Source organism: Bos mutus, chromosome 14 (assembly GCF_027580195.1).
Source record: "Bos mutus isolate GX-2022 chromosome 14, NWIPB_WYAK_1.1, whole genome shotgun sequence".
NCBI lineage: Eukaryota > Metazoa > Chordata > Mammalia > Artiodactyla > Bovidae > Bos > Bos mutus.
The window spans coordinates 66,353,186-66,489,838 of record NC_091630.1 but is presented as its reverse complement, the minus strand read 5'-3'; the positions used below and the strand labels follow the sequence as shown (position 1 = coordinate 66,489,838).

At 40.2% G+C, this 136,653-nt stretch overlaps 2 protein-coding genes across 7 annotated transcripts; one reads left to right on the top strand and one right to left on the bottom strand.

Annotated features, from left to right (window-relative positions):
- Positions 1-5,085: 5,085 nt before the first annotated feature.
- LOC138990712 (diphosphoinositol polyphosphate phosphohydrolase 2-like) lies at positions 5,086-8,415 on the bottom strand. Of its 2 annotated transcripts, XM_070382450.1 has the most exons (2): positions 7,997-8,415; positions 5,086-7,958 (listed from the first exon to the last, which is right to left on the bottom strand). In XM_070382450.1, the coding sequence occupies exons 1-2, from the start codon at positions 8,054-8,056 to the stop codon at positions 7,473-7,475; spliced, it is 546 nt and encodes a 181-aa protein (XP_070238551.1). In that variant the 5' UTR covers positions 8,057-8,415; the 3' UTR covers positions 5,086-7,472. The 2 variants fall into 2 exon arrangements, with proteins under 2 accessions (XP_070238551.1, XP_070238550.1); XM_070382449.1 differs by lacking the exon at positions 7,997-8,415.
- A 24,358-nt stretch (positions 8,416-32,773) lies between these two features.
- Positions 32,774-80,366, top strand: TMEM65 (transmembrane protein 65). 5 transcript variants are annotated; one of them, XM_070382445.1, is made up of 9 exons: positions 33,112-33,959; positions 49,304-49,384; positions 63,183-63,278; positions 64,472-64,516; positions 67,800-67,867; positions 72,621-72,675; positions 73,558-73,600; positions 75,928-76,033; positions 77,595-80,366. In XM_070382445.1, exons 1-9 carry the CDS (start codon positions 33,668-33,670, stop codon positions 77,694-77,696), a joined length of 888 nt encoding a protein of 295 aa, XP_070238546.1. In that variant the 5' UTR covers positions 33,112-33,667; the 3' UTR covers positions 77,697-80,366. The 5 variants fall into 5 exon arrangements, with proteins under 5 accessions (XP_070238549.1, XP_070238546.1, XP_070238547.1 ...); XM_070382446.1 differs by lacking the exon at positions 49,304-49,384 and having other exon boundaries at positions 33,119-33,959; XM_070382447.1 differs by lacking the exon at positions 63,183-63,278 and having other exon boundaries at positions 33,120-33,959.
- The last annotated feature ends 56,287 nt before the right edge of the window (positions 80,367-136,653 follow it).

Here is a 136,653-nt window from a genome sequence, read left to right as displayed (position 1 = left end):
TATTATTTTGTTGTTGTTGTTGCACTGGGTCTTCGTTGCTGCGTGTGGGCTTTCTCTAGTTGTGGCAAGCAGGAGCTGCTCTTGGTTGCAGTGCCAAGGGCTTCTCATTGCAGTGGTTTTTCTTGTTGCAGAGCACAGGCATCTGCTAATCCCAAACTCTCAATCCAACTCTCTCCTACTCCTCTTTCCCTTGACAGTTCAGTTCAGTTCAGTCACTCAGTTGTGTCCGACTCTTTGCAACCCATGGACTGCAGCATCACCAACTCCCAGAACCTGCTCAAGCTCATGTCCATCAAGTTGGTGATGCCATCCAACCATCTCATCCTCTGTCATCCCCTTCTCCTGTTTTCAATCTTTCCCAGCATCAAGGTCTTTTCCAATGAGTCAGTTCTTCACATCAGGTGGCCTAAGTATTGACAAAGTATCCCCTTGACAACCACCAGTCTTTTCTCTATGTCCCTGATTCTGTTTGGGGAACCATTATTATGTCTACTGAAGAGTTATAAAAACAAATTTATGATACAGTAATACATGTGATTCTTTAAAAATATATTAAATAACATGATGCATGCTGGACCCAATAACTACTGTAACATTTAAGTAATGTTTATTATAAATAATACTTTAAGATAGTTGCAAAAATTATAATGAAAAGTATAAAACATCTGTTATTACTACTGGGTGGTCAATGTGAATAATACCATGGTTTGTTTTCTCTGTCCATAATTGAAGATATTGCTGTATTTCAGTTGAAGGTTAGTGATAATGAAGATGTAATTTTTTCCCATTAAAGTTTATGGACTTCCTAAATTTTATCCATGGACTCCAGGCAGTGGGGGGAAGGAAAATGGGCAGAAGACCATCTGCATTGAACCAATGAGCAAAATTCATCAAGGGTCAGTTTTGAGTCATGAAAATATGTGTCTAGCTTATTTTATGGATAAATACCTTATTTTATGGACTAAAACAAGGCTAGAACTTGAAGGTAAAAGTCTCATTTATTCAACAAATGTTTATTGCGAACCTTAAAGCAGTCCCTTGGCTGCAATGTGAGAGGACCATTAAAGTGGATTCTTCTATCCCCTATTGGAAAGAGCAGTCACTCGGAACCTTGGCTCTACCACTGTGTGACCTTGGATAAGTTATTTAGTCTCCCCATGTCAGTTTTATCTTTTATGTGAGACATAAAAGTTCAGCTTATGTGATCTTCATCTTCACACCCAGCTCCAACAATCCATTCATGTACATAATATTGAATATTTATTGGTGGCTCAGATGGTAAATAATCTGCCTGCAAATCAGGAGACCCAGGTTTGATCCTTGGGTTGGAAAGATCCCTTGGAGAAGGGAGTGACTACCCACCTCAGTATTCTTGACTAGAGAATTCCGTGCACAGAGGAACCGGGCTGGCTACAGTCTACGGGGTCGTGAAAACACAACCGAGCCACTAACACTTTCCCTTTTTTCACTTTCACTGTTCATTTTAATGTATCGTGAAAGTTGTGATTGCAATTTGTGAAGTCAATTCTTCTCTCCGGGCTGAGATTTAGACGACTGCAATATTGATGGGGATCCATCAGAGTATTTGGCAAAAATTTCATGAACTCCTTCACGAAGCTGAATACAGATGAGAAACTGTGAAGCACAACTGAGTCATCCTCTTACCTTCCGCTGAATTTACAGAAGCGCTCCTCAGTTTATACTGCCTAATGTTGTGGCAAGGAAGAGAAGGCAAGAACTAAAAATTTTAAAAAACAAAAACATGGAAGCCTGAGAGGATAGGGTAAGGTAAGGTAAGAGATGCTGCCAGAAGTAATTTTCTGGGAGTCTAAATAGTCGATTTTTTTTATAGAAGCAGTGTGAATCATGGGGACCTGATATATTAGTTCAGTACTAAATTTAGTCTTAAATTTATTAAGCTAGTTTTTAGGATTCCAGCCATTGACAAATTACAGATTGCAAAAAAAGTGAATAGTTATTGGAGAATTTTAGCAGTTCAATATGAATTGATGGCATTCTTCTAAGCCCCTCATTGCTTATTGATAAAGGTTGTTATTTTAGATATCCAGTGATACCATCACTTTTAAAATGTTTAATTGGAGGATAATTGCTTTACAATATAATTGGCTTCCCTGATAGCTCAGTTGGTAAAGAATCTGCTTGCAAGGCAGGAGACCCTGGTTTGATTCCTGGGTTGGGAAGATCCCCTGGAGAAGGAATAGGCTACCCACTCCTGTATTCCTGGGCTTCCCTTGTGGCTCAGCTGGTAAAGAATTTGCCTGCAATGCAGGAGACCTGGGTTCGATCCCTGGGTTGGGAAGATACTTTGGAGAAAAGAACAGCTACCCACTGCAGTATTCTGGCCTGGAGAATTCCATGGACTGTTTAGTCCATGGGGTCGCAGAGTCAGACGCTGCTGAGTGACTTTCACTTCACTATTGGTAGTTTCTGCCATACATCAACATGAATCAGCCATGGGCATTCGTCTGGGTGAGCTCCCTGCATCACAGAGCAAATTCCCTCTGGCTCTCTATTTTACATATAGTAATGCACATGTTTTGGTGTTACTCTTTCAGTTGCTCTTCTCTCTCCTTCCCCTACTGTGTCCACAAGTCTGTTCGCTATGTCTGCGTCTCCACTGCTGCCCTGCAAAGAGGTTCGTTGGTGCCATCTTTCTAGATTCCATGTATATGTATTCATATACAATCTTTGTTTTTCTCTTTCTGACTTACTTCACTCTGTATAATAGGCTCTAGGTTCATCCACCTCATTAGAACTGACTCAAATGCATTCCTTTTAACAGCTGATTAATATTCCACTTTATATATGTACCACAACCTCTTTATCCATTCATCTGTCCGTGGACATCTAGGTTGCTTCCATGCCCTGGCTATTGTAAACAGTGCTGCAATGAACATTGGGGTACATGTGTCTTTTTCAGTTATGGTTCCCTCAGGGTATATGCTCAGTAGTGGGATTGTTGGGTCTCACCATAACTTTTCAGTGATGTAATTGCAAGCCCCAATCCATTCACTTTAGTGATGTGTTCTTTTTTTTGGCCATGCCAAATGGCACCTGGGAACTAAGGTTCCCCAACCAGGGATCAAACCTGTGTCCCCTGCAGTGGAAGTTCAAAGTCTTAATCACTGGACCACCAGTGATGTGTTGTTAAAGCTAAAGTAATGTCTTCTGATTTTTCTTCTTTCTGAGCACATTTTCACATTTGGGTACATAGCTTGATTGCACAAAAGTTATATTGCATATCTTAATTATGCAAAAAAGTCAACAGGGCAAATAAATAATGCTGGTGCAGAGAGAACAATTGGACTTGACCATGAGCCTGAAAATTAGTAAATATTTATTGAGAATCTAATTTGGTTGCAGGCACTGGGCTGGGCAGGTACAGGGACTGCAGTGGGGCATTAGACAGGTACTACTGACTGCTTTTGGACAGCAGCAGGGGCTTACCTTGTTTTATTGTGCTTTGCTTTCTTGCTTCACAGATACTGCATTTTTGATAAATTAAAAGTTGGCAAACCTACCTCAAGCAAGTCTATCAGTGCTGCTTTTCCAACACTGTGTCTCTATCACATGATGGTCATTCTCTCAATATTTCAAACTTTTTCATTATTATATTTGTTATGATGGTCTGTGGTTAGTGATCCTTGATGCTACGACTGCAAAAGGACAATGACTTGCTGAAGGCTAAGATGATGGTTAGCATTTTTTAGCAAAAATGTATTTGTTAATTAAGGAATGCACATTGTTCTTTTAGACATAATGCTACTGCACACTTAATGGGCTAGTGCAGAGTACACATATAACTTTACATGTTTTACTGGGAAACCAAAAAAATGTGTGTGGCTGGGTTTATTGTGGTGAACTGAAGCTGAACCTGCAGTATCTCCAGGTGTGTCTGCACCTACTAGTAGGGTGAATCAATTAGCGAAGAAAAAATAACTACACAAGATAATTCCAGATCAGGGTAAGTACAACGGAGGAAATAAGGTAAGGATGAAGCAACAGAGAAGGGCTTGAGGAGTGGGGACGTCTTCCATGTTGCGTATTCAGGAAAGGCCTCTCTCACAAGGTAGCATTTGAGCTGACCCTGAATGAGATCAGGGGCCAGCAAAGTAGAGAGTTAGGGGCAGAATATTCTAGACTATACCTGCTAGAAAAGTACATGCTCCATCTTGATGTAGCGACATGCCTGGCACAGATGATAAAATAGCAAGTGTTAAGAATTGAGACCAGGTGGAGAAGTAGGTAGGAGCCAGACCATACGAGATTTTAGACCAGGATAAGGAATCTGGATTTTTTAAGTACAGTGGAAAGCACTGGGAATTTTAAAGCATGGGAACAATATGTGCATGTTTATAAGCTTTTACAGTTTCTTAGAATCATGAGTCTTTAGAACCTGAAGGTACTTTAGAGATTACTTGGTAAAGTTTTACTTACATATTAAGAAAAATTAAATCTCACAGGAGGTAGATGTTGTATTTAAAGCCATACAGTCAGTAGATTTGCCCCAATTCTGGCTCCAGACCACTGTTCTTTCTGTTCTAGTACTTGGCCTTGCCATTGTAAGCCAGTACTAATGAGGAAGAATTTAGAACCTTCTTCTGAGTCTCTTTGAAAAACTGTTCTTAAGTTACAAGATGATCTATTAACAGGAATGCTGTAGTCATCAAGTTTTAAAACTAATTAATGCAAAGTCCTTGTTAATGTCCTGGGAAAAGTCAATACTAAATTGGGGTGTCAGTTGCACCATTGTCCCATGAACCCAATTATTTCATAGTAAGCTTCTCTACCTGTTCTCAAATCATCTAACATATAATCCTGGAATCCGAATTTTATAACTAAAGGGAATTCTGTGTTCATTTAGTCTACTCTTTTTTTTTTTTTTTTAACTCATTTCCATTTTTTATTTGATGTTTCCAAATATAAAAAAAGTCAAGATTCTTACACCAATTATCTCAAATGAGACCATGCAAAGCAAAGTGTATACAACAATCATTTCCCCTTCAGTTCTGTGTGATTGACAGAAAATTGAATGGCATATGCCTGGTTGAAAAATTTCACCAGTTTACAAAAAAAAAAAAACCACCAACAACCCAGCAACAAACATGCAAGCCAGTTGCTACTTTGTGTCTACAAGTTACTTTATAAACTTTTTTAATTAGGAGGCACAATGAACTGAAAATTTTAGCTGCCCAAATTTATCTTGCTACCCCACAGAAAGCACAGGTGACAGTCCCAACACTCTGTAAACTCTGGAGAGTTGAGCTAGTAGACACTATTGGTTATCTACAGTAGGGTCAGCTCTTGAGTCTGCAAAAGTCGGCTTTTTCTCTTAACAGAAATAAGTCTCCTTAGGGCCTTTCCTGTAGGAAATTTTGCTAGGCTGGGTTCCAAAAGAATAATGAAGTGTGAAATTTAAAGTGTGACAACTGAAGTATTTTGATGCCTTATACAAATTTTTCCTAGTTGCACAGACTAAAGACAGGTGGTCTGCTAAACAGCACTGAAGAACATCCTGACCCAGTGGTACTACTTACTCCAAATGTTTCTGACCAAAGAAAATTATACAACAATATTTATAGGCTCACTTTTAAGAAATGGGCTGACATTAATACTGTACATATTTTACATGTCAAATACATAGTCCAGGAGTTTATAAAATAAGTTCATGCATTATTACCTCTAATAATATCATATACAAGATACCCAGCCCCCCTCCCCCAGTACTTCTCACATTTCAGGTGGACACAAGTCTTATATACAAAAACAATCCAGTTCTCTCTGCTGCCTTAAGTATATAATTTAAAGAAACTTCAGAGATTACTGAGAAAAAACTACAAAGTGTCAATCTGTGGGATTTAAAATGTTTCCTTAAAAAAAAAAAAAACCACCCAGAATACATAACCTCTGTACAAAGAAAAATATAAAAATTCTAGATGATCATGTTTGATCACATTACATAATTTAGGATGATATGTCATTGGTTAAGTTTTTTTACTTTACTCATTCCTTTGACAGCATTCATTTGTGAACTAATATTTATATTTAGTTCAGCTGCATTTACGGCACAAGATCTCATTTTCAAAACAGTGGCACCAATTTTCCTTAAGTGTAACAGTATTCTATTTTTAGCAGCAATGATGTTTTAAAGGTTGACAATTTAGAGAACAAATGTGTAACTATGCTTACTTTCTACTTTATATTCACCAGTTATGATGTTTACAAAAAGCTAATGTCTACATATGGAATCATCTTTCACTTTACCCCACCTCATTTCTCGCTTGGTCAGTAAAGTACAGACAAGGTATTCATGTGTTTCTGTTAGGTGGGATTCTTGGATTTAAGTGAATATAAAGACAAGTGTAAGACAAATTCTTAGTCCAGGTATGTTCCAGAGCCCCAGTATTTAGTTACATAATACCTACTGACCAGCTATAAAAGATGAGATGTTCTAAGGTGCCTTAACAATCTAGGTCTGTAACAGCTGAACAAGGCCATTTCACTCAACTGTGATGCAGTCAGCATCGACTGGCCTTTACCAGCAAGTTTAACTGATGTCACTAAATTAGAAAACCAAATGTTTTTAAAATTAGTTTACACTGAGGGACGTATAGTTCTCATGTATTCTGTGTGAAGAGAGATTATGGATAAAGGGAACTGGCCATGGAGCATGTTAACTCAAATTCTAGGAGTACAGTTTTCATGATAAGATGTTATCTACTACATGCAATTTGCTTATAGTACCTGCCTAACAATCACTAGCTCTATAGAGTTCAACTTTGTCTTAAAGTGACTGTTGAGTCCCTTTACGGGAATTGGCCATATCAGGTGATATAATACCACTTGTGAAAATTGAGACAAGTTGACAAATTCCTGAAAATAGGGTCATATAGAAAAAACAGTCCAAATCTGGGATCTATGAATTAAAATTGTGATCCTATGAAACAAGTTTTTGGGTTCATGGACTGCTTTAATATCAAGAATTATTGTCATAAATTCCCAAAACAGAAGGATTTGTTGAGTATGTGAAAATGATTTTGTGTGTGTGTGTGCTTTGTAAATGACAAAACAATTTGAGGGGGGAAAACATACCCACAAATAAGTTGATGTGACAAAACCCACAGACTGATGGCAAATGGACAAACACGGAAAAAAAATGCTGTGAAATACCAACCAAAATAACACGGTGGGTGGGTGGACTGGAGTAAGGGGGGTAGAGTTAAGGCATCTAAAAAAAATTCCACATGGCCTTGGCTTATTAAAATATTTTACACTATCTTTTTTTTTTTTTAAGAAGATTTGAAAGCATCTAAAAAACATGCAAATTGTTTGAAAATCCTGCATGGCAAATTCAGACAGTTTGCAAGCGTCATTCAGATGTTTGTCAAGGATAACAAAGAAGCCTCTGCCCACAAGACTGCACAGGGTGGAAGAGGTCTTTCCGATTCTCTCTATCTTACACTAGACGGCAGCCCAGAGGTCCATGCAGCAGTTACAAACAAGGTGTTACTGTCTGGAAGGGAAGGGACTGAAGAGTTTCCATTGGTGGGAGAACAACCCAGCTTTAGTTTTTCCAGATACTCTGCATGTACAGGCTTATGGCACTGGAGAACTTTGATGGCATCTTCTACTTTGAACCACTCTCTCTTCCTTCCTATATTAACAGAATCTTCCCAGTCTTCTAATATTTCAGTGACAGTAAGAACATACACGTATGTTCTGTGCTTTCGGTCTTGGTTCTCAAATATGCCCAGGAGTCTGCCCAATTTTCCTTTTACTCCAGCCTCTTCGTAAACCTCCCTTACAGCAGCGCCATCAGGCTCTTCCTCAGGCTCCATTCCTCCTCCTGGGACAATCCACTGGTCTGGATACCGACTGCTGCTCACCAACAGGACCTCGTCCTCCTGCTCGCTCCGGAAGCACAGGCACGCCGCCCGCTTCTTCTTCTTTTTTTTTTTTTTTTTTTTTACGCCGCCCGCTTCTTGAAGCCCTCGCGGTCATAGGTCCGCGTCTGGTTGGGCTTGAACTTCATCATAGAGGCGGGTTCTTGCTGCCGCTGCTGCCCCGGCCGCCGCCACCCCCCCGGGCAGTGGGGTCGAGGGCGAATCGGGGCGCAGGGAAGCGAGGAGGCGGCGCGGGGAAGGGCAGCGAGGCCGGGTCAGTGCCGGAGCAGACAACCGCTCCGACGCGGGGCAGAGCGCGAGCGTCGCTCACTGGAGCCCGGGTGCCGGGGGAAGCGCCGCCTCTGCTCGGGCGTCCGCCGCTCTCCATGGAGCCCGCCGCACGCTCGCCTCCGCTCCCTCCTGCTGCCGCCTTCGCTGCCGGAGAAAGCGAGGCTCCAGGCTCGCGCCACGAGGAGACAGTTGCAGGAACCGGCGCCGACTGGGCAGCAGCGCCGCGGCCTAGTCTACTCTTTTTAACAAAGAAATGGATTAACCTGTGTTCCTCTCTGAGCACACTAAGTGATTTTTTTTTCCTTTTTAATAAAATATCATCTACCTATATACATATTACTTACATTGAAAATTTGAGTTTGGGATATGTTGGTGGTGGTAGGAGTGCTTTATTTGAACTGTCATTAAACCTGGCTGATTCATTCATCAGCTGACAATTTAATGAGCATGTAGTATGTGCTTATAGTCTACATCTAAGGGATAATTCATTAGCAAACAATTTAATAAGCATGTAATATGTGCTTACAGTCTACATCTAAGGGAAAGCAATGAATGAGGCAGAGACTGTCTCTGCCATTATGAAGCCTATGCTATCTTCCATTGATTTTATCAGCTGAAGAAACCTATAGGATAAAGATAAAGGAAATGTAAGTGTCAGAAGTTTTTATAGTTATTTAGATTAGTATCAAATAGCCAGGAACCCAAATATGCCATAGCTATGGGCATCATGATGACTGCATAAGCTCAAAGCTAGATTCCTCATGTTCTAATTATGTGACTGCAATAAAAAAGTGAAATTTGCTATTTTTATAGTCCATCCACTTATAGTTTAAAAAACACTTAGACGTACTCTTACTCGTCATTAATCTGACAAGCATTTTTTTGTGCACCTACTATACACTGTTGGCACCAGAGACCAAAGCTAAGCAAAATGGCACAGTCTTCAGGGAGCATAGATGACAGCTGAGACTAAGATACTAATCAACTGAAAGAGTGATGAGGGGGGTGTGTGTGTGTGTGTGTGATGGAGGCACTTCATGGAGGACATACTGTGGTTTGAGGGAAATGAGAGTGAGAGAAATCTTTGAGAATGTTAAAATGTTTCAATTGAGACCTGAGGAATAGGCAGAAATAAACTGGGTACAAGGAACAGAAAGGTGGAGAGAGAAGGAGGGGGCTCCAGGCAGACTGAAGAGTATATGATGGTGTCTAAGGCAGGATGGAGCTTGGAGGGTTCTAGAAGGGACAAAATACCAGTATGTCTGGAGCTCAGCACAAGAGGGGTCAAGGTAAAGCTGGAGAGGGATCTGGGTCATGGCAACCTTTGTGTACTTTGTCCTGATACCAAAGAAAAGCCTTAGATAAATTTCAAGGAAGTGAGATGCTGAAATTTACATTTAGTAAATAACCATGGTTGTTGTGAAGAATGGATCCAGTGTTGGAAGACTCTTTTAGAAGACTGTTGTTATATTCTAGGTGGAAGATGATTGTCTAGGACAATGAAATGGGGGGGGGGGGAAGTGAACCTGAATGATAGCTGTCTTGGCTTTGGAACAGCAGGCAGTAGATCTGGAGAAACCCTCAAGAAGGTGTCCCAGATTTCTGACTTGAGCAGCTGGGTGAAGTGAGTGTTAGTTGCTCAGTCATGTCCAACTCTTTGCAACCCAATGGACTGTAGCCTGCCAGGCTCCTCAGTCCATGCAACTCTCCAGGCAAGAATACTGGAGTGGGTTACCATTTCCTTCTCCAGGAGATCTTCCCGACCCAGGGATCAGACCCAGGTCTCCTGCATTGCAGGCAGATTCTTTACTGTCTGAGCCACCAGGTAAATGGTAATAATGCTCAGACAGAATACATTGTAAAAGGGAGTGATGGAGAAATAGCGGTTAAAAGAGGGCTTTTCCTTATTTTTCATCTCAACAACCCTGTCATGAACACATTACTTTGGAGATTCAAAAAGGATGAAAGGAAGACTCAAGATCACACAAATAGTAAGTGGTAGGGCTGTGATCCAAATTTTTCTTTTGACACAAAGTCTCATGCTTTTTTCTTCTATACCACATCTTGGTTTAACCTTGATATCAGTTGCCTGAATTCCTCTGTGGTAGAGAGAGGAGATTTTAGGGGAAAAGAGGGGCATTTGGGAGACCAGAGTTGGGGAAGGGAATTTCTCGCTCCAGGATTCAGGGGATAGTCCTGTAAAGGACTGGGCCAACAGAGGGACATTTCAAAATGCCACAAAAGCCAAGACTGTTGAGCCAGACACACACACTGAACTCACAGTGTAGAGACTGAAATCTAGAAGGTGCAAAGGATAAGAATGAGGAATACATGCTGTAAAGACACAGGAACTGGTCCTGGAATTTGGCCCAAAGGGGCCACGGGTCCCCGAACTTTCTTTTGCATCTTAGCAGAGGTCATCAAAAGTCATGAGCACCTGCACAGCTCATGGACCTCACCACCCGCTTCAGTCTCCCCAGCTGCCCAGTTGGTGCAGGCTTGGGAAAGAATGTTTCCCAGAGCTTCTTACTGTGGGATGGCCATCAGATTTGTTCCAGAAGATAATTCTATTTACATATTGGCAGTTTTCACTTCTACACTGCTGTTCAATCTTTATTTTTTAAATGTATTTATTTGGCTGTGCTGGGTCTTAGTTGTGGCATGCAAGATTTTTAGTCACGGCATGAAAACTCTTAGTTGCGACATGTGGGAATCTAGTTCTCTGACCAGGATCGAACCTGCACTGGGAGTACATACTCTTAGCCACTGGACCACCAGGGAAGTCCCATGCTGTTGAATCTTTCCTGAGAGTACAAGTATGTCTTAGCTCTCTGATAGACTGTGAGCATCTCCAGGGCAAAAGGCTGTGCAATATGATTTGTATCCTTCATTTATTCACATCTGCAATATTTATTGAGCATCTGTTTTGTCAGGCCCTGTGGCAGGAGCAGGGATTTAGCAATGAGCAAGACAGATAAAGTCCTTATTTTCATAGAACTTATCTTTAAAATAGAAATAGACTATAAAAAGTATCTAACTATATGAACAAGGTTATTTCACATAAAAACTGCTGAATAATAACACAAAGTGACATGAGTGAGAGTCAATTGGGGAAACAGTGGAAACACTGGCTGACTTTATTTTTCTAGGCTCCAAAATCACTGCAGATGGTGACTGCAGCCATGAAATTAAGACACTTACTCCTTGGAAGGAAAGTTATGACCAACCTAGACAGCATATTAAAAAGCAGAGACATTACTTTGTCAACAAAAGTCTGTCTAGTCAAAGCTATGGTTTTTCCAGTGGTCATGTATGGATGTGAGAGTTGGACTATAAAGAAAGCTGAGAACTGTGGTGTTGGAGAAGACTCTTGAGAGTCCCTTGGACTGCAAGGAGATCCAACCAGTCCACTCTAAAGGAGATCAGTCCTGGGTGTTCACTGGAGGGACTGATGTTGAAGCTGAAACTCCAATACTTTGGCCACCTGATGCGAAGAGCTGACTCATTTGAAAAGACCCTGATGCTGGGAAAGATTGAGGGCAGGAGGAGAAGGGGACAACAGAGGATGAGATGGTTGGATGGCATCACTGACTCAATGGACACGGCTTTGGGTGGACTCCGGGAGTTGGTGATGGGCAGGGAGGCCTGGCGTGCTGTGGTTCATGGGGTCGCAAAGAGTCGAACACGACTGAGCAACTGAACTGAATTGAACTTTATACACGGTGGTCAGAATGGTTTTGACAAAAAGACGTGGTGGGGCAACTGGGAAGCCAAGTGCAACATGTGGGAGAAATGGCAAGGGTGAAAGCCTTGAGGCAAAAACAAGATTTATCTGTCCTAGGATTATAAGGGGCTTCCCTCATAGCTCAGTCGGTAAAGAATCTGCCTGCAAAACAGGTGATGCGGGTTTGATTCCTGGGTTGGGAAATGCCCTGGAGAAGGAAATGGCAACCCACTCCAGTATTCTTGCCTGGAAAATCCCATGGACAGAGGAGCCTGGCGGGCTACAGTCCAGGGTGTCACAAGAGTTGGACACAACTTGGTGACTAAACCACCAGGATCTTAAAGGGACATCTGTGCAGATAAAGTGTGGAGCAAAGGCCATATGTAAGGAGAAGAGCTATCAGATGTGGACAGAGGCCCAGTAGGTCATAGAAGGCCCACTGGGACTCAGTGGAGAGGTGTTTTGGGTTTTTCCTTAATATTTACTTATTTGGCTGCTTCTAGCATTAGCTGTGGCATACAGGATCTTTCGTGCAGTCCATGGACTTTCTAGTTGTGGTGCACAACAGTAGTTGCAGTGTGTAGGCCTGTGGGATCTTAGTTTCCTGACCAGGGACTGAACCTGTGTCCCCTGCATTGCAAGGGGGATTCTTAACCACCTGACTACCAGGGAAGTCCCAAGTGAAGAGTTTTGATTCCATTCCAAATATGAAGGAAAGCCATGGGGGATGGGTAGAGAGGGGTTAAGCAAGAGAGTGACATGGTTTGATTTACACTGTAAGAGAACCATTTTATCTGCTTTAAGGACTAGGGATTAAATGAGTGGAAACAGGGAAACAGGTTCTTGTGGTTATATTGTCCAGAGATGACAAGGCCAGAACTAAAAGGGTGGCCATGGATATAAAGGGAAGTGGTTATATTTGAGACACATTTTGGAAGACAGTCCAAAGATTTGCTGGTGGATTTAGATTTGAGCCTAAAGAAATCTTTAGTTTTTAAATTTCAGAGTGAAAAAATAACTCTGAGACATTTTTTAGGTTTTTTTTTTTGAGATATACTCCATATACCAAAAAATTCATCCATTTGGTGCCTTAATTCAATGGTTTTTTAGTATATTGAGAGTTGTACAACCATTATTATAATTTTAGAACATTTTCATTCACTCCAAAAAGAAACCTCCCGCCTATTGGCAGTCATTCATAAATACTGTCCACCTGGCAGCCCTGTGTATTACCAGGACTCAATAGTTGAAAACAACAGAAACTTACTTTCATAGTTCTGGAAAGCAGAAGTCAACAATCAACTGTCAGCAGGACTGTGCTCCTCCCAAGGCTCGAGTGGAGAATGCTTCCTTACCTCTCTGGCTTCTGGAAGCTTCAGGCATTCCTTGGCTTGTGGCTGCATTACTCTAGTCTCTGTCTCCATCTTCATGTGGCCTTCTCTCTTCCATGTCTTCTCTTCTTGTCTTATAAAGACACTTATCATTGGATTTAGGGCCCATCTGGGGAATCTTGGATGCCTGCATCCCAAGATTCTCAATTACATCTGCAAAGACTCTTTTCCAACAACATCATATTCATAAACTCCTGGGACTAGGACACAGCCGTATCGTTTTAGGGGCCATCATTCAATGCAGGACACCTAGGAAATCACTACTTTATTTTCTGTCTCAGTAGATTTGAATACTGTAGACATTTCACCTCAAGGTTTTTGGAAATGTATTTATTTACCTGACTGCACTGGGTTGTAGTTGCAGCATGCGGGACCTCTGATCTTCCCTGCAGCATGCGGAATCTTTAGTTATGGTACGCAAACTTTTAGTTGTACCATATGGGATCTAGATCCCACACCAGGCATTGAGAAAGCAGAGTCTTAGCCACTGAACCACCAGGGAAGTTTCCACTTCTAGGATTTTGACTCAAGAATTTGGGTGGATAGTAGTGCTGCTTACCCAAGGCTAGACTGGGGATAACGTGTAGAATCAAGAGTTCTCTACCTATGTCACATTTGAGATGCAGATTGGACATCCAACTGGAGGTGTCTAGGAAACAGCTAGATACAGGAGTCTGGACATGTTAGTCTAGAGACAGAGATTTGGAAATCATTGGCATATAGATAGCATTTATAGCTGTGGGACTGAATGAGACCACCTAAGGATCAAGTGTAGGTAGACAGAGAAATAAGCTGAGGAACAATCCCTGGAATATGCCAGAGTACTACAGAGAAGCCTTTAAAGAACACTTAGAGGAAGGAACAGCCAATGAGATGGTAAGAAAACCAGAAGAGTATTTTCTCAGATGTCAAAAAACAAATAAATATAGGGAATTCCCTGGTGGTCCAGCGGTTATGACTTCATGCTTCCACAACAGAGCACGGGTTTCAACCTTGGTTTGGGCACTAAGATCCCACATGACTTCTAGCACCATCAAAAAAAAAAGAGCATTTCTAACATGAGGGGGCTAGTTCATCATCTCACAAACCTTTGTGATTTGGAGGAAAATCAAAACAGAAAAGTGAACACTGGATCTGGCAACACTGCCCTTATTGTCAGATAAAAGTGGTTTCAGGGCAGTGGTGGGGATGGGGGTATAACTGAGCAGGTTAAAGAGTAAGTGTGAAGTGTGGAAGTGGAGATGCTGAGCACGAACACCTCTGGTCTGAAGTGAAACAGACAAATGGGCAGAAGCTATAAATAAGTGTGCTCAAGAGATTTATTTTAAAGATGAAAGATAATGGGAGATGCCTTTATGCTTTATCCAGTGGGGAGAACTTAAAGATGCAAGAAACTGGGGATTCACACTAGCAGTGGTCTGCCTGAACAAGCAAGATCCATAGACCACACCTCTAATGAGAGAAGGAACCCCTCTTCTGTTGTAAAGGGAGAGGGACTCCCCTGGCAGTCTAGTAGTTAAGAGTCTGTGCTTCCATATCAGGGGACAAGGGTTTGATCCCTGGTTGCAGAACTAAGATTCCACATGCCACGTGGTGCAGTCAAAAAATTTAAAAACTCAGGAGCTGGTGTGGATGCCTGGCAAATATTTGAGTTTAGCCAGTTGACAACTTGCCAAACAAGGAGTATGGAGAGAGAGAAAGGCAAGCAAGTTAACAGTGTTTCAAAGGGAGTCATGGTAAGGCTGTGTAATATAAGATGGGCTCAAAGAGAAGGGAAGACACGAGATGATTGATGGATAATAAAAAAGTGGTAGAGTCAATGGATTCCCTGTAGGGTCAAAAACTAGAGTGAGGAAGAGTAAGAATAAGAATGTCTAAAAGAATAGAACATGATGATCAGAGACAGGAGTGCATTAATTGAACGTTGAGGTTTTGACATTTAAAAAACATTTATTTATTTACTATTTGGCTGCACTGGGTCTTTGTTGCTGTGTGAGCTTTCTCTAGCTGCGGTGAGTGAGGGCTACTCTTCGTTGTGGTGCACAGGCTTAATTGCTCTGCGGCAGGTGGAATCTTCCTGGACCAGGGATCAAACCTGTATCCCCTGCATTGGCAAGCGGATTCTTAACCACTGGACCATCAGGGAAGTCCAAAGTATTGACATTATTTGTGATGGCCAGGCCAGGTATGACCATGGGGATTAGTGGCTAAAGAGAGAAGGAGTAAAGAATCATTGGGGGGGAATGAGGTCATGGATCTGAGAGGTCAGAATGTCAAGTACAATGCTAAGCAGAGAGGAAGTTGCCAATAAATACATGCAAATGCAAAAGTGGAAATATATTAATCCTGTTTAACGTATTGTGCTATGGTTAGTCTCAATGGAGACTAATGGAGACTAAGATAATACCCTAAACATATTTTGTATATTATCTTACACAACTTTTTCTCAAATGATATATTTTCCAATGCCTCAGGGACAACATTACATGGAGAAATCATTTGAGGTAGTTAAAACAGGTTGATAAGGGGAAGTTCAAACTGGAGATTAATAAAGTCATTAAATGTGAAGCTAGTCAGGCAACAGATGATTTATTGAAGGAAACTGCTGCTGGAGCTATCAAGAGGGATAACAGACTTTTTGATTTTGAGGAACCTTGAGACTTACACAGAGATATGTCTGTGCCTAAACTTGGGCCAGGCTTTTGAGGGGAATAAGCTTGAACTCTAGAATCACAGAGACCAGAGGTCTGAATCTGTCTCATTTATTAGCTGTATGACCTTGGGCAAGTTACTTAACCTGCCTGTACTTCTAGTTTCTCATCTAAAAAATGGGGATTAAAACTAGTTCTTACCACATAGTGTTATTAATAAAAATAAAGAGAGGCAATCTATATTAAAGGTTTAACATAGTGCCTGGGCCATGCCAAGCAGTCAAAAATGTTTGCACTATAAGGATTGTTATTACTGTTATCTACAAACCAAAGATAACAAAAGCTACTTTTGCAAGGCTAACAGGATTAAATGAGATGAAGCATGTACTTAGCACAGTGTCTTCCGTGTTGTGAATACTAAATGATGATTAGCTATTACTATGAAACTGATCAGCAGAACTAATTCTTTAACTTTATAGCAACTGGAAAGAGTGGAGGAAGAATTAACTTGAGTTTTGCTTACATACATCATATAAGCTGCATTTGAGTTTTGCTTATGTGGCTTAAATGGTTTTTTCTGCCTGAAGGATTTTCAAGCAGTCTTCATTTTATTTTATTTTAGCAATATGCCACCTTTTTTTTAATCCGTTCATCTGTTGAAGGACACTTTAGTTGTTTCCACATCTTGGTTATTGTGAATGATGCTGCAACGGACATGGGAGAGCAGATATCTCTTCAAGATTCGGATTTCATTTCCTTTTGATATACCCAGATTGAGGAATCTTCATACTGTTTCCATAATTGTTGGACTGGATTACATTCCCATCAACAGTGCAAGAGGGGTTCTCTTTTATCCAACCATTGCCAACTCTTGCCTTTTGGTACTAATCATGCTAACAGGTGTGAGGTGATATCTCATTGTGGTTTTGATTTGCATTTCCTTGATGATTAGTGATATTAAATGCTTTTTCATATACCTATTGGCCATTTGAATGTCTTTATTGGGAAAATGTCTTTTCAGGCCCTTTACCCATTTTTACCTCTTATTTTTTTCCTATCAAGTTATAAGAGTTATTTATATATTTTTGTTATTAACCCCTTATCAGATACATGGTATGCAAATACTTTTTCACATTCTACAAATTGCCTTTCCATGTGTTGATTGTTTCCTATGCTGTACAGAAGCTTTTTAAGTTGCAGCATGTGGACTCTTAGTTGTGATGTGTGTGATGAGTTCCCTGACCAGGGATCTAACCTGGGCCCCTACACTCAGAGTGAGGATTCTTAGACACTGGACCACCAGTGAAGTCCCCTCCCTCATCACTTTTAATAAGAACTACCCAGCTCTGTTTGATTAAAAACTAATGAGTGTTCTTGACAACTGCCTAACAGCTCTCAACACTGATAACAAAAAAAAGAATCTATCATTTACAAAGTGTACATGATGTATTCCAGGCATTCTGCAAAACTCTTCATGTGTATTACAGGCATACCTTGGCGACATTATGAGTTCAGTTCCAGACCATCAAAATAAAGCAAATATCTCACTAAAGCAAGTCACATGAATTTTTGGTTTCCCAGTGCATATAAAAGTTATACTTTCACTATACTATAGTCTATACTAAGTGTGCAATAGCATTATATCTAAAAAACAATGTACAGCCTTAATTTAAAAATACTTTGCTGCTAAAAAATGCTAACCATCATCTGAATCTTCAGTGAGTGCAGTAGTAATATCAAAGATCAGAGATCACAGAACATTATAGTATATATAATAATAATGTAAAGGTTTGTGATATTGACAGAAATACCAAAATACAGAGACATGAAATGAGCAAATGCTGTTGGAAAAATGGTGTCAGAAGACTTGCTTAACACAGGGTTGCCACAAACCTTCAATTTGTAAAATGTAGTAACTGCGAAGTACCATAAAGCAAAGTGCAATAAAATGAACTATGCCTGTATCTCACTTAAATATATGAATGACTTTGGGAGGTAGATAACATTATTGTATAAATTTTTCCAAGAAGGAAACCGAGGAAAGAAGGCTCAAAGAAGCTAACTGGTCTGAGAAAATGCAGCCCTTGGGGGCAGAGGCAAGATTTTAACTAAGGTTAATCTAACTCCAATACCTTTGTACTCATACTTTATTTACATGGCGGCCACAGTATGGGGTTTTGGCTTCTCAGTTTTAATAGAACCTTTCACTTCCCCTACTCTTTATCTTTTCCTTAAGAACCATATAATATTTTCCTGTCTTCTTGGGACCTGGGGTTTGAAGTTAGCTGGTCTTATTATGACAGCAGTTCTTAAGATCACTGCTCTTTTTTGCCTTTTCAAATGACAGTATATCACTGTCGGGAGCCACGTTAGGCATTACTGACAAAATGGAGGCACAGCTCCAGTCCCCTCTCCTCATTCACAGGCATGGGCCCAGGATGAAGGAGTTAGCTCTTGTGATTCTGACTTGTTTCTTCCTTTCTTCAGTTGAGTTGGCTGGAAAGAATGTAAAGGTGCTTACTGTTTTTGAGAGAAGCGAGAAAGCACAAAGCCATCTGCAGTTGTTCCCAGAAAATAATCTATAAAGTAACCATTGACATTTGTTCAAGGATTTTTACAAAGAATGTCCCAGGATGAGCACATAGGCCGCAGCTTGAGGTCATGGGAAGGATTGTTATCTGAGACCTGTTTGTGAGGGAAATGTTTATGGCAAAGGAAGTTTGCTGAGCCTAGGGTTTAGGAATAATTAAGAATAGCTAGAAGCCTTTTTAGGAGATAGTGAGCTTAAAGCTATTCCAAATCCTGAAAGATGATGCTGTGAAAGTGCTGCACTCAATATGCCAGCAAATTTGGAAAACTCAGCAGTGGCCACGGGACTGGAAAAGGTCAGTTTTCATTCCAATCCCAAAAAAAGGCAATGCCAAAGAATGCTCAAACTACCGCACAATTGCACTCATCTCACACCCTAGTAAAGTAATGCTCAAAATTCTCCAAGCCAGGCTTCAGCAATACGTGAACCGTGAACTTCCTGATGTTCAAGCTGGTTTTAGAAAAGGCAGAGGAACCAGAGATCAAATTGCCAACATCCACTGGATCATGGAAAAAGCAAGAGCGTTCCAGAAAAACATCTATTTCTGCTTTATTGACTATGCCAAAGCCTTTGACTGTGTGGATCACAAGAAACTGTGGAAAATTCTGAAAGAGATGGGAATACCAGACCACCTGATCTGCCTCTTGAGAAATTTGTATGCAGGTCAGGAAGCAACAGTTAGAACTGGACATGGAACAACAGACTGGTTCCAAATAGGAAAAGGAGTACGTCAAGGCTGTATATTGTCATCCTGCTTATTTAGCTTCTATGCAGAGTACATCATGAGAAACGCTGGACTGGAAGAAGCACAAGCTGGAATCAAGATTGCCGGGAGAAATCTCAATAACCTCAGATATGCACATGACACCACCCTTATGGCAGAAAGTGAAGAGGAACTCAAAAGCCTCTTGATGAAAGTGAAAGTGGAGAGTGAAAAATTTGGCTTAAAGCTCAACATTCAGAAAACAAAGATCGTGGCATCCGGTCCCATCATTTCATGGGAAATAGATGGGGAAACAGTGGAAACAGTGTCAGACTTTATTTTTCTGGGCTCCAAAATCACTACAGATGGTGACTGCAGCCATGAAATTAAAAGACGCTTACTCCTTGGAAGGAAAGTTATGACCAACCTAGACAGCATATTCAAAAGCAGAGACATTACTTTGCCAACAAAGGTTCGTCTAGTCAAGGCTATGGTTTTTCCTGTGGTCATGTATGGATGTGAGAGTTGGACTGTGAAGAAGGCTGAGAGCCAAAGAATTGATGCTTTTGAACTGTGGTGTTGGAGAAGACTCTTGAGAGTCCCTTGGACTGCAAGGAGATCCAACCAGTCCATTCTGAAGGAGATCAGCCCTGGGATTTCTTTGGAAGGCATGATGCTAAAGTTGAAACTCCAGTACTTTGGCCACCTTATGGGAAGAGTTGACTCATTGGAAAAGACTCTGATGCTGGGAGGGTTTGGGGGCAGGAGGAGAAGGGGACGACAGAGAATGAGATGGCTGGATGGCATCACTGACTTGATGGACGTCAGTCTGAGTGAACTCTGAGAGTTGGTGATGGACAGGGAGGCCTGGCGTGCTGGGATTCATGGGGTCACAAAGAGTCGGACACGACTGAGTGACTGATCTGATCTGATCTGATCTGAGCTTAAGATATTAGGGGCAAGCAGGATTTAGAAAGATAAGAAATAAACTGAGGAATGTGGTACGCAGCCCAGACATAAGCATGAGTTACAATGTAATCACAAGTAAACACGATTCTGAGAGAATAGCTGAAGCAGGAACTCTGTTTGAAGGGCAACAAGGAGACAATAATCTGGGTGAGGGGGAACTGAAAATGTCAAACCTCTGACCTAATGCTTTTGAAAAAGTATAAAAGAGAACCTGATGCTTGAAATAAACATGTAGTCCCATACCTTGAGTCAGAGGCTACATTATTTCCCACCGAAACCGCCCATCCCTTCAGGCTGATCCCCTTGCTGCTGGAGCCGGACTCCGCATATCATAGAGTCAAATATTGACTGGCTGAGTGGTGGTTACCAAGGGACATGGGGACAGGAATAGGGGAGTCATTCAATGCATATAAAGTTACATTTATATGAGATGGGTAAGTTTCTGGGATCTTCCGTACAACATAAAGCCTATAGCTAACAATAAGATGTCATGTGCTTAAAATTTGTTAAGAAGGTAGATTTCATGTTAGGTCATCTTACCAAAAGCCAAAACTAAAACAAAGAGATACAAGGAAAATTTTGGAGGGGATGGATATGTTTATTACCTTGATTTTGGTGATGGTTCCATAAGTGTATAAATTTTGCAAACTGACCAAATGATACGGGCTTCGCAGGTGGCACTAGTGGTAAAGAATCTACCTGCCAATGCTGAAGACATAAGGGACGCAGGTTCAATCCTTAGGTTGGGAAGATCCCTTGGAAGAGGGAACGGCAACTCACTCCAGTATTCTTGCCTGGAGAATTCCCATGGGTAGAGGAGCCTGGTGGGGTATGGTCAATAGGGTTGCAAAGAGTCAGACATGATTGATGCGACTAAGCACACACCAAAAGATATACATTAATTATGTGAAATTTTTGGTATACCAGTTATATTATCAATAAAGTAGGAAAAATACTGATCGGCTATTTTATTTAAAATTCAACAAATGTATTGAGTGTGTGTATGTACAGGATGCCATGCTATCTGCTCAAGGTAAACAAAGATGAATTAGGGAAGTTTTCTTCAAGTTGCTTTTAAGTGAAACACCCCAAGGATCAGAATACAAGGATCTTTCAGAGAAAGTGATGGTGGTGGGTGGGGTTGGTGGGGGGGAGGGTGGTTGGAAACAGTGCTCACGCCTTCCTGGAAAGCATCTCCAGAAGCCAATTCAAGACATCAGAACTGGGCCCTGAAGACTGGGAACGATTTGGTACACAGAGGAAACGAGAGTGAGGTGCTGCAAGCAGAAGCGGCAGTGTGAACGCAGTCCTGGGGAGTGGAACTCTTGGTAAGCACCAAAGGAGCATTTGGCTCAAGAAAGGGGAAGTAATAAGACCTGTGGCTGAAAGAATAGTTTTTAATAAGACCAGGAAAATTTATTTAACAAGGGGACCTAGTGGAGATGGAATTTAGAGGCTTACAGAGGAGTTAGTCTCATACTGACATCAACAAATCCTGATGGCTTACACTCTGTCAGGGTTGGCCAGGGTGGAAAGAAGGAGCTGAAAACGTTTAATAGGTAGAATGTATAGCATTTGGCAAGGACATGTTAGAATTGAAAGAAGAGGTCAAAGAAGGTTCAAATTTTGACTTTGAGTTGAGAAGGTATACAAAGGTGTACAAAGAAAATGGAGCAGGAGGAATGGATGTCAAAGGCAAGGTATTATTTCAGGGACAGGTTAAGAAATAACAGCCAGAAACCATTTTAATAATTAAAAGCACAAAACAAAGTTCTGAATCCTAAAACTTCACATGAATATACTAGACACATGAATTACATATGTGGGCCCAATATGCAGAGCTCATTAAACACAAATCCATGCACCACACCTTTGACCTAGCTAAACTAAAAGACTAGCTATTAAAGACATTATTTAAACATTTGATTAATAACATTTGGCTGCCTTTTAGAATTCATCTCCCACTCGTCTTAGCCTCTCTTCTTAACCCACTATAATCTGACCTCAACTCCCAGTACTTAACTGAAATTGCATGGCAAAAGGTTATCAATGATTTTCTCATTCCAAATCCAAAGAGCACTTAAAAATTATTTCTGTCAAATTTACATTTAGTTTATAAAAATCAAATTGTTCTACAAAGTTTATAATCAGTACCCAGTCATTGTGTAACACATAATGATCCTTATTGTACAACAAAGCCTGAGTTTTTACCAACTGTAAACCCCTAGAGTTAGGTGTCTCCCTCCTAATCCATTCATCTATACCATGGCCTTTTCTCTTCACACTCAGCAGATTCATAAGCTTATTTGCCTTGAGTGATTTCACTTTCTTACAGTATGAAATGATGAAAGTTGATAAAAGAAGAGATTACATTTAAAAAATAATAATAAAGAACAGGAAAGCAAAGCTAAAAGAAACAGCAGCTCTAATTTATTCCTCTGTGAGAGTCTCAGGTCTCCTTAAGTGTTTTCCTCTTTTGGCTCTTCAGATCCAGCCTAAGCTAAAATGAAGAGGTATGGTAGATGCTGTTACACATATGCACAGTTCCCAAAGACCCCAGTAGGATAAAGACCAAAAGGAAGCAAAACTAAAAGATAAAACAGGAGAGCTGGGTTTAATCCCTGATTTGGGAAGATCCTCTGGAGAAGGGAATGGCAACCCACTACAGTATTCTTGCCTGGAGAATGCTATGGACAGAGAAACCTGGTGGGCTACAGTCCACGGGGTTGCAAAGAGTCGGACACGACCGAGCAACTTTCACTCACTCACTCATATATAAAGCAGTTCCCAACCCTGATTTCCTAATTTCTGATTTTTATTTCACAAAGGCAACTATTTTAAACTCTTTGAGAATTCTCTGCTGGGTACATAAGAGGATCATGCCTTTGATTTCTTTGTTTTTCGACTTTCTTATTGTGTTGGCTATCTCCCTTGTGTCCTCTGGATCTATTCTCTACCCTTTTCCTTGCTCTCTGTTCAGAGAAACTCATCTGTATGGAGCACATCAGTGGGCTGATGAATGGGCCTTTTGGCTTCCAGATGAGTTTGTGTTTCTTCTATTGGGAGAACCTGGAGAGGAGATCAGAGCGAGAGAGAAAAGACTGTGAGATCAGAATGTCTCCTGACTCCCTCCTTGACCACCTAATCCAGCAGGCTGTGTCCTCAACAGGAGACTTTCTAAACTCTTTCAATCTAGATTCTCATTCTAGATTGTGATCCCCATGTACTTTTCCACTCATCCCTGTGAGCCCAAGGCTGGTAACAGTGCACTGGCTTCTAAGCCCTGGGTTACTACACTCTCTCTTGTGATTTCTCTACATCCATTCCTTTGCAAATAAACCCTCCTCAAGTGATCCTATTTAGAGGGGACCACCACATGTTCTATTGTGACGCTACCTGCTATGCTGACTAGGAGAAAGATTTAGCTTTTTCACTCCCACTTCCTTGTCCCACAACACCTGTCCAGTATAAACACTTAAACACACTTTTTATTAGGAACTGAATGTGTCTCCCACAAAGTTATATGTTGAGGCTCTAAGATCCAATGTGATATTATCTGGTGGTGGGGTTTGGGGGAGGTAATTAGGATTAGATAAGGTCATGAGGGTGGGGCCCTCACGATAGGATGAGCACCCTTATAAGAAGAGACACAAGACAGCTTTTTTCTCACGCACTTGCATAAGGAAGAGGGTATGTGAGCATAGAGCTGGATGGTGGCTGCCTGGAAGCAAAGACAAGAGGTCTTAAAGGAAATTTACCTTGCTGACACGTTCATCTTGGACTTCCCACTGCCAAAACCGAGGGAAATAAATTCCTGTTGTGTAAGCCATGCAGTCTGTGGCATTTATTATGGCAGTCTGAGTTGACTAAGATCCTTCTCCTTGCCCATCCGCCTTGCTGTTTTTGTTGTTCAGTCGTTAAGTCATGTCTGACTCTTTGCCATCTGCCTAGTTTAGATTTATTATAATTTTTGGTTAGATCAGTATTTGCTATTATTATAACCCTGTATATACTATTTACCTGTGACTTTTAAATGATAATTTTTCCCTAATGTAACTTATTATTATAGTTAATAATGTTTCAGTTTACTTACTTTTGTATTGCTCATCCACTCCCAAACTCTCTCCCAGAAGTGTAACTCTCCTTTAATATTTCAAATACATCAGAAAAATGTATTAAGTCCATCTCTTTGTTAGAGGCCCACCTCCCAAAACCTTCCATGGCCTTGTTCCCAGGCAGACCTGATGCTTTCTAGACACCCTGTGACTTCTCATTTCCTGTATCTCTTGGCTTGTCCCTTCAATTTGATGGAGTGCATCTTCCAGTGTCTTCTGATAAGATGGATGGGACATAGACATTTTGAGATTTCAGTGTCTGAAACAACCCTCACACTAGATTGCTGGATACAGAATACTAGATTGGAAATGACTTCCCTCAGGATTCTAAAGTTATTTCTCTGTTGACTTCTGGCTTTCAGCAATGCTGTTGAAAATCTGGATGCCATTCTAATGAGATTACTTTTTATTGAACTTCCCTTGACAACCTTTGACTTTGCTGCTGGGAACGTTTAGAATCTTTTCCTGGTTCTTAGTAAATAGAAATGTCATCATGACAGGATTTGGAGTGGGTCTTTTTCTCATCTAGTGTTCTGAGCCCTCAGTGAACTCTTGATCTGGGAACAAATGACCTTAACTTTAGGAACTTTCCTTCAGATTTGACAATTTTCTCCCTTATGTTTTTAAAAAACTATTTTATCTTCTTTAGCTCTCGTCTACCTCCTGACCTGATTCTATAATGTTGTCACTTACCTTCTATTTTATATCTGTTATATTATCTATCATCTACTTTTAAAGTTTTTTCTCAGTTTATCTTCTAATTTTGCTACATTTTTCACTTTGTCATGTTTTAATTTTCAAGTCAGATTTTTTGTTTTTTGAATGTTCTTACTTTTAAAAATACTTATTTATTTGTATTTTATTTATTTGGCTGCATTGAGTCTTAGTTGCAGTACAAAGGAACTTTAGTTGTGACATGCGAATTCTTAGCTTCGGCATGTGGGATCTAGTTCCTGATTAAGGATCAAACTGGTGTCCCATACATTGGGAGCATGGAGTCTTGGCCACTGGGCCACCAGGAAAGTTCCTGGATGTTCTTACTTTTACATACTCCTATTTTCCCACAGATGCGGTATCTCTTTCCTTATTTTGCAAACATGTTAATGTTATGCATTTTCAAAAGTTTTATTTTGCTCCCCATGTCCTCAGAGGTCCTTTGTTTTTTTTATTCAGTTCTGTTTTTCCATCTTGAAGGCTTTCATCAGCTGACTAGTGAATTTAGGTTGTTAGCTCATATTTTGTATTTAAGAGTAAGACAACAAAACGCTGGAAACTGAGATGAGTGAAACTGGTTAACTGGTGGCCTGGTTAACTGAAGGTGGCCTGGTTGTACTCTCTTACTGGATTCTCTGAGTGGAGAAATGAAACAGAACAGGACCTATGATACATCCTTCATGTCCTCTGCCTGCCCTTTGTCTATGGAAAACTTTAGTCAAAGAATAAGTATTATCAGAGAAATGAGAAAATGCAGAAACAAAGGAAAACAGTCAAAGGAGACCAAATAATAATAACGTAGTCATTAAGCAAAGTCAAGGACCTTTAGTTCCTTCTCAAGGGCTATAGATAATATTCTAAGCCATATCCTATGAACTGTTTTATAGATACTGAAACCACCCCCCCCACCAGGTGAAGCTAATTACATGATGACCAGACTGTAGCCATGACATGAGCTGCCACAGTTCTGAAAACTGGCCTCAAGGAAATGGAAACAAACTGACCCTGGAACTGAAGATTAACTGTACCTAAAACAATCCAGATGACACTGGTCAGAACACTGCAAGACCAGTTTCAAGATGACTGTCAGAGCTGACTGTGCTGTTTCTGCATGTAACACCCTTCCTCTGTCTTTAACTCTTACACCCTGCTTGTCAATGCAGGAGTAGGCCTTTGGACAGACGTCTGTTACTCCCCTCTAGTTGCTGGTATCTGAAATAAAGCAAACTTTCCTTTCCACAAGCCTAGCCTGTTTATTGGCTTTTAAGTGGCGAGCAGCAGGATCCCACACATTTTTGTAACAACAGTATGGCTAATGGTGTTGCTGAAGCAGAGCAGGAGAGAGATAAGTGATTCATAAGTCAATCTGTGGCATTCACTTAACCTCCTTGTTTGTGGGTGGCTTCCCTTACCCTCAGGTGTTCCTGGAGCCCCCAAGCTAGTGTTTCTCCACTAGTGAATATCTAGATTTCTCCTGGGGTGAAGGAATGGCAATCTTCCAGCTGCATGGAATCTGAGTTTATAACTGCTCCATTAAAAATTTTCACCCAGATCTTCTGATTTTAGTTCAATTATTTCTCTGCCTTCAGAGATCCCTGATGGCTCCAATTCCTGTACTTTTTTGAGGCCACTACTAGAATGAACCAAGTCTTCTGGGGAAGACTCTTGAGAGTCCCTTGGACTGCAAGGAGATCAAATAAGTCAATCCTAAAGGAAATCAACCATGAATGTTCACTGGAAGAACTGAAGCTGAACCTGAAACTCCAATACTTTGGCCAGAAACTCTCCACATGGTCCAACTCTCACATCCATACATGACTACTGGAAAAACCATAGCTTTGACTAGACAGACCTTTGTTGGCAAAGTAATGCCTCTGCTTTTTAATATTCTGTCTAGGTTGGTCATAGCTTTTCTTCCAAGGAGCAAGCGTCTTTTAATTTCATGGCTGCAGTCACCATCTGCAGTGATTTTGGAGCCCCCCAAAATAAAGTCTTTCACGGTTTCCATTGTTTCCCCATCTATTTGTCATGAAGTGATGGGACTGGATGCCATGATCTTAGTTTTCTGAATGTTGAGTTTTAAGCCAGCTTTTTAACTCTCTTCTTTCACTTTCACCAAGAGGCTCTTTAGTTCTTCTTCGCTTTCTGCCATAAGGGTGGTATCATCTGCATATCTGAGGTTATTGGTATGTGTCCTGGCAATCTTGATTCCAGCTTGTGCTTCATCCAGCCCAGTATTTTGCATGAACTCCACATATAACTTAAATAAGCAGAGTGACAATGTACAGCCTTGATGTACTCATTTCCCCATTTGGAACCAGTTGCTCAGTCATGTCCTACTTTTTCCTTAATGCTATTGACTCCCAAATATTTATCTGTGGCCCCAGGCCCACATAAAGCACAGAAACCAGACAAAGGGAAAGAGGATCCTGTTTCCCTATATCTTAAGCCTGAAGAAAATCAAACACCTGGGAGCCAAAATATCCTTTTAAAGAAAGTAGAAGGAATGAAGGAAGGCATTCAAGGTAAGAAACAAAGGAGGAGCTGTACTAGTCATCACGATATGGAAGTTTTTGCCTAAATCACACTGACTCAACACAAAAAAAGTTTATCTGTCATGTAAAATCTGCTGTGAATTGGGGCAACTCTCTAGGGCAGCTGTCCTCCTATATTGTCTCACTACTCCTTACCGCCTCAATTTCATGGAACTTCCATTTCAACACATGTTGTGAATCTTACATGCTAGGGGAGGACAGAGCTGCATAGCTGCTGCTGCTGCTGCTAAGTCGCTTCAGTCGTGTCCAACTCTGTGCAACCCCATAGATGGCAGCCCACCAGGCTCCCCTGTCCCTGGGATTCTCCAGGCAAGAGCCAAGCACAGGAAATTAAGGGCCTGTATCTGGAGGTGAAAATGTGTCAGTCAGGTTTCCATTCATTGGCCATAGCAAGTCACATGGCAACCCTCAACTTTAAGGGGACAAGGAAGAATAATCCTCTCAGGCCCTGAGAATCAATTGTTGAGCAGTAGTGATTAATAACAGCAAAAATATTTGGTCTGAAATGGAAAATCTGGCCTTAAACAAAATATCTTTTTATTTTTATACTTCCAGTCCTAGCTTGGTAGCTGGTACAGAGAGGGGAAGGGTCAATATTATCTGAATATCAGATAACACAGGTCTGTGTTAGAAGGGGCTTCCGTAGTGACTCAGTGAGGTTTGATCCCTTGGTCAGGAAGATTCCCTGGAGAAGGAAATGGCAATCCACTCCAGTATGCTTGCCTGGGAAATCCCATGTACAGAGGAGTCTGGTGGGCTACAGTCTGTTGGGTTTCAAAAGAGGCAGACATGACTTAGTCACTAAACAACAACAACAATGTGTTAGAAGATAATTTAATAAAATATCTATTTAAAAGTTATTCAATAAAGTCTGAGTTGATGCCTTATTTTCCTTCAAAACCAAACAACAAAAGGGACTTCCTTTGAGGTCCAGTGGTTAAGACTCCATGTTTTCAATGCAGGGACCACAGGTTCAATTCTTGGTCAGGGAACTAAGATCCCACATGCCTCACAGCCAAAAAAATAAAAAAAGACATAAAACAGAAACAATATGTAACAAGACTTTTAAAATGGTCCACATAAAAAAAAAATTCTTAAAATAATGTGGACAGCAATAGCTGGGTGTATAAGGTGTCATAAGATGTAGACAGAACATGGCCTTGTGCCATACCATGAACAGGGATGCCAGGAGTTCTGGAGAGCACCTGCATGATGTAACCTATTGTGGACTGCTGATTTGGCAACAATTTTTCATGAGGAGGAGACAGTGATTATTAACTGAGGCATGATGTTTTTCATCTTTGTCATCTTGAAAAGTGAAGAGCAGCTTCTGCTGAGGCCAAAACTGTCTTCTGAGCCCTCTTTCTCTCCATCTTTGACTTCTGTAACCTTCTCCAACCTGCTGAAGCTACCTGCTCAGCACCCTCCCATTTCCTCACAGCCTTCCTCTTGCTGCCCACAGCTAGACCTGCCTTATCCTACCCTTCTCCATACCTCCATGCACAGACCCTGCCCCATCTCCTTCATTTATTCATATTTAGGGTATTCAAGTGTTCAGAGAAACAGTGGATAGGTGATCCAGTTAGTACACATGATATATGTATCAAATGATGATAGGTAGGTATTTCCCAAATTAGGGTCCAAAGACCTAACCCTAGAGGTTTGAGGGGTCCACAGGAATTAGGGTAATAATAATGTATTGAGCACTTACATGTTTCAAGTGCTGTTTGAAATGCTTTACAGATATTTACTTTCACTGTAACTTTCTAAAGCAGATCCCCTTACCTCCATTTAACATATAAGCAAACTTAGCAACATGTTCTTATTACCATCAAAGACATGAGAAGTTATACAGCCAGGTTATACAAGGTTATACATTTACAGCTAGTAAGTAGTAGAGTGGGGACTCAAAACCTAGTCTGCCTCCAGAGCGAATGATCTCAACCACTTTGCAATGTTGTCATCTGGGGCTTGACAGGGACTGAATGGTCCAAGATGGCCTCATGCATGTGTCTGGTAGTTAGCTGGGGCTATTGGCTGTCACTTCCTCCTCCACGCTGCTTTTCCAGGAGGATACTCCAAACCTCTTTACGTGGCAGCTGAATTTCGAGATTGTACCATTGGTCATGGAACAGATAGACTTATAGATCAAATTAAGATGCGTGAATCACATTGTTAGGTGGCAGCTTTAAAACATGTCCCTAAATTCTTTGACACTTCTTCTATTGAGAGTTGGAGGTCCATTGTTATTCAGTCTCTTGGTGGTGTCTGACCGCATGGACTGTAGCATGCCAGGCTCCCCTGTTCTTCACCATCTCCCTGTTACATGGGCTGGCCCTAGTGGCTTGCTGGTGGCTGGTAGAATAAGTGGAAGTGATACTGCATGATTCCTTAAGATAAGTCATTAAAGGTCATGAACCTGTTTTTTTTTTTTTTTTCTCCAGACACTTGCTCTCCGGGAAGCCAGCTGCCATGTGAGAAGTCTGACCTGCGGGAGGGGTATGTGAAGGTACTCTGGTTCACAGTCCCAGCTGAGCTTCCAGCCAGACAACAGTCAGCATCAACTGTCAGCCACATAACTGTGCCATCTTGGATATCCAGACTTGATAAGCCTTTAAATGACTGCAGTTGCAGTGACATCTGATAAGAGACTCCAACAAAGAACTGCCCAAGCAAGTCCTTCCTGAATTCCTGTTACAATATCATGAGCAGGATAAACTGCCTAGTTAAGCCACTAAGTTTGGTTTAACATGTTCACTCAAAGAGCAGCAAGAGTAACCCAGTTTATCAACCAACTTAGAACAGAGTGAGAAGCAAGGAGAAAGAGATGGAGTAGATAAACAAGCTTAGGATGAGACATAGGCAGGGTGGAGGACCATTGTAAAAACCATTTTGTTTTATGTGACACTTATATGTGTTAACACTCTCTGCCAGTCTTCTCTACAGATGGCATAGTTTTAAGGACCAGAGTGGAGAGGAAGTGAGGGGTTTCAGCAGACTGAAGGGGCCTGGAATCAACACAAGGCAAGTGTGTCTTGTCAAAACTATAGTTGGCCATCAGCTGGCTGAGTAGCTAGGATTCATCTGCTAGAATAATTTATCTGCTACATTTATCTGTGCAGAGACTATATAAGGCCATAATGTGGGCATAATGGATATCACGAGTTGGTGATAACATAGCTGTCAGTCTAGAGGTAGTATGTTCCATGCCTTATTAATATTTAAAGTTCACTTGGTCTATCTCTTTCTATCTAAAGTAGAACTTTATTTATTTGACTGCATTGGGTCTTAGCTGTGGAATGCAGGATCTACGCAGCTTCTCTCTAGTTGCTGTGCATGGGCTTAGCGGCCCCTCAGCATGTGGAATCTTAGTTTCCCAACCAGGGATCCAACCCACGAACCTTGCATTAGAAGGTGAATTCTTGACCACTGGACCACCAGGTAAGTCCCTAAAGTAACGCTTTCATTTGTTCCATCCTTTTTGTTTAACACATACCCATTCAGTCTATGTGTAACATGTCTTATAAGCAAATTGTGTCTATGTTTTCGTTTCTCTTATTCTCTGAGGCAGAGCTGATTACTCATAAAGCATGCAGCAAACACATTTCAGCAAGCCTCAAGGAACAAGCACTTATCGTTGTGATGTCCCACTTACTGCTGAAAGTATCACATGGCCAAGCCCACAATCATATGGTGCAAGTCTACACAGGGGGGTGTATAGCACAAGGCATGATTCACTGGGACCATAATGGAACAATCGGACACTAACACACAGCTAGGAAGTGATTGATCCAATTACTGAACTTTCAGCATTCTATGCTTTTGGAGCCGACACACAAAACTGGTGTCCTGGAGACTGCTGGAGACTGCTTTTTCATCTCTCTCTTCCCAGGCCCCACCCCAAACCCAATGAATCAGAATCTCTTGGAGGTAAAAGGTATATATGGGGGGAGGTGGTAGAAATCCCAAGAATTTGAGACTTAAATAACTCTGTAGAAGATTCCAACACACCATGGGAAATGTAGGGGGTTTCAAAGAAAAGAAAGTCTCTCTCTTAAGAGCTTGCATTTTCCAAAGAGAACATTCTTAATTATCATTACAACAGGAGCATTGCCCTGAAATTTAAAAAATTTAAAAATGCTTTCCCAAGTTAGAGCAGTGGTTCTCAAACTTTTGTCTGTGAGTGTGTGTGATGTGTTAGTCACTCAGTCGTGTCTGACTTTTTGTGACCCTATGGAATGTAGCCCCCTCCAGGCTCCTCTGTCCATGGAATTCTCCAGGCAAGAATACAGGAGTGGGTTGTCATTCCCTTCTCCAGGGGAATCTTCCCAACCCAAGGATCAAACCTGGTCTCCTGCATTGCAGGCAGATTCTTTACCATCCGAGCCACCAGGGAAGGAATCAGTATTAACTGGAGGGTCTGTAAAACGCAGATGACTGAGTCCAAAACCCAGTTTCAGACTCAGGATGTCTCTGGTGGAGCACCTGAATTTGCATGTCTAACAAGTTCTTTTGTCTAGGGACCATACTCTGAGAACCACTGAGTCAGAGCAGTAGAAGGATTTGGTGATAAGGTTCCTCCAATGACTCACATTTTTTGTACTTATATTTTTACAGCACATCTACTGCATATATGGTCTTGGGCTGGGTGCAGCAGCGGATATAAGGATAGGATTTAGGTCTTGATTACACTTGAGCAGATTTATTCTCTAAGTGGATCTATTCTCTAAGAAGCCAGGAAGCCTAAGTGTCAGTTCAGACAGAGCAGAGATCTCCTCCCTTGGGAAAAGATAAAGCTCGTAAAAGGAGACTCTGTGACTCCTCCGAAAATGCCTAGGACACGTGGAAATGGTGGAAAATTGCAGAATTCTTTCCGTCTCAGCATAGATAAAAAAAAATCAACCCAACAGACCTGAACAAACACCTGGAAAAGGTCTGCGGCATTCATGCCTCAGGCTCCAGCACTAACAATCTGCAAAGTGCTTGCATTAAAACGGGGAAAAGTGTTCTCAGTGTCAAGGTCTCAAAGCCTTCTTGGGAAGGGGTAGACATGGCTTCGCCTTCCCTTTACAGAGATCGGGTTCCGGCGGAAGCCGGGGTGTGCGGTGACTTGGCAAACGGCGCGGCTTGAGCTCTTCAACAACCCAAAGGCTGAGCAGGGCGCTGTGGTGAGGCCCGTGTCAAGCGAAGGGGGCCACACGCTGGACCATCATTCAGAACCAGCCTCAGATTCAGGTATGACGCTAGGGCGGGACGGGTGGCAGTCTCACTACCCAGCCCAGCGAGGGGCTCAAGGCTCTTCTTCCGTACCCCTCAGTCTGGACTCAAATGTGGCGGAGGCTAGGGCCGGCAGCCACTGCCCTCTTCCTGCACCTTCAATCACCAGAGGGCGGGAGGACGGGCGTGCACTCGCCTCACGCGGGAGCGCGCGCGCCCCGAGAGCCTGCGCACTGCGCCTGCGCAGCCCCGCCCCTTACCCGCCCCCTTCCTTCGCCCCGCCCTGTTACCCCCTACCCTGCCGCTAGGGGTAGCGGCGGCGGCTGGGGTCCGAGAGCGCGGCACCTTTGAGACAGACCTGAGGAGTGAGGACGAGCGCCGGCCAGAGGCTGGGAAAACCGGCGATAAGGGAGGGCGGTGCCGGAGAAGGGCGGCGCGTGGCTGACTCATCCCTCTGGAAGATAAGACTGACAGACGCAAACCCTTGCCGAACCCGCCCGCCCGGCCGCGCTGCTCCGGGTCGGCTGGGAGGCGCCCGCCCGCGCCGCCAGCCCGCCCGCCAGCCAGTCTTCTCCGGGAGCGCTCTCCCGGCCCGGCCGCCTCAGAGAAAGTTTTCGTCGTCGGGAGGGACCGGAGGTGCCGCGGGCCTTCGGGGAAGGGAAGGAGGACGCAGGAGGAGGCTTCAGCCGCGCGGGCCCGGGGAGTGCATGGTGCCCGGCGCCTCGGCCGCCTATCAGGAGGACGTCGGGGCGGGGTCGGGCTGAGGCCAGCTCCTTCTTTCCCGAGGCCTCGTCAGAAATCGCCCTCCCGGACTGCCGCGGGGTCCCCGCTCCTCAGCCCGCCATGTCCCGGCTGCTGCCGCTGCTGAGGAGCCGGACCGCGCGCAGCCTGAGGCCGGGCCCGGCCGCCGCCGCCGCGCCCCGGCCGCCCTCCTGGTGCTGCTGCGGGCGGGGGCTGCTGGCGCTCGCGGCCCCGGGCGGCCCCCGGGCGCTGGGCACCCACCCCAAGAAGGAGCCCATAGAGGCGCTGAACACGGCGCAGGGCGCGCGCGACTTCATCTACAGCCTGCACTCCAGCGAGAGGAGCTGCCTGCTCAAGGAGCTGCATCGCTTCGAGTCCATCGCCATCGCCCAAGGTAAGGGGGACCCCAGGGGGGAGATCCGGGGGGCCTGGCGCCCTCCTTTCCCCCGCTCGCCCCTCGGCCTGGGCCCCTGGCCGCCACTCCCCTCGCCTTCCTGGCCTCGCGCCTGGGACGTCGGAGGAGGGGGAACTTTCCGCCTCCTGAGTGTCCCCGGGGCAGGTAGGACAGCCGCGGATCGTGCCAGGCAGCCGGGGCCAACGCTTGGCAGGTTCCTCGGAGCTTCAGCCCCAGTTACCAACCGACGAGAATCTGATTTTGTTTAGATTTGCCGTGTTCACTCTCCCCCGACCCCCACACCCGCTAGTCGTCCTGTCCCCTAGCTCGTGCTGCTTCTGGGAACGTGCAGCCGTGCAGGTGGCTAAGCCGACAGGCAGGAGGAAACTTTGTTGAATGGTTATCAAAAGAAGATGTGTGGGTCCGAAAGAAGGGATGTTGCTTCTTAAGGCAGAGATACTTTCAGCTGCCTGTTTGTACACGCCTCCAGTTGGATTCATTTGAACAGCCGAAGGAAACATTTTCCTGGGAAATGGAAAGAGTGGAGTAGACCAACAATAGCACATACAGACTGGCAAGTCAGTCCATCATAGGTTTGGTGCTACCCAAGTTAAACTCCCCTTTCTGTTGTTTCCTCAGAGGATGAAAGAATGCAGTAGATAGGAAGGGTTTTTTTTCTGGAAATCTGTGACTCTACAATAAAAAGCAGACTTCTGCTTAAAAATAATCTGGAATGGTGAAAACCAAGCTATTTTTAAGCTAACATGTTAAAAGAGGATATTTTTAAAACTAGTGCAGAATGCTGGTAGGTCAGAATTTGAGTCCAAGTGAAAGAGCTAAAAAGTCAGAAAACCAGAAGAGGTGAAAGGGACCAGTGATCAATCACTCATTCTTAAAATACCTTTGCCATTTAAATACCCTGATACAAACAAAATACATTTCTGCTGTTTTATATTACATTCTGGTGTGTTTGAAAGTTGTGTTTTTTTCCTCTAAGTTTATGCCTCTCCTCCTTCAGGGTTGGTAGGTAAATAACCATTTCATAAATTCCTTACGTTACGAGCCCATTTATTTGGAAAAAGACGTTTCATTTGCCAGAGGCACTTGAAAGTGCTTCTTTGATCTGTGGATAGGAATGGAGGAAAGAATTATGTATCTCATAAGCATGATTTTTCTATACTACTTTTTCAGAAACTTTTTATTAGTTATTTCTTTAGCAGTAAAGAAAACTTTTAACTTCTTTCTTTTCTGCAGTTCAGGGAATTGTGGAACAATTTATGGTATTGGATCATTCCAGACATTGTCTACTCACAGTGCTTCTATAGGAAAAATGTAACATCCCAATCAATTCGGTTATTCAATATGTAATCATGATATTATATGAAGTCATAATCAGATATTAGCATATTTGTAAGCTATATGTGCACTCAGTGTGTGGTTTTAAAATAATCATTTCCAAAAATATGACCATTGGAAAAAACTATAAAGACATCCATGCCAGAGCATTAGTTTTGGGAATCTTTCTCCATGGATAAGACTGTTGGAACTCACATTTGGCCTTTTCTAAGTAATTTCTTAGAAATTCTGCGTTAACATTGTTTCAAGATTGGAGGGCCTTCTTAATATGATTTTATAACAGTTCATGAAAAGCATGTTCTGTGATACACATGGATAAATTTTACCTTGTACCTAATAATAATAGTTTTAGCACATGCCAATAGTATTGTGGTAGGAATGCTACATTTTCCAGTGAAGGTAATGCTTTAAAATTTAACATGGTTTTAAATACTGGAAAGGACCTATAAATTTCAGTCAATGGAGATCAGTTAGTGCCAAACTTAATAATAATATAAGTTATATGAGAGAGAAGTTGGTAATTTAAATTGTGTTTGTTCAAGATAAACAAGCAAGGATATAGGAAACAATGTAGTAGTCAAATGCTTATTTGACTTATAAGCTAAACAATTGTAAAGTTTAAGTCAACTAATTTTACCAATGTTAATGACTAAATTAGTGCCTTTTGACTCATGTGACATTTATTGATGATGATGCTTTAATTTTTAGTATAGAATTAATTCTAATACAGTTTTTGATACCAGTCAGTGCATATAGTTTTGAGGGAGATAACTGGGATCATAACTAGTAAATTACCCTAGTCATTAACCACTTAAGGTAAAGAGATTTCTTATGTCAAGAATGCATACAGCTCAATCTATTGCTGAAATAAATTTTTTCCCCAGACAAATGAAAAATTGTCATATTTTTCTTTTATTGTTGCTTTTTGAGTGTTTTTAAATACTCAGCCTGTGTATTAAATGTGTGTGTACTAAGTGCACTTTCTAATGAAATAAATCATTAAAAGAGCTGTTTCTTATAATAGGAAATCTTACATGTTTTTGGAAAGCGGGTGCTTGCATGATCTAATGTAGTGTTTTGGATTTGGTGTGGAAACATTACAAGAAAACATCTATGCTTTGAAATGGAAGTGGATCTACTGCTGAAATTTGTCACATTGGCCCTTATCTTTCTTATGTGTTTATCAGTAGGCATTTGTTATAGTCTGTGGCAAGATAAAGCCTTAGAATCAATTTGTAATAGATAAAGCAAACTTTGTGGGATGTCTTGTTATGGTTAAGTAAGATATTGTGATTTTTAAATTACAAACTGATTTCCTGCCAAGTTTTTTTTAAAGTAAATGTTATGTTCTCAACTTATCTGTTCAACCTGTTGTCTTTCTTCCAGATAGAGTCCGTATTCTCCTGACAGTACATTGTTGTGCTGATATTATTACTATTGCCTTTTAATTCTAGCTGAGCTTTTTAAACCGAATTTGTTTTCAAATTTCTACAATTACTATTTCTATTTGTAATTATTTTAAAAAACATTTAAAATATCAATTTAGTTTTTCAAGAATGAGCAGGATTCATTGTATTAGTTATACATTCAGTTCAGTTCAGTTCAGTCGCTCAGTCGTGTCCAACTCTTTGCGACCCCATGAACGCAGCACACCAGGCCTCCCTGTCCTTTACCAACTCCCAGAGTTCACTCAAACTCACGTCCATCAAGTTGGTGATGCCATCTAGCCATCTCATCTTCTGTCGTCCTCTTCTCCTCCTGTCCCCAATCCCTCCTAGCATCAGAGTCTTTTCCAATGAGGCAACTCTTTGCGTGAGGTGGCCAAAGTACTGGAGTTTCAGCTTTAGCATCATTCCTTCCAAAGAACACCCAGGGGTGATCTCCTTTAGAATGGACTGGTTGAATCTCCTTGCAGTCCAAGGGACTCTCAAGAGTCTTCTCCAACACCACAGTTCAGAAGCATCAATTCTTCGGCGCTGAGCTTTCTTCACAGTCCAACCCTCACATCCATACATGACCACTGGAAAAACCATAGCCTTGACTAGACAGACCTTTGTTGGCAAAGTAATGTCTCTGCTTTTCAATATGCTCTCTAGGTTGGTCATAACTTTCCTTCCAAGGAGTAAGCATCTTTTAATTTCATGGCTGTAATCACCATCTGCGGTGATTTTAGAGCCCCCCAAAATAAAGTCTGACACTGTTTCCACTGTTTCCCCATCTATTTGCCATGAAGTGATGGGACCAAATGCCTTAGAATACATAAAAACAAATATGACTTTTCCTGGAGTTCAAATCCACTAGGGATCTTGGACTCTTTAATAAGAGTATTCCCATTTTTGTCAACCCTTTGTATAGGATTATATAAGTAGCAAAGCTGTTAAGCTGTTAGCCTCTGGGATGAATTGGTGATAATCTTGGCTTTTGCTCAGAGAGAATAGGAAAGAGGGCAAGAAAACATTTCATACTCCAGTTTAACATTTGCGAATAAAGATATTTCAGTGCCTTGGTGAAACAGTAAAAGAAAATAAAAGAATAACTGGACCTCCAAGAGGAGAACAGATGAGGATATGAAATGTGGATTGAATCAGGAGGAGTGAGTCATCTCTAATAAGCTGGGAACTTCTATATCTTGGCCCTGGATAAGTAAATGAAGCTTTGTTACTATCAGTTATTTTTCCAATATGGGAAGAGCCTCATTATGGCAGTATATTCCAACAGCCTTAATTGTGAATAGTTTTAAGAGTTAATGAACATATTGGATTAGCCCTATAACTAGGGATTCTGCCTAGAAAACAGATAACATAAATAGGATTTTTTTCCTTTCCATTATAAAATGGATATATTCTATTAACAATCTTTAATCATCATTTAACATGTAACTTGAGCTCTAGAGTTATTTGTGACATAAAACAGTGACCATTGTGTTATATCTCATGGTTTTATGGATCAGGAATATAGGCAGGGCTCAGCTGGGTGATTTGTCTCTTTCATGCAGTATCTGTGGGGGTCACTTAGTAAACAGCTGGCAGATGAGCTAGTTACAGGATCCAAGATGGCTTCACTCGCTTGTCTGGCACTTTGTTGGACGTGACTGGGAGTTTGGGCTCAAATGGAACTCCTGATGCATTTGATTTCACTAGCATGACAGTCTGAAAATGAATCAGGACTCCCAGAGGAAATGTTCCAAGAGAGCTGAGTAGAGTGTAGATGCATTTGATTTCACTAGCATGACAGTCTGAAAATGAATCAGGACTCCCAGAGGAAATGTTCCAAGAGAGCTGAGTAGATGTGGTAAGACTTTGTATCAGTTTCCTATTGCTGCTGTAACAAATTACCACAAATATAGTGGCTTAAAACAACACAAGTTCATTCAGTTAGAGTTCCTGAAGTCTGAAGGCCAAAATTAGACTTAAGCGGCTAAAATAAAAGTGTTACCAAGGTTCTATCCTCCAGGCCCTAGTGGAGAACCTGGTGCTTGTTTCTTCCAGGTTTTGGCATGTGCTCGTTCCTGCTCACATTAATCTCTGCTTCAGCTGTCACATCATTGACCTTTTTACCTTTCTCTTATAAGGACCCTTGGGATTACATTTAGAACTGACCTGGATTATTCAGGATAATCTTTCTCTCTCAAAATCCTTAATTTAGTCACATCTGCAAACTCTCCTGTGAAGACAGGTTGAAGGATTAGAATGTGGACATATGGTGGGGGGTAATATTATTCAGCCTACCACAGATTTATGACCTAGCCTTGCTGCTGCTGCTGCTAAGTCGCTTCAGTCGTGTCCGACTCTGTGTGACCCTATAGACGGCAGCCCACCAGGCTCCACCATCCCTGGGATTCTCCAGCAAAAACACTGGAGTGGGCTGCCATTTCCTTCTCCAATGCATGAAAGTGAAAAGTGAAAGCTAAGTCGCTGAGTCGTGTCTGACCCTCAGCGACCCCATGGACTGCAGCCTTCCAGGCTCCTCTGTCCATGGGATTTTCCAGGCAAGAGTACTGGAGTGGGGTGCTATTGCCTTCTCTGTATGACCTAGCCTTGGAAGTCCCCAAATGTCATTTCTGCTGCATGCTATTGATCAAGCAAATTGCTAAGGCCAGTGTAGATTCAAGGGAAGGAAAATTAGGAGGAGATATTCTGAGTAGTAACCATAACTGATAACTGTAGTTTGTTCCTTTTTATTAGTTATGTATAAAAATTAATCGTTTCTGTTAGAAATTTTATGTTGCATCGTTCTTTATTAATGTACACCAGTAACATGTTGGATTTTTGTTTAAGACTTTTGAACATTCTGAGTGCCAGTGTAGTGACAGTGATTCCTTTGATTGTTATATATTGATATATTGATTAATATATATATAGAGAGACAGAGAGATGTATAGGACCTTTTCTCTATATCAGGATTTCTCAACTTTGGCAATATTGACATTTTGGATTGAATAATTCTTTGTTGTGGGGTTGTCCTTCACATAGGATATTTAGCAGCATCCCTGTCTTCTAGGTACTAGATGCCAGTAGCCCCCTCCCACCCTCCTCACCCCAAGTTTTGTGAACCAAAAATGTCTCTGCTGCTGCTGCTGCTAAGTGGCTTTAGTTGTGTCCGACTCTGTGCGACCCCATGGACTGCAGCCCAGCAGGCTCCCCCGTCCCTGGGATTCTCCAGGCAAGAACACTGGAGTGGGTTGCCATTTCCTTCTCCAGTGCATGAAAGTGAAAAGTGAAAGTGAAGTTGCTCGGTTGGGTCCGACTCTTAGCGACCCCATGGACTGCAGCCTACCAGGCTCCTCCGCCCATGGGATTTTTCAGGCAAGAGTACTGGAATGGGGTGCTATTGCCTTCTCTGAAAAATGTCTCTAGATATTGCCAACTGTCCCTGGAGGAGACATTGGATGGGAGGAAGGGGAGGAATTTAGCAAAATAAAAACCAGTCTGATCAATGGCCATTGCTTCATATGAAATGCTGTATTTCATATAAATATATGAATAGAAAAGACAATTACTTCTTCGCTCTTTGTCCCTGTCTCTCCCCTTTGCCTATCATCCATTGATACTTGCTATTTTCAGTATATTCTTTTTGTTCTAGCTCATTTCCTCCATTTTACGTTTATTTTTCTCTGGATAAGGACAGAAGAGTAATTCCTTACCTCTCTGTCAGACTCTTTGGGGCTTCCCAGGTGGATCAGTGGTAAAGAATCTGCCTGCAGGGCAGGAGACTCAAGAGATATGGGTTTGATCCCTAGGTTGGGAAGATCCCCTGGAATAGGGAATGGCAACCCACTCCAGTATGCTTGCCTGGAAATTCCATAGACAGAGGAGCCTGGTGGGCTACAGTACATGGAGTTGCAAAGAGTCAGGCACGACTGAGTGACTGAGCACATGTTCACTATCAGACTCTTCACCTCATTATCATAAATGAACTTCGAAATAACTGTTTTCCTTGATTGCGATGTCCTTTCACTTCTAAGTTCTTAACTAAATTCTAAAAGTTAGACACTTAGAAAATAGGACTTCCAGATAAGTCAAACACTGCTACAGTTGAATTCACCAGTAATTTGGTGGTGGTCCTCTCAGTAGTGACTATTTGCTTACTTTTTATAGTAATTGTGACAAGTAAATTTTTATAAACAAATTTATAGATGGGAAAATTGAAATAATATAAAGTCTGCAGTGTTATAGGGTCATCCAAAGGGTCAGGCAGAACTAACGATAATGGATGACCTTGAAAGTTAGGGATGATCTGTTATTGAACCACTATTAATGATGACTGTTTTAGTTTTTCTAAAAATAGTGATGAGTTTGCATAACTCTACTCTTTTCTGGGTTTCTTTGGCATGGGAGAGTATAAAGCTAACTGGGACAAATAGGGGCTAAATTCCTGAGTGCAAAGTTTATTAGCATTTTGCTAGTCAGCTGAATTAATTAGTAAAACTCTAGCCTTGTCCTTGACTCAAAGGTTTATGTCTGCTCTAAGTTAATGAAAATAACCACATAAAAGCAAGTAGTTACTTGTTAAAATATAATAATGTAGTTACCTGAAACCATCTGGTAAATGAGAGACTCTTCTACACAAAGGACTTTGCAGGCAGCAAAATGTCATTTCTCTTAACCTCTGAAATGTTTACTTTGACTATTTTTGATGGCAACATATCTGAACATACTGCATTTTTCTCTGCCTTACTAAAGTATATTGAGCACAGTTTTGCTTTTACCAGATGTCAGAGTTTTTGTTTACTGTATTTTAATACAGTGATTTTTCTCTGGGGCTACTTACTTCTATTTGTAGATGTACTAGTCATCACACTCAGTGCCTCCAGAACACTGTGCTGTTTCAGTTGGCACGCTTTTCAGACTGTGTCTCAGTGCTGGTGAAAGGTGTTGGATTTGTTGTGCCGCTCCCCATCCTATCTCCAGTGCCCTCAGACTGTGCCACTCTATTCTCATTCATCCCTTGTGGTTGTGGTAAACTTTGCTGCTGTGTAAGGAGGGCTGCTTCTTGGCATCTGTTACGGTTTCTAATGTCTGCTTTTTGTCACTCTTCCATGGTGGTTTCTTATTATTATTTTTCTTTCATTTTCTCTCTCTCTCTTCACCCTTAGGTTTTTCAGTAGAGTTTAATCTTTTTTTTTTTAATTTATTTTTTGCTTGAAGGATAAATGCTTCACCAACCTGAATCAGCCACAGGTATACCATATGTTCCCTCGCTCTTGAATCTCCCTCCCCATCCCACCCCTCTAGCTCGGTTTGAGTTCCCTTAGTCATACAGCAAATTACCATTGGCTATTTACATTACACATGGTAGTGTAAGTTTCCATGTTACTCTCTCCATCCATCCTGCCTTCTCCTTCCCCACCCCCACCCCTTGTATCCACAGTCTGTTGTCTATGTCTGTGTTTCCATTTCTGCCCTGCAAATAATTTCATCAGTAGCATCTTTCTAAATTCCATATATATATGTTAATATACATTATTTGTTTTTTCTCCTTCTAACTTACCTCACTCTAAAGAAATCTTGATAGATGTTTCAGTGACACAGACCACTACTCTCTCCTGTCTTTCCAGCTAGCCCATTGTGCCTATCACATTGTTAACTGATCTTTGACTCTTCAGATCTCACATTGAAGATCTTGTATTTGTGCTAACATTACAATTATGGCCATTCAAAGGATTGTTGTAAATATCTAAAAGGTACTTAGTTGAAGTTAGAATGGTGTTCTTTACTTGGCTTAATTTAGATTTTCTGTCTTCTTTCTAAGTCTTAGTACAGATTATTTAGGGCATTAGGTTATTAAAACATTTGTGATTTTAAAATTAGCATGATATTTTTGTAATATAGCTTCTGAATTTCTGTTGTATAATGGTTATTATATTTTATAGTAGACATCCCACTGCTCCCCTATTGCTGCTGCTGACACTATTTTCATTACATTACTTAGCAGTTACTGAATATTTGCTATAGACATACTGAGCTAATTAAGTGAGTTTTCATGTAATTATTCTGTTTACTTCTCTTGGAGAGAGAATGAATCATCTCCATTCTCTGGATTAAGATGCTGAGGCTAAGAGAAGCTTGCCCAAGATCCTTAAACCTGTGTGGCAGAGTAGAGTAAGTAGAGTAAGTTTTTAGCTTAGCTTTGTTTGACTCTAAAATCCCTGTTTTCATTATTGCACCTTTTTAAATATTCACAGGGCTTTCCTGGTGGGTAAAGAATCCTCCTGCAATGCAAGAGACCTGGTTTTGATCCCTTGGTTGGGAAGATCCCCTGGAGAAGGAAATGGCAACCCACTCCAGTATTTTTGCCTGGGAAATCCCACGGACAGAGGAACCTGGCAGGCAACAGTCCATGGTGTCACAAAGGAGTTGGACATGACTTAAGGATTAAATAACAATGACAACAGATATTCATATCTGGGATTTTTAACATGCTGGAAAAAAGGTAACAACTCAAATTCTTGATAAAAGTCACCTGTGCTGGTAACATAACTTAGTCTACCTTTTATATGTTTGCATAATATACACATTCAATACAAAAGCAAATATGGCATTGTTAGTTTTAAAACAAGGGAAATCAGATCAAAGTCAATGTGCAAAAAGTTTGTAAATTGTGGGAGAATTTTGAAAAAGTAAAAAAACTAGTATCTGGGACTTCCACCTGTCATAATAAATCTCTTAACTTTCTAACTTTTACTGTAATTTTCCTTTAGATTTTTGAATGAGCTTTTAAAAAACGTACCTAGCATACTGTTCAAAGAAAACCTTCCTAAACTTTGAAAATTTATTTATGTAACAAATATTTGTTAATCTCCTACCATATCATAAACATGGTACTGGATATTGCGGGTGCGTCAGAGAATTAATTCAGGAAAATATTCTCATGAAACTTACATTTTTGAAGAGCAGAAAGATATGAGAAATAAAGTAAATAATGAAATAATTATAGATAGTGTGTGCTATTAGAAGTATAAACAGAAGGACCTTTACTTAAAGGTGATCTAGGAAGGCTTTTGTTTAGGTAATATTTAAGATTGAGATGATAAATATAAATAATAAAGGATTGAGAAGAAGCCATTCATCAGACATAAAGGAAAAGCATTCTCAGAAGGAGAAGCAAGTATCAAGGAAGGGACTTGGCGTGTTATAGAAATTGAAAGAAGGCAAATATGAGTGGAACTTAATGAACGAAGAGTATGGGATGAGATGTTGGTAGGCAGAAGCCAGATTAGTCAGGACCTTTCTGGGTAAACCACATGAAGCCCATTTAAATAGGAATGGAGTAATGGTATTTAAAGAGCCCTCTGGCTGCTAGGGTCGCAGAGTCAGACACGACTGAGTGAGCACACTGGAGAGTGCAATGCATAAGCTGGGAGACCACTTAGGAAGCTGTTACAGTGGTCTAGGCTAGCAGTGTTGGTGCCTGAGACTAGGAGGCCATGGAAATGAAGAGGAAGAGATAGATTCCAAATAGACTTTTGAGAGTGATCTGATGGGAAGGAAATTAAGGGAAAGGAAATAGTAAGTGATGACTTAGGTTTCTGACTACAGTGACTCAGTAAAACATATTATTTACTGCAAGGGAGAAGACTGGGGAAAGAATGGATTTGAAGTTTTAGATACCTCTGTGAATATAAATGGAGATGTCAAGGGAGTAGGGGTGTGTGTGTGTGTGTGTGTGTGTGTGTGTGTGTGTGTGTGTGTGTGTATTTATATACTTAAATCTAGAGCTCATTGAAGTTTAGGCCGAAGATGTAAGTGTAGGTGTCAACAGTTGTATGTAGATGGAGAAGATCCAGGATAGAACTCTGAAAAACAGTGATGTTTATTGGAAGGGAAGATGAAGATCAAGAGACATACATACACCTGTGGCCAATTCATGTTGATATATGGCAGAAGCCAACACAATATTATAAAGCAGTTATCCTCTAATTAAAAATAAAGAAATTAAAAGGAATGAAAACTAGAGAGAGACTGAGAAATGTCTACAAAGTTAGGAAAAATAACAAGAATAGTGTATTCCAGAAGCTAAGTGAAGAAGAGAGCATTTCAAGAAAGAGGGGATGATCTGATGCTTTAGATAGTTCAAATAAGAGGAAGACTGGGGAGAGGGGTGGGTGCTGGGGGTATAGAAGGTTTATTGGATATAATAACTTGAAAGAGAAAAAAAAAAAAGAAAGAGAGTGATGTATTTGTCGGTTTTGTAAGAATTATGTGGGGAGAAGCTGGATTTTAGTTGACTGCGGAGGCAGTACCAATAAAGAATTCAACTCTTTAAAGTGAACTTTGGATGTGGAGGGCAGGGGGTGTTGGGCAGTATCCTGAGTAATACTGAGGTTATCTCTTTCCCCATCAGTCAGGAGTCTGAAAGTAATTTAAACATATGGTACCAGTTTACTCATTTTTTACAGAGTCCTGTGTAGAATTCTAGTTTATCAGAGAAAAATGTTATACCATGGGTAAGCAAATTACACCTCTTTTTAACAGCATGGTGTAGAAAATATGCAGACCATTTAGCAAGTAATGTCTTTTCATTTCCTTTGGTAGGAAGCTTAGAGAAATCAGGAAGATGATTTGAAACTCCACTTTCAAATTAAATTACCCAGTGACTAGGGGGAACATTTCTTTTCTTGGAATGTGGGACTTTGAGTGCTAAAACTGAATTAGTCTGAGGCAAAACCTACCCTAAGGGTGACAGTATTTTTTCCCTTTTCATAGATTAAGGCCTTGACTCATAGGAGAGATTGAAAAAGGGATTCAGATAGTTTCCTGTCCCTTCTGCAGCTTTCCTTTCCTCTAGATCTGAACCACTGGACACTTTCTTAGGGCTCCCTCTGTTATCATTTGTGTCTGGTGAGATTTCTAGTGAAAGAACCTGCAGGTAGGTGCAGACTCCCACAGAGTATTCGCACCCGAATCCTTCACAATGACTCACTGATCATCAGCCTGCTTTCACCTGTTCCCTTACTCTTCTAGCCGTCCTGTTCTTATGGTGTCCGGTTGCATCTGTCTCAGATAAACATGTGCTGACATCTCCTCTGTCCTTGCAGGGGCCTCTTCTCTTTTGATTTAGGCCCAGCTATTTGTTTTGTGACTTGAGTTCCCTTAAAGCTTAAAAATAAATCATAAATTTGAATTTAGTTTGACGTTATTTCTCTGTAAGGGTGGGAGCAATGCTCTTTGTAGCTCTCTGTATTCCACAGTGAAAACTAGAACCTGCTTCACGAAGTTTAATGTACTTATAAAATCACGTGGGAATCTTATTGAAATACATATGTTGTTTCAGTAGGTATAGGTTTGAACCTGAGTTCTGTGTTTCTGACAATTCTATGTTTCTATGTTTCCCAGTGGTTCAGTGCTACAGGTCCAGGGGGGCAACATTTTGAGTAACAATATAGCAAGTGTTTTGTTTTTAAGGTGAGAGAGAGTTGAGGTCATGTAGATAAACTCAGGCATGCTTGCATTTTGAAAGGAAACAGGCAAACATGCGCGAGAGCAATAATGTAAGATGTGGCATATTTTGTGAGTTTGCAAAATTTTATGTTTGTGTGTGAGAAAGATCTTATGGTTTCAAAAACATTATTATAACATTTTTAATACTCAAAAGGGTTTGTTAAGGACATTACAGAAAATGTGCATTGTTAACACTGATTTTATAGTTATGCAGCGATCACTGAGTGATAAATACTGTATAAGAGATTTATTCCTTGTTGCTCATCTCTTTTTCTTTTGCGTTATTACCTTGAATATGCTGTTCATTGGTTAGTCTCATTTCTTTGGTAAACCATGCCCTCTGTCATACGTTTTTCTTCGGCTTTTCATCAGCCTGTTCTTTCTATATTTTCCCCACTCAATTTTATATTGCTTTTTTTCTTTTCTTTTTCAATTTTATATTAATTTTTTTAAAACTTAGAAACAACCTCAAGTTTCTAGAAAAGTTTCGCATATAGTACAGTATAAGCTTTTTTTTTTTTTAATTCCTTTCCCCCGAATCATTTGGATAAATTGCTGACATGATACCCTGTCATCCCAGGCACAGGGTAGGTTCCTTGGGAAGCAGTCTCTGAGACAAAGCTTAACATGCAAGGAGTTTATTGGGAGTGCTGTCTACAATCCTCACCAGGAAGATACTTCAATACTTTAATATCATGAGCTATTTCATGATATTAAAAATATGAAAGATAAAATGTAAGCTCTTTCAGACTTAGAAAAGAGTATGACAATTCCCCAAGGCATAGGAAAGGTACTTGTTCCATACTGTAAGTTACATGATGAGACAGAATGCTAGCACTATTGAAGCAACTTTTGATCATTTAACTTTTTTTTTTTACAAAGAATAAAGCACTTTTTTTTAAAGGTCCTTGTTAGTTATTCGGAGAAGGCAATGGCACCCCACTCCAGTACTCTTGCTTGGAAAATCCCATGGGTGGAGGAGCCTGTTAGGCTGCAGTCCATGGGGTCGCTAAGAGTCGGACCCAACTGAGCAACTTCACTTTCACTTTTCACTTTGATGCACTGGAGAAGGAAATAGCAACCCACTCCAGTGTTCTTGCCTGGAGAATCCCAGGGACGGGGGAGTCTGGTAGGCTGCAGTCTGTGGGGTCGCACAGAATTGGACACAACTGAAGTGACTTAGCATAGCATAGCGTTGTTAGTTATTCATGAAGAAAGAGACAAAACCAAATTGAAGTACTGCTACAACATAACTGGTCTATAATCCTCACCAGAGCCTTGAGTGAGGCAACGTTCTTCAGCTGAGGCAGTCCCCTCATAAGACTGTCACTGAGAAGTATCTCTCGGAAAGACTTCAGGCATCTAGGGATTGACTGCATCACAGTACCCACTACAGCTGGCTTATATTTCCTGCAAACAAGAACATTGTCCTATATAAGCCACGATATAACATGGATAGATTCCTTCCCTCTTATACTCTGATGTCATTCCAGTTTTTACCAGTTGCCCCATTGATATTCCCTTACATCGGAAAGATCCAGTCCAGAACCATGCATTGCACTTAGATTTCCCTTTATTTGAAACAGTTTCTCAGTCTTTCCCTTGGCTTTGATTACGTTGATGCTTTTGAGGATTATAGTCTAGTTATGTTGTAGCAGTACTTCAATTTGGTTTGGTCTCTTTCCTCATGAATACCTTCCAGTTAAGCATCTTAGGCAAGAATATCACAGAAGTAATTTTATGTTCTTTTTTCCATCCTGTCAGTTGCTCATGATTTTTATTTATTCCTGATGATATTAACCACTTCTTGGTTAACCATGTCCTTTGAACACTGGACTAAGTAGTATCAGTCTGATTTATCCACTGTAGAGTTTCTGTTTCCCTTTTGTGATTAGTATTTTGTGGGGAGGTACTTTAAGTCTATGAAATACCCCAGTCCTCATCAACTATTCAAGTTATGAATTCATATCAATATATGTTCATAAATTCTTATTGTTTAATAGGTTACAGTTTATTACTTTCATTTTTGACCTTCCAACTGTCCCATGCTTCACATTTAAAAAAAAAGATAATCAAAAGAGAATTGACCAAAAAAAGGGTGAAAATGCAACAAAGAAATTAAAAGTGGTAATGCTGATGTGATATTTTAATCAAATGTAAATGAGGTTATAGAAGAAATAGCTGACATTGGGAATATTCATACTGCTGTTGAACTCCTGCCATTTGAGAGACTCCAGATACTTAGCCAGAAGAGCTAAGAGAAGGCAAACTTACGAACATAAATGAGGAAAGTGAGAAGGTTGTGGTGGAAGGATGAAGACTTAGGGAGGAAGTGATTCTGGTAAAATTTTCACATTCAAGGAACTCTCTGAGCTATTTCATAATATTGAAAATATGAAAGGTAAAATGTAAGCAATTCCAGACTTAAAAAGGAATGTGGCAGTTCACCAAGGCATAGGAAAGTTGCTTGCTTCATATTGTAAGTTATACGATGAGAAAGAGTGCTAGCACTATTGAAGCAACTTTTGATAATTTAATTATTTTACAAAGAATAAAGCACTTTTTTATAAGGTCTTTCTTGGTTATTCATTTTATATATAGCAGTGGGTACCTGTCAATTCCAAACCCTAACTATCCCTAGTCACCACCCTTCCTTGCTGGTTCCCATAAGTTCTTTCTCTAAATCTGTGAGTACAAAGAATAAAACACTGTACTGTAATTCTTAGTGTGTCTAATATTTTCAGTTACAGATATTTTAGTCAATAGTTTTACTGTTTAAAAACTTTCCCTTTATATGTATAACTACTAGTAAGAGAATTTTTTAATGTTTTGAAAAGAAATTTAAAAATCACAGAACAATGGTGATTTTCCCCATCAGTTACTAAGATTTCTTTCCCACTTACATTGTCATTTTTATGTCCCCACAATATTGTACAAAGTGAGGACTGCCCATATACTAGCATGTTTCACTTCAAAATTTCATATACATTTAAAGTTTTATACATATTTATGTTATTGCTTGAATACATTGATTTAAAATATTTTTAGCATGCAGGTATCCCAAACCTGAGATTGCCATTGTGAAGCGAGCGAAGGAGGTGTCATCAGCAGAGACCCCTGATAGTTTTGGTACAGTACAGTATTGCAGTATTGATTGTCAGATGTTTATTGCAAGTGGAAGAGCATCTATTTGACAGGACTTCTTGCTTGTTTGAAATAGAATGTTTTGATTATAGTGATAGTCTTTTTTTGTTTGTTTACATCAGTGTTTCAGTGTTCCATTGTCTTTGGAACATCTATTTTTATTATCTAATCCTAGACCTGTGGACATAATTGACTAATAATTGCATGTTTAATTGACTGAAAGATTGCATTTATGATCTTAACAAAAGACAGAATCACTAATATTTAAATAACATATTTTAAATGTTGTTGAAATAACCACAGCAAAGTGAGACATCAGAAGCAACAAAGATGATGAATTTCTTTAGGATGAATGAGTAAGACAGAGGGACCACACACAGAGAAACCTTCAGAGTATTCTAAGAGAAACTATGTTTCAGTAATGAACTTCAGTAAAATATATTTTAAGAGTGTATTCTTGAATAGTTTGAAAGTGTTATGTACATTCACTGTTAGGCCATTCATGAACTTTTTATAGATTAAGTCTCCATACAGTTTGATATCTGACTTACATTGTATGCTGTGGTGGTGGTGGAGGAGGAGGAGGAATTGTGTTGAGTGTATGTGTGCGTGGGATGGAGGGAGAAATAAGAATAAATATCTCTGTCCATATTTTATTTTTTGATTACTATTTAATATAGATGAATTGCCTCAGAAGTATAACACAATATATGGAAAGGAATAAGAACTGTTTTACGCACCAATTGAAATTTTGTAAGAAAAAGTTTCTTAGACTGTATATATAGTGTCAGGAGCAAAAGATAAACTGAAAGATCCTGATTTCTCAATGGGGAGGCATGTAGTGTGTATGTACAAGCATGCACACTTGTGTATATTTTAACATATCAGTGCAGTGCAGAAATCCTCCAATTTGCTCTACTTTGCCAGTTCTAATGTTATTCTAAAATTAAAAATTTTGTCTCAGGGTGTATTGAGAAATTAAACGTTTAATGAAAATGTCTTTTGGAGAAGAAAGTTTCAATTTTGGATTATTCTGAAGGTTGTTTTTAAATAACCCTCATTTTTAAGACAATGTAGGGAAAAGGAATGATACTTATTCTATGCTGCTGCTGCTGTTGCTGCTGCTAAGTTGCTTCAGTCGCGTCCGATTCTGTGCAACCACATAGATGGCAGCCCACCAGGCTCCCCGTCCCTGGGATTCTCTAGGCAAGAACACTGGAGTGGGTTGCCATTTCCTTCTCCAATGCATGAAAGTGAAAAGTGAAAGTGAAGTCGCTCAGTCGTGTCCACCTCCTAGCGACCCCATGGACTGCAGCCCACCAGGCTCCTCATCCATTGGATTTTCCAGGCAAGAGTACTGGAGTGGGGTGCCATCGCCTTCTCCGACTTATTCTATAGATAATGGCAAATGATATCACTAGGAGGAAACATGCTGCTGAACGATAACTAATAGGCTTTAACCTGTCAGTGATTACCTTTTGATACTCAGTCTTTAATTATGTCCCTACTCACCGTAATGTGCTTCTTCATAAATGTTTATGTGGTACACCTCTATTTTTTTAATCCTACTAGTTATACAATAAGGAAGCAATATAGAGTCAGAATATTAGAGCTATAAGGGATGCAGAGACCTAAAATCTTCATTTTATGTAACATGAAACAGAGATATAGAGGGTTTAGGGTTTATGATGTAGTCAAGGTTTGGTGACTGGTTTTATATGTATGTATGTGTATATCAGAGCAGGGATTAGTGTCAAGGCCTTTGAGTTTATTATTATTATTATTATTATTATTATTGATTTATTTGGCTGCACTGGGACTTACTTGCTTTGTGCAGGCTCTTAGTTGTAGTTTGTGGGATCTTAGCTACCCGATCAGGGATTGAACCTGGGTCCCCAAATTGGGAGCATGGAGTTCCAACCACTGAACCCCCAGGGATGTCCCAGCCTTTGGATTTTTAGTTCAGTGCTCTTTTCATGGTAATAAATTACTTTAGGGTTAGCAGGGGAGATTAGTGCTAGATTAGAGGGTATCCGATTTTGATGTTCTTGCAAGAGAAGATGCATGCACATCCTTCTACTCCACCATCTTGACTTCTGTGCCATGGCATGGCATCTAGTCACATCACATCATGGCAAGTAGAAGGGAAAAAAATGAGCACAGTGGCAGATTTTATTTTCTTGGGTTCCAAAATCACTGCGGACTGTGACTGCAGCCACAAAGTTAAATGACGCTTGCTCCTTGGAAGAAAGGCTATGACAAACCTAGACTGTTTTAAAAAGCAGACATCACTTTGCCAACAAAAGGTCCATATAGCCAAAGCTGTGATTTTTCCAGTAGTCATGTACGGATGTGAGAGTTGGACCATAAACGGGGCTGAGTGCTGAAGAATTGATGCTTTTGAACTGTGGTCCTAGAAAAGACTCTTGAGAGTCCCTTGGACAGCAAGGACATCAAACCAGTCAATCCTAAAGGAGATCAACCCTGAATATGCATTGGCAAAACTGATGCTGAAACTCCAGTACTTTGGACACCTGTTGCAAAGAGCCAACTCATTGGAAAAGACCCTGATGCTGGGAAAGATTGAGGCAGGAACAGAAGGGGGCCACAGAATGAGATGTTTGAATGGCATCACCAACTCAATGGACATGCGTATGAGCAAACTCCAGGAGATAGTGAATGACAGGGAAGCCTGGCATGCTGCAGACCATGGGGTCACAAAGAGTCAGACACAACTAACTGAACAACAGCAACAACAAAGAGTATCCAGTTCTGAAACCAGCAGAAACCATGTAATTTTCCCACTCAGAAAATGTTTTATTTGGTAACTATAATAGATGAGTTGATTTCTTCCCCTCTCTTTCAACTTTGATGGATTTTTTTAATGATTTATATGAAAAAGAATGATTTCTTAGAAGAGAAAAAAAGCAATTGGAAAAGGTATTAGTATTTTAGATAATTGTGGTTTTACTTCAGTTTTGAATATTAATGCTTGACCAATGTTTTGACAGTTTTATATATTCATTGTACAATGAATATATATATATATATATATATAAAAAAAATGCTGTGTTTTCCTATTAAGAATTTACTCACTGAAGAGAAGAAAAGAGGAAGAGAATCTGGGTTCTAGACACAGTTGTGTGTCCTTAAGTAAGCACTTATTAATAATGTCTCTGGACCTAAGTGGCTAAATCTTCAAAATGGAGAAATAAGTCAGTACACTACTATGTGGGCATAGTACGCATACGGGCTGGATAATTCTTCATTAGGAATGAGTCTTTCTTGCATGTAGGGTGTGTAGAATCCCTAATACCAGTAGCATTTCTCAGTCATTGGTGGTGGTTTAGTCGCTAAGTTATGTCCAATTCTTTGTGACCCCATGGACGTTAACTCGCCAAGCTACTCTGTCCATTGGAGTTCCCAAGCAAGATTACTGAAGTGGGCTGCCTTTTCCTCTCTAGGAGATCTTCCCAACCCAGGGATCAAACCTGTGTCTCCTGCATTGCAGGCAGATTCTTTACCATCTGACCCATCCTCTCAGTCATTATCATATCCAAAAGCAACCCCACATTTCCCAGCATCTTCTAAGTGAGGCACCATATTGAGAACCACTGGCAGACTGTTTCTAAGGATCCTTTCAGCTCTAACATTCTGCGAAACAGTTCTTATTTCGGGAATGATTAAAAGGAGAAAAACGTAATACACTGACTGAAAAACTCTTCTCCCTCCTAATATTAAGCAGTTTTATTTTTTAAAGGAATGTTTTCTAGTAATTTATGTCATCATACCCACACACATGTCAACCACTTATGATGTTCCAGGATGATTTTTTTACTTCACTTTAAGCTTTCCATCTATAATATATTGTACCCATGTTATATATACTTAGTTATGTAATTTTACAATTTAGAGTTGTGTAGTGCTGTCTCTATACCTAAAACATAAAAGTAAGATCTGCTTTTTTAAAAAACTTGTACTGTTAGTTTACTATCTTAGCCTTTTTTAAAAAGGAAAATCATTATATATAGTAATTGTTTTCTTTGTCTGTTTTCTTTTGGCATGAAAGAAGGAAAGGAATACAGTGTCTGAGTTAAGCAGTGTATATAATTGTTCTAAATACACAACTTAGACATGAAAAAGCAACCACAGAGCAATAGTATGTTTGATTATTCTAAAAAAAAAACACCTCATGAAATGACAGATACAAGAGAAATAAATTACTGTACATCTAGTATTGACTATTTTTTAGATTTGTTTTTATTTATTTGGCTGTGCCAGGTCTTAGTTGCAGTGGGTGGGATCTAGTTCCCTACAGGGAGTGAACCCTGGTCCCCTGCATTGGGAGCAAGAAGTCTTAGCCATTGGACCACCAGAGAAGTCCCAGTATTTACTATTTCTGACATGCTGCGATTCATGGGGTCACAAAGAGTTGGACACGACTGAGCGACTGAACTGAACTGAACTGAAGCCAACATTAATGAAGTTAACAAAGGTGATGATCAATTAGGCACCATCATCTTCCCGGGGCTTCCCCTGGTGGCTTAGAGGGTAAAGAATTTGCCTGCAATGTGGGAGAACTGGGTTCGATCCCTGGATTGGGAAGATCCCCTCCCTGGAGAAGGGCATGGTGCCCCCACTCCAGTATTCTTGCTTGGAGAATCCCCATGGACAGAGGAGCCTGGTGGGCTACAGTCCATGGGATCGAAAAGAGTCAGACAGGACTGAATAAGCATGCGCATATCACCTTCCTCGTCATTAGTACTGGCCAACTCCTGTCATCTGTTGTACCACTGGACTGCCTCAGACCAGGAATTTGTTAGTCTCCCTTGAGTAAACTGCACTGAAGCCCCAGGTTGCATGCTGTGTTCCCCTGAAGTTTAGTGAGTGACAGTATTACATGATCTAAGTAAACATTTCTTTGCATGTTGCAGTAAACTTTTAAATGCTAAATAACAAAATCACACTGAAATACTTTTTTTGGTCTCAGCTAAGGAATGTGTTTAAAAAACTCAACATCGCTTTGTAATTAATAGCCATTATTTTAAAAGACAAGACCTGTTAATTGAAATTTACAAAATTAAAAAGTTAAGTTTTTTTTAGTTTCTAAAGTATTTCAATGTTCAGTTCAGAATGTCAGGTTTTGTAAGTATATTGCTCAACCATATTAATTTATTTATTTTAAAAAATACTGTGTTGTAGCTTTATAAACCCTTTTGGTGCATGTTTGATTTTTTGGCACCTGGTATGATTTGCTTTGCTTAAATTATTTTGAACAGCATGATTTGCATTTTAAGTTTGTCTTCTTTAATGCATTATATATTTATTGTAAATTTAACCTTACCTGTTGGAACTTTTGGTTCTGTTAAAAGTCTAAGCAGTTTATGTTTGTATGTACATCTGTTCTTTTCTCTCCTAGATTATTACAAAATAATTGAGTTTTAATTAAATAATATGTCACACTGTAGTCAAGGGGTGTAGTTTTGTTTTCTAGTGAAAGTGAAAGTTGCTCGGTCATGTCTGATTCTTTGTTACCCCATGGACTGTAGCCTGCCGGGTCCTCTGTCCATGGAATTCTCCAAACCATAATACTGCAGTGGGTAGCCTTTCCCTTCTCCACGGGATCTTCCCAACCCAGGGATCAAACCCAGGTCTCCTGCATTGCAGACAGATTCTTTCCCATCTGAGCCACCAGGGAAGCCCACCACTTTGTAAACACATTGTTTTATAGTGGAGACTAAAGAAACTATAAGTGTTCCACTTACTTTCTTCTACCAAAGTATTTTGATTTTCAGTTTAATATATATTTCTTACTAGAATGACTTACAATCCTAAAAGATATTATAGAATCGTTTGTTGATATTGGACTGAAGCTTTTTAAAACTTATTTTTATGGGAAAATATAATTAAGGAAGACCTGGACACAGCATGACTTAGTGACTGATCAACAACAACATAATCAAGGAGGGATATGCAGGTTAATTAAATTTCATAATAAACTCCTTGAACCTGTCCTATTTATTCGTTGTATTGGAATCTTTTGTCGGTTAAAGTAACTTGGCAATTGACTGGGGCTTGAAAATTTCTTTCAAGGATTTTGTTTTAATGACATTTTACCTACGTTCTGAGAGCATAAGAATATTTTTAGTAAAAGTGTAACATTAAAAAAATTAAAATGTAGCAAGATGGGAGTAATTTGGCCTACTTTTTCTGAGAGAAATTTTGTAAAATTTTAAAAATCCCTAAATTTATGCCTTTTTTGGACTCAGTAATGCCACTTAAGAATAATCTACATTAAAGAACTTTCAAGGAAACATAAGAAGATTTAGGTACAGGTTTATGTAAGTGTTATTTTTAAAGCAAAAAATAAGGAAGAATAAATATCTAGTTAAGGGGATTAAACTATTGTGTATCATATAATGAAATAAAATACTATCAATGCAATTATTGCCTTAAGGAGTTAAAAGGGGAAGTGTTCACCTTATAATGCTTTGTGAAAATGACAGAATACAATTTTATGTGCACTTCTGTATAGAAAAAGGGCTTCCCATGTGGCACTACTGGTAAAGAACATGCCTGCCAATGCAGGAGATGTAAGAGACCATGGGTTTGATACCTGATTGGGAAGATCCTCAGGTGGAGGAAATGGCAACCCATTCCAGTATTCTTGCCTGGAGAATTCTGTGTACAGAGGAGCCTGGTGGGCTACAGTTCATAGGGTCACAAAGAGTCGAACATGACTGAGTGACTAACACACATACAATTATGAATAAAGAATGGCTACTTAATGAAGAAATACAGTGGAGAGACTGAAGAAAACCATGTGCCAGCAACTCCATTCGCCCAGATCTAGAGTTTCCTTCTTGTGTGGCCTTCAGTGAGGGTCCTTTCAAAAATTTTCTCTCTTTTTAAAAAAATCTCTACAATTGTTCCTCATCTGTTTTTGTTACCTTGCTCTGTTCTCATTTCTTCCTTTGTCTTTCTCTTTCTAATCTGATTCCCACCCCACTTCCTTTTAAGTGAATATAGTATGAAGTAATTATTTATACTTATATAGTAAAATATAAAAAGCTGCTGGATTAAATACATTTTTAATCTTGAGATAGGAGAAAAAACCCTTAATTTATGTTTCCTTCTGACTCTCTTTTGACTTTTAAATGGCAGTGACCCTCAGTTTTATATTTCCTAAATAGATAATAGTTGACCATTAAATGATTCTGATATACTATAATATTCCAATTCATCAAGGAAATATTTCTTTAAAAAATTGAGTATTACTTAGGTAGTAACAGTATTTTGTAAGCTACAACAGGTCTTTGCTTACTTTTTTTAATTAGAAGACTAACTGGAATTGCTCATTTTTTGTACATTCTAAAATATCAAAATTTCATTTCGTAAAAGTGAAATTGCATGTTTTAAATTGTTTTCTCTATTCTTCCTGGGTTACTAAAGCAAAACAAAATGTTGAAAGTGTTGAAATTTTTTATATTTAAACATGCAAAGTGTTATAGTTTTCAGGATTTATAGTTAATATCTAGGGAGCTTTTAATTAAGAAAAAATTTGTTTATACATTAAAATACTTGAATATATTTATGTTCTGAAGGATAAATTAGAAGGAGAGAAAGTCCTACTTAAAATAATTTTCATTTGGTTTGGTGCAGTATAAATTAGCAATTTGTAAGAACTATCATGTCTTATTTACTTTCCTGCTAGTAAAGATTTAAATGTGAAATCAAAATGAAAAAAAATTTATGTGTAAATATTATCTCATAGACACATACAAATAATTGTCCTAACCTATATATTTCTTTGTGTGTGTGTGTGTCTTGTTTGGATTTTCATTATTAGTAGATCAATTCAGTCATTTTTAGCTAAAGTTTATTTGCCTTTCTGCCTGTGTACATAAGACTTTTAAGAACAAATTTCAAAAGTGCCTAACTTCTTTTACTCCTGTTCGTTAATTTTAATTAAGCTTTTTATTTTGACATAATTGCAGATGCACATGCAATTGCAAGAAATAATACAGACTACACACTTTCCCTAACGGTGACATCTTGTAAAAACTATCATACAGTGTCACATGCAAGATATTGACATTGACAGAGTCAACATACAGAAGAGTTACAACCCCACAGGGATCCCTCTTGTTACTTTTTTTTTTTCTTTTTTAAATTAATTAATTTTAATTGGAGGCTAATTACTTTACAACATTTTAGTGGTTTTTGCCATACATTGACATGAATCAGCCATGGGTGTGCATGTGTCCCCCATCCTGAACCCCACTCCCACCTCCCTCCCTATCCCATCCCTGAGGGTCATCCCAGTTTACTGGCCCTGAGCACCCTGTCTCGTGCATCAAACCTGGACTGGTGATCTATTTCACATGTGAGAATATACATGTTTCAATGCTGTTCTCTCAAATCATCCTGCCCTTGCCTTCTCCCAGAGTCCAAAAGTCGGTTCTTTACATCTGTGTCTCTTTTGCTGTCTCGCATATAGGGTCATCGTTACCATCCTTCTAAATTCCATATATATGCGTTAATATGCTAAGCTATATATTTCTAAACATGAAACCCTATTAAGTACAGCTTCTTCAAACAATGAAAAATATCTGAGAAAAAGAAAAAAATAAGGAAATCTGGATGTTAGTTATTTTTGCCAGTATTGTAAATAAACACACTTTGGAAAAGCAGTTTCCATTCCGTTATCATACTGTTAAGTTATTTTTCCACTAAGCTATCATTCTGTTAAGAATTTTTCTGTCTATGTTCATGAAGGATATTGGTCTGTAGCTTTCTCTTTTTTTTGGTAATTTTTTGGTTTGATTTTATTTTTAGTACTTTTCTGACCTTATAAAATGAGTTGGGAACTATTTCTTCATTTTTTATTTTTCTGAAGGAACTTGTAAGTTTGTCTAGGGTTGGCATTTGCTTTTCTTTAAGTATTTAATAAAACTCATTAGTGAAACCATCTGGGTCTGGAGGGTTTCTTTTTTTTTTAGTGTGAATGTTATGGAAAGGTGCTTGTTAACAAAGTTGATTTTGCTACTAGATAGAGCTATTCAGATTTTTTGTTTCAGCTTATATCTTTTGTTAAGTTGTATTTTTCAAGGAGTTTGTTTATTTCATCTAAGTTGACTAGGTTAGCATAAAGTTATATGTAATATTCTCATTTTAATGTCTGTAGGATCTGTAGTGATGTCCCCTGTTTTATTCTTGACATTAGTAATTTGTGTTCTCTTTCTAGGTTGGTGTACCTAAAGATTTTTTCATTTTGTTAATCTTTTCAAAGAATCAACTTTTGGTTTTGTCTATTTCCATTATTGTTTGCTTTTTATTTCATTGATTTCAGCTGTTTTTGTTGTTAATAGCCTTCTTTCTACTACTTATTTTTCATTACCTTGCTCTCTTTTTTTTCGTAGCTTTTTCAGATAGAACCATACGTTATTTATTTTAGGCCTTTCTTCTTAATATTAGTTAAAACTTTATATTAAATATTAAAACTACTTAATATTACTTAAAACTCCTCTAAGGTTTCATTGAGCTGTCCTGACAAATTTCAGTATACTGTATTTTCATTGTGATTCATTTGAAAAATATTTTCTAATTTCCTCTTTGATTTCTTCTTTGGTCCATGTATTTAGAAGATGTTACTTAATTTCCACTTTCTTCCCTAGATATCTTATTACTATGAGTTGTATTTTGGTCAGAGAACATATTCTTTACAATTGTAATCATTAACTTATTAACACGTTTTGTGGATCAGCATGGATCAGCATATGGTCTATTTTGATAAATGTACCATCTGCACTTGAAAAGAATATGCATTCTGTAGTTGCTGAGTATGGATGTTTAAATATTAGTTGAATGGAGATGATTGGTAGTGTTGTTCAGATAATCTGTTTCTTAGTGACAATTTCCAGTAGTGTTCTATCAGTTGCTGAGAGAGAAGCTTTTGTATCTTCAAGTATGATTGTAGAAATGTTTCTTTTCCCTTTAATTCTGTCAGATTGGGCATCATGCATTTTGAAGCTCTGTTACTAGGAATAAGCAAATTGTTATTATGCCTTTTGATGCGTTGACTCTTAGCATTTTGAAATGTCCCTGATTCTGGTAATACTCTTTGTCTTTAAGTCCACTTTATCTGCTTTTAACATCGCCTTTCCAGCTTTTGCCAACAAAGGTCCATATAGGCAAAGCTGTGGTTTTTCCAGTAGTCATGTGCAGATGTGAGAGTTGGACCATAAAGGAGGCTGAGCACCAAAGAATTGATGCTTTAGAAATGTGGTGCTGGAGAAGACTCTTGAGAGTCCCTTGGACTGCAAGGAGAGCAAACCAGTCAATGCTAAAGGAAATTAATCCTGAATATTCATTTGAAGGACTGATGCTGAAGTTCCAGTACTTTGGCCACCTGATGAGAAGAGCTGACTCACTGGAAAAGACCCTGATGCTGGGAAAGATAGAAGGCAGGAGGAGAAGGGGATGACAGAGGATGAGACGGTTAGAAGGCATCAGTGACTCGATTGACATGAGTTTGAGGAAACTCCGGGAGATAGTAAAGGACAGGGAAACCTGGTGTGCTGCAGTCCATGGGGTGCAAAGAGTTGGACACTACTTAGCAACAACTCCAGCCTTAGGGGCTTCCCAGGTGGTAAAGAATCCACCTGCTACTGCAGGAGACACAAGAGATGCACGTTTGATCCCTGGGTCAGGAAGATCCCCTGGAGGAGGATATGGGAACCACTCCAGTATTCTTGCCTGGGAAATCCCATAGACAGAGGAGCCTGGCGAGCCACAGTCCATGGGGTCACAAAGAGTCAGATGTGACTGAGCGACTAAGCACAGCACTGCAGCAGCTCCAGTCTTAGAAGCTTATTGTTTGTATAATATGTCTTATGCCATTTATTTACTTTTAATCTATTAAAGTGTAATTCTTGCAGATATCATATAGTTGGGTCTTGCCTTTTTATCTGTTTTAACAACCTCTGCCTTTTAATTGGAGAAGGCAATGGCAACCCACTCCAGTGTTCTTGCCTGGAGAATCCCAGGGATGGGGGAGCCTGGTGGGCTGCCGTCTCTGGGGTCACACAGAGTCAGACACAACTGAAGCGACTTAGCAGCAGCAGCAGCAGCAGCAGCAGCCTTTTAATTGGATTGTTTAGTCCTTTAACATCAAAAGTAGTTATTGATAGAGTTGTAAGTAGGTTTACTATTTTACTGTTTGGTTTCTGCTTGTGCCTCTTCTTTTCTTCTGTTCTCATTTCCTGTGTTCTTTTGACTTAATATTTTTTGCAATCCCCTTCACAAAATTATTTATTTAGCTTTTTAACTGTATCCTTAATGCATTTTGTCTGTATGTATAATTGCTCTGCTAAGTCACTTCAGTCGTGTCTGACTCTGTGCGACCCCATAGACGGCAGCCCACCAGGCTCCCTGTCCCTGGGATTCTCCAGGCAAGAGCACTGGAGTGGGTTACCATTTCCTTCTCCAGTGCATGAAAGTGAAAAGTGAAAGTGAAGTCGCTCAGTCGTGCCCGACTCTTAGAGACCCCATGGACTGCAGCCCACCAGGCTCCTCTGTCCATGGGATTTTCCAGGCAAGAGTACTAGAGTGGGGTGCCATTGCCTTCTCTAGGAATTGCAAGTAGGCATCCTTGAACTCTACAAACTGCTTAGAGCTAATTCTACTTAGAACCTTGTACCACATCACATACATTGTGGAAACATTGCAACCACATTTCCAAATTGGTCCATTTGTGACCTCCTTCATCCTTTATGCTTTGATGTCAAATGTATTATATCTACATACATTATAAACTCCACATGGCAGTGTTGGAATTTTTGGACAATCAGGTTTATTTAATTTACTAGGGAGAAAGAAGTCTTTGATATTTACTCAGTATTTACCATTCCTGATGCTCTTCATTCTTTTTATTTTCTATTTTACCTTAAGCTGGGATTTTTGTGGTTTTCCCTGCACAGGTGTGTTTCACACAGAAGCCATATGTTTGAACTGAATGTATATCAGAATTTAAGGCCCCTCCTTTCTGACTCTGCTCTTTTCTCTCACTTTGCAGTGGCTTTGGTTACCTTGCACCTTGCCCAATGCTTCTTTAGGCCAGAAAGACTGCAGGTTTGTTTTTTTGTTTTTTTTTAAAGAATGGATTAGGCCAAAAGCTTCATAAAGTGGGTAACTCACTTAGTTCCATTCTTCCTTGTAATTGTTGATTCCTTTCCACAATCACCATGCTTTTTGGTCATTTTCCAGGGCTCTCAAATATTTATTTATAGTTGTAGTTGTTCTGTATAGGATTGGTCTGATTGAAGATAATTCAGCCTATACTGGAAGTAGAACCAGGACTTTTTAAGCTAAAAATGGTTGGAAAATATGGTGTGGTAATGTACAATCTTTGGAGAAGGAAGTGGCAACCCACTCCAGTGTTCTTGCCTGGAGAATCCCAGGGACGGAGGAGCCTGGCAGGCTACAGTTCATGGGGTCACAAGAGTTGGATACGACTTTGTGACTAGATCAATGTACAATCTTAAGAGTCTTCTTATTTTAAAATATTTAGAAAAAGAGAGAAATTATGATGCATGTAATGCACACGCACACTGAAACAGAAAGAACTAGTTTTTCTAACTCCAGTCCACTTAATACAACATTAGATTGGAGTACATTTGCATGTAAATGTACGTAGTTTACCATGTATCAGAAGAAAAAATTTAAGGTTAAGATATGTATGTAGGGATATAAAGCTTTGGGATTTATTATGATTATTTTCAAGGGGATTATATTAGCTCCCCTCACATTTTAAAATTGGTACAGACTGCTGAAATCTTGGGCTTATTTCATAGGTTGAGTTTTATTGTGTGTTATACACCTAATGTTTTTTCACTTCTGATATATATTTGTCTTCTTTCCGTTAATGTAGTAAAGAAGATAGAGTGTCAGTTTATGAGTCACAATTTTTGATGGATACTTTCCAATAAAATTTCCACTTTCTAGGAAATGTTCCTTTCCTGTTTCCTCTTGTTACTCCTTGGGTTCTTTATAATGCAGGAGGCAAAACTCTGTGCTTTGATTTTGCTTTAACCTCTGTGCCAGTGGTGTTCCTCCCTGCTGTGTCTCCTTTACTTTGTATTATTTTCTTTTTCTCTGTCTTTTAAAAAGAGTTATTTTTCATTACCTTCGATTTTTTAATCCTTGTAAGTACTTAGAAAGACAGATTAGTAATATTGCTTACATTATTTGATTTTTTCCCCCTCATTACTTTTTACACATTATACATTTGCCTAGCTCTTATCCTTTCATCCTAGGAGTTGTAAAATATTTTAAAATACTTTGGAAAGATGGTAACAATAACCCTGTGTACGAGACAGCAAAAGAGACACTGATGTATAGAACAGTCTTATGGACTCTGTGAGAGAGGGAGAGGGTGGGAAGATTTGGGGAAATGGCATTGAAACATGTATAATATCATGTATGAAACGTGTCGCCAGTCCAGGTTTGATGCACGATACTGGATGCTTTGGGCTGGTGCACTGGGACGACCCAGAGGGATGGTATGGGGAGGGAGGAGGGAGGAGGGTTCAGGATGGGGAACACATGTATACCTGTGGCGGATTCATTTCGATATTTGGCAAAACTAATACAATATTGTAAAGTTTAAAAATAAAATAAAAAAAAATACTTTGCTCAGTATGTAGAGAATTTGAAGAAGTAAAAGCAAGGACTCTATATTATTCTCATTACATTGGGAAGGTCCTGCTTGTTGAATTTTTAGGTATTTCAAGATGTTCCAGTCAACTGACAAGGACTTCTCCTCACAGTGTCAGAACTGTAGTGATGATGAGAGTAATGCAACTAGGAAATAGTTCTGGTATGTAACCACTTTTGCATGTTTACTTCACCAGAAAACTCTGTGGAGTACAGTGGTATCTTATATTCCTTGTTAAAAGTTTGGGAAACTATTCGCATGCTTTCAAAGTAGATTTTCAGGTAATAGTACTAGTTAAAGATTATATTCTAAGCAGGTATAAAATACTGCAAAGTTTTAGGATATCTTTATTTCTTTACTGTCCTAGAAAAGGAAAAACAAAACGTAAACTTGCATTCTTAGAACTTTCTTAATAATCCAGTAATTGCCTAAACCCTAGGTTTTAGCACATTTCTTATTATAAAGTCATTATGTTACTATATGCTTTTTTAGTAAAATAACATTTACAAATATGCCATACTCCTTTTTATGTAGCTTATTGATGGAGATTCATTGGCTTTTCACTCTTTAAAAACTAAACTCTTCAGTTCTTATGTTGTCATAGATCATAAATAAATATTTTAGAAAATATATATCCAGTTTATAATGTATTTCTTTGGACACTTTGGTTATACTAGATCTTTATTGCAGAGCAACCTATGGTTTGGGTTCTTTTGTATAGTATAACAGTTAATTCTGTTGGATTGAATGAGGATAAAGAAGGTGGAATTCTCTGCCATTTTACTGTAACTTACTCTTATACAAATGATGAGTTGGTTATTGTTATGAGATAGATAGCATTTTTGTAATTGTTAATTTTTAGATTTAATGATGGCACTTGAATATACTTTGATATAATATATACTTGAGAAAACTTTCTGTGTTTATTATGACATATAAGTAATGTTATATTTGGTGAATCACACCCTACTCTCTGGGGTCATTTTGTTGTGTAAATGTTCTTTATTGTCCAGTAGTATAGCTTTCAAAACTCAAAATATTCAGTATATTATCAAGGGATATTAATTAGTCTCATTATCTTACAAAAACCCCAAAATAAGTGATTTGCCCAGGGATATAGGGTCATAGTAGGCCTGTAACTAAAGCTGAATTTGTTTTTCTAGCCTTGTAATTTAATCTATACCAAGAAATATTTCCTGTATGGATAACTTTGGTTCATTCACCTAAAGATAATTTATGAATAAACTCTGATGTTCTCTCATTTTTTAATTCTGCTAGTGTTTTCTTCATTCTAATAAAAAAGAAATCATGCTATAGTAACTAATTCTTGACCACACCCTCTCTTTCCCCTTCAGAAAAGTTGGAAGCTCAACCACCAACCCCAGGACAGCTGAGATATGGTAATGGTTCTATAATTATTTGTGCATCTGTCTTTTGGGCTTGAAATAACTATGTTATTCATTAATAGTACAGAAGGGTTAATAAATTAATTCATTCCAGATAAAATAGATTATCCTATTTATTATGCTAAAGCAAAAGGTTTGTAAACTTAGTTTAAAACATAATATTATGGAATTTCTAAGATTGTTAACCATGTCTATCAGTGTTTACATATTGTTACCATCTAGAGTTAGAATTATAGTAGAAGTTTTCTTAGTTCCCGGGAAAAAGGATATGTTTACTTCAGTTTGGATTTAAGTTGGATTATTTCAGAACTAGAATTTCTAAACTATTTTCTTTGGTGGAGAAAATGCTCTGACTTGTTTCTAATAATGAAGAAAGTAAAGTTCATTTTAAGCCACCCCAGAGAAGAACCTTATAATGCTGCTGGTCTGCTTTCTTTACTGTATTATGATTGGAATAACTGTTCAAGGGCCAACACCAAAGTAATGTAAAACAGTTTAGGGTCTTATTATAAAGACAATGGAAGAAGAGAAGTATTTAACAGTGCAGTGAATTTGAATGGTTGTAAATTAAAGCTAAATATTAGATATGGTTTACTAATAACTGCTGAGTTATAGAGTAATATTTTCCAAAGGAAACTGAAGAAATCACAAATTGGTAGTCTGTCATTATGTACTGGAGAGCAGACATATGATTAAAATTTAGTAGCTAGTTCCTTTTTTTCTCTCAGAGGTAGAATATAATTTATCTTAGAAATCAGTAGCTTTTCCCATGTATCAAAACAATTTAAGAATTCTTTAAGATTTTTCTTTCCTTGGTAATCTTTTCTGATACTTCTAGGCTGGATTAATATACTCTAAGTCCATAACACTGTATAATGCTATCACCATTTAGGGGCTCATATTGAAGTTAACTATATGGCTCTGTTATCGTTCCCAGACTTCTTGAGGGCTGGAATCAACTATCTCTGTATCTCAAGTGCCCAACGGAGTGTTCAGTACATGTTATGTAATTTTTTGAAATTTATATTTTTCCTTTGGGTTGAAAATAAATTTTTATTTATGGGATACATTTATTTACATCTAAACATCAAAACATGATATATTTTACAGTTGCAGGAAATTATTATAGCAATGTAGCAGCATGCTTTGGTTTTACTGACCAAGTTTCTACTAAGATAACTATTAGCTTAATCTTAGTTTTGTAATCTTGACATCTAATTTTAAGATGATTATAACTAGCTAGAGAAGGCAATGGCATCCCACTCCAGTACTCTTGCCTGGAAAATCCCGTGGACGGAGGAGCCTGGTGGGCTCCAGTCCATGGGGTCGCTAAGAGTCCGGCACGACTGAGTGACTTCACTTTCACTGTTCACTTTCCTTCGTGGGAGAAGGAAATGGCAACCCACTCCAGTGTTCTTGCCTGGAGAATCCCAGAGACAGGGGAGCCTGGTGGGCTGCCGTCTATGGGGTCGCACAGAGTCGGACACGACTGAAGCGACTTAGCTTAGCAGTATAACTAGCTAGTTTTAGACATGTCATCAGATTAACCCCAAAATGGATAATAATTCCAAAAGTTTCATATTTTACCATATTTACTTTTCAAAGATGATTGAGAAGGTGTTTGGGCATCTTCTCTCCATATATATATATATATCTAAGTAGTAGCTCTCTCTTCACTGTAAATGTTCCATATAGTGAACTATTAGAATTTCATTATACTCCTTTGACTTACCAATTTGTAGTATTTTTTGAAATTCTATATGTATTTTAGAAGCTGATTATTATAAAATTTTGAATGTCTGGTCATTAAGCACCTGGACCTAGGCAAAAAGTTGAAGAATTAAGACAGCCCTTTAATGAAGAAACCCTGTTTCACTAATGTCATTTGATTTTTTATTATCTTTTAAAACAATATACTTTATAATTAAAAAGATGCTGCTTTTTACCTGGGACATTCTTATGTGGTAGCAAGAACTTTGAAATGACCTAGAATATATACCATTTTCCCCCTTGCTTCTTAGTCTTTGATAGTGCTTGTGGGTAGAAATATTTCTTGTTTTACTGTTTATTAGCCTTCTCTTATTGGTGCAGAACTCAACCATAGTAGTATCAAATTTTCATAACTTCTAGATTATATTTTAATTGTACTTTCTGTGGACTTAACTGCATTAAAAGAAGAAAGATGTAAAGTCACTAAACACATAACTAACCAGTTGGTTTAAGGGACTATTTTTTGATGTGGTATAAAACTAAATGCTTTGATGCCTATTTTTAAAAAGCCCTCAGTTGAGTGGATGTTGACTATACCTTGGCAGATTTATAGAGTAATTAGAATAAAGTCTTAACTATGCTCAGCTTTTAATCTGTTTCACAGTCTTCCCTCAGTTGTCTTAGTTTGGAATTTTCTTCCTTTCCAAGGTAGATGTCCTCAACTTAATTAACTAATGTTTGTTGAGCATCTACTATGCACTAGGTATTCTGCAATGTGCTGAAGATGCAAATAGAAAAAAAGATGAAGCTAAATATATTTTTAAAATAGACATTAGCTCTTCCTAGTTACATTTCTGTTTTCTCAGGTCATCCAGATTATGTACAGATTATGTAGATAAGGTATGGTGTGCTTTTGGTAGGAAGAGGCCAAGTTACATTTTTATTTAAATCAAATATTGTTTGTTTTAGTTTGTGAAAGCAGTCAGGGATACTGATGTGTTGAGGAAGGAAAGAGGATTTTGAATCCAGATGTCTAATAAAAATGACGTAATCACATTTCCCTAACAGTGTTTAAAAAATTGTTTGATAAGTAAATGTGACCAGATAACTTCCCTGAAATTTGATTCAGGGAAGTTTGATTTTTTATTATTTCTAGTATGGAGATCAATTTTATGATATCAGTCTTTAGGTATAAGAGAGAAAAAGATTGATGTCAATAGATATTTAACAGGTAAAATATGGTACTCATAATATGTATTTATTTATTTGTTCTGTCATTAACTGTACGTAATTTGTACACGTGTGTGTGTTGCCAATAAGAAAACACAAAAGCCTACACAATTAATTTTACATGTTGTGTGTTTTTTATTTTGTTTTTTCCCCATTATAGCTTCTACCAAGTATATAAACATAGCAGAAGCAGAGTCTTTTGGCTGTGGGAAATGGAAAGCAAATTCCAAAACTTAAAGCATATCTACTTATGAGACTTTAACCATATGATCTGTTTTTTGTCATTTTAAATTATAGAAATCTTAAAATATATTTTTCTGTTTTTGATGTTTTTCAGTATTCATCCACAATGCGATACCTTTCATAGGGTTTGGCTTTTTGGATAATGCAATTATGATTGTTGCAGTAAGTTCTTTCAACCCTTCTATTTTGAATTAATAAAGAAATGTGGTCTAAATTTTCCTTATAATTTATATATTATAGTTGTAAAGCTTTAGTTAACATAATGAATAAGACTATTTTTAGCTGTATTTCATGTTAATTAGATTGTAGCTCAATTTTAAGGCATTATATCTATTAATCATCAAGACTTTTGGTAAAGCATTGACAATAATAAACAGATATTTATTGAGTATATTATTCTGTTCTAGTTTCAACATTCTTATTAAATAAAAAAGTTTGTAAAATTTTCTGATGTTCTCTAATTTTATCAGCAGTTCTCATATGTGTATGTTATTAATTAGTTCCTTGTCCAGTTTTGCCATACAAAAAATATTTACAAGAGTGTTTTGATATTTAGTCTATCCATTTAACTCAAAGATGATTTAAGTTTCAATTCAGGATACTGTAAATGATAAGGCCTTCAGTCTTTGTTCCATCACAGTGTTAAAAATTCTCTTTTGCTGGAGTCATTTTCATTTAAGGTTGTTTCTTAAAGGTATTGTTTAATCGTAGGAATGGTCAATTGACCTTTCATACTCTTCTATGACATCTTTTGTCAATATATACCAATTTTGGGTCTAGATTATAAAGTCATGATGAAAATACACGTCCATCATTAGTCCACGAGGAAAATGCAGGTCTTCTGAAGCTGCCTAGTTCTGTATCCAGTTCTCCTCATTGACTCAAAGTTTTAAAAAGTCTAAAAATTATAAATATTGTGTAGGAAACTACTCAAAAAAAAAAAAAGGGGGGGTGATTTTAGGATTATCGAATATGAGGAAAAAATAGTTGAGAGATGCCAGGGTTTTTTTTTTTTAATTTGTCATTGTTTGTTTTGTTTTTTGTTTCAGTGTTTTGACGGTCACATATACTATAGGTGGGTAGAAATAGAATATTTGGTTTTAAAATAGGGATGAAAGTATAGTTTACATTGTATAGATTATAAAATTTGCTTGAAGACTATCTAAAATTGGTTCGCTCAAGAATGGTTTTCTTTGCTATATAGTCTTACTTTATGTCCAGATTGATGGGGATCAGATATCCAGAAATTCTAGCCGTTCAGCTGGTTGAGGAAACACAAGGTTTATACGTCAGGAAGGTATCTCGCTTGGTAAACAGTCATAGAAGATACTGTAGCATGCACATAATTTGAAAGTGATCAGCACCCATTGGATGGATAATTCTTGAGCAGAGTAGTCTGGTAAGAGCATCTAAAATATAATTTCAAAATGCTAGCTTTTTGGCTGATAATGATAATTTCCTAATATGTATACAAGAATCAAGTTGATTAATTTATATATCTGTGAATAAAAGAAACTTTTTCAACCATGTCATACTACCTTTTCTGAAGTAAACCTTTAGTAAGCCTTGAGTTGGTTAGATTATTTAAATTGTTAGTGTAAATGAAGTCTAATTTTATTTACTATTTATAGAAAAAAACACTATGATTAAATTATAAACTGTCATTTAAGACTTGGTGTATTCCTGAATAGATTGGATTAAAGCTTCTCTGTTACAATTTTACACTCAGTATTTTAATTCTGTATTGATAGCAGGTATCCCCTCATTCTAACATCTTAAAAATCTTTTTTTTTTTGCCTCAGTTGAGCAAACCTTAGATATTCAAATGATGAAAGGCTATCCTAAAGGGAAGTGTTGAGATGATATATTTTGCTTAAAGAGAGAGGGCAGGGAGATTTTGAAGAGGGAGCAGAATAGGGAAACTGGGTAGTTTCTTAGATCCTGAATAAGACCTTCACAGTATGGTCTTGGGGCTTCCCTGGTAGCTCAGCTGTTAAAGAAACTGCCTGCAGTACAGAAGATCCCTGTTTGATTCCTGGGTTGGAAAGATCCCCTGGAGAAGGGAATGGCTACCCACTCCAATATTCTGGCTTGGAGATTCCATGGACTGTATAGTCCACGGGGTCGCAAACAGTCAGACATGACTGAGTGACTTTCACTTTCATCAACTTTCAGTATGGTCTTACTATTTCTTTGAAATAAATATCTCAAGTAATTGATGTGTTGTGCTTAGTCGCTCATTTGTGCCCAACTCTATAACCCAATGGACTGCAGCCCGCCAGGCTCCTCTGTTCATGAGGATTCTCCAGGCAAGAATACTGGAGTGGGTTCCCATGCCCTCCTCCAAGGGATCTTCCCAAACCAGGGATTGAACCCTGGTCTCAATCAATGCAGGTAGATACTTTACCATCTGAACCACCAAGGAAGCCCAAGAATACTGGAGTGGGTAGCCTATCCCTTCTCCAGTGGGTCTTCCCAACCCAGGAATTGAACTGGAGTCTCCCACATTGCAGGCAGATTTTTTATCAGCTGAGCTACCAGGGAAGCCCCAAGAAACAGATATCTGTGTTTAAATACAGATACCAATTAAGACAGAACAACTACAGCCACATTCTAAAGTCAAATTATTGTAATGTTCCCATCTTGTGTTACTCAGGCCTGTGTCTTATTGTTAGTGTGACTAGAGTGGACTGTTTTTCTAGGCCTGAGATGATTGACTCTAACTCAGTAAAATTTGTTTTTCTGGTTTATGTTGAAATCCAGTTTCACAGACATCACCAATTTTTAATTTATATAGTACTGAAATAAGTATGTAAACTACTGGCTTAAAACTGATTAAGAGTAAAAGGTGTGTTAAAATAGCCTGTGATAATTGCAGAATAATTCAGAAACAGTTAAATTTTCCAGAGAGACTTTTTTAATAGACCGCTAAGACTAAAAATCTATAAATAATATAACTATAGAATCTATGAAAAGGAAAATAAGTGAACATTGTTATCTTAAGAATGTTTTTCACCTTTTTTTGTTAAACACTAATTGCCATTATAGGATAGCTGTGACTGTTTGAAGATAGTAAGTTAAGAAAACATTCTTTTTAATGTTTAATTTTTAACTGATTCTTTTTTTTGTATCGTGTCATTTGATATTTTTCCTGTTAGGTATACTCTCTTGATTGCTACCCTAATTGCGATCATGTAAACAAATTCCTATATAACTTCTCATAGTAGATTTGACCTTTATTCTTGGCTGCTGTTCATACTAAGCTTTTAATTTCATAGTTTTTTTTTAATTTTTGTGTTGTTGGATTGCTTATTATAACTTATATTTTAGTGAGTGGGGGCAGAATTCTTCTTACAATTTAATTAGGATAGACTTGATTAGAATTCTAGAATAGATGAATAAGATTGAGGTGATGAACCAAGTACAACTTTAAGACAACTAGTACTAGGTTTATTTATAATTTCTACCCTACCTGTTAACATGAAATTTGATGTTAATATGGGGAAAAGGAAAAGAGGAGAGATTTTATTGCCTTCAAACCAACTTTGACTTTACATGAAGCCTTTCATGCTGTTAGAAGCATCTTCAGGTTTCTTAAATTCAACCAAGTGATTAAGCATGTAAATGCTTTATAAATACATGTGTTGGCAGACAGATTCATTTTAGGTAATTTCCAATGAGTCGTTGCTGTTAAAGGTGCTGTATTTATTTTTTGTACATTGTAGCTGTCGGGTGCTTCTCTCCTATATTAATACTCCACTGTTTTTTCATCCATGTATAAAGATATTTCTTTGTGCCTGTTTTCTTTTTCTTCAGAAATCTGTTTCTTTGCGTTCCTTTACAACCTTGTAACTTTAATGCCTGGGAGACCTTTACATCAGGCTATTTGGTCCATACTCTATAGGAATTATATTTGAAAGGAGTGGAATCAAAAGGCCTAGGGGAAGGAAAATTGAGGAAGTTAAATTTAACTTCTCTTCAGTTTTGTAAATAATTGAGTAATGCAATATAACTGTATACCAGATAAGGCATCTCTTTTGTTTTTCCTCAACAAATACTGAAATTTGTAGGGTGTTTTTTTTTCCCTCCACAAGTATCATTGGGATTTAAAAAATTTTTTTAGAAATTTTCAACCATCAATATTTAAGAGAACTTTTGAAAAGTCCATTTTTGGCAGCATTGCATAAGGGTTAGAACTGAATTAGCACAATAGATTCTAGGATTTCTTTTTTTTAATGTAGTAACCCATCAGAATCATTTAATCTTCAGTTCCGTATCTTTAAAAGTAGAAGTGAAAATATGAGCCCTTGTTTTCTTTAGAGGGAGTCTTAAACTCTCAATAAGTAAATTCAATGGAGCTTCATTTTTGCTGTATCTTTATTGTATTAAATGCTGTTGTTGCTTGTAAATGAATTATATAGTCTCATTATCTAGTGATTAAAGAGTTAAATGTTTTAAGGATAATTTTTGAAGTCTGATTTTTTGGGTCCTTAGAAACTGGTCTAGTCTTTTACATCTTTTATAAGGTAAATACCAATAGTATATAATTATATCATTCAGAATTTAAAATTTAGGTGAGTTGGTTATCTTTGTGTTCAAAAGCATTAAAGCACCTTTCCATAGTAGGAAAATATAAATTCTAGATTATTAATGATGAATTGTATTGTTCTGTGTGTTGCTATTTTTTATTTTTATGAAGGCTTAATTGTAATGAATAAAATATTGATGTTATTTCTGCATGAATGCATATATGTAATAAATAAGTGATTTGCTATAGTATATGCATATTTATGTATATTATATATATAAATTTGCTGTAATAAAATTGTTTTATCTGTTTTAATTAATGCTTTACTATTTTATAGCCACTTCAGTTTTAATTTGTAAGATTAATTTCTTTGTAATTGTTTTTCAGGGAACCCATATTGAATTGTCTATTGGAATTATTTTGGGAATTTCAACTATGGCAGGTATTTAATAATAGTAGTGTAATTATTCCATTGTCTGTATATTTATGAAACATTTTAGTAGGTTAAGTATAGAAGAGGATACTTCATTTGAATGAATTTATTCACTGAGATGTCTGTCATTAATAGTTTATCTCCTTAATCCTGTCCTTTAATTTTTAATTTGGTAAATGTAGTATGCATTTTTCTGAGAATGTTTGGGTACTTTATGTTAGTTAATGAGTAACAGTAATCTGCTATATTGATTGTGTTAAAAAATTTTTTTTCTCTTAATTCAGTGTTACCCTAAAACCTTCCTACCCATTTCTCTATCAAATTATGTATTTTCAAGCTGGGAAGAAAAATCAAGGAAGGAAACACAAGATCAAAAATCTGATTTAGTTCTGTCTCCTTCTTTCCCCACAAATACCACTCTACTCTTCATGATGGTGAAATTTGGGAACAATTCTGTGTTACATTACTATGGAACATGTGAAGTAGATGAGTAACGAAAGAGGCATTTCTCTCCTTGATTTTCTTGAATGTCATTAGCTGTACTTTACTCTTTAACTTTCAAGTATCCAAATTCCCTTAAATATTGTCTGAAAGTTGAACTACAGAATGTTATGCAAATTTTTTAATATTGAAACCAAAATGAAAACTGGCTGCCACATCAGAAAAAAAAAAACTACTAATTGATGGAGGTAGAAGACTATAATCTCAGATCTCTATTTTGAGATCTTGAAATTCAGAGCTATCCAATGAGTTACTTTGGATATAGTCATTGTAGCTTAGAAAGGTGGTAACTCTTCCAGACCAGTGCTTTATTGATTACCTGGTGATCTACTATAGTGATTTTTCTGACTTTTATGTAGTAATTCACTTGTCCATTTTTCATTTTTTTAGCTGCTGCTTTGGGAAACCTTGTGTCAGATTTAGCTGGTCTTGGGTAGGTTCACTTGTGCATGTGTATACTTACTCTCTATTCTCCATTTTCCTTTAATTGGGAAGGATTTTGAAAAGGGACATTTATTTTTGCATGTGTGTTTTAGAACTAAATTTTTAAAATTAATGTTTCTAAATCAGCAGCACTAAATGTTTGGTGTACATCAAATATAGATGCCTAGCTCACATCTCAGTCTTGCAGAATTAGTGTCTCTAGGGATGGGGCCCTGACATTTGAGTTTAAGAATCTTCTCAAGCAATTCTGATATGTGTAAATTTTTTTCTAAAACTACCGTAAGGTAAGCAGAGTTGAATTTTTCATGTCCCGAAATGTTTATATGTATTTTATAAATATTTCTAGGGATGAGACAGGACTAAAAGTAAGAAACCCTATCATTATTTCATACCCCACCCCGTCCTCCCACTAAGTCCAAAGATAAGAAATATGGCTCAAATGTGAGGACACTGACTGGGCATGTTTTCTAGAGAGAGGAATTTTCAAAGCGAATAATGGCCAAAGCATACATGGACTTGGCTAATTTTTGCTCTTTTTATTCCATGTGGCAAGAAGGAATGATGAAACAAACTGAGGGCGCCTACTCAGAAAAGGCCAGCTTTCTCTCTTTCTGTTTTTACATTTTCTCTTCTAAGCAGCAGATGGCCTGGGCTGCTTCCTGAGCTTGGGGAAACCTAGGAAGTATGAATTAGACAGAGTTGGCATTAATTATTGTGATAAACATACTCTATCTTGCTCAGTCTTTGGTTCTGTTTCTTCCTTCTTTTTTTTTTGGTTCATTTTGATGGTAAGTTTTGAGATTTGAATTTGGGTCTAGGAGCAGTCTACTTAGCCCTATAATCTAGGGAAAGGCAGCTTTATACATGATCTAACTCTGTATATTAGACATCTGCACTTGAGTATGGGGCCACAGCTACTGTTCAAAACACAGTTTCTTTGTTCTGGGCCAAAGCAGAAATTTTGTAACCTGGAATTTCTGATGTAAACCTGTAGTGATATTATCTCTTAAACATTCCATTTCCCAGTTTCCAACATTAAGGTTTATAATGATAATATTATAGATTTGTTGGGACTCTTCCACCTAAGAACTATCTCTCCTCTGCCTTAAAATACCATTATGTAGTAAATACCACATTTTATCAGTCTTAGTTGCATAGGTTTTTAGAACTTAACATATCTAATGTTGGGATCCATCTTATAATTGATGGTATGCATAATTTAATTGGCAAATTTTTTTCTTTATTCCAGTTCTTTAAGTAAGACTGTATCCAATAAGCAATGGCCACTTAGAAGATACTTGAAATTGCCCTGAAAATTATAGGCTGTTTTTCTTAGTATATCAGTCTGATAAATTTTAAGAAAACTTTTTTTCTGGTGACAGTTATTAAATTATATGTTAAAGTGCTTTGCTTTTGAATTTGGAATAAATGCATTAATTGTAATTGTAAAATTTTTATATACCTTAAATTGTTCTTTTTAAAGTAATGGTAGAGAGTAATTACTCTTAAGTCAGTTAATTTACCTGTGTATTAAATATGTCAGTCTGGAAAATTTTAAACCAAATATATGTATATACAATAAAGATGAAAATTGTAAAAGAAAGTTTACACCATTTCTGGAGTATACAGATATAAAATTATCTTTGTTATAGTCATGAGTTTTTCATATGTGAGAACATAGTTTTTCGTATGTGTCTCTTTAAAAACTTATATTCTGTCCTCTTTTTTTTTTTTTTTTTGATTTTTAAAAAATTTATTTTAATTGGAGGCTAATTACTTTACAATATTTTAGTGGTTTTTGCCATACATTGACATGAATCAGCCATGGGTGTGCATGTGTTCCCCATCCTGAACCCTCCTCCCACCTCCCTCCCCATCCCATCCCTCAGGGTCATACCAGTGCACCAGCCCTGAGCACCCTGTCTCATGCATCAAACCTGGACTGGCGATCTGTTTCACATATGATGAGATACATGTTTCAATGCTATTCTCTCAAATCATCCCACCCTTGCCTTCTCCCACAGAGTCCAAAAGTCTGTTCTTTACATCTGTGTCTCTTTTGCTGACTCGCATATAGGGTTGGATGGCATCACCAACTCAATGGACATGGGTGTGGGTGGACTCCAGGAGTTGGTGATGGACAGGGAGGCCTGGCGTGCTGCAGTCCATGGGGTCGCAGAGTTGGACACGACTAAGCGACTGAACTGAACTGATATAGGATCATCGTTACCATCTTTCTAAATTCCATATATATGCGTTAATATACTGTATTGGTGTTTTTCTTTCTGACTTACTTGTCCTCTTGTATTTTTAAAGACTTGCAGGCTATGTTGAAGCTTTGGCTTCCAGGTTAGGCCTATCAATTCCTGATCTCTCACCAAAGCAAGTTGACATGTGGCAAACACGTGTTAGTTCACATTTGGTGAGTACTTTGTGTGGTTTATGATAATGAATTTGGGTAGCCAGAACAAGACACTGTATATAATTCAGTCCCTTGAGAAATTTGAGATTAAAACTGAGTGGAGTTTTTAACAAAAACTGTCCAAACCTTAGTAGGTTTCAGAAAAACTAATCATTGACTTTTTTTGTAGGCATACTTGAAAAAGATTTTTGAAAAAATCTTTATATGATTCAGTTACTGTTGAGGAGTATCAGTTATGTGCTGAGACTGAAGGACATAAAATGAGTAATAAACTATAGTTCTTTTTGAGGATTGTATAGGTAAAGAATCAGACATATTAAACAAATTATAATTTAGTGTGACATATTCAGTAATAGAAATAGTACACTGGATATAGCAGAAGCACCAGGAGAAGAAATAACTCTTTGTGGAAAGAAATTTCTTTTAGCGGGGAGATTTCTTGGTGCATATTAGATCTAAGCTTATTTTTAAATTATTGATGAAACATTTATTAGGTGGGAGAGAGAATTCCAAGTATATTGATTAGCAAGTAGAAACGTATGATGATAACTAACTGGAAGTTCCTGGTGGAGAGAGGGACTGCATCTGACTAATCTCTGTCTCCCTGGTACCTACCATAGAGTTTGGTACTTTGTAGATTCTCAATAAATGTCTGTATGAAGATGTAAAACTTAATTGATAAGTATTTTAACCTTAATAGTCATCATAGGAATGCAACATTTAAAAATCATTTATAAAAATTAAATAAATTTTTCATAATATAGGTGAGGTCACAGAAAAATTCTGTGTATGTAGACATATAAATATATTGCAGTGGGTATAAACATATATTTGCAGTTTTGTCTAGAATAGACAGCAAACCAGTATAATTATGCACAGATATTCATCTTATTTGATTTTTAAATAAATCATTGAGGAAGAACTATACACCGAAATGTTTATTGTTCTATCACTGACAGTAGTGATGATTTTTAATGGTAAGAAGAGCTTTTACATTTATTATAGGCCCATCAATTCAGTGGAATTTAGAAGTTTTTGTATTAAGTTTATGAAACAGTTTGAAAAAGAGTTTATTATAACATATATGACTGGTGGGGGGCAGGAGGAAAGCAGTAAACAAAGTTATGTTTACATAATGATTAGACCTACATTCATAATTAGGTGTACATGGGGATAAATACTGAAAAGGAATATGTACAAAGGACAGCAAATCCAAATATATTGAGAGTACTGGGTGAGATTTTTCATTCCTTTCTATCTTCTGACTTTAAAATGTATGTACATTTTTAAGGTATTTTCTTTTTGAAAACTTCTCTAATGTTATTTTTATGACAATTTGAAAAAATTTTTAAATTTTTTTCCTGATTGCCTTGAACTTTACATATTATTTGTTCTAGAACCTTTTTGTACGTTATTTTTTAATTTGTTAGTATGATCAAAAGAAATATAGTAACAGTTGAATTATATAGTACATAGTAATTTTTATCATAGATACTTAAGCAGAGGTTCCTCTTACAGGGATAAAATAACTTTGAAAAAATGTTTTCTTTTGTTTCCGTAGGGTAAAGCTGTCGGGGTGACTATTGGCTGCATTCTAGGAATGTTCCCTTTGATCTTCTTTGGAGGAGGTGAAGATGATGAAAAACTGGAAAAGAAAAATTAACTCACATAGAATACCTTTAAAAAGATGTAAACTAATGTACCTCAGTTATCAAATATGCTGTCAACAGCATTTAGGAATTAAGACAGTAACAGTGTATAGATAACGGGATCAAATAATTCAGCATGTATTATGGAAAACACTAACTTATTGTGGCTTGGTTTTCTTAGGACATCTTTTTAAAAAAATTTTTTGTGTAAATTGGTAAAATGCTTTTTCATCAATGGCAGTCAACATTTTACCTTTTCTTTTTCTTTATATACCAAAATACCGTTTAAGTATCAATTGTTGATGTACTGTGCTAACTTGAGATTTGCCTGTTTGTTACTTACCATGTGTACACGCATGAAAGCATTTTCTGTCGTTGTTGTCCCCTACAGTTACAATTCAACCTTAAAATTTTTTCCAAATTACTTAAGATGTTTAATATCAGTTGAATATTTCTTTTTTACTCTTTTTGGCAACATCAATTTTGTACTGTTTCACAGTAAACATTTACAATCATATAGTTTCAGTCATTTTTTAAAAACTCTCGTATCTATTCAAAATGAAGTACTTATCACTCATTTTAATTTTCTGACCTCTTAGTCTCAAGAGCCAGAGATTAATTAGGATGAACAATTATTTTTAGTCTGCCTACTACATAAGAACATATATGTTAAGAACTGCATTATTTTGAGTTGGTTTTTATACTTTTATTTTCTCAACTATGAATAATTACCTAGTGATTTTTGACTCCTATTGGAAAGAAAGTCATTAGAATGCTTTTAATGGGGATTGTGGGATTTAGGTCAACTAAGAGGTTTCGCATGACAGTTGGAAAGTTACAAGGCTAAAAAAATGTTTTTTTCACAGAAGTATAAAATGGAAACTGTTAAGAAGGTCTATGGTATGACTGGTGACATTGAGGTGATGTTCGTAAGGTTAATAAGTACAAATAATATTGTTTGGGAATGCTCCTCCCCTCCAAATGTTGTCTCCTTATCTGAGTTGAATGAATTTGAATCCTAATGTTATATCTTCTTTAGCAGATTTTATTTCTGGATAACTTCTTTTGAGGTGAAAAATAAATATTTGGTATTTTACTTTTTGCTATATATATATATAGCCTAGTAATCGAAAGATGTATGAGGAGAAATTCTTTCTCCCATTTTTTGTTCCCTTTCTTTTTTTGTGGCGTTTAAATCATATTCTAGATTGAAGTTCCTTATGTCCAGTCTTGTGTATCTGACTTAAGTGTAGCTAGAATTCACATCTATACTTGTGAGTCATAAATTTTAATTTTATGAACCTGTAAAGTTTGTTAGCATGTGATCTGTTATACATGCTAAAAAATTATTCTTAATTATAAGAGTACTTAAATGTATCACAGAGGAGAAAAACAAATTAAAATGACTATTTGGGCCGCTGAAACTATTTACTTTGTTAAATAGATGAAAAAGAAGGGAAACTTAAAGATGGCTGTATTTACAGCTACCTTATTTTAAAGTTTTATTTGCACATTTACTTTGAATTCTTATTTTCAGAGGAGCTGGTTTCTCTCAGAAGACTGTTTGTGATAAATTCTTTTCTGTTTACTTCCAAATTATTTTAGAGCTATCCTGTAATCATAGATTTTTGAGGGAAAAATAGATCATATGCTATAAAAATAAATATATAACATTCTTCTTATGTACAAATAATGTGACAGTCTCGTTTGATCAAATTAAAATTATAAAACTTAACATCTTAAATAGAATTGTGGTTTGTATCTTCCACATAACAGCACAGACACCAAAATTTGTTTTTTTTTTAATTTCAGATGATAGGATTAGAGTGATTATTTAAAAAAATTTTTTTGGTAAATGTTTAAGTGCTTTTGTGCCTAACTTATATTGCCAGCCCTTTTTGTTCTCTAAAAATATATGTTTTTGTGGTGCTTAAATTTTCTTTTTATTAAGTCTTAGATGCAGAAACCTTGCCTGTGAGTTTAGAAAGGGCTTTTGATTTTACTTTTTTTTTTTTCTGCTCATGAAAATAACACAGTCCTACCGAATCTTTTAGTTTAACTGAGCATCTGTAGAATTATTTAAGATTTCAAAATATGGAATATATAACCTTCATATTGAAAAGTGCTTTAATTTATGGTCACAATACAATTTGCATAATTCAGGTAATTAGTTTAAAAGAATGGAGCCCTTTCATCCTTAACCTAAGGTACACGTTTTTTTCTAGTATGGTGCTTTGCACAAAGTGACGTCTGAAAAATGGTTCCCTTTAAGATAATGACTTCATATAATCATTGTTTAATGTTACTTGTCATGGAGAATGTTATTTCAGGTTGAAACTGGAATTCTTATTTCTCACATTAAGTATTTCTTTATTGGGAGCAACTATAACTATGGTTAAATGCAACATGAGCTGCGTCAATACTGTTCATTTGAAGTCATGTTGTCCGTGTATTATGATTTGTTGACTTATTTATGCATGTAAACTGGGTGCATTTTGTTGCCACTGTATGTTAAATGGTGACCAATGTTTTTACAAAGGAATTGAACAAAGAAAAATACCTTTTAAGAAATTTTGGAATGTGGTTTTGATTTTGAAATTTGATTTTCTTTCTAATCTCAGAAAATCCTGGTTATTCTGTAGCTTAAAGGAAATAGTATAAATAAATGCAGATTTGTTACAGGGTTCTGCCAGTGTCACTGAGACAGTAAAATGGAACTATTTACTGTTTCCCTGAAGTCCACACTTGAGATACATTATAGATTATGAGAGCAGGATGACCCCATATTGAGACAATTTGACCTTTAATAGGATGTCAAAAAAACTTTAGATAGATTGACATAAATTACACTGATGGCTATTTATTTACAGCAGAGATATCCAGGCCTTCTATATAAGAATGCATCATTTACTTTACTCATTTTCTCTAGAAAATGAATTTTGAAGGTAATAAAAATTTATCTTTTATACCAAAAACTTGTGCAAACCATTTTGAAGTAAATTTTCCCAGTTTTAGAATTATAGTTTCTTGCCATTTTAAGAGTGTATTAAATGTAATATAATCTTTTTACATTAATATTAAATATAATCTTTTCTTGAACAATTGGGATCTTACCTAGGATGCAATAGTGGGTTAGTATAAGGGGTCAGTCATTGTAATACACTGCATTAATAGAACAAAGCAGAAAATGCCACATGATCATCTCAATTCTTGCAGAAAAGTGATTTGACAAAATACATCTTTTTTTGTGAAAAAAACAATCAGAAAACTAGGTATATATCTGGTTTTTATAGCTTTTTCATTTTCCCCCCATTTTTTGCTGCTCTCTCTTCTGACAATTGCTCTCTCTCTAATTTGCTGTTTTTTGGCTGTGTGGACTTAGAAACTTGATAGTCAGTCTTACCATAAATTATTTGAGAAATATTAGAAAATAGGCTATGGAGCCTAAGTGAGATGATGATGGCAGTGGTGGTGATGATAAATATAATGTTAGTTCCCTTTTGTTAAGCACTTACTGGTTGCTTTGTACTGTAGTATTTTACACACATTATCACACTTAATCTCTGTAATAGCAATGTCAAGTTGGTACTGTTATTATCCTTATTTCATATTGAGCAAATGGAGACGTGGAGAGGTTAGTTTGCACAGGACGTCACTATTAATAGGTGGACTGAAGTCTGGCTTTGTCCAAGCATGCAGTCTGTGTTCTTAACTACTTACTATGCAGGCGGGACAGCAGTTGCATGGACTCTGTAATGGCTGTTCTCTGCTCAGGCTTCTTTTTGCCTGTGTGTTTATGGAGTTATTTTCTCACTTATAACTTAAAGGAATTGTACTAAAACTCTCCAAATTCATTTAACAAATCTTTTGTTTTTGACTGTATATTATATACTGGGAACTGTTCAAATCTCTGAATGAACAGCCAGAACATCTATATATCCTTAGGAAACTTATTCTGTAGGGGAGCGGAAGTGAGGGAGGAGAATACAGGAAAGCAGTTGTACCCTTAAATAAGTGGTGATAAGTTCTTTAGTAATAAATGAAACGAGAAGGATAGAAAGTACCGGTGGTCATATGTAGGGGGTTATTTTTATACAGAGTGGTCAGGGAGCACCTGAAAGAAGTAAGAAATAAACAATACATTTATCAGGGAAGAGGAGGTATTATGCTAGGTTCTAGAAAGTTGATGTTTAGAGAATCTCTACTATATGAAATACTTTCATATTTCACTTTGGAATGCATTATACGATTTTTTTCTTTATATTTTTTTAAAAATTGAAGTGTAGTTAATATACAATACTATGTTAGTTTCAGATGTGCAGCACAGTGAGTTATATATATATATTGATATGTATATATATTTTCAGATTCTCTCCCCTTACAGTTTATTATAAAATATTGAGTATAGTTCCCATGCTGTACAGTAGGTCCTTGTTGGTTATCTATTTTATGTAGTGGTCTGTTGATGTTAACCTCAAATTCCTAATTTATCCCTCTCTGTTCTCTTTCTGCTTTGGTAACCATAGTTTGTTTTCTGTGTCTGTGGGTCTATTTAAGTTCATTTGTATCTTTTTCTTTAGATTACACGTATCAGTAATATCATATGATATTTGTCTTTCTCTGTTTAATTCACTTAGTATGATGATCTCTAGATCCATCCATGTTACTGCAAATGGCATTATTTCACTCTTTTTATATGACTGAATAATATTCCATTGTATATATGTGCCACATCTTCTTTATCTGTTCACCTCTTGATGGACATTTAGGTTGCTTCCATGTCTTGGAATAGTGCTGCAATGAACATTGGGGTGTGCATGTAAATTTTCATAATTGATTTTCTCCAGATACATGCCCAGGAGTTGGATTGCATGTAAAAAATTTCCTGTTTGTTTTGCAGTATTCATGTTTTCAGAATTAAGCCTGAATATTAATATTTAAGTATTAAGATTAATCAGTTCAGTTGCTCAGTCGTGTCCGACTCTTTGCGACCCCATGAATCGCAGCACACCAGGCCTCCCTGTCCATCACCAACTCCCGGAGTTCACCCAGACTCCCTGCATATTTACTGACAGCAGTAAAGGGAAATGACTTGGAAGCATGGGGAAGCTACCTTGGGATTCATAAAGTCAGTGGGTGACCAATCTATCAGCAAATGATTTAGGGTTTATTATGTGCTCATAATGAAACCTTGTAATTTTTTTTACCTAGGTAGTAAATGCTATTGGTGTATAAGTTTTAACACTGAAATAAGTTTTTTTCCTCCAACTGTTAGGATTGAAGTAGAAATTAAAGCAGAAACTTGTAACATTTTAACATTGAAGCTTTAGAACTTTCAGGATCTACTGATCTTATGCTGATAGCTGTATGAAGCACATGGTGTTTTGTATTGGTATTTGTATGAAATTTTGTAACACCAAACATAGGTTAATGCTATTGATGAGTTTATGAATGAAAGAAATTTCAGCAAATTTTTTGTTGACTTCTGAAGATTAAAAAGATGGAATAGGCATCAGATCAGATCAGATCAGATCAGTCTCTCAGTCGTGTCCGACTCTTTGCGACCCCATGAATCGCAGCACACCAGGCCTCCCTGTCCATCACCAACTCTCGGAGTTCACTCAGACTCATGTCCATCGAGTCAGTGATGCCATCCAGCCATCTCATCCTCTGTCGTCCCCTTCTCCTCCTGCCCCCAATCCCTCCCAGCATCAGGGTCTTTTCCAATGAGTCAACTCTTCGCATGAGGTGCCCAAAGTACTGGAGTTTCAGCTTTAGCATCATTCCTTCCAAAGAAATCCCAGGGCTGATCTCCTTCAGAATGGACTGGTTGGATCTCCTTGCAGTCCAAGGGACTCTCAAGAGTCTTCTCCAACACCACAGTTCAAAAGCATCAATTCTTCGGTGCTCAGCCTTCTTTACAGTCCAACTCTCACATCCATACATGACCACAGGAGAAACCATAGCCTTGACTAGACGGACCTTTGTTGGCAAAGTAATGTCTCTGCTTTTGTTTTTTTTTTAATTTTTTTTTATTTTTAAACTTTACATAATTGTATTAGTTTTGCCAAATATCAAAATGAATCCATCACAGGTATACATGTGCTCCCCATCCTGAACCCTCCTCCTTCCTCCCTCCCCATACCATCCCTCTGGGTCGTCCCAGTGCACTAGCCCCAAGCATCCAGTATCGTGCATTGAACCTGGACTGGCATCTCGTTTCATACATGATATTTTACATGTTTCAATGCTATCTAGGTTGGTCATAACTTTCCTTCCAAGGAGTAAGCATCCTTTAATTTCATGGCTGCAGTCACCATCTGCAGTGATTTTGGAGCCCAGAAAAATAAAGTCTGACACTGTTTCCACTGTTTCCCCATCTATTTCCTATGAAGTGATGGGACCGGATGCCATGATCTTTGTTTTCTGAATGTTGAGCTTTAAGCCAACTTTTTCACTCTCCACTTTCACCTTCATCAAGAGGCTTTTTAGTTCCTCTTCACTTTCTGCCATAAGGATGGTGTCATCTGCATATCTGAGGTTATTGATATTTCTCCCGGCAATCTTGATTCCAGCTTGTGCTTCTTCCAGCCCAGCGTTTCTCATGATGTACTCTGCATATAAGTTAAATAAGCAGGGTGACAATATATAGCCTTGACATACTCCATTTCCTATTTGGAACCAGTCTGTTGTTCCATGTCCAGTTCTAACTGTTGCCTCCTTACCTGCATACAGGTTTCTCAAGAGGCAGGTCAGGTGGTCTGGTATTCCCATCTCTTTCAGAATTCTCCACAGTTTATTGTGATCCACACAGTCAAAGGCTTTGGCATAGTCAATAAAGCAGAAATAGATATTTTTCTGGAACTCTCTTGCTTTTTCGATGATCCAACACATGTTGGCAATTTGATCTCTGGTTCCTCTGCCTTTTCTAAAACCAGCTTGAACATCAGAAAGTTTACAGTTCACATATTTCTGAAGCCTGGCTTGGAGAATTTTAAGCATTACCTTACTAGCGTGTGAAATGAGTGCAATTGTGCGGTAGTTTGAGAATTCTTTGGCATTGCCTTTCTTTGGGATTGGAGTGAAAACTGACCTTTTCCAGTCCTGTGGCCACTGCTGAGTTTTCCAAATTTGCTGGCATATTGAGTGCAGCACTTTCACAGCATCATCTTCCAGGATTTGAAATAGCTCAACTGGAATTCCATCACCTCCACTAGCTTTGTTCGTAGTGATGCTTTCTAAGGCCCATTTGACTTCACATTCCAGGATGTCTGGCTCTAGGTCAGTGATCACACCATCGTGATTATCTGGGTTGTGAAGATCTTTTTTGTACAGTTCTTCTGTGTAGTCTTGCCATCTGTTCTTAATATCTTCTACTTCTGTTAGGTGCATACCATTTCTGTCCTTCATCGAGCCCATCTTTGCATGAAATGTTCCTTTGGTATCTCTGATTTTCTTGAAGAGATCTCTAGTCTTTCCCATTCTGTTGTTTTCCTCTATTTCTTTGCATTGATCACTGAAGAAGGCTTTCTTATCTCTTCTTGCTATTCTTTGGAACTCTGCATTCAGATGTTTATATCTTTTCTTTTCTCCTTTGTTTTTCACTTCTTTTCACAGCTATTTGTAAGGCCTCCTCAGACAGCCATTTTGCTTTTTTGCATTTCTTTTCCATGGGGATGGTCTTAATCCCTGTCTCCTGTACAATGTCACGAACCTCATTCCATAGTTCATCAGGCACTCTCTCTATCAGATCTAGGCCCTTAAATCTATTTCTCACTTCCACTGTATAATCATAAGGGATTTGATTTAGGTCATACCTGAATGGTCTAGTGGTTTTCACTACTTTCTTCAATTTAAGTCTGAATTTGGCAATAAGGAGTTCATGGTCTGAGCCACAGTCAGCTCCTGGTCTTGTTTTTGTTGACTGTATAGAGCTTTTCCATCTTATAGGATAGATTATATAATTTCTCCACAATTAAAAGTCAAGCCTTTTGTTTAGATGAGTAAATTGTGAGAATGATGACTGAGGAGTTAAACTCAAATAAACTACTTTGGGGGGAGATGAGGGGAATGTTCAAAAGCTGTAGGATAAAGAAATTTTCTGTGAGAACTGTGAAAGTCAGTAAAGATTTGATATTTGCTAATAATATGAGAGCTATACATTTATATAGTGCTTTACCGTTTATAAAATATTTATGCATATGCAAGATATAAACGGAGTTTCAGAAAGATAGTTGAGTCAAAGAAAGCTGTTCAGCACATTTCTGTGGATTGGCTGTGCAACTAGTCTACTGGTTTTGCCTGGGTTCAGTCATATGACTGTAGTCCAACTGGCAGAAGCTGAGGGTTTAAGATGGTTTTGACATAGAGGGAGGACTAGGATCTCTCACCATGTGGTCTCTCATCATTTCATAGTCTATGACCAAATCTTAGCATGGCAGTTGGGTTCCAGGAGAGTAAAAGTAGAAATCATGAGGTCTCACAGTGCCTACACTCTGGACCTTCTACGGTGTAACATCTACCATCTTCCTTTGGTCAGGACAAGTTACAAAACCAGCCCAAATGCAAAGGAGTGGAGAAACTGAGTCCATCCTTCTGAGGGGAGGATCAAGAATGGCCTATTGCAAAGGGTCATGGACACAGGGGAGCATTGTTCATTGGAGGCCATTGTGATAACATCTCTATCCTTCCAGATTATGCTTTATCATGGGCATATTTTTTGGTATCCATATCCCTTCTGTTATATTGTGAGTTTCTTGCAGCTCATATCTTTTATTCATCTTTTATTTCCCTTTGCAACCATCACAGACCTTGAACACTCTTTCGTAAGTGCTGAGTTTCTCGTGGATGATGAGAGAAGTAAAAGGAAAGTGGGAAAAAACTAAAATTTAAAATCTCTCTTCGTCATGGTAAGGTGAAAAAGATCCCCAAGTGTTTAAAATGATAATTTACATGGCAAGCAAAAGCAAACCACAGCTATTGATAAGCTATTTAGAATATCCTAATAATCACAGCATTTTGTAGCAAAATAGATAAGGGCAATGTAATCCTTAATTTTATAGATGAGAAGAGTTAAACTGTTTTTAAGTAATTAGATCTTATGTAAATACAACTCTTTTGATTTGAAATTCTAGTTTTTTTTTTCTTCAAATTTTATAGAATTATATTTTTAGATAATTGGAGAGCAGATGGATAACTTTGGGATTTTAAATTTACAGAAAAAACATTCTGGTGGCTAGTACCATGCTTTTTGTGTTTATATTTTTCTATGTAGATGAAAGATTGTAGAACAATGCTTAAGGTGCTTAAAATAAACATTCATTTATTCCAAGTCCTTTGTATTTCTAAGCGCTTAGATTTCAAGAGACAAAGTATGTTGCAGAGCAGCTCTGCCAAAAATTTAGTCCAAGTTCTTTAGTCTTTTCTAGAAATCGAAGCCAATGTTTTGCCTATCTGCTATTAACACATTACCCTTTTCTTGCCATCTGATATCTGGCATGTTTTGTAAACAAGCTGAAAACTCTAGGCTGGATCCCGGCTACGTTTTAGGTTTTATAATTATATCTTCCCTCAATATTCTTCCCACTCAGACATCTAATAAATAGTTTAATTAATGCAAGATTCACCCTTCTTGTCTCTAAAATACAGAAATTGAAAATGCAATTCAAAGAAAAACATCTTCTGTATTCATTCCTATTATGTGTTTGGTGTCCAGTAAGGAACCAGGTTTTGAGGGAGGTAGATCAACAGAATCATGAGACCGGATCCCTTCCCTGGAGGATCATTTGGTATCGGACAGATGGACAGTCTTTGGGTGTCTGCAAGCTCTGGAATTCTGTGATTCTAAGTGCGTGATCCACATGGTTCACAGTATTGCTATTTAGTTCTTGCAATGCATTATATTATAGATTTTTAAAAAATTTATTTGGCTGCACCAGGTCTTAGTTGCAGCATGCAGGATCTTCCATCTTCATTGTGACATGTAGGATCTTTTTTTTCCTTTTTTTTTTTTTTAAAGTTGCAGCATGTGAGATCTCGTTCTCTGACCAGAGATCAATCCTGAGCACCCTGCAATGGGAGTGCACAGTCTTAGCCACTGGATCACCAGGGAAGTCACTATTAGAGGTTTTTTGTTTTATATAATTCAACATATTGGGCAATAAAATAACTTTGACACTATTCATATTCATCTTTACTCTGAAGTAAGACTTAATATAACCTTTTAAATAAAAACACTGAATTATTCCAATTTAGGAAAAATATAAATGAAACACAATGATCTTAGAGGGCAAGGCATCAATTTAGTTTGAATTATTGAGTTAAATTCTCCATGATTCCACAGCTCCCTGTGAATACCATTAATTCACATCCATTGTATGATGCCTCAGCACTGAGGCCAAGGCTGTATATAATTCATTCTTGTCTTTGACATTTACCACGATGGTATATTATAGGTTTTCCTTCTTTCTATATTTTTTATTAGTCTTGGTATCAATTATGAACTTCTGAAGGCTTGGTAAGATAGTTGGAAATTCATTAAAAATACATAAATAGATTGAAATTCTGCACCCATCTCTGACGCTCATTTTAAGCCTCAGCCTCTAAGCCTCTGAGTGGAGTGGCTCCTGCTGATCCATCTGGCAGTCTTTGTAGAGGAAGATCTCCTTTCACAGCTGAAGTCCTTTGCTTTTCTGAAGCCATGTTAATAGCATTGAGCATTTGGAATCTACAGCTCTAAGCTCATCAGTTCATAGCTCTGGGAACTTACATACCCATGAAGACTAATCTCTGAACTCTCATAGTGCCCCCATTATAAAATTGAGACAGTAATACCTCCTTACAGGATTGTGATTTTATATGTACCATGCCTGGTGGAATGCTTGGCGTATAGAAAGTGCTCAGTTGATGGTCATAGTGAAGATAGCATTTTTTAGAACTCTTACTCCTGTCTTCAATTTAGTGGTTAAATCTTTGGGAAAAAATGGAACTTGTAGAATATCTTTAGCTGAGAAATACTGGGAATGTGAAAACATTCCACTTTGGTCATTTACAGTGTGACTGTAAGTATTGAAATCTCAGTCCATTGGACACATCTTTGATGAAAATTAAGCAACCAAAAGATAACCCAGATCAAACACGTGGTTTTGAAGTTATTTTCCCACTGCTACCCCTAAAATAACTGCACTGAAGTGCAATGATTTGGAGCCTTCCAATATTTTTCTTGTGTTGTGGAAAGCTGCTAAGGGCCTATGAAACTCCTGTAGTTGTACTGAAATAATGTTTAAACCTAAATTCTCAGGTCTTTTGTTTACTAGCTGTTTGGTCCTAAGCAAGTCATTCAGCTCATCTGCAGAATGAGTACTAGACACACTGTTTTTATCTCACAGGTTTAAGACTGAATGAGACATTTCATGGGGAATGACTCTGTCATTGGGATGGCTGTTAATCATTCTAAAGACCTATTGGGGTGAAACAAGACTCCACTTAATGGAATACTTCAGAAACACCTCCTTTCTCATGTGAAACAAGACTGACTGCGGTTCACTGGATTCTTACACAGATACTTAATCTCATAGCACTAAGTTCTCAGTGGGCCATCTACTTTAACAATTCTAGCCTTTCTCAATCACTAACTTGGCTCATTCTCTTCGCTAGGCTATGTGTATCTACCATATTTGGCTTATGATGGTTGGACTCAGGGGGAACTTGTCACTTCCTGGGTCCCCTTTGGTGTCTGCTTCTCTGCAGAGAAATTGGCCACTTGATAATTTTATTAGAAAATGTTTTTCTCCTGCCTAAAATGTCCCAAGTTTACAAAAGATGCATGTGACTTGGCAGCTAGCCTGCCTAGTTCTGTAGTGCAGAATTATGGAGCCCATTTTTTCTGTACACCATATTTTCACCTTAGGCTTTATCAGCAATAAGGCTGCTATTTTTATCTTCAACAGTCCAGCTTATTTGTTTCTCAAAATGTTAAGAATTTAACTGGGAAAGAGAAGTATTCTTTATTACTCTACTGAAAAGTAAGGGCTGACTTACCCAAGACTGGCTCCTCACACGGTGGCCTCCGAAAAACTCCATACAAACTACCTATAGCTGAGAGTTTAAGACAAAGCAACATAGGGCGGAAATCTGCATGGCAGTTTAGTTGGACTGACGTTCCCACAGCCAGGGATGGACTTCTTAGGTGGCTCAGTGGTAAAGAATCTGACTACCAGATTGGGCTTCAATCCCTGGGTCAGGAAGATACCCTGGAAAAGAAAATGGCAACCCCCTCCAGTATTTTTGCCTGGATAATCCCATGGACAGAGGAGCCTGGTGAGCTATATAGTTCGTGGAGTCACAAAGAGGCAGACACGACTGAGCGTGCAACACTCACTCACACACCTCAACCAGGAATACAGGGTGGCAGACCTGGGCTGCATACTGAGATTCTGCCATGTTATACAGCTGTGACCCCCCAGATCTGACCAACCTCTTGGTTTTGATAACTGATGAGTGCTGATGTTATGACATCAGGGTGGAGTCAAAAAAAAAAAAAAAAAAAAAAAAGTGGAGTCAAGGTTCTGCCCCATCATATTGCTGGGATCACAAGTTTTGGACCCCATATCAGTGTGTGTGTGTGTGTGCCTATGTGTGTGTGTGTGCATGCACATACGCCTTGCTAGGTCATTCATCTTTGGTTGCTGTCACCTCTAAACTTCAGCATTGTCTGCTCAAACGCAATGATTATGACTTATCTAGAGCTCTCCGGTTGACAAATTTCATGCCGATTATCTCATTTGACCATCACAAAAACCTTGAAGACATAGATGTCCCTTCAGTCAGTTCAGTTGCTCAGTCGTGTCTGACTCTGTGACCCCATGGACTGCAGCATGCCAGCCTTCCCTGTCCGTCACCAGCTCCCGCACCTTGCTCAAACTCATGACCATGGAGTCGGTGATGCCATCCAACCATTTCATCCTCTGTCGTCCCCTTCTCCTGCCTTCAGTCTTTCCCAACATCAGGGTCTTTTCCAGTGAATCAGCTCTTCACATCAGGTGTCCAAAGTATTGGAGTTTCAGCTTCAACATCAGTCCTTCCAATGAACACCCAGGACTGATCTCCTTTAGGATGGACTGGTTGGATGTCCTTGTAGCCCAAGGGACTGTCAAGAGTCTTCTCCAACACCACAGTTCAAAAGCAGCAATTCTTCGGTGCTCAGGTTTCTTTATGATCCAACTCTCACATCCATACGTGACTACTGGAAAAACCATAGCTTTGACTAGATGGACCTTTGTTGGCAAAGTAGTGTCTCTCCTTCTTAATATGCCATCTAGGTTGGTCATAACTTTTCTTCCAAGGAGCAAGCATCTTTTAATTTCATGGCTGCAGTCACCATCTGCAGTGGCATTTGGGGCCCAAGAAAATGAAGTCTGTCACTGTTTCCGTTGTTTCCCCATCTATCTTGAAGTGATGTGACTGGATGCCATGATCTTTGCTTTTGAATGTTGAGTTTTAAGCCAGCTTTTTCACTCTCCTTCACTTTGATCAAGAGGCTCTTTAGTTCCTCTTCGCTTTCTGCCATAAGGGTGGTATCATCTGCATATCTGAGATATGCCTTGCCCCATTTCATAGGCAAGGAACTTGAATTCTGACAACTTCAGGGTCACATACAATGAATGACAGAGATGGTTCTCTGGTACCCATGTCTTTGGCCTCTAAATCCTATGCTCTTTGCTTTATAACCCTTTCTAGAAGTTGGTAGTTTTATAAACATCTACTGAGTCATGTTGAAAAGCCTGATTCCCTTGTTGCTATGGGAATAGTTGAATGCTTTGTTTTCCAAAAGCCTTTTTCTTTATCCCAGATAGCAGTTCCAGTAATGGGTTTTGCTTTAAATAAAATTAAAAAATAGCCCATCTCTTTCTGTTCTCTAGAGCTTATTTTTCATCTAATTTTTCAAAATTGCACAGGAGCTAAAGAGAATAGATAGTGAAATCTCTCCCACCCAGATGCTGCTGAGGTGGTACTGCAGGTGAAAAAGAAAAGAATACCAGATTGGGATGCATGTGTTCAGAGCCTACAGGGAAGATTAGATGATAGCCAAGGAAAGGTGGGAAACATCAGATGAAAGGAGGTGTTAGGAAAAAGAGAAGAACACACATGCAACTTTTTAAATTGTGTTTCTGCACATTGGTGAATTGTCCCAGCGAAAGTTCTGGACATGCAGGGCAGTCAAGCCACCTTCAGCCCTGAAGGGACCAGGAGGGGTTACAGCCGTGATAATGCCGGATTGGTAGAAGTGGGGTCAAACAAGGAGGGTAATCCAATGGATGGAAGCTGTTAGGAGAAAAACTTAGAGCCTCAAAGGACTGTGAAGATGCAGGGGTGTTGTAGTGAGAACTTCAAAGAGAGTAAGACTTGATGTCTTCTAATGAGCTTGCAACCAGACATGGCACACAAGGCCTGACAAGTACATTTTCTACCCAGAAGTGTCTAGAGACAGGATCATTTAGAAGACAGATGAGCAATGAAAATATAACTTGGGAATCAGAACTGTCCCTGGAGCAGGGGTGAAATTCATAATATAGGCCCAGAATATAGCAGTTCAGAATTACTGTGGGCCAGCAATTACCATGTGCCTGCCGTTCCTTTCTGTGTTGAATGGGAATATCTATTATGATCACCCTATCTCTTTATTACCAGTATGTGGGAAAAACCTGTTTGTCTCTTAAGTTCACAGGTTTTCAGATCTAAAGGAAAATATACCTGAGGGAGTCTCACCTACACTTGAACCTGTATTAGATAAAAGACCTTAGAGCCTGAGGCTGGTGCTGTCATAGGATGCGACTCCTAGAGGTCTTGGAATATGGGAGGATTGTGAGCCATCCAGGATCAGAGAGCAAAGTATTGCAGTCTGTTTGATTAGTGGCCACGGGAAACAATGCCTCCTGGCATTCACCGTCTTGTGTGCTCTTCTTTCCCTGAATCTGGGCTAGGCTTATGACTAGCTTTAACTGGTGGAATGTGGCAGAAGTGGCAGCATGTCAGGTGCCACCTTGTTGGGAAGTATGGCTTTGGTTCGGTGCTCATGAGGGTCTATGCTGCCATATAAGGAGTCTGACGATCGTGCCAGAGGGTATGTGAAGTGACCTGAGAGAAATTCTGTCATCCCAGAGTATCAACTCCACCCAGCCCCAAGTTAACCCACAGCTCAATACAGCTAGTGAGTGACCACCATCAAAATCAGCAGAGGGTTTCCCCAGCTAAGCCCAGTCTAGATTTCAGAATAGTGAGCAAATACAAAGTTAGTTGTTTTAAGCCACTCAACCTGGGGGAGGGTCTGTCTATAAGCAATAGGTATATGAAACAGGACCAACTTGAAAAGTGGATCCATGAGCATATAACTAAAATAATTATGTAATAATTATGTAATAACAATACCTCATAAGAATAAGAATGGAAAATAAATATCTGGTTTGACTGAAGTTAATTGACTAAGTTGACAATCAGAGTCGGAGCATAAGTCACAATTGAAAAGACTGATGCTGCAGAGTAAATGGAGCAGGTTCAGAATGCTGACTATATTCAGCATCTTGGGATTTGGTGTAGGATGTGTGTGCATTTTAAAATCAGGAAAACGGGGGGAAAAAAAAGTCAAGTCCTAGTAGAGCCTAGAGATTTGTATATGCTTTTTAATGCCAGAAACTTGAGATGGTTTTCCTCCTCTGAGGAAGGAAGGTCCAATTTGTAATCCTGCACAGCTGAGAAGGCATATTTCTGTTTTCCCTCAAGTCTCACTCCTCACCTTCCAGCCACATGAAGAATCGTTGAATGCTGAGTTCTTAGTCGCTCAGTTGTGTCTGACTCTGTGACCTCATGGACTATAGCCCGCCAGGCTCCTCTGTCCATGGAATTTCCCAGGCAAGAAAACTGGAGTGGGTTGCCATTTCCACCTCCAAGGGATCTTACTGACCCAGGGATCGAACCGGTGTTTCTTGCATCTTCTGCATTGGCAGGCAGATTCTTTACCACTGTGCCACCTGGGAAGCTCCTAAGAATCACTGCAGCCCCTCAGATATGCTAAGGGCTCTCACATATCTCTGCCTTGTTCATGTTATTCTTCCTGCTTCTGTGCCCTGCCCCCAATTCATCCATCAACCTCTGTGCTCCACTCACTTTTTAAACATATAAATTCGGCTTATTACATATACAAGCAAGTGGGTAAATGAAGAGAGACATAAAGGCTTATATCTTCATCTTTCTTTTAAGTGAAGAGGATTTCATGATGTAGAGTCCTCGACAATTTGGATTTGTTCTTCACGCTATGCACTGACTCTCTGTGATTCCTGATTTTTTCTTCCAGACACAGACCCTCTGCTTCATGACCTGCCACTGACTGCCTCTTCAGCACTATCTCATGCCGCTCTTCCCCTCGCTCTTGATGCTCCCGCCACATTGGCCTTCTTTCTGTGTCTCACACTCAGCAGACTTTTCACCTCAAAGTCTTTGTCATGCTGTTTCCTCTGGGGAAAACGCCTCTTCGATGTGCTTACAGGACTGAACCCTTCTCAATATTCAGACCTCAGCCCCAAATTCTCAGAGAGGTCATTCCTGAATTCTCAGTCTAATGTTCTCTCTTGTCCTGCCACAAATCCATCTATCATGGGAGGTTTTGGAGTTTTTTGTTTTGTTTTGCTTTTACCATAATTAAAAAAAAGCTTATTGCCAAAATTCTAACCATCATCCGAGTCTTCAGCTAGTCAGAATCTTTTTGATGGTGGTACACTCTGCCCGCTTTATCCCCCTGGAAAAAGTGCAGGCGAAGCTTCCACTTGGGAAAGAACTGCTTGACAACTGTCCTCTGTGTCCCCAACAGGCTGACCTCTCCCCCATATTTTGTTTTTATCTCTGTTATTTATGGTTTGTTTGCTTATGTTTTGCTCCTGCTGGACCATGCATTTCTACTGGAGACATGGAGAAATCCTACTGAGATGACATGAATAATATGGGGCAATAATGGCACGGTTACACTTGGCCTGAGATCAGTGGTTTTCAAAGTTTTGGTTGCATCACAAGTGCTTGTTACAGAGGTGTACTTTAATCCCCAGTCCACATAGTCTCATTCATTTTGAGGCTGGGAGATCTGCATTTTAACAACCCTGGTGTCCCTGATGCAATAGGTCAGGTGACTCCATTTTACAAAATACAGTCTGGGTTCCTCCAGTCTCCTCTGTCCTCTTACTACTTTGGGCTGATCCCTCCAGCAAAGGAAGAGCCTAGGATGGTATTTGGTGAAATTCAAATCAGGGGGATGCATTTGGGTAAAATGTCCTGTCCTAAAAGTCAAAGGCACAGGCTAAAATTATAAATATTTGTTGATGTTATTTATACCCGCTTGCTCTGATTTGCTTTTCCACTAACAGTCAAGAACTGGCCGTATTTAAAGGTGTGCTGGTTGACTTGTTTTTTTTCAAGGCACACTGTGAATAACTCCTCAAAACGAGAAGAATTCATGCATTTGATAATTGAATTGTGAGGAGCTTATCTGTCAGCTGCATGGTGTTTCCGCAGTCTTCCTGTTCTGGGCAATAAATCCATCGTTACTGAAGGCAAGAGCTATTCATTAGTTATGTTCATACAGTCCAGTTGGAAGCCCCAGATTATCCAAACTGACAGTAATTACAATAGCTGGGTTGCACAGTGGTAAAGAATCTGCCTGCCAATGCCTGAGATGCAGGAAACCCAGGAAATACTGGTTCAATCCCTGGGTGGGGAAGATCCCCAGAGTAGGAAATAGCAACCCTCTCCAGTATTCTTGCCTGGAAAATTCCATGGCCAGAGGAGCCTGGTAGGCTACCATCCATGGGGTCACAAAGAGTTGGACATGACTGAGCAATTAAGCACGCACCATTTCTCTACCTGTTGCTTTATATCAAGGCTGTGTTCAGTGTTTTATATCCATTTTATTCTTTAATCTTCATTAATACTTTTGAAACAGGTTTTATAAATGAGGGAAGTGGGGCTCAGAGAAATTTAAATAACTGGTCCAAGGGACAGAGCAGGGATTAATACAAGGTCTGCTTGACCCTAGGACCTAGGTTTCCATATTACACCACAGGCTCACTCCTTAGAGCAAACCTCTGTAGGTTACAGATGGGAGAATGGCCATTTAGTGTCAGAGTAGAACTTAGGACCCAGGCCTCCTGACCCTCAGCATAATTTCCTATTCATGACCTTACATATGGGGGAAATGAAAGAGGGAAACTGGGACTATTAATGATTAATTCTGGGAAAAAAGAGAGGAAAAAATCCTCTGATTGTGTTTTACTTGCTTAGATAATTTGGGAAATTCTTGACTCCTCCAGAAAGCGTGGTTTTACAGAAATACTTAGCAAAGTCTAAATTCGCTATTATACATGAAATTGGAACGGATGACCTGGGCCCTGGCCCAGTTTCCACAAACTGCTATTCCCCTAACTTTGTGGAAATGCTAAAACCATCACATAATCTTCTCTGTCCATTCTGAAGATTCTCAAAACCTCTGAAGGCCTTGTTAGACCCATTCAACCATTACAGAGCTTTTCATGGAGAACTGGCAGAGGATAATAGCTAAGTTACGACGTGGGTATTTTAGACTGAGAGCAGGCTGGTTTTATGAAAACCCAGCAGCTTTTGTGAATATTAACAGAAGAAGCAGAAAGCAGCACAGGCAGTGCCATGAGCAGCCAAGACTGTGGCTCAATATGACCAAGACCCCACGACATGGCCAAGGAGACCCCAGATCAGCCTCGAGTATCTGTATTTACTTTCAGCTCTGCCTGTGCGATTCATGGGGCTGCAGAGAGTCAGACACGACTGAGCAACTGAACTGACTGACTGACTGACTGCCTATGACTGGTGAGAGTGTTAGCTGTTCAGTCGTGTCTGACTCTTTTTGATCCCATGGACTGTAGCCCTCCAGGCTCCTCTGTCCATGCGATTCTCCAGGCGAAAATACTGGAGTGGGTTGTCATTTCCTTCTCCAGGGCATCTTCCTGACCCAGGGATCTAACCTGGGTCTTCCACATTGCAGGCAGATTCTTTACCATCTGAGCCACCAGGTGAGACAGGCAAACCTCTCAACTTGGGCAGGTTTTTTGTTTTAAATTACTATGTAAAGTACTATCTGTGCTGCTGGTGGAGGTGAGAATTGGGCAAAAATGTCAAAAAAATTCACCACAACTCGTTTCTCTGTGTTTTTGTTTGGTTTGGGTTGTTCACTTATTTCTTATTTATTAGTTTTATAAATTCCACATACGAGTGAAACCAAACAGCACTTGCATTTCCTCCTCTGACTTAAGTCACTTAGCATGATATGCCCAAAGTCCGTCCACATTGTCACAAAAGTTAATTTTTTGTTATGGCTGAGTAGTATTGTGTGTGTGTGTATACATATATATATATATGTATATATATACACTACATCTTTATCCATTTATCTGTTGATGGATATTTAGGCTTTTCTAAAGTGGGGAGGGATGGGGAGCAAAATGGATAAAGGGGATGAACTGTACAGTGACCAATGGATATTAAATCTTTGGTGGTGAGCACATTATACGGTACACAGAAGTAGAAATGTCATGTACGCATGAAATTTATATAATGTTATAAATCAATATTGCCTTACTGGAACAAATCTTTTTAAAAAAATTTTACTTTAAACAAAAAATGTAATCAAGATTTCCTTGGTGGCACAGTAATTAAGAATCCACATGCCAATCCAGGGAATATAGGTTTAATCCCTGATCCAGGAAAATCTTATGTGCAGTGGAGCAACTAAGCCCGTGTGCCACATCTGCTGAGCCTGTGCTCTAGAGCCCATGCTCCGCAGCAAGAGAAGCCACTGCAATGCGAAGCCACTGCAATGCAAAGCCCGTGCACCGCAACGAAGGGTAGCCCCTGCTCACTGCAACTAGAGAAAGCCTGTGCAAAGCAGTGAAGACCCAGCGCAGTCAAAAAAATGGAGTCAACCAAATACACACAAAAATAGCTCACCCCGTGTGAGCTGTTGGGAAGTTAAGAGTCATCTGCCAGTTTTGCTGGCCGTTCTGTGGTTTTTCAATATAACTTCACAGTTGATGTGATCAAAATTACTGCACACAGCAGGAGTACAACCAGTACTTGGTGGAATCAAGCTGCTGGATATTTATGATAATTGAGAACTTCAAAGATGAGTTTGAACCCACACACGTCACCCTTGTCCCTTGTCTTCTGGAAATTGAAGAGCTAACGGGTTGTGCTGGTTCAAGATCACCATTGCCTAAAGTGTGGGGTGTGTTCTGTCACTATAATATGCAGGATGTTTCGCAGAGTAGGCAAACATTTTAAATGTGTAGTTAGATATTTAATTTACTGTGTATATTGTTAAATATTCATTTGAAAAATGAAGTTAAAAGTTATCATTTAAAAATATATAAAGCAAACAGTAAGGATATGACAAAAATCATGAAAGTGGCACACATATGACTATAATTTAGGATCTCCTAGAATATTGCTGAGTCTGCAACCCCATGGACTGTAGCCCGCCAGGCTCCTCTGTCCATGGGATTTCCCAGGCAAGATTACTGGAGTGAGTTGCAGTTTCCTTCTCCAGGAGATCTTCCCAACCCAGGGATCGAACCCAGGTCTCCTGCATTTCAGGCAGATTCCTTACCATATGAGCTACCAGAGAAGCCCCAGAATATAATTCCTTAAGCCAAACTCTTGGAGCCAGATGTGTTCTAGAATTCAGAATATCTCGTGCATTACTTGACACCCCCAGAGGTAACTGGAACAGCACTCTCAAATCAAACACATTGTTAGTTCTGCAGTAAAACATGTGAATAGAATTAATAAAGTCTATAAACAGACTTACATTAATTCAGGTCAAGTACTGCAGCCAAATGAATTACAAAAAATACTGCTTTTCAGATATAAAAGTGTAAAAGCATTTTGCAATTGAGAGAGATTTTTAACCTATGGCAAGAATACTGGAGTGGGTAGTCATTCGCTTTTTGAGAGGATCTTCCCATCCCAGGGATTGAAACTGGGTCTCCTGTATTACAGATTCTTTACCATCTGAGCCACCAGGGAAGCCCATAGTAAAACAGATCTAGGGGAAAAAGAGATATATCCAATAACCCTTCACATTAACTATACTTTATAGTTTATAAAACACTTTCCCTCTCATTATCTTATTGGTGAAGTATAATACCTCATATTATAGATGAGGAATCTGATGCCCAGAAAGGCTAAGTGCTTAAGTAAGATCACACAGCTCAGCTAGTAACCAGTCAGGTCGGGACTGAAACCCAGGTCCACTGCCCCCAGGTTTCTGGATCTCCCACACCATATCCCACACGTCATATAAATCTGAAGAGTCAGACTTGCAGAGGCTGAATTCTTGAACATGTTCTCTGGAGCACAAAAATGCTTTCCCCTAGGGAAGTGTCTTATCAGACTGCAGTTTCCACAAGGAGGCTTCTGGAAGGAGGAATGAGAGAGGATGAAACTTTGACCTTTTAATGTTGAACTACAGATGCATCCAAGGTATTTGGTTTAGTCTCTTCAGGCAATGCATAAAACCCAGCCCAGGGACTTCCCTGGCAGTGCAGTGGTAAAGACTGCACTTTGAGTACAGGGTTCTATCCCTGGTGGAGGAGCTAAGATCCTGCATGCTACATGGCATGGCCAACCACTGCCCCTGCCCCCGCCCCACGAAAACAAAACAAAAAACCCCAAACAGAAACAAAGAGTAAAACAAACAAGAAACCTAGTACAAATGCTTGTTACGGTTCAGTGGTATTTCAGAGGAATCATTGCCTGCTACTTCCAGGAATTCTAAAAATAGTATTTATTGACACCTGCTATATGCCAGGAACTCTTCATCATAACATTTTGGGGTGTTTTTACTACTCCCACCCCCCAGAAGAAGAAATGAAGGCTCAGAGACACAGTCAAGGTCCCATAGCAGCCAAATGACAAGTGAGGGTTGAGCCAGGTCTGGTTCTGCCTGGGGGCACAGTCTTACGAGATACCTTGCACAGAGCAATGGCAGTGCTCTGCATTTCCCATCCAACCCTGGGAGAGAGGCCTTTTCCCGTGACCCAAGGCTGCTAGCATGCCTGCAGGCAGAATAGGGTGGGGAGTGAGGACCACAAGCACATCTCCCATGGTCATCCTGAAGGAGGCTTCAGACAAACTCAAGGACTGTTCTATTTGCAAGACACGGATGCAAAGATCCTCGAGGATTATGGGTGTGCTCTAACTGGATCTTGTGTTTTGCAAGCGTAGGGTCTCAGAAATCCAGGTGCAAATGTATTCAGCCTCCTGATTTTGATGGTACAGCCTCCTGCAGTAGGGAAGTTTGAGAGAGCTTGCTCTATTCAGAAAGTCACAGTGGGTGCATATGATTGGAAGTAAAAGGAGGGTGGAGTTTGAGGAAGGGCTGGGGACAAAGGTTAAATCTTAAAAAGCCTTGTTGTTCTCACTAAAGAGATTAGAGTTTGTTCTGTAAGCAATGGAGAGTCACTGGTTTGGAGGAGGTGAACCACATGGTTATATTTCCATGTGTGATGTCTCATTTGACTTGAAAATCAGGGACTGTTTCCTTGAAGAGGTATCAGTTACCTTAGGACTGAATGGAGCAGCACAGATGACCTTTCATCCAGGGTAGAAGCTGCTGTGACAGACAGATATATTCAGGGTTCACAATGATATGAATCAAAAGAAACCATTTCCATGTATTGAGCACCTATTATGTGCACCAGCATACACACACGTCTCTTTAATCATGGCAGAAGCCCTGCAAGGAAAGCCATCGCTCCTAGGACACAGAGGTAGAATTCAGACCCATCCCTGTCAGACCCCAAAGTCCACTCTCTTCCCATCCCACAAGCTGCCTCTCCTGTGGAGTTCAGTCTGGGCCCAGAGACAGAAGAAGGTGGAAGAACAGAGGCTCAGACAGAAATGAAAGTTGGAACTATATATATATACACACACACTCAATATATATATATGTATATTTTAAAATATATATGTAATATGTATAATAGTATGTATAAAATTGTTATTGTTGTTGTTCAGTCACTCAGTGTCTGACTCTTTGTGACCCTATGAACTGCAGCATGCCAGGCTTCCCTGTCCTTCACTATCTCCCAGAGTTTGCTCAGATTCATGTCTATTTAGTCAGTGATGCCCTCCAACTATCTCATCCTCTGTTGCCCTCTTCTCCTCTTTCCCTCAGTCTTTCTCAGCATCAGGGTCTTTTCCAATGAGTTGGCTCTTCTCACCAGGTGGCAAAGTATTGGAGCTTCAGTTTCAGCATCAGTCTTTCCAATGAATATTCAGAGTTGATTTCCCTTAGGATTGACTGGTTTGATCTCCTTGCCATCCAAGGGACTCTCAAGAGTCTTCTCCAGCCCCACAGTTCAAAAGCTGGGGAAACTGGTCAACCAGTTGTAAAAGAGTGAAACTAGATCACTTTCAACACCATACACAAAAATAAACTCAAAATGGATTAAAGATCTAAATGGAAGACCAGAAACTCCTAGACGAAAACATAGGCAAAACACTCTCCGACATAAACCACAGCAGGATCCTCTATGACCCACCTCCCAGAATATTGGAAATAAAAGCAAAAATAAACAAGTGGGACCTAATTAAAATTAAAAGCTTCTGCACAACAAAGGAGACTACAAGCAAGGTGAAAAGACAGCCTTAAGAATGGGAGAAAATAATAGCAAACGAAGCAACGGACAAAGAGTTAATCTCAAAAATATACAAGTAACTCCTGCAGCTCAATTCCAGAGAAATAAACGACCCAATCAAAAAGTGGGCCAAAGAACTAAACAGACATTTCTCCAAAAAAGACATACAGATGGCTAACAAACATATGAAAAGATGCTCAACATCACTCATTATCAGAGAAATGAAAATCAAAACCACTATGAGGTACCATTTCACACCAGTCAGAATGGCTGCTATCCAAAAGTCTACAAGCAATAAATGCTGGAGAGGATGTAGAGAAAAGGGAACCCTCTTACACTGTTGGTGGGAATGCAAACTAATACAGCCACTATGGAGAACAGTGTGGAGATTCCTTTAAAAACTGGAAATAGACCTGCCTTATGACCCAGCAATCCCACTGCTGGGCATACACACCAAGGAAACCAGAATTGAAAGAGACACGTGTACCCCAATGTTCATCGCAGCACTGTTTATAATAGCCAGGACATGGAAGCAACCTAGATATCCATCAGCAGATGAATGGATAAGAAAACTGTGGTACATACACACAACGGAGTATTACTTAGCCATTAAAAAGAAAACATTTGAATCAGTTCTAATGAGGTGGATGAAACTGGAGCCTATTATACAGAGTGAAGTAAGCCAGAAATAAAAACACCAATACAGTATACTAATGTATATATATATATGGAATTTAGAAAGATGGTAATGATAACCCTGTATGCGAGATAGCAAAAGAGACACAGATGTATAGAACAGTCTTTTGGACTCTGTGGGAGAGGGCGAGGGCGGGATGATATGGGAGAATGGCATTGAAACATATAAATTATCATATGTGAAATGAATCACCAGTCCAGGTTCGATGCATGATACAGGGTGCTCAGGGCTGGTGCACTGGGATGAGGCAGAGGGATGGGATGGGGAGGGAAGTGGGAGGTGGGTTCAGGATGGGGAACACATGTACACCCGTGGCTGATTCATGTCAATGTATGGCAAAACCAATACAATATTGTAAAGTAAATAAATAAATAAATAAAACTGAGATTAAAAAAAAAAAAGCATCAGTTCTTTGGCACTGACTGAGCCTCCTTTATGATCCGACTCTCACATCCGTATATGACTACTGGAAAACCATGTATAAAGTTACAGTAAAATTATTCTGTCTAGTGTCTTGCATTGTCTGTCGCCAATTTGATAAAAATGATTCCTTCCAATAAGAAATTCCACCATTACTTGATTTGTGTTTAATTTCATATGCATAGCTTTTCTTTTGCTTGCCTATGTTTCTTTTCTCTCTCTTTTCAGAACCAAACTCCTCTTTTGCTTTTTTATATTAAGAAACAGTGTACGGAAGGAAATTCTTGCCCTTTGTGTAGATTCTTTAATAAATTTGAGCCAGAATACTTTCCACTGTCTTCTTGGCACTTTCAGGATTTCTTAATGCTGATATATGGATGGATTCTGTGAATGGAAATTTTGAAGCAAGTTCCTAAATCCTGTATCATTCTTGAAGGTCACATGTACCTATTGTGAAAATGTGAAGCTGTATTTCTGAACCTGAAATAAATGATAACATTTGAAGAACAAAATATATATACATAAAATATATTAAATATATGTTAAACATATGTATATATATTTTGTATATAATATATATAGGTATGTATATATTTTGGGGGGCATGCCATGCAGCGTGCAGGATCTTAGTTCCCCCACTAGGGATGGAACTCATGCCCCTGCACTGGAAGCATGGTGTCTTAAAAACTGGAAGCCAGGAAGTCCCAAAAGTAGGGATCAAACTTTAAAGAAACTTAACAACTTAGCAACTGTTCCAAACTTGGTCTCTCCAGATACCATGCTGCTTTCAAATTTACCTGTGCCCCTAATAAGACCGTGTTCATCAAAGTGAGATTATTATGTATGAGAGGAGTGTTCCAAGGGAACTAGCTTTAATCCAGGATTCATTTCCCTTGCCTGTTCCTTTGTCTGTGTGCTTTTCTCTTTTTATTTTTCAGAGTCTGTATACTCTAGGTGAAAACAGATGTCATGAGAAAGAATTCAGGGAGCAGGCCACATTGCAGCTGACACTGTTCAGAAGGCGGTGTTGGGGATCTAGAGAAATTGCAGAGCTGGCTAAGATGTGAATGCGAGTTGGATACTGGGCTAAGGCTATGGGGGATATAAGCATCTTAAGGGCAACCTTCCTATTCCCCTCCACTCCATGAACATCAAGGAATTTACCGTAGGAGTCAAGGATGTACCTTTGAAGCAATCAGAAATGATGGCATGCTTATGTGTTAGGTAATGACTGAGAGAGAGGGTTTGGTGATGAGACAAATGTGGGGTTATTGTGAATGGTGACAGGCAGGGAAGGAAAGGCCCCGGGTCTTGAAAGTGCTGGAGCCCGAGTGCTGGCTATCTCTGACTAAGGGGCCCAGGTTGGGGGCAGCATGGAGATGAGTTATTCCCTGGCATGAACGCATTCCACGAAAGCTGACCCATTGATAGCACTGGGGCCTCCACACACCAGTAGCCCCAAAGATTAACCCTGGGGGTTAGGTGGTTACCACTACATATCCCAAGGGATAGATATATTATTAGCCGCCAAACCTGCCTCCCTAAGCCCTCTGGGCTCATATGAATTAAAGTAAGACTGGGTGAGGAGGCGAGATGAGCACCCAAAGGACAAAGGTTACCTGAGTGTGGTTTCCTTTGGCCCAGCCTCCAACCAGATATTTATAAGATAAAAGCAACCCGAGGGGCCCTACATGTGAGACAGCAAAAGAGACACAGATGTATAGAACAGTCTTTTGTACTCTGTGGGAGAAGGCGAGAGTGGGATGGTTTGAGAGAATAGCACTGAAACATGTATATTACCATGTGAAATAGATGACTAGTCCAAGTTTGATGCATGAAACAGGGCACTCAAAGCCGGTGCACTGGGACAGCCCTCGGGGGTGGGATGGGGAGGGAGATGGGAGGGAGCTTCAGGATGGGGGACACATGTACATCCATGGCTAATTCATGTCAGTGTATAGTAAAGGCCACCACAATATTGTAAAGTAATTAGCCTCCAATTAAAATAAATAAATTTTAACAAATCACAAAGAAAATCTTTTCTTAATACAGAAGTTTATAATTCTTAAAAAAAAAAAAAAAAGCAACCTGAGGGGCTTTTTAAAAAATGGTATTGTCACAATCCAGGGAACACTACTTTTTCTGAAAAAGGATACTGACTCTTTGCATATGTGCCATGCCAAAGTCCATGAAATAGCCAGGGCCCCCAGTTATCAGTGTACCTTTGACCCTGTGTTCTTTACCTAAAGATTTCTTTATTTATGTCTTTGGGAGCCAGCCTGAGTCTGTCTTACCACAGAGCCCCCGGGATATAGCTTCTCCTGGCCTGACTCCCAGGAGCTCTCCCTTTCTGTCTTTCCAAAGGCTCTAGAATCTCACCCCTTTCCCCACTCTGTTCCCACTGATCACCAGAACTTTCTCTTGTCCTTGTTGTCTCTAAGGACCAGCAGATGGGCTCCTCTTGTTTGCAGGTTTTTTATTCTCCACTAATCATAGTGGGCGCACAGATAGCAGAGAGACCAAAATCAAAATAACAAGCCCAGGGAGGCCATAAAGTTTAGGAAATCTTACAGAATTCATGCTGTCATGAAGTTTTTCTGGAGTTGCTGACAGTGTGGCCAAGCGGAAAGGGGTCCGAATCTTGGTCTAGCCACTTACCAGCTGATGACCTCAATGAATCAATTACTTATCCCCACCGAGCCTCAATCTTCCTTCTGGAAAATGGGGACAGAAGCACCTGCTCCTGGTGTTGATCTAGAGACAGAAGAGATCACACACACGCAGCACCACAGCTAATGCCCTGCATATAACAGGTACTCCACAAAGAGCTGTTTTTCCTGCTAGCGTTTGGGAAGACCCTTGGGCTCCAGCTCTCTGTCTTCATTTCTGGAGGAGATGGTCATCCCGTCTGCCATGATGACCTCTTCTCAAGCTTATAGGCTGCAGATGGAATATCCAGAATCATGCGCATCAACCAGTCTCTCCAGCTGCCTCTGCTCTGTCTATGGGGAGTAACTTGAAGTTCGGAGAATGCAGGACGGGCTGGTGCCCTCCTCACCGGGCCCCTAAAATGTCTCCTGAGAGGAGTTCCTGGTACTTCTTCTTTCTTACTAAAAAGGAAAAGCCAACTGTTCCATTTCTTTTTCACAGTCTCTGCTCCATCTCAAGGCAGTGAACATCAGGCCTTATCTTTGCTCAAGAGGTCAGGAGGCTAAGGTATCCAGCCACGTTCACCATCTTGGTGTGTCTGTTAGTGGCTCAGTCGTGTCCGACTCTTTGTGACCCCGTGGACCGTAACCTGCCAGATTCCTCTGTCCACGCAACTCTCCAGGCAAGAATACTGGAGTGGGTTGCCATTCCCCTCTCTAGGGGATCTTCCCAACCCAGGGATTGAACTCGGGTCTCCTGCATTGCAGGCAGATTCTTTACCATCTGAGCCACTAAGGAAGCTTACCATCAACGTGCTTCACATCAAAGTTGAGTTTCTGTTGGGTCCTTGACCCTTTATGTAGGTCTGTACTAGAGGTTTTCTTAGAGATCAACCTGGGCAAAATGTCATCGTCAGCTGGGAGTGTCAATCACTGCCCCCAGCAGGTTGGCTATTGGTCAGGCCAGCAAAGTTCCAGTGCTCCCCTCCAGTAAGGACCCACATCCACGGCTGGCCTGCCACTCCCACAGTCTCCCTCAGGGTGTTCCCACACCTTGAATCCCATTAAGGTTTGGGGTTGGGCTAGGGTGTGGATTCCCACCATCACTCCGTGGAAGATCTCTGGGGCGTGCACATCTGTCTCCTTGCCCTGTGATGGCATGATTGGATATGCAGAGCTACAAAACTCATTTCACCACTTGGGGAAAAGAAACCAATGCTTCCCGAGTGTTCCATGGTGCTGAACTCCAGTATCAGAATGTCGAATGCATCATCTCGTTCTCTCTTATTCGACAGCCCTTTTAAAAGCAGGAAGGAGAGACTGGAAGCGGGCAATGAGCTTGATGTTTCCCTGGAAACTCAGATGAAAAGTTTCTGTTTAGGAGTCAAATCAGGAAAAACCATTCAGGATGACTGGGAGTAAACCAGGCAAGAATCTGCTGATGAGAAACCAAGGATGCCGGGAAACTGTAAGCAAAGTGACCTGATCCTAAGGAGATGAAGCAGGGGTCTTTGGAATTCACTCAGCAGAAGCTATTCACTTGTAGTTTATGGTTTTGGTGAAGGACTAGGGGAAGCAAAGGTGCGAATGAGGTTGAAGAATAGAACAAAGAAAACCATCAAAGAGCCAGGAGCAAGTGGAGCCTTTCAAACACTGTGCTGGAGAGTGTCTGCTGCCCCATGAGTATCAGCTCAGTTCAGTTCAGTTCAGTCACTCAGTCGGGTCTGACTCTTTGCGACCTCATGGACTGCAGAACGCCAGGCCTCCCAACTCCTGGAGCTTACTCAAGCTCACGTTCATTGAGTTGGTGATGTCATCCAACCATCTCATCCTCTGTCGTCCCTTTCTCCCTCTGCGTTCAATCTTTCCCTGCATCAGGGTCTTTTCAAATGAGTCAGCGCTTCACATCAGGTGGATAAAGCATTGGAGTTTCAGCTTCAGCATCAGTCCTTCCAATGAATATTCAGGACTGATTTCCTTTAGGATGGACTGGTTGGATCTCCTTGTTGTCCGAGGCCACCCGTATTTTTGGGTAGATGTATCATACCATGCATCAGTCTATATACTCCCCAACTCAGCATCCCCGCTCCTCAAGCAAAGCTTCTGATTGTAATTTTGATGTTCATATATTTGGTGTATCGGGAAAGGCAGCTAACATTTTTTTTTCTTTTTGGCTGTGCTGAGCAGCATGCAGGATCTTAGTTCCCTGACCAGGGATCAAACCTGTGCCCCTACAGTGGAAGTATGGAATCCTAACCACAAGACCACCAAGGAATTCCCAGGAAAGGCAGTTGAGAGGTGCTGAAGTGGGCAGCTGGGCTTGATTGACAGTTGTATTTTTCATCTTTGACTCATAGGCATTCTGACTTGTATCTCAGGCTCTAAGAAGAGACATGTACCCTGTAAGCCCCAAGGTGGACGCTTCCCTCTGAGACCCCACAGGTTACAACCCTCTGCGGCACATTCTCACACTGGCTGATTTGCACAAACTCCCACTCCAGTACTCTTGCCTGGAAAATCCCATGGACGGAGGAGCCTGGTAGGCTACAGTCCATGGAGTCACTAAGAGTCGGACACGACTGAGCGACTTCACTTTCACTTTTCACTTTCATGCATTGGAGAAGGAAATGGCAACCCACTCCAATGTTCTTGCCTGGAAAATCCCAGGGACGGGGGAGCCTGGTAGGCTACCGTCTATGGGGTCACACAGAGTCGGATACGACTGAAGTGACTTAGCGTAGCATAGCGTAAGAACAAGACACTCATTGTTCTAAATCAGTGAACAAAGAGATGCACTTAGTGGTTCCTAATGACGAGAGCAGCCCAAGAAGAACAAAGTCATGATTGAGTGTAAAAGCAGAAAGGGTTAAGCGGATGCTCAAACAGGTGAACGAGAGGAGGAGAATCAGAACCTCACATAGCACCAGATCGCTTCCCTTCCCAGAGATGATTATATAAATGTGGTCATTTTTTTCTCTGCAGGCTGTTTCCCCAATGTCCAGAGTTGACACATCAAGATCCAAGGAGCTGCTCTAATATTCACCAGAGCCTTTTTCTTTCCTTGGTGACTTGTATTATTTTTCTTTTTGGAGGAAAATGCTTCACTTAGAAATGTCTGCAAGTCAATAATGTTTATAAATGGCATGTTAGTCACACAGCGTGAAGCTGGGAGGGAGATAATTGTCTATGACACGGTTTCTGCCAGGGCCGCTTTGTACAGCCCTGCAAAGAAGGTAATGGCACCCCACTCCAGTACTCTTGCCTGGCAAATCCCATGGACAGAGGAGCCTGGTAGGCTGCAGTCCATGGGGTCGCTAAGAGTCGGACATGACTGAGCGACTTCCCTTTCACTTTTCACTTTCATGCATTGGAGAAGGAAATGGCAACCCACTCCAGTGTTCTTGCCTGGAGAATCCCGGGGATGGGGGAAACTGGTAGGCTGCCGTCTGTGGGGTCGCACAGAGTCGGACACGACTGAAGCGACTTAGCAGCAGCAGCAGCAGGTCCTACTGGTGTGTTACCAGCACTGTCGTCTCTGCAGCTGTCCCCTCTCCCGAGCTTATTCAATGCAATACGTGGTATATGGGGGCTCTGGCCCATCCAGGGAGTTTAGAGCATAGTCCGAATTTGAAGATTACAGCTGCGATGTGGAGCTCCCCACAGAATCTCAGATGCTGAAACATTTCGCAAAGTGTAGGAACTGGGACTGAAAACTGTGAATTCCTTTGGTGGGTGTTTTGGTACGTATTCACGCATTCGGTGCATTCCAGCGAAGTGACAAGGCATGAACGTGAGGAAGGATCTGACGTAGAAGCAGCCAGGATATGCGTAGAAGTAACCAGCATATGCATAGAAGTAACCATCCGCTCGGGCCTCACCTTTGGGAGCCATGGTGTCTCTTCAGGAGGAACGACAGACGCGTAAGAAAAGCATCTTCTTAGGTGCATGGCTCTCCCTTCTCTGCCCCTGTCCAGGGACACCTTAAATAGAACTGGCTCTGGAAACAGAATTCCCCAAAGCCACCATAGAAGTGAGTCAGTGTGGCTTATCTGAACGCGTGAGCTGATGTCAGAGAAGTGACTGGATATTGGGGAATGCAAATAGACTGTGTTAGTCAGCTCCGGCGGCCATAACAAAGTGCCACAGACCGGCTCAAACAAGGGAAATGAATCTCCTCACAGTTCTAGAGGCTGGGAATCTGAGATCAGGGTGTCTGTAGGTTTGATGTCTTCTAAAGTCTCTCTCCTTGGCTCACAGATGTCCATTTTCTCCTCCTATCTTCACATGGCCCTTTTACCGTGTGTGTGCCTCCCTGGAGTCTTTCTGTGTCCAAGTTTCTTCCAATGTGGACACCAGTCAGTTTGGATTAAGGCTCAATCTTTTGGCCTCATTTTAACTGCTCTTTAAAGGACCCATTTCCAAATATCACATTTTGAGGTCCTGAGGGTTAGGATTTCAACATACAAAAAATTTTGGATGGGTGGGGGGACACAGTTCCAACTACCTTAAGATGGCCCACCTTAAGCATTGTGGGGAAAGAAAGATCATACTTTCAGAGAGGTGTGAATGGCTGTCAGAAGGTGGACTGCAACACAGCTGGCAGAAATCTAACCAGAGATGGAGCAGAGGCTCACCAAACATAGGACACCCAGGCCTCCAGTCTGGGCCCTCGGATCTAAGTCAAACCTGTCTGGAGGAATTTGATGGGATCGGATTCTGAGGAATTTGGAAATATCACAGGAAAGCAGAAGAATGCCTCCACCTTGAGACCATCTAACCAAGGGAAATGAGTGGTAAAGGGAACAGGCCTTCACTGAATAAGAGGTTCCATGTGGCCTCTGAAGGGCCGCTGGCCCCAGAGGGCTGCCCTTCTCAGACTGCACCCACCACAAAGGACACACACAGCCATGTCTGAACGTAACTACACACCATCTCTAGTGGTGTGGACAGTTCAGTTGAGGTGACGCATGTTCAACTGCGACACAGGTGATATACGAGTTTTTAAAAAATAGTTTATTTGTTTATTTGACTGTGCCAGGTCTTGGTTCTGGCATGCAGGATCTTTCAGCTGCAGTATGCAAACTCTTAGTTGCGGCATGTGGGATCTAGTTCCCTGATTAGAGATTGAACTCGGGCCCCCCCACATTGGGAATGCAGAGTCTTAGAAGCAGTAATACGTGTTTAAACTCAGACTGTTGTGTTACTTGTCCTTCTCTATGGTTCTTCTCATCTGTGTAAGAGCAATGCTAATAATGAATGATTTTAACACTATTTAATCTGTACAGTCCTTTCAGATGGGTTTTGATTGAGAACCAGGACCCAAAGTTAAACCAAAAGTAGATGTCAGCTCTGGCATTTGGGCTCTAGCCTGGCTCACTCCATAGCCCACTCATTTTACCACTGGGCTATGGTCTCATGCAGAAAATTCTGGAAAGCAGGGCCTGGAGGCTGGAATCTCAGCTTTGCCAGTAGCCAGACAGGCCATCCTTGTTTCTACATGTTCCCTTCCATGTCAGAGAAAGGACTCTGGTGGAAATGAGGGCCTGTGGACATTATCAAGCACCTTATACTCAGTAAGCAAGGACTGCCCTTGAAACAGTTTAAGGGTATCTCTGCCTGCAGACAGCATCATGGTAGTGGGTTGGAGGGTTCACTGATACTTCTTATCTGATCCTACATTCAATTTGCTTGCTTAGAGAAATTGAATTACTCAAGAGGTTGAGAAAGGAGCATTAGTAATAAAGTTCAAAGGCAGATTGCACTCAGATTTCAGCCTTTTCAGTGCTAAGCAATTGAATCTTGCCTATTTGACAGTGATGGATGGCTGAGGGACTAAGAATTTCATCCCCTTTTCCAAAGGATGTCTTTTCTTGTGTCTAAATGAACTCAAGAATGATCACTAATTGATCTTTTTTTAGGGTCTCTGCCAAGAGGCCAGCTTTTGATATGTTTCTACAGGCCAACAAGCATAATATGGTGATGCTAATGGTGGTTGTCCATGGGAAAAGACATCAGTCCTTCTGTTTGATTCTCAGTCACAGTAGCATGGGAGTGTAGTTAGAAGGGTAGTTTCTGGCCCTGGGTGAAGATAGTATTTATGAATTTAAAGAAATAAGTGGGTAAATAGCATGAAGGGATCCTGCAATGTGTCCCAAACCACACAGCAGTGTAGTTGACCCCAGAGCAGCCCAGCCTGTAGACTTCCTACTCCACTCCTTTCTATGGTCTTGTTAAATTCTTCCACTAGGGTCAAATTGGGAGCGTGTAGCTCTCCAAGTTGGCTTTCCTGGTGGTTCAGTGGTAAAGAATCCACCTGCCAATGCAGGAGACATGGGTTCAATCCCTGAGTCAGGAAGATCCCTTAGAGAAGGAAATGGCAACCCACTCCAGTATTCCTGTCTGGAAAATCCCATGGACAGAGGAGCCTGGTGGGCTACAGTCCATGAGCTCGAAAAGAATCAGACATAACTTAGTGAATAAACAATAGCTTCCCAAATTAGAAGTTAGTTTCTGCAGATTAGAAGCTCCTAGTTGGATTGTTTGAGATAGCTCCCAGCACTTCTGGGAAGAGGCCACTGCACCTTTGAACGTGAACTCAGCAAGCAGCCTTGGTCAAGCTTGGGAGGCTGGGACCACATCGCTTTTCCTCGGAGTCCACCTCCAGTTCATTACCCACCGTCTGAATGGTGTCTGAATGTGGGAAAAGCATTACTCTTGGTACAAGAACCGAAGGCCCCACAAGAGATTGTAAAAAGCTCTGAATGTTGTTTATGGAGTAAACAGATTAGGAAAAGAAAATTGAAGTTGGCCCAGTGCCAGAGAAGAGAGGTTTAATTAACGACAAAAGCAGGGAATCAACAGAGCAATGTTTTATTTTGGTGGAGTTTCTTTGTTAACTAAATGATTCTTTTGTGTCAATCTTTTGCTATAAATATAAGCTAATCTTCTCCTGCCCTAAGCCCTGGACAGATTTTTTCCCCCGTGGCTCATAGTGTGAGAGAAAGGAAAGACATTTATGTACTATGTGAAACAGTCATCTAGGGGTGGTGGATTCACCTGTTCACATCATCTTCACACAGTCCAGGGAGGTAAGCTTCATGTTCAGACTCTCTTCTTGTCATCGGATCGCCTGCTGTTTCCAGCCACTATCTGAACTGAACTAGAAGCCAGAGGAGCCAGGCTGACTCAACCCTTAAAGGTCAGCCTCCCTAGGCATTGAGGAGGTGTTGAGGGTGGAGAGTGAATCTGGAGGGGCAAGCAGTCACTGACCATCACAGCACCCATGATGACTGCGTGGAGGTGGGTGTTGTGATCACATGATCCAACAAGAAATTTAATGTGGTTTTGAACTTGGCTCACTGATCTTGCAGATGACTAGAGCTCGTAAGCAAGCCCAGGTCGTCTCATAGAATGTCCTCAGGATCTTTCGAAGCCTGGAAAGCTGCATCTCCTGGCAAGAAGCCATTTGATAGAGTGGACAGAGGACTGACTAGGACCAAGGGGTCCAGTGCAGTTTCTGCCAGGTAGAATGTGTAACCATGGACAGGTCTCCTTTTTCTCATTTTTTTTTAATTAAAAAATTTTTTTTCTCCACCCCACCCCCGCTGCAGTTTTATTGAGAAACAATTGACATACCTAAGTTTAAGGCATTTGGCATGATGGTTTGATTTACATCTATCATGAAATGATTATCACAAAATGTTCAGTTAACATCCATCTTCTCATATAAATACAATAAAAAGAAAACAAAGAAGAAAGAAGGAAAAAACAATTTCCTTGTGATGAGAACACTTAGGATTTGCTCTCTTAATAAATTTCCTGTGTATCATACAGCAGTGTTAGCTATGGTCATCATATTGTGCATTATATTCTTAGTACTTACTTATAACTAGAAGTTTGTACCTTTTGACCCCTTTCCTCCAATTCTGTCTCCCTCCACCATCTGCTTCTGGTAACCACAAGTCTGATCTCTTTCTCTATGATTTTGTTTGTTTTTTAGATTCCACATATTCGTGAGATCATATGGTCTTTTTATGTCTCTATCTGACTTCACTCAACATACTACCTTTAGGGTCCATTCATGCTGTCTCAAATGATATGATTTCCTTGTTCTTTTAAATCGTTAATGTTCCCCTGCATATATATATATATATGTTAACTTCTTTACTCATTCATCCATTTATGGGCACTTGAATTGTTCCCATATCTTTCCTGTTGTAAATAATGCTGCTCTGGGGGTGAAGATATCTTTTTGAGTTAGTGTTTTTGTTACTTTTGGGTATATTCCCAGAAGTGGAATTGCTGGATCATATGGTAGTTCTATTTTTAATTTTTGAGTCTCCTCCATACTGTTTTCCATAGAGATTATACCAACTTACATTCCCACCATCAGCATGCAAGTGTTCTCTTTTCTCCACATCCATGCCAGCATTTGTTATCTCTTGTCTTTTTGATAATAGCCATTCCAATAGGCATGTGATATCTCATTGTGGTTTAAAGTTGTATTTCCCTAATGTCTAGTGAGGGGCTTCCCTGGTGGCTTAGTGGTGAAGAATCTGCCTGCCAAGACAGGAGACCTGGGTTCAATCCCTGGGTCAGGAAGATACCCTGGAGAAGGAAATGGCAACCCACTCTAGTATTTGTGCCTGGGAAATCCCATGGATAGAGGAACCCGGTGGGCCATAGCCCAAGGGGTCACAAAAGAGTCAAACACTACTTAGTGACTAACCAACAACAACAGTGAGAGTGGTGTTGAATATCTTTTCGTGTGTCAAATACCTGTCGGCCTTCCATGAATCTTCTTTGGACAGATGTCTATTCAGGCCCTTTGCCCATTTTAATTTTTTTTTCTTTTTTTGCTATTGAGCTGTATGAGTTTTTTAAATGTTTTGGATATTAACCACTTATCAGATACATGGTTAACCACTTATCAGATACCTGGTTTCCAAATATTTTTTTTCCATTTCATAGGATATCTTGTCACTTTGTTGGTAGATTTCTTTTGCTGTGCAGAAGCTTTTTAATTTGATGAAGTCCCACTTGTTTTCTTTTGATTTTACTGCTTGTGCTTTGGGTGTCTGTATGTTCAGGTCACTCAAGATGGCCGTTCTCTTGCTCTGTGTACATCGTCCGCTGGACCAGTCCCTACTTCACCTACACCCTCTCTCATGAATGTGCTTGTCCCCTCCCTAGCTAGTGATGGTTCTAATCCTTAGTCCAGAATGGCTCCACCTGCTAGTGTTTTAAAGGGAACCATCTGCTCTCATGATGATCATTAACCTGAGGAGTTGTGCAGGACCTGCTCCAGCTGCTGGTTTCCCCAGTAACTGATGAGGTAACCTGATGTCAATTCCTTCGATAAATGGCAGTCTCTTTCTCCCCTGAGTAGTGAAGACTGCTGTCACGTCTGCTGCACACAATGGGTTGACGCTCCAGGAACTTTTGCTTCAGACGTAAGATTCCTCTGTCCAATAAACCATTGATGTCTCTCTCACTGTCTCCAGGCTCTTTCTTCTGCCTTGAGGCTGGGCAGCTACAGGGCTTGCAGACCTGTGGGTACAGCTCAACATGTCACATCCAAAAATTATTATCAAGACCCATGTCAAGGAGCCTTATTCCTGCGTTTTCTAGGAGTTCCATGGTTTCAGGTCCTACATTTAACCCTTTAATGCATTTCAAGTTAATTTTTTGTGAGTAGTTTAAGATATGGGTTCTGTTTCATTCTTTTACAAGTGAATAATAAATTATCCCAGCACCATTTATTAAAGAGACTATCTTTTCTTCAATGAGTATTCTTGGCTCCCTTGTCAAACTTTAGTTGATTGTGGAAAGTCTCCTTTCTAAGCCTGATTCCTCATCTATGAAGTTAGTAGGTCTGACCTGATTTGGGGGCCTCAGAGTTCTGCAGCAGAATCCCCCAGGAAAAGTTAAAACCATTCACCTGCCTGAGCCTTACTTTTAGAGCATTTGTTTCACTTGGCTTGGGTGGGGCCTGGGCATTGATATTGTACAAACATGATCTAGGTGACTTTCATGTTCAGCCAGGATTGAGAAACGCTACACTAGACCTCACCTCCAGTTCTGGGTTTCCACTTTCATGGACCAAGATCCCCTTAATTAGAAAACTTTACTTTCCTATGGAAATAGCAAGAAGGAAATAAGCATTTTTATTGAGGATCTGATAGCACACTTGTGATATTTATTCTGTATAACAGTCTCCAGGCTGTCAGTTATCATATCCATTTTCAGAGTTGAAGTAATTTAGGTCAGAAAGTTTTGACATTCATTCAGCAATGCTTGCTGAGCATCTACTCTGTCTGGTGCTGTTGTAGGTGCTGGGGACACTTGATGAACAAAACAGACCAAATTCCTGCTCTCATGGAGCATATGCTACCTAGTCTAACAGATGGATAATTTGTTGTTGTTATTCAGTCTCTCAGTCATGTCCAATTCTTTGCAACCCCGTGGACTGCAGCATGCCAGGCTTCTCTGACACAAGCTTGCTCAAGTTCATGTCCATTGAGTCAATGATGCCATCCAACTATCTCATCCTCCATTGTTCCCTTCTCCTCCTGCCTTCAATCTTTCCCAGCATCAGGGTCTTTTCTAATGAGTCCGCTCTTTGCATCAGGTGGCCAAACAATTGGAGCTTCAGCTTTAGCATCAGTACTTCAATGAATATTCAGGGTTGATTTCCTTTAGGATTGACCGGTTTGATCTCCTTGCAGTCCAAGGGACTCTCAAGAGTCTTCTCCAACACCACACTTCAAAAGCATCAATTCTTCAGTGCTCAGCGTTCTTTATGGTCCAACTCTCACATCCATACATAACTACTGGAAAAACCATAGCTTTGACTAGATGGACCTTTGTTGACAAAGTAATGTCTCTGTTTTTTAACATGCTGTCTAGGTTTGTCATAGCTTTTCCAAGGAGCAAGCATCTTTTAATTTCATGGCTGCAGTCACCATCTGCAGTGGCATTTGGGGCCCAAGAAAATGAAGTCTGTCACTGTTTCCATTGTTTCTCCATCTATTTATCATGAAGTGATGTCACCAGATGCCATGATCTTCGGTCTTTGAATGTTGAGTTTTAAGCCAACTTTTTCACTTTTCCCTTTCACCTGCATCAATAGGCTATCAAAAGTTCCTGGTTTGTCTGGGATCATAAATATCTGTTATTTTTAACGTGGCTTTTGGATTATTGAGTTGGTTGATCAAGGAACACATCCTTGTTCAGTTCAGTTCAGTTCGCTTCAGTTGCTCAGTCATGTCCGACTCTTTGCAATCCCATGAACTGCAGCACACCAGCCCTCCCTGTCCATCACCAACTCCCAGAGCCCACCCAAACCCATGTCCATCGAGTCGATGATGCCATCCAACCATCTCATCCTCTGTCATCCCCTTCTCCTCCTGCCCTCAGTCTTTCCCAGCATCAGGGTCTTTTCAAATGAGTCAGCTCTTCACATCAGGTGGCCAAAATATTGGAGTTTCAGCCTCAACATCAGTTCTTTCAATGAACACCCAGGACTGATCTCCTTTAGAATGAACTGGTTGGATTTCTTTGCAGTCCAAGGGACTCTCAAGAGTCTTCTCCAACACCACAGTTCAAAAGCATCAATTCTTCGGTGCTCAGCTTTATTTATAGTCCAACTCTCACATCCATATATGACCACTGGAAAAACCATAGCCTTGACTAGACAGACCTTTGTTGGCAAAGTAATGTCTCTGTTTTTTTAATATGCTGTCTAGGTTGGTCATAACTTTCTTTCCAAGGAGTAAGCGTCCTTGAGGAGGTGACATATGAGTTGAGGTGTGAATGGCAGAGACCTGAGACCCCAGGCAACGGGAACCATAAATGTAAAGGCCCTGAGCTAGGAATGATTTTGTTATGCTGGGGACCAAATACAAGGCCCAGTAAGACAAGGTCAGAGAAGTGGGCAGAGCAGCATTGGGAGCTGTGTTGGGGACAGTTTGGATTTTATCCTAAGTATGGTGGGAAGACTCCAGAAGGCTTTAAGCTGGGGAAAGCCAGGATCTAATTCAGTGATTCTCAACCAGGGAACATTCAACAATGTCTGGAAATATTTTTGGTTGTCACATTTGACGGGTGAAGGTATTACTGGTATCTAGGGGGTAGAGCCAGAGAAGGCAATGGCACCCGACTCTACCACTCTTGCCTGGAAAATCCCATAGATGGAGGAGCCTGGTAGGCTGCAGTCCATGAGGTCACAAAGAGTTGGACATGACTGAGCAACTTCATTTTCACTTTTCACTTTCATGCATTGGATAAGGAAATGGCAACCCACTCCAGTGTTCTTGCCTGGAGAATCCCAGGGACGGGGGAGCCTGGTGGGCTGCTGTTTATGGGGTCACACAGAGTTGGACACGACTGAAGCGACTTAGCAGCAGCAGCAGGGGGTAGAGTAGTGCAAAGAAATAGAGGAAAATAATAGAATGGGAAAGACTAGAAATCTCTCCAAGATAATCAGAGATACTAAGGGAACGTTTCATGAAAAGATGGGCTCGATAAAGGACAGAAATGGTATGGACCTAACAGAAGCAGAAGATATTAAGAAGAAGTGGCAGGAATACACAGAAGAACTACACAAAAAAGATCTTCACGTCCCAGATAATTACGATGGAGTGATCACTCACCTAGAGCCAGACATCCTGGAATGTGAAGTCAAGTGGGCCTTAGAAAGCATCACTACAAACAAAGCTAGTGGAGGTGATGGAATTCCAGTTGAGCTATTTCAGATCCTAAAAGATGATGCTGTGAAAGTGCACTCAATATGCCAGCAAATTTGGAAAACTCAGCAGTGGCCATGGGACTGGAAAAGGTCAGTTTTCATTCCAATCCCAAAGAAAGGCAATGCCAAAGAATGCTCAAACTACCGCACAATTGCACTCATCTCACATGCTAGTAAAGTAATGCTCAAAATTCTCCAAGCCAGGCTTCAGCAATACGTGAACCGTGAACTTCCAGATGATCAAGCTGGTTTTAGAAAAGGCAGAGGAACCACAGATCAAATTGCCAACATCTGCTGGATCATGGCAAAAGCAAGAGGGTTCCAGAAAAACATTTATTTCTGCTTTATTGACTATGCCAAAGCCTTTGACCGTGTGGATCACAATAAACTGTGGGAAATTCTGAAAGAGATGGGAATACCAGATGACCTGACCTGCCTCTTGAGAAACCTGTACGCAGGTCAGGAAGCAACAGTTAGAACTGGACATGGAACAACAGACTTTCCAAATAGGAAAAGAAGTATGTCAGTGCTGTATATTGTTGCCCTGCTTATTTAACTTATATGCAGAGTACATCATGAGAAACGCTGGGCTAGATGAAGCACAAGCTTGAATTAAGATTGCCGGGAGAAATATCAATAACCTCAGATATGCAGATGATACCACCCTTGTGGCACAAAGTGAAGAAGAACTAAAGAGCCTCTGATGAAAGTGAAAGAGGAGAGTGAAAAAGTTAGCTTAAAGTTCAACATTCAGAAAACTGAGATCATGGCATCCAGTCCCATCACTTCATGGGAAATAGATGGGGAAACAGTGGAAACAGTGTTAGACTTTATTTTTTTGGGCTCCAAAATCACTGCAGATGGTGACTGCAGCCATGAAATTAAAAGACGCTTACTCCTTGGAAGGAAAGTTATGACCAACCTAGATAGCATATTGAAAAGCAGAGACATTACTTTGCCAACAAAGGTCCATCTAGTCAAGGCTATGGTTTTTCCAGTGGTCATGTATGGATGTGAGAGTTGGACTGTGAAGAAGGCTGAGCGCCGAAGAATTGACGCTTTTGAACTGTGGTGTTGGAGAAGACTCTTGAGAGTCCCTTGGACTGCAAGGAGATCCAGCCAGTCCATTCTGAAGGAGATCAGCCCTGGGATTTCTTTGGAAGGTATGATGCTAAAGCTGAAACTCCAGTACTTTGGCCACCTCATGCGAAGAGTTAACTTATTGGAAAAGACTCTGATGCTGGGAGGGATTGGGGGCAGGAGGAGAAGAGGACGACAGAGGATGAGTTGGCTGGATGGCATCACTGACTCGATGGACGTGAGTCTGAGTGAACTCTGGGAGTTGATGATGGACAGGGAGGCCTGGCATGCTGAGATTCATGGGGTCGCGAAGAGTCGGACACGACTGAGTGACTGAACTGAACTGAGAAGACAAAAACTGCGTGACTTCACTTATATGTGGTACTTAGAGTAGTCAGACTCACAGAAACAGAAACTGGAATGGTGGTTACTAGGGGTGGTTAGGAAATGAGGAATTGTTTAATGGGCCCAGAGTTATAGTTTTGCAAGATGAAAACATTCTAGAGATTTAGTTGCTCAACAGTGTGGACTTACTTAACACTACTTAAAAGTGGTTTAGATGGAACATTTTGTTATGCATGTTTCATCACAATTAAAAAAAAAAAAGATCAGCTCACTCTGGCTACTGAGTAGAGAATGAGCTGTTAGGTGACAACTATAGATGCAGGGAGACTAGTTAGCAGTTTATTGTAGTAATCCAGATAAGGGATGATAATGGCTTGCATGCAGTGGGCAGCAATGGTGATGAGAGAAGTGACCAGACTTAGGACATCTTTTGGTGGTGGTTTGGATGTGGGGATCAGGCCTTATGTCCAAGGTCACTCTGCCGATAAGTAGCAGAGCTGGGACTGAATGCAGGGCTGACTCCACTCTCACTTTCTCTCCCAGTATCACACTTTCCAACGTCATCTAATTGACTAAAACCTCACTGGGATAGCATTTCTTGCCATTTTGATCCATTTCACGCTATTGGGTAGGTGGCAATTACTTCATATATTGTCTTCTAAAAAATGCCATGGCATATATTTCTCAAAGCCCTAAGCTTTCAAACACTGGTTTTATTTCAGCTCATTGCACACAAGCTGGTCTTTCTGCCAGCAGCTCCCAGCTTCACTGCCTCATCTGCAGTTGTGCTTTTGTGTGGTTTTAATTGTGAGGGGGAACTGCATTCATCAGCCTGTGGTTTTCTATTTAGCCTGTGCATTGAGATCACAGACCTTATTCATGCTGGCAGTCAAAATGCTTCTAATTCCACAGATACCTCTATAGATAACTAATTCAGTCAGAATGTTTCTAATTCGCTCCCAATACCTGGTGGGGGAAGCCATCAGGGATGATCTCCTAAAAATTTTTGTTTTCACCTCCGTTTCTTAATGTTCTTAAACCTAAACATTAAGGTATTGCTAGGAAACCAGACAAATATCAGAGAGAAGGCTTTCTGAGGTCACCTGAGGACCAGCTTGTGTTAATGGCCACAAACTGCAATCAAGCTTCAGTGGTTGCCAAGGTCTCCTGAAGAAGTTGAATAAGGGGACTTCCCTATGGTCCCGTGGTTAAGACTCTGTGCTTACATTGCAGGAGGCATGGGTTGGCTCCCTGCTTGGGGAACAAAGATGCCACGTGCTGCACAGAATGGCCAAAAAGTTTTAAGAAAGAAAAGAGTAAAGGTTGAGTAAGGGTGTTGTGGCTGCCTTGTGGGGCCAGTTTATTTTCCCTTTCCTGGACGTTTCCTTACCTGATCCAAGGAAAGATCCTTAGGGAACTAAGCCACCAAATCTGGGAGACCACTAAAGCCTTGGCTTTCCATTCTCAGCTGGTATGGAGGATAGGCTTAGATCTGGGCTAAGCAGAAACCTTCTGTTGCTTCTGAGGAATACATCTGCTCAGCAAATAATGGTATTGCATGTATGTGGGTGGGTAGGGAAACCCAACAACCTACTCTAAAATTATGTTTAAGGACTCCTCCCCTGTTCTTTTTGACAGGTTTATGTAATCGATACTGTGGCCATAAGAGCAGGTGTTCTCAAACCGTGATCCTTGGACCAGCAGCATCAGCATCACCTGGGAACTTGTTAGAAATACAGACACTTGGGCCCTATCCCAGACCTCCTGGATTAGAAACTCTAGGGCTAAGGCCCCACAATCTCTTGACAAGGTTTCTGGGTGATATTGACATGTGCAGCCTTGGGAAAAATCCAGTCCCAGGAATCCAGCATTTGCCAGTTGAGTTTATACCTTGGTTCTTTTCCATGAGCCTCAGTCTAAAGGGAGGAGGTAATTCATGCCAAGCATCTGGCATGCTTCAGGGATGCAGATCCTCTTTCTGTAAAACCTGCTTTTCATGATTTGTTAGGCAGCACCTGGAGTTAAAATATGTGTTCAAAAAGAAGGGACTTCTGTTACAACTTAAAGATTATTGTTTTAGTGTAACCTGTCTTATCACAGTATAAAATCTGAATCACAGAGCTTTTATTGTGGTTCAGAATCTATGCTTCTCAGAAAAGAGGAAGCTGGGGTCATGAGTACCTGTTTGAATTCTGCTGGTGGTGACTTCTGCACACATAAGGGCAAGAAGACAGACAGACCCTCTCCTTCCTCACAGCCACTCACGTTCAGAAAATCCACTGGGTTCAGGGTCTGATACTCTGCCCAGTGGAAACTGATTAGAGCTCCTAAAAAGTCCAGGACCCAGGGCATATCCCAGGGCAGCTGTCCTTCTCCACCACCCAGAGATGCTGCCCTCTGCCCTCTGGGACTGTCTGTAAAGGCCAATTTGCAGCTGTGGAAGATATATAAGCTTTTTGTGTTCCACCTCAAATGCCAAGAGGAAGGTTATCGGAGGGAAGAGCAGAGAAAGATAAATGATAGCAAATTCCTCCCGGATCACCAGGCACTGTTCATCTTGTGTCATCTTCTCTTCACTCAGGGTGACATAGTGAGAGTTCAGAAGTCACGTGTTCCAGGGCTCACTGTGTGCCGCATGGTACACTCAGCGCCTTGTATGTATATATTATTGATAACATATATATTACCTTTGTTAATTCTCATGATGATCCTCAAAGAAGATTTAATCCCCATTTTACAGATGAGGGAAAGGAGGCACAGAAATATCATTGTTCTTCCATGTCTTTGGACCCACAACTAGAACTGTAGGGGAGGTGGGATTCGCAATGGCCTGGGGTGGACTGCAGAGGCTGGGACACCACTCGCCAGGCTATGGTGTGATGCTAACAGCTGTTGAACTTTGGCAGCCCCACATCCTGGTACAAGCTGGGCTTCAGGGAAACAACTGACACAGCAGTGTTCTCGACTTGGCTTGTACACAGGGATTGTCTGCAGAGCTTTCAACTAATACTACTGCCTGGTCCTTTCCTAGAGATTCAGATATAACTGTGCTGAGGTAAGTGAAAGTCGCTCAGTCGTGTCCAACTCTTTGAACCCCATGGACTGTACAGTCTGTAGAATTCTCCAGGCTAGAATACTAGAGTGGGTAGCCTTTCCCTTCTCCAGGGGATCTTCCCAACCCAGGGATCGAACCCAAGTCTTCCGCATTGCAGCCAGATTCTTTAACACCTGAGCCACTGAGAAACTCTATCATAGGCTCAGATGGAGCTTGGGAGGCAGTTAAGCACCAGGCATGTGCACATCTGGCCTTGACTTATAGACCCTTCAGAATGCAATCTTCTGAGGCTTCCTTGGTGGCTCAGTGGTAAAGAATCCGCCTGCCAGTGCAGGAGACATGAGTTTGATCCCTAGTCTGGGAAGATCCCACGTGCCTCGGAGCAACTAAGCCTGAGTACCATGACTACTGAGCCTGTGCCCGGGAGCCGCAGCTACTGAAGCCTGCAGGCCCTAGAGCCCATGCTCCACAACTAAAGAAAAGCTGCCACAGCAATGAAGATCCAGCACAGCCAAAAATAAAATAAAAAAGAATGTAATCGTCTGTAATCAAACACACACAAAAACAAACATCATCAAGTCCCCAGAGCTCTCCAGCAGCATGAAAGCTGGCACTTCTATAAGCCAGAAGGGAATGGAAATCTTTGCCAAGTCTGGAAAAAATTCCCTGACTTTGAACAACGTTTGACCAGTGTCTTAACAGTCTCTTCCCCACCCCCTGCCAAAATACAGAAATGATACATTCCAGACACATCAAGTCAGTTTTCTACATAGCTTCTTATGTAAGTTAAAAATGACCCTATATTCAGTAATAAAGTGGCATGATTTTGTTTTTTTAATTTTTTAAAAAAATTTATTTGACTGTGTAGGGTCTTAGCTGCATCATGCAGGGTCTTGTTTTGGTTCGTGGACTCTAGTTGTGTCGCATGGACCCCAGAGCACACAGGCTTCAGGAGTTGCAGCATGTGGACCTAGCTGCTCTGTGACACGTGGGATCTTAGTTCCCTAACTGGGAATCAAACTGCAACCCCTGCATTGCAAGGTGGATTCTTAATTATTGGACCACCAGGGAAGTCCCATGATTTCCTTTTAAAAAAAAACAACAAAAAACACCCCAGAGTTTATAAATCCAAGCAAGTATTTCCCGCTCCAATAAATCCATTTGAGAATGAAGTCCCATGTTTTAGTGATGCTGTCGTTGCTCAAGACTCCATGGGGATCCTTTCAGAATTCCCTAAGAACTGTATTAATTAAAAAAAAAAAAAACTTTGCAGATTATTTAATCATTGACTTGCTCTTTGATCAAAATTGGATTTACTTCACTTTAATGTCTTTGCTCCCCTGATTGGCTCTGAGTAATATCTAGCAATGTTTGATACTCTAATCCATGGTCCGTCACGTTTTGTCAGCATGAGAATATGCAAATGAGTGTAGTCCAGGCACTGAAGGCATTCCAGGCTTTGTGATGTGGCAAATAATGAAACGCTATCTTTATATTATAGCAGTTTGCTCTAATGTGTGTTATTTTTGCCTCTCCAACTCAGCTGTTTTGTACCACCCAAAGGTCTAAGGTGTCTTAGAAATATCTCCACAGTCCCTATGCTTGGCACATAGTGAAGTTTGATTGGTACTTATTGGTTGATTAAATACTGGTCACAGGTTTTCGCTGCCATGTGGATGAACTTTCTCAGCAGAGGATTCTACACAGAGGAAGATTGTAGGAGCAACGGCTCATGAAAGTTGCCCCAAGCACTTTTTTTAGTAACAGTGCTGAAAGGATAGTAAGCAGAAGGACTGCTAACTACATTAAAGGACAAGCAATTGTAGAGTTGGAAGGGGGCCAGTCATTGGAATCAAGGTGGAGGTGAAGCTGCAGCCCCGTCAGTCAGTAGCTCAGTGTTGAGATACACAACTTCCTGTGTTTCAGTTTCATCATCTGTGAAACGGGGATTAGACCCTTGCATTGCAAGGTGCAGAAATGGATACATCTGGAGTTGGGCACCAGTGACTGAACTGGAGATGAGCTCCTGGGAAAGCAGGTGCCTGGGAGGAGGCTCTGGCCTTCTGGGGTCAAGTCTCTAGTTCTCTCAGCATTACAAACTTCTTTGGAAAAGTGGCAGTTATGATACTGTTTTTTATTGTTAGTCACAGCTCTCTGGTTACTATTCATAGCTGTCCTTTGCAGAAATGTTGCTGTCTCAGCTCTGCATTTGGAAAAGAAGAAAAGGACATGTTGGTCCAGCTTGGGCTAGAGTTTTAAGGGAAAGGAAGATAGCTCTGGAATCTAGTATCAAGCTGACCCCAGAGCTCAGCAGGAGAAATGTGAGACCCAGGGGACGTCAAAGGGAGGCTCTTACCCATGGGGTGCAGAGCACCCCCGCTTTGTACCTCTTCTTAGCTGAGGTCGTGCATGTGTTTACAAGACTTCGGCTGTTGTGCGAGAGAGACTGGCAGGTGGAAGTCCCTCTGCTCTTCGGAAGGACCCCAGCTTTGCAACACCTTGTTTCTCAGTGTCCAGGAAGCCTGATTGTGAGTCCTCAATCTGCCCTAAGAACCTGCCTAAACTTGAGAAAGGCACTACACTCCTCGGTCCTAGCCCTGTTTTGTGTTGGTCAGTTTGTTTTTTGTTTTATTTAAAGTTAATTTTTATTGGAGTATAGTTGTTTACAATGTTGTGTTGGTGTCTGCTGCGCAGCAAAGTGAATCGGCAATAGTGTACATATATCCCCTCTCTTTTGGATTTCCTTCCCATTCAGGTCACCACAGAGCACTGAGTAGAGTTCCCTGAGCTACACAGTAGGTTTTCCTCAGTTATCTGTTTTATATATAGTGTCAATAGGCTTCCTAGGTTGTGCAGTGGTAAAGAATCCATCTATCAATACAGGAGATGACAGAAACGAGGGTTTGATCCCTGGGTCAGGAAGATTCCCTGGAGTAGGAAATGGCAACTCATTCCAGTATTCTTGCCTGGAAAATCCCATGGACAGAGGAGCCTGGCGGGCTACAGTCCATGGGGTCGCAAAAAGTTGGACATGACTGAGCGACTGAGCGCACACACATCAGTGGTGTATATGCATCAATCCCAATCTCCCAGTTCATCCCACCCGCTTTTCCCTCAGGGTCCTAGCTGTTAAATGAACATTATCACCCCATCTTATCCCCCAGTCATGAGAATCCAATAAAACAATGGAAGGTGAGTAATACACTGTGCAGATCAAGACGCTCAAAAACCAAAGCTTTCAGATATCCTGAGTTTCATTCTATGAACAAACAGGAGCTTGGCGTTTTCACTCCTCAGTGACAGTGCCAGAACTGAAAATATTTGCTCTTGGAATTCCGTTGAGTTTATTCTTTGCATTCAAGGCTGGCCTGGAGTGTCGAATGTGACTTTGTCCATATTTTCAACAGTAATAATGCTGTTCTCACCATGCCTTCTCTGTGCCTATCCCTATCCCCACCCAGAGTGTCTGCTACTGGTTTTAGCCTTTCAGAACGGTCACCCAGTGCTTCAAGGTGACCTGTGGGAGGGTAGCTCTCTTTTCTCCCGGATTATTTGCCTGCTGAGTTCGTCTAGGATGGACATTCACGATCTCTCCCTTTCCATCCCTCTTGCAAAGAAAAAAGCCTTAAGCTGGGTGTTCATTGTGATCCGACTTGACAATGAGCTTGTGTGTGTGTGTGTGACTAATCTCAGAAATGACAAGTGGTTTCCTTCCCCCTTTTCTTAAAATAACTGATTTGGACAAGAAGGAAAAAAAACCCAAGTGTGTAAGAGTCGAAAGAGCGCTTGCCCAGTCTTCGCCCTGGAGGAGGGAAGGGGAGGCGGGGAGTTGCTGCCCATCTCCTGGGTTTGATGACGACTGTAGCATGCTGCCATGGCCTAGATATGCCCCGGGATCACTGACAGCCTCGTCGGGGCAGTGGCAGGAGAGAGGGGCCCAGAACTGTCTCTGGCTGTAGCTTGGTGGTTCTAACTGGAGGGGTGACTAAGTCGAAACAGTGCAATCTTATCTGTAAAATGGGGACATTAAACTGGATGATTTCTGAGGTCCTTTCAGTTTGATTTAGTTCAATGGCTGAGCTTTAAGAGAACAAAATTCAAATGCTACCAAGGTATTTCTTTTTTTTTTTAATTGAAGGATAATTGTTTTACAGAATTTTGCTGTTTTGTGCCAAACAGCAACAAGAATCGGCCACAGCTACCAAGGTATTTCTGATCCACTTGGTCTTGTATCTAATATTAAAATAGGTTTGTGAACCCGGAAGAACTTCAAAAAATCATGGCTTTCTATATTATCTACTTGTTAATGATAATCTGAGACAGTTTCAAAGCTTGATGTTCTGACAACCAAAGCCATAATTATTATAGAAATATTTACTGAGAAACTACATAACTAGCACTATCTAGTTTAACAGAGGGGCTCCTGCTCTTTTCCTCTTTACAATAAAGTTGGAGAGGGGAGGAAGAGACTCATATACATAAGAAATTAACACATGGAAAATCTATTAAATGCCAAATTGGAAAAATCAAGTGTTGTGGGACCCATGGAGATTCCATGGGCAGCCTGTGACTTGTAAGAATAGAGAAGCTGACTCAGGATGACCCACTTAGAGAATGAGAAGTGTCTAAAAAAGTCTAACTCAGCAAAACAGAGAGTAGGAATGGTGGTTGCCAGGGGCTGGGGAAGGGGAAATGCGAAGTTGTTCAATGGGTATAATGTTTCAGTTATGCAAGATAAGAATGGTTCTAGAGTCCGTCTTACTACATAATGCCTGTAGTGAACAATACTGTATATTGCCCTTAACCATGTCTTAGAAGGGCAGCTCTCATGTTAATTGTTCTTGGGCTTCCCAGGTGGCACTAGTTTTAAAGCATCTGCCTGCCAATGCAGGAGACTTAGGTTCGATCCTTGGGTCGGGAAGATACCCCGGAGGAGGGCATGGCAACCCACTCCAGTATTCTTGCCTGGACAATCCTCATGGGCAGAGGAGCCTAGAGGGCTACTGTCCACAGGGTCTCAAGAGTCGGACACGACTAATGTGACTTAGTACGCAGCACAACAATAACAACCACCACAACACGGAGGGGCACAAAGAAATTTTCAGAGGTGCTGGATATGTCTATTACCTTGATTATGATGGTCGCTTCATGAGTATATGTCTATGTCCAAGCTCATCAAATTGTATACATTAAACACACGCAGTTTTTTGTATATCCATTATTCCTCAATATAGCTGTTTAAAAAGAAATGAGCAGAAAAAGGAAGGGGGAAAGAGAGAGAAGAAAGTAATTCTGGGCAGACAGATCCTGTGAGCAAAGGCAGAGAGGCTGAAAACATTGGGTTTAGTTCAGTTCAGTCGCTTAGTCATCCGACTCTTTGTGACCCCATGAATCGCAGCACGCCAGGCCTCCCTGTCCATCACCATCTCCCGGAGTTCACTCAAACTCACGTCCATTGAGTCAGTGATGCCATCCAGCCATCTCATCCTCTGTCGTCCCCTTCTCCTCCTGCCCCCAATCCCTCCCAGCATCAGAGTCTTTTCCAATGAGTCAACTCTTCTCATGAGGTGGCCAAAGTACTGGAGTTTCAGCTTTAGCATCATTCCTTCCAAAGAGCACCCAGGGCTGATCTCCTTTAGAATGGACTGGTTGGATCTCCTTGTAGTCCAAGGGACTCTCAAGAGTCTTCTCCAACACCACAGTTCAAAAGCATCAATTCTTTGGCGCTCAGCTTTCTTCACAGTCCAACTCTCACATCCATACGTGACCACAGGAAAAACCATAGCCTTGACTAGATGGACCTTTGTTGGCAAAGTAATGTCTCTGCTTTTCAATATGCTATCTAGGTTGGTCATAACTTTTCTTCCAAGGAGTAAGCGTCTTTTAATTTCATGGCTGCAGTCACCATCTGCAGTGATTTTGGAGCCCAAAAAAACAACGTCTGACACTGTTTCCACTGTTTCCCCATCTATTTCCCATGAAGTGATGGGACCAGATGCCATGATCTTCGTTTTCTGAATGTTGAGCTCTAAGCCAACTTTTTCACTCTCCTCTTTCACTCTCATCAAGAGGCTTTTTAGTTCCTCTTCACTTTCTGCCATAAGGGTGGTGTCATCTGCTTATCTGAGGTTATTGATATTTCTCCCAGCAATCTTGATTCCAGCTTGTGTTTCTTCCAGTCCAGCGTTTCTCATGATGTACTCTGCATAGAAGTTAAATAAGCAGGGTGACAATATACAGTCTTGATGTATTCCTTGTCCTATTTGGAACCAGTCTGTTGTTCCATGTCCAGTTCTAACTGTTTCTTCCTGACCTGCATATAGGTTTCTCAAGAGGCAGGTCAGGTGCTCTGGTATTCCCATCTCTTTCGGAATTTTCCACAGTTTATTGTGATCCACACAGTCAAAGGCTTTGACATAGTCAATAAAGCAGATGTTTTTCTGGAACTCTCTTGCTTTTTCCATGATCCAGCCAATGTTGGCAATTTGATCTCTGGTTCCTCTGCCTTTTCTAAAACCAGCTTGAACATCTGGAAGTTCATGGTTCACATACTGCTGAAGCCTGGCTTGGATAATTTTGAGCATTACTTTACTAGCATGTGAGATGAGTGCAATTGTGCGGTAGTTTGAGCATTCTTTGGCATTGCCTTTCTTTGGGATTGGAATGAAAACTGACTTTTCCAGTCCTGTGGCCACTGCTGAGTTTTCCAAATTTGCTGGCATATTGAGTGCAGCACTTTCACAGCATCATCTTCCAGGATTTGAAATAGCTCAATTGGAATTCCATCACCTCCACTAGCTTTGTTCGTAGTGATATTTTCTAAGGCCCATTTGACTTCACATTCCAGGATGTCTGGCTCTAGGTCAGTGATCACACCATCATGATCATCTGGGTCGTGAAGCTCTTTTTTGTACAGTTCTTCTGTGTATTCCTGCCACCTCTTCTTAATATCTTCTGCTTCTGTTAGGTCCATACCATTTCTGTCCTTTATCGAGCCCATCTTTGCATTAAATGTTCCCTTGGTATCTCTGATTTTCTTGAAGAGATCTCTAGTCTTTCCCATTCTGTTGTTTTCCTCTTTTTCTTTGCATTGATCGCTGAGGAAGGCTTTCTTATCTCTCCTTGCTATTCTTTGGAACTCTGCATTCAGATGCTTATATCTTTCCTTTTCTCCTTTGCTTTTTGCTTCTTTTCTTTTCACAGCTATTTGTAAGGCCTCCCCAGACAGCCAATTTGCTTTCTTGCATTTCTTTTCCATGGGGATGGTCTTGATCCCCATGGAATCAAGGTTTATTTAGGAAGCAGTAAATATCTTAGTGCATCAAAAGCAGAATGAGGGCAGTGAGTGGTAGAAATATTGGCAAAAAATTATATTTGAGACAGATTAAGGAGGACCTTGAAGATCATGTGGAGTCAGATACATAAAAATAAGGGACTGATTAAACTAGATTTGTATTTAGTAATAATCTATTGATTATTATCAAAAGGAATTGCTTTGGGTGAGACTGAAGGCAGAGCAGCCAGGCAGGGAGAATAGTTTCTACAAGCACAGCATCTCTACGAGGCAGGTTTTCCAAGGCAGCTCAGATCTCAAATAGATCTTTTATTTGTCTCCCTGTGTGCTTGTCACATGCCCTGATTTCGGCTTCAGAAAATAAAATCCTGAATCACAGATGATGTGATTGCTAATCTTGTAGATAGGTGCTGATGGATCTGTTGCCCAGGCAATTTGTGCCACTAATAAGGACCACCTGGAGAAGACGCCCTTGTGCAAAAGAGGGTGGAGTGTGAAGCATGGTACAGGCTACTGGGGGAGGTAAATTCTGGCTTTTGGTGCCCTTCAAACTCACGGTGCTGATTGTCACATATTTCAAAAACAGTTAAGGCTTCCTTTCTCTGTAGGGATCAGGCCGTTTTACTCTCAGCTAGCCCCACCCTTCATGCTGCTGCTTATACCTCCCTCAGGCGCCTTATTTTCTGCCTCTTGCTTTAATTATGTCTGTATGAACCTCTTGATCTTTTCCACTAGATGAGAGAGCTCTCTGGGGGCTTGCTGAAATTGCAGTTCATGTTGTATATCATCATTTTTCATCCATCAATTTTTGTGGAATTATAGAATCTTGGGCTGTAAAGGACAATAAAAACAACCCATTCTAAGGATGCCCTTAGACATCACAGACCATGTCTGGATAATTTGGATGGGTAGATGAGTGGATAGATGGATGAACAGTTAAGTAGAAAGGTAGGTATATGGATGATTGGATGGATGGATGGGTGGATGGGTGTTAATCAGATAGGTGTGTGGCTCTATAAATGGTTAGACAGGTAGAAGGATGGATTGAAGATTGGAGGATGCATGAATGAGTAGATGAATACTACAGATGGGAGATGCTTTTTCATCGGAAGATGTTTACAGCAGCTCTAAGCAGCACTTTACTTTTTCAGATGCACAATTAAAGTCAGTTACCTTGTTCCGGGTTGGGTAGATGTTCTGGTTGTGGTCAGCCACCTCTGAGTGTTTGCATACTGAACTCTGTCCCAGTGATGGGGATCAACGCTGAAGTTGATTCATTTCTTTCTATATCAGGAAGCAAAGGGACACACAATTTATACATCTTGCCAATGTAATTTTATTTTTCATGTAAGAAAGGCTTTGGGGACATCTAGATCACTGAGTTAAATGAGGAAGTGATTTAGAGGTAAGGGTGACCAAGCGTGAAACCTGTTTCCACTGTTGTTCTTAAGCACATGGGCATTTGCTATAACCCTGACGTCTTCAGGGATGATCATCTTCCTTTCTTCGAATGGATGGCACACTGTTAGGTGACTGTGGGAACTGAGGCCCTCCTGTACCTCTACCCGGTAAGGTGCCTTTGAACTTGACCTTGGAGAAGCTGACTCTTCTTGGTAAATAGCTCTTGGTGCTAATCATTATCTCTATCACCATAAATACTGAGTATTTATCAGAAGTCATGCCATATGCAAAATGCTTTGCATGCGCGCCACCATCTGATACACTATACATTTTACCCAGATATGTTACTTGTCCTTGCCCACTAGAAGGATGGAGACTTTTTAAAAATAAGTTTTTAAAGTTGTGTTTTGTTTTTTTTTTTGGCTATACCACACAGCATGTGGGATCTTACTTCCTTGATCAGGGATCGAACCCATGCCTCCTGCATTGGGAGCATGGAGTCTTAACCAATGGATCACCAGGGAAGTCCCAGGATGGGGATTTAAAAAAAAAAACAACTTTTGTTTACTGCTGTAATTCCAGAAGCTAGAACAATGCTGGCACAACATAGGCATTCAGTAATATTTATTGACTAGAGGGATGAGTTTTCTCATCTATTTCTCATAGAGGCTCTAGGAGGTGGATATTTCCCTTTCCACTTCAGAGAAGGGAAAATTATGACATGGATCTTAGGTACCTTCAGAGATATTTTAGTTTTTTGCATGAGGGCGTACCATCTGAGGCTCATAAGAAGGGAAAGGATGCATTTTGCCAGAAAAACATAAAGAAAATAAAATCCAGCTCAGCTTTGCTTACATAAGGCAGTTATGCAGGGTCTTTACCATGGGCTTGTTTCCCTCAGCTGTGTTACTTCATCTTCTATTTACCACTAGCGTCTGTGTTGATGGAGGAGATATGCTCAAGGGCTCCAAGGCAGATGTGGAAGGAAGTGAATAAGGATGAAGCACACAGCTCAGCCAAGCCTTTATGTAAAATGTTATCTCACTTCCTGGTTGAAAGCAGAGACAGGATTTCCTCCAGTCACATGATCCGAACGAAGCGGCCCATCTCTTCCCCTCCCCATCTCTTTATGAGCCTACCCACCTGTTCAGCTCTTGGACAGAAAACCCTTTGTCATCATTACATCTCCACTGCCAACAGAGTAGCAGGTGTGCAGTAGGTGCCTCGTAAATGCCGGTTGAGTTGATGGAATTTTTTCCAGAGTAAATTCAGGGGCACAGCCTAGCTCCTAAGCACTCTCAGCCCCTTACCTATGCCTTCCGGTTGAGACTTGATCACACAATCCAAGCTGGGAGGAGGTGAGAGAAAGACTGGGCTCTGTTGACAGAGATGGTGGCTATTGGCAGGTTTCTATTTTGACCTTATCCATCACTTCCATTTTTCTCTGGCCTTTTGATTAATTGTGTGACTCCTGGTGCATGTGGGTCCCTTTCATGCTTCATTGGAGAGTCCCACAAAATGCTGTTAAATCAATTAAGTTGGGGGGAAGGGATGAGAGAAGTGGGGGTGGAGGGGTGGGGGCAAAAGGGGGAGGCGAAAGTTCGGAGACTTTGCAGTTCAGACCCAGTTGTGGGACTGCAGTGGCAGGGGCTTCAGTCCACAATCTCCTGAGCTGGGTGCAGCATGGATCCACATGGATCCTGCTTCTGACGTGAACTGCCTCGTAGAGACAGAGACGGGACTTCCCTACACAAAGCTGAAATACCAGGGTGGGGCGTGAAGTGTCACAGCAGTAGCGCCAAGAAAACTCTCTGAGAGTTTAGAGAAGGGAGGGTAGACTCCCGGTGGGGTGTGCGTGGTGATGGCAGGCAGAGGGATGAGGGAAGGCTTTCTGGAAGAGACAGTGTCTGGCCCTGGGTCTTGAAGGATTATGGGGTCGGCTGTGCAGAGAAGGCGGGAAAAGTATTCTGGGAAGCAGGTGTTTCCTAAGTCTCGGTAGAGTCTGGGAAGCCAGAGCATGTATGTTAAATAATAACTCCTCTGGCTGAACCAGAAGGTGCACAGAAGGCAAAAACTGGGGTGTGAAGTGGAGTCTGTGGACTGGATCCTGGGAAGCCCAAATGCCCGTCTGGGATGCATTTAGGTGCAGTGGTGAAGAGTCCTGGATTTAGAGTCTAACCCTCTGGGTTTGAAATTCGACTTGCTGGCTGAGTGACTTTGAAAGCTGCCTCGTTGGCATCAAAAGACATTCCGTTTACCCTCTCCTTGACCCTGTAGCAAAGCTGCAACAATGATTCAGATAAGCTGTGTAAAAAACTTCACACAGGTACTTGCTAAGCATTCAGTAAGTGATAACAGCTATATTTGGGGAAGGGAATGGCAACCCACTCCAGTATTTTTGCCTGGAAAATCCCATGGACAGAGGAGCCTGGCAGGCTATAGTCCATGGGGTCACAAAGAGTCAGACATGGCTTAGCAACTAAACAACAGCAACAACAGCTATATTATTGTTATTTTTGTTTTTAATTGCTAGACAGTAAAACTGCAAGAAAGGTTATATTGAAACATATAAGAGAGAAGGATGGAATATACTTTGAAAATATCTGGGATCTTTTGAGCACTTTGGTGAGCATCATTTATTAATGAGTTGTTCATGAGAACAGATACTTTATTTTTGGTGTGTCAAGGGTATAACACCATTTATCCTGAGTCACAGTGAACCACTGTGTAGACAAGAATATTGAATTTTTTTTAAAACAAATTAGATAGTTTAAGCAGGAAGAACAACTCAATTTAGAGCTCACTTAAAAAAAGATTTATTGAGCATTATGTATCAAATACCAAGTTAAGCAATGACCATACAAAGATGGATGGTCCATGGTCCAGCTGAGTAGGGAACACTGACATGAAAATGAACGCAAAACACAATAACTTCAGTAAGTGAAGTTTGCACAAGTTTCTAAATTTAAGAAATGATTGAAATCGCTCTAGATTAAGTACCTGTTGCTACCTGGTGACAGACAGCATGCCTAGGCCTATATTTTTTAAAGTAATGCCCATCCTTTTCATGGCTAACTCAGTAAATTTGAAACAATGGAATTACGGCAATGAAAGCACTGGAACCGTGCACGTCATAAAGCAAAACACCCTGGAGTTTTGTTATGTTCTGAGGGACTACAGTTCAGTGCTGGGAATTCTGGGGACCCTTGAGATACCATGGCGATGGCTGACAAGCGATTGGATGCTCCATCTATGCACCCTTATACATAATGACTCACTTAGGGAGGGAAGAGAGTGATGTGTGGTCATTGGCAATGCTAGGCTTCCTCTGAGCCTAGCGTTGTCTGTGTACAGCACTTCGTAGATGCCATCTCTTTTGACACTCAGCAGTAACCCTGTGGAGTGGAAGTATGACTCCCCATTTTATAGACAAGGGGGCAGAACCGGAGAAATGAAGCAACTTTCCCAAGAAAACTTTCCCAAGACTGAGCAGGACAGGTATGTCAGACTCTAAAGCCCTGCCTGCATTTGCATTCTAGACTCTTGAATATTACACTTGTGAGGCTGACAGGGAACAATTTTTAATCAGCCTAACGCAGATGTATTGCATCCTTATAAAGAAACATTTCCTTTGCGGATGACACGCTACACGGAGCCAGAAGGTATGGTGGCAATTGCTTCTCTCCTGCTGTGTGAGGTGGCGATAAGTAGATCAGGGAGTCTGTCTGCATCCCTCCCTGGTTTCTGACCGCCTGGCACCCCAACCAGGGCTCTTCTCTAAGCCTGGCTGCTTCCGAGGTGGCCTCCCTCCAAGTGGCTCTGAGATGCGAAGGCTTCATTTCAGCAGCCCTGCTCCTCATCCCAGGGCCATTGAGCATCCTGCATTCTGCTTGGGGGCATGCTGACCCAACACAGTACAAATGCCGACTTGCTCAGTGCTCAACAGTCCCATGGTGCTCTGTCTCCTAAAACCCACCTAAAACCCACACAAGTAAGGACTAACTGAACACGAGACGTGTCAGTAAGAGGAATTAAGGTGGTTACACTGCATATTTATATTGTGTTTTATGGTTTATGATGAGCTTTCTTATGCCTTCCTAAGGATAGCGAGGTACTGTATTGTCATCACAACAGCTCTAAAAGGAAAGTGTTCTTCTTATCCTGCTGCTGCTGCTAAGTCACTTCAGTCGTGTCCGACTCTGTGCGACCCCATAGACGGCAGCCCACCAGGCTCCAATGTTACCCAAAAGGGAACGGGCACAGAGAGACTACAGTTCACTCAAGGTCACAAAAGCAGCAAGCGGCAAAGCGAGGGTGAGCTCAGGCAGTCCAGCTCCAGCAGCCACCTCACATAACCACGAAAGGACCTGCCCTCTGTTGTGTCGGGTGGTCGGTCCCTCGTGGACTCGTCCAGCCTCACTCGCTTGTGACTTCGTCGGTCTGTGTAGTGCTCTGGTGGGTGAGACCACTGTGTAGACTTGTCTATATAAACTGGAAGCAGACTAGACACAGACAGGGAGGGAGAGGGCGTGGTGAGAATGGACATCCTTCTGTGCGGAGTCGGGGTGAGATGACATGAGGGCTTGGGGGAGCTCTTTTCTCTCTGGTGGAGAACCGAAGGGGATGTTAGCCTGTAACACTCAGCATTTTCAGTTGTCAAACTGGTCGATGTGGACACAGCGATATTTTCAACAAATGCAAAGGAGAAATATTTCGACAGAGGAGGAAGAAATTATTTCTTAGAGACTCAAAGTCTGGTCCCTTGGGCTCGCTAATCACATGTGTCCGTTTAACTCAAAGGCTATTCGTGTGGGTTTCAGGAGGGTGAAAGGAAAAGTACAAGCCAGGCTTTTGTTCTCCACTTGAGTTGGGAATTTTTTTTACAAGTAATCTTTTATTGGAGGAAAATTTCTTTACAATATTGTGTTGGTTTCTGCCGCACAACAGCGCAATTCAGCCACAATTACACACATATCCCCACCCCCTTGAGTCTCCCTCCCCTCCCTCCATCCCTCTCCTCTAGGTCATCACAAAGTGCCAGGCTGCATTCCCCGTGTTTGAGTTAGGATTCCTGAGAATAAATTCATTTTCTGTCTTCCTGAGTCATGAACCGAATGGCATGCACCTGGAACATTTGCTGGTAGTTATAAATAGTCTTGGCGAGGTGGGGGGCCCTCTGCTGAATCAGGGTCTCCCAACCTCTCAGCGAAGGACACTCCAACCTAGACTCTTTATCAGTTTTACACCAGCCTCTCCCAAACACATTCCTTTCAAATATTTGAAACTCTGCCTTATTATGTAATTTATGAACAACCCTATGCTGAATGCTTTGAAACTGTTCTGTGAAGACACACAGCTGTAAAATTTGTTGCCCACCCCCAAAGGCATACTGTTTGGTGAAGATAAACACCAGGCACAATCAGTGAATGCTACCTGCACCCATGACCTTCTGCTCCTCAGCAGGGCCCGAGGCCTTGTCTAGCCTTCCTTTTATGATTATGTTTTTCTTTTTGATAATGCCGACTCCATGGCACTTTTCTTCTTCATAAGATTGCATTCTGATTTTCCTTTT

Bases quoted from the DNA above. Each gene is read 5' to 3' on its own strand.
- LOC138990712 (XM_070382450.1), bottom strand. From the start codon at position 8,056: ATGATGAAGTTCAAGCCCAACCAGACGCGGACCTATGACCGCGAGGGC. The intron at 7,959-7,996 runs GCGGCGTAAAAA...AAGAAGAAGAAG, and splicing joins GCGAGGGCTTCAAGAAGCGG to CGGGCGGCGTGCCTGTGCTT.
- TMEM65 (XM_070382445.1), top strand. From the start codon at position 33,668: ATGTCCCGGCTGCTGCCGCTGCTGAGGAGCCGGACCGCGCGCAGCCTG. The intron at 49,385-63,182 runs GTACAGTACAGT...TTGAATTTTTAG, and splicing joins AGAGACCCCTGATAGTTTTG to GTATTTCAAGATGTTCCAGT. The intron at 63,279-64,471 runs GTATGTAACCAC...TTTCCCCTTCAG, and splicing joins GCAACTAGGAAATAGTTCTG to AAAAGTTGGAAGCTCAACCA.